At 40.0% G+C, this 144,179-nt stretch overlaps 1 protein-coding gene and 2 pseudogenes across 2 annotated transcripts; all 3 read left to right on the forward strand.

Moving 5' to 3' along the window:
- Nucleotides 1-36,609: 36,609 nt before the first annotated feature.
- On the forward strand, nucleotides 36,610-42,628 carry LOC149147739 (putative inorganic phosphate transporter 1-4; annotated as a pseudogene).
- Nucleotides 42,629-49,330: 6,702 nt separating this feature from the next.
- LOC149147740 (inorganic phosphate transporter 1-4-like) lies at nucleotides 49,331-88,134 on the forward strand (annotated as a pseudogene).
- A 32-nt stretch (nucleotides 88,135-88,166) lies between these two features.
- On the forward strand, nucleotides 88,167-91,068 carry LOC149147741 (putative inorganic phosphate transporter 1-4). 2 transcript variants are annotated; one of them, XM_089438781.1, is made up of 2 exons: nucleotides 88,167-88,379; nucleotides 89,131-91,068. In XM_089438781.1, the coding sequence occupies exons 1-2, from the start codon at nucleotides 88,313-88,315 to the stop codon at nucleotides 90,651-90,653; spliced, it is 1,590 nt and encodes a 529-aa protein (XP_089294907.1). In that variant the 5' UTR covers nucleotides 88,167-88,312; the 3' UTR covers nucleotides 90,654-91,068. The 2 variants fall into 2 exon arrangements, with proteins under 2 accessions (XP_089294907.1, XP_089294906.1); XM_089438780.1 differs by having other exon boundaries at nucleotides 88,223-88,379; nucleotides 89,004-91,068.
- The last annotated feature ends 53,111 nt before the right edge of the window (nucleotides 91,069-144,179 follow it).

Raw genomic sequence — 144,179 nt, forward strand, 5'->3', positions numbered from 1 at the left:
TGTAATCTCGCAAGCTTCTCATGAAATGGGAAGACCTCCAACTAGTATGGAAAATAAAGTTGACCCAAATGATATTGCTTTAATTGGAGGTAGGTCAAAATCCCATACTCCTCCATTCCTCCTTACTTTCGAAATTTTCAATAAAAATTTGCATAATTGTTTGGTAGATTTAGGTGCTTCATCTAATATTTTTCCTAAAACAATTTGTGCAAAGTTAAACGTCCAACCTCAAAAATCTGCAGTATGCATAGTTCATTTGGACTGGTCGCAAGTTGAAGTAATTGGTGAACTAAATCAAGTAACCATAAGGCTCTCATCGAATCCAAAGGTATGTCAAGTCATTGATATTTTAGTTGCAGGCATTCCTGAATTTTATGGTTTAATTCTTAGTAGGGATTGGTCTGAAAAGCTTCATGGATACTTTGCGACCGACTAGTCACATATGTGGCTCCCTTACAATGGTAAACCAAATCAGATAAAGGTTGAGTGAGAAAGACACCAAAAATGCATAGTGACAAAACTAGAAGGAGAAAATGAACCTATAGTGTACAGCAACAATATAATTAGGAACTATTCTATTGACTCTTTCTTAGGAAATTTTAATGCTCATACTTTGCCTTATTTAGAACATTTTGTTTTGTCTCAAGTAGAAAACTTTTCTCAAATAGACAGTTCTAAATGTGTTAATTTTGTAGATAGTCCTGTAAATAACTCTTTGTTTTGGAAATTATTTTTTGATGGTTCTAAGTCTAATGATGGAGCAAGAGCAGGATGTGTCTTAATTAGTCCAGAAGGGAATAAAACCATGCTAACCTGTATAATCGAGTTCGATTGCACAAACAACACTACAGAATACGAAGCTTTAGTGCAAGGGTTGTACAAAGCAATCGGACTGGAAATCAAGTATCTATAAGTCTTTGGAGATTCTGAGATTGTTATTAAATAGGTACAAAATACTATACATTGTCTATGAGGCCATTTAAAGCATTATCAATCTTTAGTACAAGATCTAACTGCACATTTTATAGCATTCAATATTTCATCCATCCCTAGACTCCAAAATGCTAGTGCTAACCTCCTGGCTAATGTAGCTTCCAAGCTCATTCCCTCATAAGTCTATAGCCCAAACAGATTCTCAATCAAATTGATCTTTAGGCCCTCCATCACTGATAATGTTACCAACTAGAGAATTTTTAATGACGACCCTGATATTGTAAGTTTCCTGACTTCAAAAGGATCTTACAGTAATCAGATAATTGACGAGGACCAGCATGACAAGAAGTTACAACAAGAGAGCACCAATAATGCCATACCAAAATCTGTAGTCAAGTTAGAAGACCTATACAATTTAAAAGACGGATTCAAAAGGTCTACCAATTCAAAACTTCAGAGTTCAACTCTGAAATATGAATTAGTAAATCTAGGAACGGATACTAATCCTCAGAATATCAACTTAGGTCTTGGTCTAGCCCTAGAAGAAAAATTAGCCTTTGTTCAACTCCTGAAGCAGTATAAAAATGTCTTTGCCTGGAATTACGATGACCTTAAGACTTACGACACTTCAATCATTCAGCATACTATCCCGCTGATAGCTTATGAAAGACTAGTCCAGCAAAAGCTGAGGAAGATCCATCATAATCTGGAAAGTTAGATTAAGTCTGAGCTCAATAAATTGTTGAAAGCCAAAATTGTTTTTCCCATTTGACATTATAGATGGGTTTCCAATCTGGTTCCAGTCAGAAAGAAAAATAGAGACATTCGAATTTGTATTGACTTTTGAAATCTTAACAAAGCCTGCCAAAATGATAATTTTCCCCTGCCTCCTATGGAAAAAATATTACAAGTAGTTGCAGGATCAGAATTGATGTCCTTTTTATATGGTTTCTCCGGCTACAACCAAGTCTTAGTCCATCCAGATGATCAACTAAAAACCACATTCAAAACCAAATGGGGTACATATGCATATCAAAAGATGCCTTTTGGGTTGATTAACGCTGGCACCACATTTCAAAGAGCCATGGATACTGCATTTAAGGGATTAGTAAACAAATCGGTGGTGATTTAATTAGATGACATAATAGTATATTCTAAAAAACGTAGTAATCACTTTAGAGATTTAAAGCAGATCTTTCAACATTGTCAAAGGTATGGGATTTCAATTAATCCCAAAAAGTCATTTTTTGCATTAAGTGAAGGAAAACTTCTTGGATTTATAGTGTCTAAATCTGGAATCCATATTGATCTAGATAGTATTAAGGAAATTTCTGAAATATCCTTACCACATAATAAGAAAGTAATGCAATCCTTCCTTGGTCAAATTAATTTTGTTAAAATATTTGTCCCAGACTTCTTAAGAATTGTGTCACCATTACAAGCAATGATCAAGAAAAATTCACTCTTTAAATGGGGTCAGGCAGAATATGAAGTGTTCAATCTGATTAAGCAAGCAATTGTTAATGCCCCATCCCTAGTGACTCCAGATTTTTCCAATCCTTTCATTTTGTATACATTTGCCTCTGAGAAGTCATATGTTGCAATACTCACGCAAGCCAATCAAGACAAAGGGGAAGCCCCGATTACCTTCTTTAGTTCAAATTTGCAAGGGGCTGAATTAAATTATTCTGACGTTGAGAAACAAGCTTATGTTGTTCTCAAAGAAATCAAACACTTTAGACCCTTTCTTCTTAAGACCCATACAAAGATAATAGTGCCATTTCTAGCAGTAAGAAATCTCTTGGTACAGAAAGACATGGGTGAAAAGAGAGCAAATTGGGTCACTGCCCTACAAGAATACAACGTTGAGATCAAGCCAGCAAATATTGTAAAAGGTCAAGGCTTTTGCAGAATGTTGGCTAGAGCATCGCTTATATCAAAAATACCATCTCCCAATCAAGAGGTACAAATGTATGAGGTAAGCCTAAATGATATTGAATCGAGATATGCTAATATCATGTTTTATTTAAAAAATGGACATGCTCCTTCAAATTTGAATCATACAAAGAAAACGGCCCTAAGATTGAAAACTAAGCAATATCAACTTGTAAACGACGTACTTTTTAGGATGAATTATGATTCTATTCTTCTTCGCTGTCCTGAGAAATCTGAGGCTGAAAAAGTGTTGCAGGAACTCCATGATGGACCAGCGAGTGGACATTACGCAGGAGATGCAACAGCACACAAAATTTTGCACGCAGGATACTATTGGCCTACTTTATCTAAAGATGCACATAGCTATGTAAGGAAATGTCAAGTTTGTCAAACTGCTGCTGGAAGACAGAAGAAACCATCATTGCCATTGCAACCAGTTAATATCGACCAATCGTTTGAGCAATGGGGATTGGATATAATAGGCGAGATCGTTCCTCACTCTTCTAAACAACATAGGCACATCCTTATAGCTACAGATTATTTTACTAAATGGGTAGAAGTAGTTCCTCTCAAGGCAGCTAACGTTGAACATATCATCGATTTCATAGATCAGTTCATAATTACCAGGTTTGTCTTACCTTCTGCTTTAATGTTTGATAATGCATCATATTTTTATGGAAATGCTATGACTGAATTTGCACTTAAAAGAGGTTTTAAACTTAAGTATTTTGCCAATTATTACCCACAAGGGAACGGGATGGCTGAATCAACAAATAAAAACCTAATCAGAATCATTAAGCGAACTATTGATCAAAATCATAGAAATTGGCACAAATCTTTGATGTATGCCCTTTGGGCACATCGAATAACTCAAAAGGCTTCCATTGGCACTTCTCATTTTAATTTGGTTTATGGGAAAGATGTAGTTCTCCCAACTCATCTAGCAATTCCTTCTTTAGCCTTAGTTCAATTTATTGAAGAAACACCTTCTTCATCTTTGCAACTAAGACAATTACAGATCCTTAAGCTAGAAGAGCAACGAGAACAGGCCAAAATTACCCAGGAACATCATCAAGCATTAGTAAAGGCTTCTTTCAATTCAAACATGATACCTAGAAGGATTTTCAAATTGGAGATTTAGTATTGAAATGGGATAAGGCCCACGAAGAAAAAGGCAAACATTCTAAATTCCAATGGATGTGGCTTGGACCATTCCAAATTACTGAAATCATAGGTCCATCGACTTTCATGTTGCAAGATTTAGCAGGGAAAAGAGAATCTTTACCTGTTAATGGGCAGATCCTTAAAATATACTTTCCATAGAAGATGACCTCTTCTATTTTTGTAAATTATTATTTATAGCTTTATTTTGATAATAAAACAGGTTGTAAATGGTTTCCTTTGGATTTCACGAAAAAGATTAGTATCTATTGTAAATTTTGTTTTTTTCGCTTGCATAAATGGAACTAATTTGGAAAATTAATCATTATTATTGAAAAATATAGTCAAGTGCTACAAACCTGAAAATTTTACTAGTTTCAACCTTACAAATTTTGATTAAAAACAACCTTTAGTGGGAATTTGTTTTATATCGGTCATAAAAAGCATCAATAACAAAACGAAGGTTCTATGTAGAAAATTTGTCTTCAAAAACTCTATAATTGTCGGCCATAGCTATTCTTAAGGAACCAATGACTTCCTCCCCACTTAGGGAATTACAAGTTTTAAAGAGTAATCTACCTATGCACTATAAACTTAAAGAATAAGAGGTCTCATCAAGAGCTGGGTTATCATGATCATAAATATTATAACTAGCTGACATTGCCAAGCTGCATACCAAATCAGGGCAATGACTCAAGATTGTTGCAATCAAAAGACAAGGGGTCTCATCATGAGCTAGCTTGTCCAGTAAAGTTATAAATCAAGTGAATGGCACTGTCAAAATTTGGCCACCAAACCAAGACATTGTTCTTTAAGAATTAAAAGAAAATGAAAGGAATAAGTGTGAATGTGGATTTATCTTTGAAACTTATATACTTCTTGAAGTAGGATACTGGATCATTGTTGGGTAACAGGTAACCCTATCGAGGCTATAAACGCCTGCTGACAGCAAAGGCTCTACCTACGACAAATGAGCATACTTGAAACTGATCTACAGAGATGTCTTTTTTTTTATCTTTATAAACCAAGTAGTGACTGATGTAAATGCAATGACTAGCTTTGGGAAGAAAATAATCAAAATTCGCATGGAAGGAATAAACTATTGTTAATGGCAAAGAGCATTATGCACTTTATATTTCTGTAATAAAGTTTGATTTTCCAAAAAACTTTTATGTTTTGGAAGTTTCAGAAAATTCAAAAGATAATCAGAGATAACTGGTTCTTTCTAGTGAATTTCCAATTGTTGTGGCCAGCAACAACCCCCCTTTTTATTTAGTATTAGTAATAACACTAAATAAATGGGGACCCTTCTAAAATAAAAAACTAGCACTTAGAATTCCCTTTTAATAAAACACACTATCATAAACTTAGATTCTTATCTTTCCTCGCTTTGTGCGCATTTAAATTTAAGTATTAGAGCTTCCCTAAAAAGAATTGCAACGTTACCATAAAAGCTAGGAAAAACAATCGCAAATGCAAAGTCTTAAGTATTATGATTAGTCTCAAATAAAATCGTTCTCTTAATGATATAAATTCCATCGCAAAAGGGTAACAGAGGGCATCATATATAAAGAAACTAGTGGAATTGAGAAAACGCGATGATGCGAGATCGCGAGCCACACAAATTCATCGCATATCGCAGATCCCATATATTGCAGTGCCACCTAAGATAAAACGTCCTGATATTGCGAAATGCGATAAAGCATGTCGCAAATCACATCTCACAGTCGCATAATGAGGCAAATGATTGTCAACAAAAAAGGATTAGCGATATTGCGATCTACGATATTGTGAAGAAAACCGCAAAATCACTTTATCGCAGATCAAAAGGGTTCACAGTTCGATGAAATATTTCTTGTCATCTGATGCTGAGTTATGGGCATTAATGTCAACTTAGTGGTTTATTGATGGTTATTTATGAGAAGTGATTTAGATCTGAACAAAAGGGTTATTTCACGTAAGGTGATATATTTGATGTGATTTTAAAATTAAGAGATTTCCCATCACCTTATTATTTACCATCATTCGTTATCTTTCTTATTGTGTCTTAATTCTCTACTTGTGAATTTACTGGAGCGGTACGCAGAACAATACACAGAGCAGTGTGCAGAACGTGATGGGGAAGAAAGGAAAAGCTCTGATATCTAACAAAACAGAGATGAATCCATTTTTCACGGACACCTCCTGTACCAAAGAAGCTGGGATATCTACTTGGGAAGGCATGTATAGACTGTTGGAGGAAGAAAACCCAAGAGTCATGAAGATTACAGCTACGGAAAATGGACGCAGATCATCAGAAGCATCACTTACAGAGCTTGCATGCTCATTCCTGCACCGTATCGCAGTAAGGCTAAAAATACCTCCCTATACAGAAATGGTCAAATGGGTGATAAACCATGCTGAGATAATGGACAGGAAATTCAAGATGCAGAATCAGGAAGTTATAGGGTCATTTACCCCACAGAATTTAAGACACATGTATCATTTGCCAGAACCGCAGGCTAGCTATAACAAACAGTTCGTGGAGAAATTCGCCAAGGAGAACGAAGATTGGCAAATGTCCCATTAGACAAATTGTGTGTAGAACCAATGAGGGAACCCACTCCCAGCATTAGCATGAGTGGAAGCTCAGGGCAAGACAAGTTTAAGTCTAATTCTAAAAGAGAATCGCCAAAAAGGTCTAGACGGTCAGAGAGAGATCACAACAAGAGTGAAGTTAGGGATACTACCCAATCCAAGGATAATCCTGAGCAGAAAGTGTTGTCACCAAAACAAGTGGAAATTCCCGCTCCCCGCATCCAGCCAGCAAAGCCATTAAGAACAGAGCTGGAGAAATAATGGGAAAACTTTAATGAATTGATCGACGCGGAGGAGAAAAACGTAGAGACACCAAAGAATCCAGCACAGAAAACAATAGAAATGGTGATTGAAACAGTTGTCAATGCTCCAGAAACTGAGCATATTCCCATAGCTCCATCATCTGAAATTATACTAAAGATAGAGGAAATCCCTCCTCTAGATGTGTTTTACAGTCCGCAGCACAAAGCTGTGGTCAGGAGACAGAGAAAGAAGCGAAAACTAGACAGCATGCTCTCACCTGAAGCAGAGCCGCTGGATGTCCTTTGGCAAGACCCTACCACTGATCCAACAGAGAACCTGACTAGATTATCCCAAATCGCAAGATCTTATGCTTTTGCTACTATTGAAAAAGCATTCGAAGTTCAACTATAAAGAGGATAAAATCCTGTTTTTGCAGCAACAATTATAGCAGGCCGGCGTTAGCCGGGAAGTAGAAGAAAAATTGGTAAAGTTACAACAAGACTTCCAGCAAATGCAGCTGAATTATCAAAGCAGTCTGGCCGAAAAAGAACAGCATTTACAAGCCACATTAGAAATGCACAAAGATCATGCTAAAGTCACAGACTTTGTCATAGAAGCCCTTGCCTTGAATGATCAACTCTTGCAACAACAAGAAACGCTTTGCCAAAGAATATTGCAATGGAACTCTCACTGCAAAATGAGTGACAATATCACAAGTCAAGTCGTAGATTTGAGACTTGATTATGATTTAATTTATAAGAAAGTTTCTAATTATTTGAATTGGAAGGAATTAGAGGAAGGCAAGAAAGCGGGGTTGCCTAAGATCAATGAATCCCACAAAGAAATTTTGTTTAATAAATGGGATGCACAAATCAAAAAATCATAACAGGCAGTGGAAGAAGAAGCGATAGCATCAAGCAATATCATTGACTGTGTCAATCAAAATCTGCACAGAGCCAACCTAATATTGGAAACTGCTCCAGGATTTCTCCCAAAAATGCAGCAACTGCAAACGAGTTGGAGACAGAAAGCTAAAGAAAAGGCAGAGTCAATAAAAAAAGATAACTAAGTTAAAATGGGACACTTACTGGCAATATTTGGTGAAACCACACAGTCAGTGCATGACTTTGAAGTGCCTTACAAATTCCGGCGAGAAGATAGCGCCAGCACTTGCTGATTCTGTTTTCGTAGGACAATTAAAATCAGAGGTCGTCCAATTGACACTCCTGAAGCCAATGTTGGATACTTGCGACTTAAGAGAATAGATGCATAGTTGATCTTTAGATACAGTTTCAGTTTAATTTCAATTTATTTTTGCTTTAGATGAGGATGTTCATTTAAACCTCCTCCTATATCTTTGTAATAACTATTTTTAGTCTTTAGTTAGTAGTATTTAAATCCCTCTCATGTATTTAGAGAAGGGTCCAGAAATTTATCAAAAACAATTCTTCAGAACATGCACTTTTGCCCCGCTAAGGAGGTTTTGTTAAATGAATGGAACGAGATTTATTTATATCTGTGTTTAATGTCTGCTACTGAAATGCACTCCTGTACTCTTAGTAGATATTGAATTATGACAAGATATATCTATATTGTTGAAGCTCATGAGTAAGACTTATTATCAATGGTACTTTTATCTCTTAATGATTTCTGCTTATGTGTCAAGTGATATGTTATTTTCAGTTGTTTATATATGAAGGCTTGAATGTTCAGTTATCATTTTTGCACTTTTGTACGGTGGTAACTATTCTTTTTATGCTAACTGTATGAATAACTTATTATGTGATATGCTTATCATAATTGTTTCAGCTAGTTTTTTAAATGAAACAATTTACTTTTAATGGATTCTTTTCTCATAGAAATTGAATAACCTTTATTACCGATTGTTGTTGGAAACTATTTTAGATCGCATAAGTGAAGAGTTAATCCTGGGATAGTTTTTTTTAGAATTAGATGTTTCCGTTCATTAGAATAAAATTGCATGTGTTAGATTAGATTTAGGTTAAAAGCATTCTCTTTAGAAACTTTTGGGAAGGAAAACATCATCCCTTAGCATCATCACAAACAAATTGGGAAACTGGTCCCATTACCCCCAGTTGGAACCACTATCCCAAATGGAAAAGGAGCTGCTTTCAAGGTCCAAACCGGGTGGTTATCCCCTTTGTTGTAGACCCAATTTTCGGGGCTTCAACACTTCCATAAGTATGGTTGGCCTATAATACATCACAAACATCAAGGGGAGAAATGTCACATAATACCTCATTCATGAAGGGCTTGATGTTGTATGGAAGGCGGCACTGCTGGCTCACATGAAGATCTCGTCCTTGGCGAAGCCATTCGATGGTGTATGGTTGTAGATGTGTTGTGGTCGGTAAGCGTAGCCACTTCACGACCTCTACCAAAATGAGGTTCTTTTCGCTCCCGCTGTCGACAATGAACTGCAGCAGGGAACCCTTTACCCACATTTGGGAGTGGAAGAGGTGCTCCTCCTCCTCTGGATCTTTGGGTTCCTCCTTCTAGATCTTCGTGGTCACAAATGGTGGCATTGGGCTTTGCATCGATAATCTTTTTCCCTTTGTCATTCCCCTTGTCGGGTTCTGACTCAGAGTGATAACATCCATCTGATTCCGAAGCCTTTAGCTCAGCCACTAGTGACTGCTTGACCCGACACTCACTTGTGTTGTGAATGGAGATCTTATGAAACTCACACCACATTCCTATGTCCTTCTTCAGCTTCGCGGTGTTGTTATTTTCTTGCAGCTTTGGCGGGTTGTCCTTTGCCACCCCACCTTGGATTTGTCCTTTGTTCTGCGGTTTGGGGGTACCTTTCCCTTGCTTCGGATTCGCAGATCCAAAGTCTCGCTTCTTCTGTTTAAACTTTTTCTCAATCTTGATGGCATATCGGTATGCGGTTCCGAGTACTTTAGAATCAAATGGTTCTTAGAATCCTCGATAGCCAACTTCGTGCGAAGGGTATGAAAAACATTGGTAAACTTTGGTATGTCTTGGTCCCCTCCCTATCGCAGCACTGTCCACTTTATGTATTTATCCTCATAGCTCCCGACAGGGTAGTACTACTCCTTCATGGCATCCCGGAAGGAGTTCCAAGTGGGTGCAGCTAAAAATAGTGAGTTTATACTTTCATCCTTCTACTCACAGTAGGTTTCCCACCAGTCCTTGACGTGAGGGGCTGCTTTGAAAAGTGAAAAAGTGATCTTTTCCCAGCTAGGAAAATCATGAATGGAAAAATATCCTTCTAGCAGATTTAACCATTTATCTACAGTGTCTGCATCTATCTGACCCTCAAATATGGGAATGTCAAAGTTAACTTGTACCTTAAAGGGTGTGGCGCTTCCAAAGTAGCTTCCGGAAGTAGATGTATCACCCTTGGGTAGTCGCTGAAGGATCTGGGAAAAGTTGTCCATCATTGCATTCCTTTGTCGCTCGAGGGCTTCTTTGAGCAAGATTTTGATAGGATCTCATGCCCCCTCATCTTTATTTACATCCGCCATGGGAGGCTGTCGGGATTTGTGAGGCCGGTCTTGTAAAGGTTCGACCACTTCAAGCCCTAACTCCCTATATCCTGACCTCGTTGGGGAGATGCAAATAAAAACAGAGAAAGAGAAAACTGCTCTGATACCACTAATTCGGATTTAAACAGGAACGCAACAAATTACAGATATAACCATAAATACAAAGATGCAGTAGAAATAACAATTCATTTCATTAATATCAAATACTAAAATGTGCTTACAAACATAATGGAAATAAGACTAGCTCGGGTGATGGTAGCTTATCTCTGAGAAGAGATGTGGCGGTGTTGGGCATGGAATCCCCCCAAGGCATGTTTTGGGGCTCAAAGCCCAAGTTTTGACCCGATATTGTTGTAAAGACTCCGCGAATTACGGGCGCAGAGCGCGAAATGTATGATAGAGTCACAGGGTTGTTCGCAATATTTTTGTAATGTAATGTCGGCATACCCATGGTCTGTGGACCATGGGATTGTATAAATTGAGTGAGGCTCTAAGTGCAAAAGATAACTAAGGAAGAACTAAGCAGAAGTTGAAGTAAGTGAAGAGTCTAAGTCTCTTGGTTGAGGTAGGAGAAGGCTCTGCAGCTGAGTGTGCAGAGGCCTACTAGTCCGTAGCTAAGTGCGCAGACCCCTGCAGCTGAGTGCGCAAGGAGGATTTGAGTCTGTAACCAAGGAAGATAATAATAAAGAGAAGTTTTATCTAAATTTTGTGTATTTTTTCTTGATTTATTGCATGTTTGAGATAAATTGCAAATATATTGTTTATTTACTGCGTGCAACTGTATGAATGGTGTATATTGTTAAGTGTAACTTAAAGCATGCAAGTAGACTAATATAATCAACTAACATTGGAATATCAATAAGGACTTGGGTAATAATAGCATTCGGCCCTCGAGTAGGGCTGCGCGAAGGTAGCATCTCAGGCTACAAGGTATGGGAAAAGCATGCATAGTGACGTGCACGTAGGGTTGAACCGCAAACCACTTGAACTCATCAGACATTTCTAGGGTGCGGAAACTTGGTTCTAGCACCCTCCCATACTACTTCGGGTGAGACCTCAGTCCACATTCCGTGGACTATTGCCGAAAAGGCCAGTAGTACCAGGATTTGTTTGGCTAAATCACCTTTGAACCTGGGTCAGGCCCCAACAAGCCAACAAATGGTTCCATTGCCAGGATCAGGATCTGGATAAGAGATGTCTGATGTCATGTCACTAGAATCTGACAAAGAAAGAAATTGAAGAGTGGTTGGATAGAAAAATTCACGAGTTCGCAGTGCAGGAAAATAGAAACCCGTGAGTACCAAAGGAAGAGTGGTTAGAGCACTACTTATATATAGAAATCCATGAAATTTTCTTTGTGTCCTTCCCCTCTGAGTTGTACAAGTGGATCGCGAAGTTAGCAGATAGTCAAGGAAGGTGTATGCTCGAAAAACATATTGTGTGGACTCCAGAGTTGGCGCACAGACTAGAAGCATTAGAAGATAAGATCGTGTGCGTTGTGGAACATTGGCTTGATTGAATTATAGGAGGGTTTATCACCGAGTTTGCGGTAGACACTTCAGTCAGCGACAGCGAGGCGAAACAGTGCTTCCTCAAAGGACCACGAGGTAAGTACGTTAAATATTTGAACACTTGGATTAAGATGCTACTGTGTGAAAAGTGGGTTATGCGAATAAATTGATATTTGGAGCTACATGAAGTGGGAGGATCTATAGAAACAAAGGTAGCGCAGAGATAGAAATGAGCCCCTTGATTTCACCTCGACGAGAAAGTGAGGAAGAGCTCGTGAAAGTTTCACCAAGAAGTGCGATCAGTCTGATAAGGCAGTGAATTCCGTGCATACCACTCCCACCTACACCACCACCAGTTTCACCATCTTCACCCCCATATTTTCCCACACCACCTCGACCACCACCAGAGTTCAATATGGCAAGTGCAATAAAGTTTCCAGTGTTCAAAGGAGTAGGGAATGAAGATCTAGACCAATTTTGGTTCGTGCTAAAGGTTGTATGAGAAGCGCAAGTGGTCGCGAATGACAACCTAAAGAAAGAAACACTGGTCAGTTCCTTGCAGGATCACGCACTAACATGGTACATTAAGCATTCCAATGAAAATCCAAATGCAGGAATCGCGGATATTCAAGCTACACTAAACAAGGAATTTAGCAGGCCAAAATTAGAGACATAGTCAATTATCGGATTTAAGGAAATCATGATGCCTCAAAGCGAGACCCCCTAGGAGCTGGATTAGAGACTGAAGGGTATGATTCGTGAAGCTAATATGACCTTAACAGATGGGTAGCACTGCGCATGGTTCATAGTGTCATTAACGCCACATCTATGGACTACGTTGTCACAACAGAAGCTATTCGCTCAAGCCGAAGCAGTGGAGATCGCAATGAGACTGCACAAGACCCCGATACAATATCCTAACTTGGGAGTCCAACAGATTCACGGGTAGTAGAAGAACATGTTTGGAGATGCAGAGCTTGAAACAAGACAGGACATCCCACCTAGAAGCATGCGAGGAGGTATGGTGCATAAAGTGCAAAGGCCAAGGACAATGTTATCACTTAAGAATTCTAATGCCAAAATTTCTCACATTAGTTGATGGTAAAGGTCGGTGCTAGTCTAAGTTTGATTTTTGTTTTCCTTAGAGTCTGATTCTTAGGAGTCTTGAGTAAATTGTGCATTCTCATTCATCACGGGTCTCAGAGCCATGTGTCAGTTTTTTTCAAAAGTTACTATGTGCCACAAAGCCCTTTAGGTGATTTCGTAGCGCATGTAGTCATTTTGAAGTGTTTTCGTAGTGCATAAATCCTTTTAGCAGTTTCGCAGCGCAACATGTCTTAGGTGATTTCGTAGCGCATAATTCAAAATTTACACTGACTGCGCTACGCAATCGGAGATCGTGCAATCTGCAGCGAATCTTTCCTAACTATCAAATCTGTCAAGTTTAGTTATGGTTGCATCATTCACTTTCAGCTTATACACTCCACATATCATGTCCAACCGCTTATCTCCATCATTACAGCCTCTAGGTACATTGGTACACACGGATTGCAAATTCCAAGAGAGGCCAAGTATTCACAGTCTTAATGATGATTGTATTCGTTGCATGAGGAACAAGACTGCAAGTTTTCAATTTGAATCCATAGTTATCAAGCGAGGCAGTTATCAAGTGAGGCAGCCATTCAAGCAAGGCAGAAATTTAAGTTTAAGCAGCGCTAGCATTTCAAACCTCCATTACGCTAAAGCCTCATGGAGGGATCAGTAGAAAGGAAAGACCACAGATCAGGAAGATGCTTGAGAAACGAACCTGAAGGTGTAGACATTGTCTTGAAAAACAAAGAAGCGGAGCAGGCATTCAAGCAGGTTGGATGTTGGAATTTTTGTGAGAAACTCCAGGGAGGTCATGCACAAATCACCAAGGAATTTGCTTTGAATTTCACAGGGCTGAATTCGAAGGTTGGGATGCTCGAATTGCAAGTTTCACCAGAGGTAATATCCACAGTTACTAAGATTCCAAGGGGACAAGAAACTTGGTTTAATAATTTCAAATTTGATATGACCCCCTGTAAAGAATTTCTGAAGCCGGAGTACATTGACTCAAATTTAAACAAGTCTGTGCCTAGAAATTATGTCAAGGACTCATATGCCAATCTACTTACCTATATACAAAGGTACCTTACCTATGAAGGGAGATATAATAAGGTGTATTCATACCATTTCAAGCTTCTGCTACATTTTACAGGAAAGATATCCATTGATTTACCTTTTTACTTATTTCGTAGCTTGAGAAAAATGTGTGATAAGGTGCAGCTAAGGAAAGAAGCCTGTGAGACCTCATTGTTTCACCACGGTTTAATTAAGTTAATTGTTCTGCATGAACTCCAGAGAGTAGGTAGGGACTGGCCCACATTCATATTCATGTCTGGTTTTAAAAAAGAGACAGGTCTCAGTCCTCAAGCTGCAAAAGATCTTCCAACAACAACTAGCCATCAGGCAGAAACAAGATCCAAGAGGTTTTCAAAGTTGAAGGCTAGGAAACAAGTAAGAGAATTCACCAAGCCACTGACTATCCAGGATACACCCCAGCAGTCCCTTAAAGAGAAAGCTCAGGTCAAAGAAGCTACACATGAATCAAGCAAAGGTGAAGGAGTTCAAAGAAGAAGGACTAGGAGCGAGGTAGCTAAAGAAAAAGGCAAATCAAGGATTATTGAAGAAAGCCCTGTTTCAAAGGGAGACTTAAATGACTTATTGCAAGCCATCGACATTGAAGAATCTCCACTAGTTCAAGCAGATTTGATAGAGTCAGGAAAAGACAAGGCTAAGAGAGTCAAAGCCTTGAAAAAACTCAAGTTTGATGATCAGGTTGATCAATTTTTCTTTAAGCCCAGGAGACCCATAACGAGGAAGTTTAAACCAATACAGGAGGTACTGCCAAGAGCAGATGAAACAAGGGAGGTGACACAGCCTCATGAAAGAAAGGATAAAGGCAAAGCAGTTACCATTCAAGAAGAAGATAGTGTGGAAGACTTGAAAAGGAGATTAGAATCGAAAAACTTTGAAATTGCTAGACTGAAGAAAGCTGCCAGGAAATTTGCAGTTAAGAAGGCTTATTTTAACCAAATGCAAGCTCGGTGGGAGGACCAAACATTTCAAATACCCGAGGTGGTTGATTTTAATGTTCAATTCTATAGCTGGACTGTCCCTGCAATTAAGGAAGCACAATTTGTCAGAAAGGTCAATACAAACCTGAGGTCTGGGATTAAAGTCATGAAGAAACAAATTGAAGACTTAAAGATACAGTTAAGCCAGCAGAAAGAACTTCCTTAAGGCAGTCACACATTAAGTAAGGTTATGTTTCAAAATTTGATGGTTTTCCTTGTTATAATCCTTCTTGAAGAATTATAGCTTTCCATTCAATTTTGAAAAGCTTTGGAGCAATTGAAAAGGATGTTTAAATATCAAGAGGATCAAAATGGAAAAAATTTGGTTGAAACTGTGTTTTTTGGAATTACACAGCAGTTTCGTAGCGCGCTACGAAACTGCTGAAGATGATAACTAATGCACAGCAGTTTCGTAGTGCGCTACGAAACTGTTGAAGCTACATAATCTAAACTCAGTCAACTGATTTTGAAATACAAAGGGAAATTTTTGAAAAATGAATATCTTCAAGGGATCATCTAAAGGTATCAACTTTCAACAAGGTCAAGACAGGTGGAGGAAACATGTATTCGAATCCAACTCTAAACTTTTTGTCATAAAGTGATCACATTTACTATAGTCCAAGATATGTCAGACAACTTGGAGGAGCTTTTGCCTTCACACATGAAAGAGGTTGACAGCACATCAAGGTCGTGGCATTCTGATATATTTTGGATAATCAAAGATGAAAGACATGGTTCATTGGATTCGAACATTTTTGAGGAAAAGACCGATAAACAGGGTTAGTTTCCTATGTTTCAGGGGCAATGGAGAAGATGTGACATTGAGTACCATTATGGAGCTTTGAACATCCACCACAGCCAAACGAAAAAACACCACTTTTCAAAGAACGAGAATGATTGTAATTAAGGTTATTATTAGCATAATATGGAGTTAGACTCCTATTTGATTTAGATCTCTAGAAAGTCTAGTAACAGTTTGTTACATTTAATAGGCAGTTAACATTTGAATAGGTGTCATTAGAAGTAGATTTCGAGTTCCCCTCGTGCTTGAGGAGGAATCTGAGATAGGTAGAAGAGCTCTATATATAGGAGAAAGAGAAATGTAAAGAGGGTTGGAAATTTATGTAAAAAAGCTCTGATATTTGGCTTCTGTAAAGACTCTGTTTTTTTTTGGTAATACAGTACTGGCTTATGCTTCTCAAGAATCATAGAGAGTTCAATGTATGAGTTTCTTTTGTTGTCTTTTCATGTTATCTACAGTGTTATGAGTATTTGATTACTTAGAAATCACTTGCAGTGTTCTAATTTCCTTCATATACTCGTAGACTATCTTCTTTGTTTTTGGTGTGCCCTACCTATATTAAAATCTGATTGCCTTGACTTTTATGCAAATCCAATCCTACTGTTAATACTAAATCACATATGACTCCACAAGCCCAATGGATACTTCTTAATTTTGTTTCCACCATTTTCATTTCTATTTGTTTCACAAAGAGTTAGCCATCTTGATCATAGTCAAAAACCTTTAATCCTTTGAGAGAGGCCTCTCAGGCTAAGGAGGCTAAGCCTTAGCTAAAAGACTGGTTTGAAACAGTTACTTGAAGTCTTCCTGGTCTACAGCCTTCTAGGGCCTGATTTTGAGATAACAAACATAACAAGGACCATTTTCCAGCCTTCGTGAAGTACCTGGTGGGAGTAGGGCTGATTCCATTGAGACGGAGGCACAAGCAGGACCGAGTGCGGCGCCTGCATTATGGTGTGTAATTTGTTAGATAGGAGGGAAGCATGATAAAAATAACTGCCACCTATTACAGAAGTATATGTAGACGTCCCAGCAGTTGTTTTGTAATTTCTGCAAGTCAGTAGGCCATGATGAGCGCACATGTACAAATTATGAGTTCATGATGGATCAGACTCCTACTTACAGAGTTCATACCGAAACATGAGCCCTCGATCAAAATGCATGGATGGTGTGCACTGGATTTCAGGGGCGCAGATGAGGTTGAGGTGGAATGGGACCAGGAAGGGGTTGCGGACAGCTTACAATTGCAGAGGGCTAGGGCATACGCCCATGATTGTACAAATCCAACGAGAGCATCATGTTTATATTGTACCTAGTTTGATCATGAGATAGGGGACCGCCCCACACTGATAGCTAGGTTGCGCGATAAAGGAACACTCCAGCCTCCCCTGCCTCAGAACCTGCAGATGATGAGGTCTGAGCTGCGCGAGGAGGACCCAAATGTAAACATCGTGCTCTGAAGTGGTATCACAACAGGGGATGACAAGGGCAAGTAGCCCGAAGAAAGTGCCTAGGTTCACAAGGCTTGAACTTAGGAACCAGAGTTCGATTTGGAGTGTGCGAAGGACACATTCATGGAAGCTAAGAAGAGCTTCACGGAGGCCCCCACTTCAGGTAGTAAAGACAAACTAGAACCGGATATGGACCCATCAATGTTCACTACCTTTCTAGAGACATGCATGAAGTTGTTGCGCGATAGAAAAGTGGTGAAAGGGATGCAAGAACTCATCACCAGATGTGCTGGATCAGGGGAACCGTGCGTAGTTCGGAAGCTTGGGAAACACACAACACGAATAGGAAGGGAGATGGGATTGACTGCACAAATCGGAGAATATGAAATGGATCAAGTGATTTTGGATCTGGGATCAGATGCGAATGTCTTACCAAAGCACACATGGGAGCGCATGGGCAGGCTCGCGTTGTAATGCTCTCCTATTCAATTGTGAATGGCGAACCAACAAACATCCTCCCGATGGGAATATTGCAGGGAATAACGATAGATATCGAAGGTGTGAGTGCGCTTGCAGATTTCAAAGTGATAGAGATTGATGATGACAACAATCCCTATCCCGTGCTATTGGGAATAGATTGGGCCACTAACAATAATGGAATAATAAATCTAAATAAGCATAAGATGATTTTTGAGAAAAAGTCACTACGTGTAGTGGTACCTTTAGACCCTGCGAAAGGATCGCACTGCACACAGCCAGTGCACGACGATGAGAGTGACGAGGATCTAGCCTGTATCTACAAGAAAATCACTCGGGAACAGGATTGGGTGAATCCTACAGCAGATGGCAGGATTTTGTGGGAGTGCGAAAGCTCCTTTACCTCACACTCGAACATAGAAATATAACGATGGCAGAATCGGTTACATGAGTGTTATCGGGAAAACTAGTGCCCATTCAGAGCTGCTAGTCCCACTAAGACGGGTAGCTATCTTAGAAACAAACAAACTAAAGTTACTTGTGTTTTCCTTTATGAGAGATAGATGAGAGAGAAGCAAAGAGTACACCCCTCAGTCTTTCGCTTGGCTCCTTGCTTGTTTCCTCCCTCCTTTGACAGAGCTTCGCCACTCCTTCCTTACTTGTCCCGCTTCAAAGAACAACTATAGAGTCAAAGCAGCGTAATACCATCAAAGCATATAGATATACAACCATAACAATATAGGATCAGATGTATATTAACCATGCAAATGCATATATCAATACGAGATTCAAAGATATACAAGAACATGGAGGAAAACTCAAATAGCTTTATTTATAGAAGTAGTAGAAGAGAGGATTACAACCCATTGGTCTGACCCAGCGCCATCCTCCCCGCATGAAAGACCTCTTCACCTCATGAAAAGCTTAGATCACCCAACACTATGATGTTTCACAGAGAAACCAACAACATTTCTTTACAAAATACAAAGTTCCAGCCTCTGGATCTCTAGGATGAGGGATCCATATATAGATATTTACAGGTGGGTGAGTCATCTTCTGGGATTTTGATTAGTTTCATTTCTCTGATAGTTCTTGGTTCCACTTGGAGATTTCATGATCTCTTACTCATCCCTGGGCGAATTCAGAGAGGCAAGTGTCAAATGAGAAGTTTCTAGAAGATTCTCTGGGATTCCACCTAGCCAACTGCCTCTGCCATTTGTCTACTCTCGCTCATCGCACCCTACAGAAGGGCTTTTCAGTATGCATCGCACTTTTTGCATGTAGCAGGTGAGATGCATCGCACCCTTAGCACTGAGCAATCTGAATGGTCCAGTTTTGACCAGTTCTGAGTAGTTTTTCAGGGAGAAATTCTGGGAGACGATGCAATCAACTGACCTTGTTCCTTTAGGGTATGAAACAACACTTTTAGGGGCTTAGAAGCCCTTGGTTTATGGACATATGAGATTGGGGTTGCAGTGCCCAAATATGTCTATAACAATGAGGTAACCACGCTCAACTGTAACATGAAAATAAGGTCTCTATGCTGCGTGACAACAGAGGTAAGAGATATGCCTATGTATGATGGGTTGACAACGGTGAATGATTTTCTGAACAATTTTGAAAGAGAAGTGCCAAAACAGCAGCGTTTCGATGCTATGAAATGGGTACTACGCGTTACGCCCGCAAAGTGGTGGGGTACGCACCAGCAGAATTTTGAGGACTAGCAGGAATGTAGAAAGATGAGGCTCATGCAGTTTAGAAAGCCTCAAATGCAGATGAAAGCCGGGTATGATGGATGAAACAGCTTGTGCTCCCACCTCTCCATATGGGTACAGGCGTATGGTACGCAACTTGCATGAACGCACACCGTCCTCGCGATAGGAAATGGGACCGACAAGCCGGAGTGGGCAAGACAATGGCGTGAATGATGAAGTATGATAAGACCAAGCACACCAAATATTATCCACGTGGAAGCCTTTGAAAAAGTGTGTGAAGCACTGAATACGGTCCACCATGTGAGACGAGCTCACTGGGACCTACACATACCAATGGTTCTATGGGCTTATGGGACCATGTGCATAACCCTGACCACGTGGGCACTTCCAACACTGAAGTATGAAGCAGATGCTATAATCCCTATGGAGCATGCAACGCCTGGTCCGCGCATGGCAGCACCCGTAGATATGATGGCGCGCGAAGCCCGGAAAGAAGGAATCACGCAGCCGCCAGAGACAAAACACATGAGACTTGAAGAAGAAATCCAACAGGGAAACCTTAGACTTCATGAACTTGAGAAAGAAAGGGTACGGTTAAGAGGGAAAAGTGCTTTGATGGATGCATAGGTCAAGAAGTTGGAAGACAAAATAAAGGAAGAGTTTCTCACAGAAAAAACTAGGATGGTAAGGCAAGGTGCGTACAATCATACTGACAAGTTGGAGAAATATCGCCATGAATTGGTTAGTCTGATGCTTTGGCTTGGACCACATATTGCTAAGTGTAGGGAATAGGGTAGCACATTGTAAATAAAGAAGTGTGCAACCATAGAGGGTGTGGATTCTCCAAGAACCAGTGATGGAGGATAGGATGGAGCCCCACACTGTAGGTTTTAACCCTGTACAGAAATTATCTGCATACGAATTCTTAAACAAAGAAAATAAACAATGCGAGAGCATAACCCATAAAACACATATGCACAGAGATTTTTCCCTGGATCCCAAAACCGGGACTACCAGCTTGATTTTTCATTATGTTCCTTTCAATGTTACAATACATATTTATACATGCCGAAGCATCCAATACCATGGACCGAAAACCATCGCGTCCAATACCATGGACCGAAAACCATCGCGTCCAAAAAACATGTGCGAAAATCATGCACAAAACCATAGGTGGGTCCGCCCAACCTAACATATGGTCCAAAACCAAAATTTTCCGGGGTGCTGCCCCGGACCCCATAAAGTGGGGTTATGGGTGCCCTTCAAACCCCCTATTAACTACGTGGAAAGAATATAACACAACCCAACAATCTCCCACTTGTTGTTTTCTTTCCACAGGGGGCCACAGGACAGCTTAGTCATTTTTTCAGCCCTGAGATTCCCATTGCTTCTCTACACCAAGAGAACTTCTCAGAGCTCACAGATTTTGTCAATGCATCTACAATATTCTTAAAAGTGTCCACCTTTACCAGCAACACCTTTCTGTCTTCTATCATATCCCTCACAAAGTGATACTGAACATCAATGTGCTTTGTCTTTGAATGATAAGCAGGGTTCTTTGCCAAGAAAATTGCACTTTGGCTGTCACAGTCTATTCTTATAGCTCCCTGTACTAACCCCATACTTGAACACAATCTCTGCAACCAAACTGCTTCCTTGCTTGCATGAGTGGCTGCCATGTATTCTGCCTCTGTAGTTGATAGTGCCACTACAGATTGTTTCTTACTCATCCAACTGACTGCACCTCCAAATAGGTTAAACACATACCCACTTGTAGATCTTCTCTGATCCAGATCTCCAGCCCAGTCTGCATCAACAAAGCCATGAATATCCAACACTCTGTCCAATCCTGGTCTTCCTTGGTAGCACAAACCATAATCACTAGTGCCACGCAAATACCTGAAAACCCGCTTCACTGCTGTCCAATGCTCCTTCCCAGGTTTTGACATAAACCTGCTCAATACTCCCACTGCATGTGCAATGTCTGGTCTAGTACAGACCATTGCATACATCAGGCTACCCACTACACTTGCATATGGAACATGGGACATGTCCTCTTCCTCTTCTTATGTCTTGGGACACTGTTCAGCAAATAACCTCACACCTACAGGAATAGGAACCTTCACCGGTTTACTATCCTGCATATTAAACCTCTGGAGTATTGTCTCGACATACTTCCTTTGGTTTAACCAGAGCTTCCTCTTTGACCGATCTCTTTTAATTTCCATGCCCAAAATATAGTTTGCAGCACCAAGATCTTTCATGTCGAATTTGGAGGACAATTGGGTCTTCAAATCCTGGATAATTTCTTTGTCATTTCCAACCAGCAACATATCATCCACATATAAGACCAGATAAATAATACAGTCACCAATTAATTTAAAATACACACAATGATCTGCTTTGCTTCTGGTGAAGCCAAGTCCCCGTATAAATGTATCAAATTTCTGATACCACATCCTTGGTGACTGTTTTAACCCATACAGAGACTTCTTTAACTTGCATACCAGTTCTTTCTTACCCTTCACCGCAAAGCCTTCAGGTTGCTTCATGTAGATTTCCTCTTCCAAATCCCCGTGAAGAAATGTTGTCTCCACATCCATCTGTTCTACCTCAAAATCAAAAGCAGCAGCAACAGATGAAAGTAATCTAATAGAAGTTACCTTGGCAACAGGAAAAAAAATATCACCAAAATCAATTCCCGGCACCTAGGAATAACCTTTTGCTACCAACCGAGCTTTGTATTTCTCCAACTTTCCTTCTGCATTTGTCTTCTTCTTGAACACCCATTTTCTGCTAATGGGTTTCCTTCCAGCCGACAACTCCACCAGATCCCAAGCCTCATTTTTGTGCAAAGATGCCATTTCATCGACCATGGCCTCTTTCCAGAGTTTTCCATCCTCTGAATCCACTGGTTCCTTCACAGTTCTGGGATCATTATCAGTAACAGACAAAGCAAAATTTGAACTGAAAGCAGATGGACTATACCTTTCTGGCTGCCTTCTTTCTCGAACTGATCTTCTCACAGCCGGAGTTTGTGGCTCTTCATCTTCTGATTCCTCCTCTGCTGTAGAGTCTGATTCTTCCTCCTTTGGCTCAAACTCTATCTTCTCAGGTTCCTTTGGTTGGACTTCATGTTGAATAACATCTTTTACCTCTCTGAACAATACATCTCGGTTGTACACAACCTTCCGTGTGACTGGGTTCCAAAGCTTATAACCCTTTAAACCATCCTTATACCCAATAAAGATGCACTTTTCAGATTTACTATCCAACTTGGTTCATTTCTCCTTTGGCATATGCATCACATCCAAATACCCTTAGATGTGAAAGAGAGAGTTTCTTACCAGTCCATACTTCTTGTGGAGTCTTATCCTCCAACGCTGATGAAGGTGATTTGTTGATCAGGTAACATGCAATATCCACCGCCTCTGCCCAGAATTCTTGTCCTAACCCGGCACCACTGAGCATACTTCTTGCCCTTTCCATCAACGTCTTGTTCATTCTTTCTGCGACTCCATTTTGCTGAGGTGTATATGGAGTAGTCTTATGTCGTGCTATACCACACTTCTTACAAAATTCTTCAAATTCCTTGCTGCAAAATTCTCCACCATTATCTGTCATCAGCACCTTTATCTTCTTCTCTGTCTGATTTTCCACCAGAGCCTTAAATTCTTTAAACCTGTCAAAGACTTCAGATTTCTTCTTAAGAAAATATATCCATGTATTCCTTGAGAAGTCATCTATGAATGATACATAGTACACAGACTTACCCAGTGATGGAACCTTCACAGGTCCAAACACATCACTGTGCACAAGCTCTAATATCTGTTTCGTCCTCTTACCACCATAGGGGAAACTCACCCGATTCTACTTCCCATATACACAATTTTCACAGAAATCAAAATCCAGAGAGCTATTATTCATACCTTCTACCATACCTTTACCATGAAGTATTTGAAGGCCCTTCTCTCCAATATGTCCAAGCCTTTGATGCCACAACATGGTCTTCTCTCCAGAGACCACTAGATTCTCTACTCCATTTTTAGGAACCATAGAACTATTGCACCCATCAACAACAGTGCTACCTTGCAGCTTGTACAGAGTTCCAATCCGAACTCCCCGCATTAATATCAGTGCTCCTCAAACCATCTTGCAGGTATCTTTCTCGAACACCGTCTTTACACCTGCATCATCCAACTTGCTTACAGAAATCAGATTTTTGGCCAATGCAGGAATATGTAGAACACCTGGAAGTGTTCTAACCCTTCCACCTTGCAACTTCAACTTTACTTTTCCCCGACCAATGATTCTAGCCTTCCTATCATCTCCTAAGAAGACATCACCACCATCGTATTTCTCATACTCGTAGAACCACTCTCTATGGGGAGTGAAGTGAAAGGATGCACCTGAGTCAATAAACCATGCCTCATGATCTACATGTGTACTTGAAGAAGCCAAGTACACATCCCCACCTTCATCTGAGGTGGTTTTCGCCTCTGCAGAAGGAGCATCATCATATCCCTTTCCTTTATCAAGAGCTTTAGATTTACAATCCCTTCTGAAGTGCCCTTCCTTTCCGCATTTCCAACACACCACCTTTGTAGGTTTTCCTGGAGATTTAGATCTCCCTCTAGATTTAGATCTCCCACTCGATGACTTATTTTTGTTTCTGTTCTAGGACCGTCCTCGTATAGATAAGGCATCACCATTCTGGTTGTTCATATTTTTTCGTCTCATCTCCTCCGTCAGCAAGGCTGAGACTATTTCATCAAACTGCAAAGCAGTTGCATTGCTACCTATTGCAATAACCAGACTATCCCACGAATTTGGTAGAGAACACAACAGACTGATGCACTTATCTTCATCTGAAATTTTAATATCAACAGATAATAACTGACTTACCACAGTATTAAACGCATTCAGATGCTCTGTCACTGAGTCTCCATATTTCATCCTCAGGTTATACAGCTTTTTCCGCAGGAACAGTTTATTCACCAGAGACTTAGATTGGTACAAAGTCCCTAACTTGACCCACAAAGCCTTTGCCGTAGCTTCCCCTGATACATTCAGCAATACTGAATCCGAGACACACAATCGTATTGTGCTCTTTGCCTTCTGATCCAACTTTTTCCATTCGTCATCAGTCACTCCCGGTGGTTTAGTACCCGGATTTACCGCGATCAACTGATCTTTATCCACCAACAAATCCTCCATCTTGAGTTTCCACTACTCAAAATTCTGACCATTGAACTTCTCAATCTCTATCTTTCCACTGCTCGCCATCTTCTTTCACCACCAGAATCGATCTCGCAGATCTCCCACTGAACAAGGTCTACCACAGGCCCGAGCGAAACCCCTCAGCAACAAAGGCGTCCCCTTGAAGCCAAAACAGCTCTGACACCAAATGTAGGTTTTAACCCTGTACAGAAATTACCTGCATACAAATTCTTAAACAAATAAAATAAACAATGCGAGAGCATAACCCATAAAACACATATGCACAGAGATTTTTCCCTGGATCCCAAAACCGGGACTACCAGCTTGATTTTTCATTATGTTCATTTCAATGTTACAATACATATTTATACATGCCGAAGCATCCAATACCATGGAACGAAAACCATCGCGTCCAATACCATGGACCGAAAACCATCGCGTCCAAAAAACATGTGCGAAAATCATGCACAAAACCATAGGTGGGTCCGCCCAACCTAACATATGGTCCAAAACCAAAATTTTCTGGGGTGCTGCCCCGGACCCCATAAAGTGGGGTTATGGGTGCCCTTCAAACCCCCTATTAACTACGTGGAAAGAATATAACACAACCCAACACACACAGGTGGTGCAACCACCTGACTAGCCAGGAGAAGGACAGTCTTAGTGCTCCAGGCAGTTGGAAGGGAGCGCGGGGCTATAAACTATCCTGCCTGAGATCTGCGCGATGTTGGAGATGCGCGTAGAAACAGAGAATCACAATGTTCGTGACCGTGCATGGGGGATTGCACTGCCGCGTAGATTGGCTAGAAAGTGACCATTGAAGTCACTGTTCACAATGGAATGATCTACTTAAGGCCAAATGGAGCAGGCGTTGGAAATTTAAGACGCAATTTATGTGTAAGATTTGGGAAAATCTATCGTCAAGAAAGCATTAATGAACGAGAATTGGGGGAATGGTTGAATTTGAATTCAAAAGGCACTATAAAACACAGAGCACTACCCAACAAATAACACTTAGTCATTTGAGAATTGAGTGATTGAACAGAGCGCTGAGCATTGTGAGCCGAGTGGTAATTCAGCCATAAATTCGCAAGTGACAAATTATAGCCCAGGAACGATGACAGTGACTAAGGATGGTTTGGTAATAGAAGTGGTAACCGCCAGCGAGGCCGCGCAAACCCCAACTGTGGAGGATGTTCTAGAAGGTGTCGGGGTTGTGGAAGAGATCCCCAAATCACCACATACACCATGACCCAATAAGGATAAGCAGGAAATGGCTCCCGTACGTGTGTCCCCAAGGAACCCACTGTGCAGCAAGCTATCAATGGAAGAGAAGGGGAAAGCTGTCACAATAGAAACGGATGAGAAAGAAGAATATTTGCAGGCCCTTATCATCACAGAGGAAGATGACAAAGCTATGGAGGAGGATATTCAACCTATACACTCTGTGAAAAAAATTCCCGCATATATCCCCCCATGAAAAGGGAAGCCAAAGTACCTAAGGACCTTGACGAAACCAAGAGTTCGCTCGAGACCCCGCTCCTCCCAAACGTCCTTGTGTTTGAAGGCCCACACCTGGGCTATGTGCCAACCATGAATTTTGAAGAATGGGACCTCTCCGATGGCGAGAAGTTCCCTCACTTGGAGACTAGGAACCTCATGAATCATAGCACTGCGGGGGTGGTGAAAACGTTAGAGCCGTGGAAATGGCTGCGTGGAGTGGAAAAGGTCGGCCTACTGAACCTGCTGTGGGTGCCGCATTTCCACCGTGCCTCAATAGCCATTTTCATCATTAGGAAGTTGCTCTCCCGGGTGCATGATGGGTATTTATGGCTGAAGGAGCCCATCCACATTGCAGCAGACCTAATCCATCGCATTTCCCGGCTACCATACAAAGGAAACGACCCCGCGACCATATCGGAAGGGAAGGGTAGTGATTTGGCCCTCGCGGAGGCCATGAAGACGAAGTACAAGCTAAAGAAGAAGAAGAAGCGGGGCTACGCCATCTCCAGCATCAAGGACAAAGTGGTACACGTAGCAACGCAAATCCTGGTAGGCAAAGTCATGCGAAAGTGTCGTGCAGATGAGGTACTGACATCGGTAATCGCACTAGATGAGTAGTGCACAGAGGGGTTCCAGTTTAACTGGGCTGAATTCCTCTACACAGAATTCCTGATGAATTGTTGTGAAGCCCAAGAGCAGGTTAAAACTTTTCACTATGAGTGGTTGTTGCTATCCATAGTGCTCGTAGCATGGGAACTGCTGGAGGACAGTCAATTCCCTACAATTGACAAATATTTACCAGAGGCCGTGAAGTATGCTTGGCTCTGGGCCACGAAGAATGCGAAGAGGATACGCAATAGCAAGATCTTTTGGTGTTCATGGAGATGAACATCCGAATGTGGATCAACCGAAAGCCATGCTTGTTGCCCACAGTGTACAACACTCTGTAGCGTTTTGCAGAATCTAAGGTAGATATGCACAACATCTTTATTAGGGTGCGAAAGGGCCCAATGAAGTAGTGGGCAAAGCTACCCTTTGTAGCCACTGATGATGCCATTTTCAATTTCTTGGAGACATGGCCTCTAGAATGGCACACCCCCAATATAGTAGAACTTGAGAGGGTGGCAGTACAGAAGGAAGCAGCAACAGCTAAGGTACAGGCAGTGTGGGAAGCGGCACAAAAGTCCCTGGAGCAGAAACAGGCCACAAACATAGCCACAACAACATAACAAGCCACCGCAAAGGCGGGCGAGGACCAAGCAACACCTTCGCAAGAGTAGGAGGTAGAGGAAGCAGAAACAACAGAAGGGAGCATGGACCCAGGGACCACGTCCACACAGTTGAAGCGCCCACACCCAATAGAGTGAGCAGGGCCAAGGAAGAAGGTCAAGGCCTTGAAATTGGCCTTTGACCTGATCACCATAACCGAGGGTGATCTGAATGACATTGGCGAGACAGTGAGCAATTTCACCAATGAGGCTATTCAGGATTTTATGCAGGAGCACCACACTATGTTGGGGGCCCTCAGAGCACAGTTTAAAGAGCTACAAGTGTGCCCCCCTCAGGTAGGTACCCTTTCAACCCACCTCGCAGTAGGATCCTCGGCAGCAGAGCAAATGTTACGTGCACAGATGGAAAACACATTAGTGTTGCCTAAAGGGGCCCTAGTGACATCGATTGAGGCCGATCAATTTTCGGTGAGTATGCTGGAAGGCCTTGGCATTAATCTAGCTACCCTTCCACCTGAAATAGTATATCTGTTATAGGATGGGATAACGATAGAGATGCACACTAGGGAGAACCATGCGATCCAAGTCCTTAGCAAACAAAGATAAAAATGGAACAACTCAGCTTGCAGCGCGATAAATTGGTGTCACAAAATCAACATTTCATACAGGTGTTAGGCGATGCTTGCTGCAATGTCCCAGAACTGGCCATCCTGACAGATCTACCAGTGGAGGTGTGGATCCATAGGTTAGTAGTAGGAGTCTGCGATCCCAGGGAAGAAACGACAAAGGTTTAGCTAGAGCTAAATCTTCATATCGTCGAGCTACGGTTAAAGGCACAACCATCCATTCCACCAGAGGTCAGAGAATAGCGCGCTAGTGCTATCACAACAAGAATGGAGGAAATCGGAGGTGCAGTGCAAGTCTATACCAGCATGTTGGAACAAGCACTTGAGGTCCTCATGACTCTACAGGAGGACCCCAACATCCACCACTTGGAAATAGAAGAATGAGAACTCCAACAGTAATATGACAGTGTCCGAGGAACTGCGCAAATAGTAGTCCTCACCCAAAGGCTTTCGAGGATGCAGCAAGCAAAAGCACTAAAGGAGCAGGTGGATGCGGCGCGACACAAGGAGGTAGTTCTCAAAGCGCTCGTCCAGCCTTGGATCGACGAGGCCTTCACTATCATGGCCAACATTGAAGGAAAGCTAGCACACATACAGGGGATGCACAAATTGATGCAGAGAAGCACCCCAGACATAGAGGTCTCAGAACAACGGATGCAACAGATTCAACAAACAACAGCTCAGTGCGTTGTGGACCTCAAGATAGTTCGAGAATAGTTGAAGGGACTCTGCACCAAGATCACCGTGTCGACCGTGTGACTCGAGGGTGAGTCATGATGTTTGTGTTGGGGGCCTGTTGGGCATGGAATCCCCCTAAGGCATGTTTTAGGGCTCAAAGCCCAAGTTTTGACCTGATATTGTTGTAAAGACTTCGCGAATTGTGGGCGCGGTGTACGAAATGTATGATAAATTCGTAGGGTTGTCCACCCTAGTTTTGTAATGTAATGTTGGCCTACCCATGGTCCACAGACCATGGGATTGTAGAAATAGAGCGAGTCTCTAAGTGTAAAAGATAACTAAGGAAGAACCAAGCAGAAGTAGAAGTGAGAAGTGAAGAGCTTAAGTGTCTAAGGGTGTCTTGGGTCGTAGGGTAGGAGAAGGCTCTGCAGATGAGTGCGCAGAGGCCTAGTAGTCTGCAGTTGAGTGCGCGGACCCCTGCAACTGAGTGCGTAGGGCGGAGTCGAGTTTGTAACCAAGGAAGAGAATAATAAAGAGAAGTTTTATCTAAATTTTGTGTATCTGTTTTTGGGTTATTGCATGTTTGATATAAATTGCAATTATATTGTTTATTTACTGCACGCAACTATATGAATGGTGTATATTGTTAAGTATAACTTAAAGCATGCCATTAGACTAAGATAATTAACTAACATTGGAATATCAGTGAGGACTTGGAAAATAACAACGTTCGGACCCCGAGTAGGGCTGCGCAAAGGCAGCATCTCAGGTTATGAGATACGGGAAAGTGCGCGTAGCAACATGCGCGCCAAGTTGAACTGCGAACCACTTGAACTCATCAGACATATTTAGGGTGCGGAAACCTAGTTCTAGCACCCTTCCATACTACTTCGAGCGAGACCTCAATCTGTGCTCCAACTGTTCTTGAACTTTACTGAGGTCCGCAACGCACTGAGCTGATGTTTGTTGAATCTGTTCCATCCGTTGTTCCAAGACCTCTGTGTCTATGGTGCTTCTTTGCACCAATGTGTGCATCCCCTATACGTGCACCAGATTTCCTTCAATGTTGGCCGTGATAGTGAAGGCCTCGTCGATCCAAGGTTGCACGCGTGCTTTGAGAACTACCTCCTTCTGTTGCACCGCATCCACCTACTCCTTCAGTGATTTTGCTTGTTGCATCCTCGCAAACCTCTAGGTGAGGACTACTGTCTGCGCAGTTCCTCGAACACTCTCGTATTGTTGTTGGAGTTCTTGCACTTCTGTTTCCAAGCATTGGATGTTGTGGTCCTCCTGCAGAATCATGAGGACCTCAAGTGCTTGTTCCAAAATTCTGTTACAGTCTTGCACTGCACCTCTGATTTCCTCTAGTCCCACTGCGATAATGCTAGCATGTTGTTCTCTGACTTCCAGGGGAGTGGATGGTTGTGCCTTTAACCACAGCTCGACGATCTGAAGATTCAGCTCCAGCTAAACCTTTGTCGTTTCTTCCCTAGCCTCGCAGACTCCTACTGCTAACTTGTGGATCCACACCTCCACTGGTAGATCTGCCGAGATAGCCAACTCTGGGACACTACGGTAAGCGTCCCCTCACCGATCGAGTGACTCGAGGGCGAGTCGCGATGTTTGTGTTGGGGCCTCTTGGGCATGGAATCCCCTCAAGGCATGTTTTGGGGCTCAAAGCCCAAGTTTTGACTCAATATTGTTGTAAAGAATTCGTGAATTGCAAGCGTGGAACACGAAATGTATGATAGAGTCATAGGGTTGTCCACCCTAGTTTTGTAATGTAATGTCGACCTACCCATGGTCCGCAGACCATGGGATTGTATAAATAGAGCGAGGCTCTAAGTGTAAAAGATAACTAAGGAAGAAATAAGAGAAGTAGAAGTAAGAAGAGAAGAGTCTAAGTGTCATGGGTCATAGGGTAGGAGAAGGCTCTGCAACTGAGTGCGCAGAGGCCTAGTAGTTCGCAACTAAGTGCGCGGACCCCTACCACTGATTGCTCAAGGCGTAGTCAAGTCTATAACCAAGGAAGAGAATAATAAAGAGAAGTTTTATCTAAATTCTTTGTATCTATTCTTGAGTTATTGCATGTTGGAGATAAATTGCAAATATATTGTTTATTTACTATGCACAACTGTATGAATGGTGTATATTGTTAAGTGTAACTTAAAGCATGCAAGTAGACTAAGATAATCAACTAACATTGGAATATTAGTGAGGACTTGGGTAATAACAGCCTTTGGCCCCTGAGTAGGGTTGTGCGAAGGCAGCATCTCAGGCTGCGAGGTATGGGAAAAGTGCGCGTAGCGATGTGCGCGCAGGGTCGAACCACAGACCACTTGAACTCATCAGACATCTCCAGGGTGCGAAAACCTGGTTCTAGCACCCTCCCATACTACTTCAGGTGAGACATCAGTTCGCACTCCGCGGACTGTTGCCAAAAGGACCAATAGTATCGGGATTTGTTTGGCTAAATCACCTCTGAACCTGGGTCAGGCCCCAACATGCCAATAAGCGGCTACATGCCTAAGAACTATGTTACAATGAGGCTCAAAGGCCTATTTATTATTGAGAAATAATGGAAAACCCTAAACATCCAAAAACCTAACCCTAGGAGATGAAGCGCAAAACTGTGGGCCCCGTTTGGGTAAATTGGTACATCAACTTCCTGGGGTCGTAACTTTGGCATACAATCTTCGTTTGGCTATCAGAATACCTTGTTTCGAAGATCTCAAAGAGATGGCCAACAATAAAATAAGAAGCTGATTTGGGACATTTCCGGTCTCTCCGTTTTTTCTAAAAACATTGTTTAGGGCCTCAAAACAGCTTTGGAAGTTTAGGACCCAAAAAACTGCCAAAAATAGTAAATTGTGCTACAATTAAGGAAACTGAAAAACTGAAAGAGACAGTGTTGGGGGTCCAAGTGGAATAGGCAGGTGGCCACCAATATCCACCTGGATCAATGCAGATTTGACTTTACAGTGTATTATAGACTTCCTGGGAAGGAGGTGAATCCTAGTATTACTTTGATGGTGGAGGTGTGAGCCTCTAGATTCCCTTGTTCCATATGCAGGCATCGTATCTTTTATTTGATGGTTAAGCAAATGTGTATATGTGTATATTATTGTAAGTATTGTATCGAGCTGGATTTATAAAGCTCCATAGACAGTATGGTTATTTGTTGGCTGAAGCAAATGTGTATGTGTATATGTAGTTATTGTAAATACCATAATGAGTTGTGTTATGAAGCTCCATTAAACAATATGTTTGTCATATTTTAGTAGATGGTCATTGTAAATACTGCAACGAGTTGTGTTATAAATCTCCATGGGTAGTATGTTTTGTTTTCAGTGATCTTGTTGGTTATAGGTGTCAATGAACACTGAGGACATTGTTCCCCCAAGGGGGAGGTTGTGTAACAACCCTAGTTAAAAACTCTTGTAAAAATATAAATACCACAAATGATATGACACGTATTCTGAGCTGAATGGTGGGAAGGACATCCTAGTGGGTGTTCATTTGGTTGTTTATGGCTAAGGAAATTGACAAAGGCAATGGCTAAGACATTAAAGAGGCAAAAAGGTATTTTGGCACATTTATTTTTGAAAATAATGGAAATTATGAGAAAAGGAAGGTGAAAGGTCACAGGTTGCATGTGAGGAGGAAAAATGAAAGAAAATAATGGAAAATAAAGAAAATAGGGGCCTCATTAATAAAAAGGCTTCTGAGGATCATTAGGCGAGCTTGGTCAATGAAGGCTTGATTATTTTAGCTTTGGAGCTCTCTCATACTCTTGGACACTTAGAGTTTTCTTGGAGAACTTTAGGATTGGATAAAGAAAGGCAAAGAAGGCAAGAGGAAGCAAAGATCAAGAAGGGAAAGGCAGGATCAAGCAGCTATAATAGGCTTCATTGAAGGTATCAACTTACATGTGTATTTTCCTTTCTAGATTTGGCATACATGGGATTGCATGTGTTTTTTTTCTACCATGGCATGGGTTTTTCCAGGTGTGACCATATTTTTAGCCTAACCTTGCCATTTCCTGATATCTTTGACGAGATGGATTCTCTCATGCAGTTTGTGTGGGATGGCTGAATTGGATTCAAAGCTGAGTGGTGTGGATCTCCAAATTGAAAAACACATGTTGGTAGTGGTTCTTGAACCAGATTGAGGATGCACGAAGCCACTGGCCTAGTAACCCTTGAACCAAACTATGGGTTGTAGTAAAGCCAGATTGTGTGCCTCGGTGAGCCTAGGAATCCTTGCCAGTGAATGGAAACATATACGGTAAAGCTAAGAGGTGGATTTTCTCTCCGTTGGGCCCAGTGATTCTGGGATGGAATGCACGGTAAAGCCTGGAGAGTATGTCTCTTTGTAGGGCCTAGTGATCCCTAGATCGGTCTACAGATGCACGGTAAAGCCTAAGAGAATAGGAGGCACTCAAATTCCTCACGGTGTAGGTGGAGAACTACAGTGGCATCCACATTGATTGGTGTTTTTGATGTGTTCTATGAGTCCCACATTCATGTTTGGAATATGGCACGGGGGTGATTGGATGAAGAGAGACTTGGCTCAGCCAATCTATGGTCGGGTGGAACGTGGTAGTCCCATCTTCGGTCAGTTCATTGCATTGATTAATGAGAAATTCATTCCATTGATTTTCATTTGTAAATGTACTAGTGTATATATGGATTTTGATGGTTGATATGTTCATTGTATTTTTGTTCCTATTATGCTAGATATGTTCATTTTATGGCAATAGCTATGTTTGACTTTCAGCATGTTTTTACTTGTATTAGAATGGATATTGTATCTATGACCTAATAAGTGATAAGGAAATAAATGAGATGAAGAAACAATGGTTTATGGTGATTCTCAGATAAGTAAGAGATCCCTACACTTAACTCTGTTGTTTACAACTGTAGGTTACATGTCGATGATATGTTTGAGGAAATACCTTTCATGGCAAGTAGGGGCCTGGTTAAGGCCTTGATCAACTATTTACTTTTGCATTATTGTTTCCTTCTACTTTACTTAGTTCCAAGCTTTCTTTCCATTCTAGGTAGTGGCCTGGGCTCTGGGCCTGAAAAAAGTGGCTCAAATCCTGGAGTCACTGGCATAGAATTGGCAAGTTTGGGCCACATTCGTTGGAAGGCGGGCCTATGAGAGAAACTTTAGGTCTTTGTTCTTTTCCTTGCCCATAGCATGAGAGCAATTGAGCCTTAAATTTTCCAGAATAATAATGGGACAAAGGGATAGGTTGTCTGAGTGGCTGACTTGTCCCATGAGGGTTCTGTTGATGGTGTTGGATGACTGCATGTGATGTTTCGTCGATTCCACTTTCTTAAAGTTACCTAGGAGGTCGAATCTGATCATAGTAGCCTCTTGTCTCATTTTTACTCTAGTTAGCATGGTTACTTGGGTTTATGTAGGAGGAGGGTGTTACAGCCTAATGGCTTTTAAAAACTTTAGGTGAGGGATACATGGATGATAGTAGCAGGAAAGGCAGTGGCAGAGGGAGATACATCTCCTAGTGCAATCCCTCCTCTTGTGCGCTCAGCCAAGGGTGTAATTAATGGCTATGTCAAATATGGAGGTGATGAGGAGATACCAGAGAAATTCGAATAAGCTGAGTAGGCAGCGGACTCAGAGTAACTTGTGTGGCCTATCACACCCTAAACAAGAAATAATTTCCAAATTAGGAAGTTTTCATAGTAGTAGAGTCTCTAGGGTATGTGCAGCGACAACTATTTATTACCTTATCCAATCGACAGGTCTTCAAGGAGAAAAGTGGCTGCAAAGAGTTCGAACAATCAGGGTATTTCTCCAGAAAAGGATGGAGCACCTGGAAAGTCATCTGCGAACACTAGTCCATATTGAATGTCACAAAAAGGATTGCATTATTTCTCTGGAAAAAAGAATCGATGTTTTTCTGTATTATGTCCATCACCTAGACATAACTCCAAACAATGGAGAGTACCAACTTGCGCAGCTGAGGTGAGTTTGTGTCCAAAGCACTAAAGGAGAGGCGGCACGCTAGGACAGTGATCTGGAGCATGCTGAGCTGGCGGGGCCACCTTCCGGAAACGATCCTAAACCCTAGAATGTTCATCAAATGTTGCTCCTATGTTATTTTTGGCTTTTATTATACTACTGCTATGAAAATTTTGTTTTATTAGCCTTGTATGCCAAATAGGTAGACTTATGGTTGAGCCTATTCATAGGCCTAGGCTCCCTCCATTTTGGGCCTGTAGAATTTGTGAATAAGGTTGGCTTCGTATTTTTTTTTTTTTTATTTTAGTTAAAACAAAATAATGCTTATAATGTAATCAACAAAGGTCTGATCAAAACATGGATGTACTACGGTTAATCTAATTTCCATTCTAGTAGACCAGCGTGCACCCTATATGTTTTTGCTTTGAAATTTGAATAAAAATCCCACTGCTTTAACAAATAAATAAATAACTAGAGAATTAATTAATAAATTAATATGCAAATATATGCAACCTTCTTTTGGCCCAATGATTAGGTTGACCACGAAGGGTCGTAGGCTTCTCACGTGCCACCCTTCAAAATGTCAAAGGAAGGCCACAAAACTAATACGAGGTAACACATTCCTCCAAATTTGGTCAGAGAAATGAGAAGAACTCGAACATCAGGAAGGTCATAGTTACTTTGAAAATAAAATAAATCTTAGTTTCTATTTTCCATATATTGCTTTAAAAAAATATTTTATAAAGGTTAAATATTTATATTTATTAAATAATTATAATAATTAAAAAAAAAAATATTTCAAAATAAATTTTATTCTAAAAATACAAAGTTAACTTTATTGATATTATTATAAATAAAACTGTTTATACTTTAATAAATCAAACCAAACATATTTAAGTAAACTTTAGTCTAATTAGACTGTTTTTCCCTAAAAATCATGGAAATTCCAGCCATATTTTGATAAAATCCTACATGAATTTTTCTAAATCTAAATTATAGCTCTCAAACTTCAATATTTCAAGTACCCCAAAAGTTTTTGATGGTGTTGAATCTATTTCCAACATCAAAACATGATTCAAATACTGCTACTACAAAATTTATTGAAATTTTTTTATCCAAATTCCAATCACTTTTAGCCACAAAGCCAATTCCCCGCCTCCGTAGATGATTCCCTTCAGTAAATCGAACTAAAATATACTTCACTGAATTGGGAATTGATTAGTCTCCAGCTTTGAATATCCATGCTTCATTCACATTGATTTGGGAGTTTTCGATCCAATTTCTGAAGATTATCAATCGTGCTGGAGATTTCTCCATTAAATATATTTAATATTGAACTGTGAATCACTTGTTTTTGACAAGTCTCAGTTTCTTGAACCTTTGTAATTTAATATTGAACTGTAAATCGCTTGCTTTCGACCAGTATTAGTTTCTTGAACCTTTGTAATCGAAGATCCTTAAAATTAATTTTAAAGTTTAGAAAGATTGGGCAATCTTAGTACACCAATATTTTATAATATTTCTTTTAATATTCAAAATTTATCTATTTTTATTTTTATATAATCTTTATATAAAATTTTGTTTTAGGGAAATAAATTTTTGCAATGGAAATTAACTATTTATTTTTTTGTTAAAGCATGGAAAATCATGGAAAATTAATGTATTAATCTCTAAAATTTCCGAAGTCATGAATTTCACAGTAAATTTAGTCAAGCATTGAAATCGTCACTGCTGTAATGACTTTTAGTAATTTCACTAGGAAACATCTACGAAGTCCCCGAACTTTAATTGAAATTTCCCTTTCTTATATGTGCAATAGGCAAAGGATTTTCAGCCGAAAGGCTGAAGCAAAGTGGCACAATGGGAAGAAATCAGATGCATGTGTTAAATGCATTAGACACGACAAAAATGAAATGGTACCACTTTAAGGCAATCGTTATTACAGAGATGGGCTTCTTCACAGATGCCTATGACTTGTTTTGCATTTCCACTGTCACGAAGCTCCTTGGAAGGATATATTACTTTGAACCGAAGAGCCAGAGGCTCGATACTTTACCTCCAAACGTCTTGGCTGCGGTGATCACGGTGGCTTTATGTGGAGCACTTGCAGGACATATTTTTTCGGTTGGCTGGCGACAAAATGGGGCGAAAGAAAGTATATGGAATAAATCTTATGGTAATGGTCATTACTTCAATAGCATCTGGTCTTTCTTACGGCAGCACAACGAAATCCGTAATGACCATGCTCTGGTTTTACATATTCTGGCTCGTCTTCGGCGTCGACAAAGATTATCCTTTATTCGCCACCATTATGGCCAAGTATGCCAACAAGAAAACCCGAGGTTCATTCATCGCAGCAGTGTTTTCCCTGCAAGGGTTCGGGATTATTGCCAGAGGTGCGGTGGCCATTATCGTTTCTATGGGATTCAATAGCAAATATGACCTCCCCGCATAACATAAAGATCTAGAACGTTTGACGGCCCGTGAAGCTGATTTTATATGGCAGATGATTCTTATGTTTGGAGCCATTCCCGCTATGTTTACATACATGAGAATGCCTGAAACAGTGTGCTACACGGTGCTAATAAAAAGAGACACAATTAAAGCTTTTTCCGACATGTCCAGCATTCTTAACGTAGAAATCAAAGTGGAGCAAATGAGGGCAGAAGAGATTGCAAGGACGGAGCCGGGGTTTGGTTTATTTTCCAGAGCGTTTACAAGGTGGCACGGCTGGCACCTACTGGGCACTACAAGTGGTGGGCTCCAGTATTGCAGCAATAATGTTGCAACTCCCGGGACTCCCTTCTTTACTTTTATCAACCCGGTAGTTCGTAACAAACTTGGAAGCGACAGTGCTGTATGCACAAGTACTAGCTCTTGCCGCAGCTGTCACCTGGTCAGTTGGCACAAGTCCACTAGGAGCTTAAGCCAACTTCTATGAGCTCTTAGAAGAAGCTTTTTAACTGATGGACGAAAGCTAACTCAAAGAAGGTTGATCTACTTGCAGAAAGAAACTGGAAAGCTGAAAGGAAACGTAAACCCTAGCAAACCCTAATTTTACCAGCTAGCCTTACTGATGCAAGAAAGAGGATGCAAGAAAAAGGATGCAAGCTACTGAACGAGATGCCATTGACTTCTAGGAAGGTAAAATACATGTGTCTAAGCTACTTCTACAGTAACATCTGGAAAAAAGCATCTTTTTGTATTTTTGAATAAGTTGCCAGAATTATCATGCATGCGATTTAACTGTTTTTTACTGTGCAGAGGTGGATTGGCGAGAGGAAATTCTTGGAGGAGGTCAAGAAGGTTCAGAGAGGGCCTAAGGGGTCCCTAACACCCTTCCAGAGAGTTTCACAGAGTTTCGCTATCAAGAAACCTCATTCGTGAGCTTCTACAGGAAGCCTGCAGGGGTTCTACAGGATGTTCTTGAATTTCTACAGGGTGTTTGTAATTTTCTACAGGATGCTCAGAAATGGGATTTTGGAGGATGGATGGAGAGAGAAAGGTGAAGGAGTGAGTATGGAAGTAGGACAGGGGTGTGAGGCGGTCCAAGACTTGGTGGATGGAGCTGAGGAGAGATGAAGATGGCTGGATTTGTTCAAGGAGGAGTGAAGCAATGTTGCACAAAAATAAGTGTTATGGGAGCAAATGGCAAATGTGAGGCAAAAATCTGCATTAGGGGATGGAGCAGATGGGATTGATGGAGTATGGGCAGATAGAGAAGTGGTATGGGTGCTCTGCAAGTTGTTTTTCCAACTGAACCAACAAAGACTTGTAAAATCAAAGACCTAGTTACGTTGACCTAAACTGATCTAGCTAACAGTAAAGAGAATGAACAGAAGTTTATTTGCACTGAAACCATGTATACTAACTATGCAACGAAGCAATCAAGAATCTAAACATGTAACCAACTTCTGCAAATAAAAATCGAACACTAATGGTTGCATGGTGAAGCGAAGATAGTGATTTTGGTGGCAGCAAGGTCACCTTGATCCCAGCTCCTGATCCCACTGAGGGAGAGGTGAAATTAGAGGTACTTGATGGCCTTTTTCTGAAGCTTGTCCCTGTTAATAACCTATCAACTCAATCTGAACATCAAAAATCTTTCTAATCATCAATAGTGACCTAGATAAACAACAATATTTTAATCTACTTAACAGAAATTATTTTGCAAAGACATAAAAAGCAAATAACAGTACATAAGGAAGCCTTGGCACTTGGGTTGGGCCCAACCCTAAGAGCTACAGGCTCCTATAAAGAACTCAGATCTGATGCCAAACAAAGCTGCTTTTCATTATTTAAAAATAATCATGTCACAAGAAAGTTATACAGCAGTAGCTACAAAAACGAGTTGAGACAATGAAATCACTATAGTGCAAAACCCAACAGCTCCAAAAGTAAACTACGAAGGCTGAGGCCTTCCTATTTATACACTATGAGGGGCCTAGCAACCCTCCTTAATTCAAGGAACTCGGTTGTTCAAACTGCCAGTAAACAGTCACTCTTCCCAACGCTGCTCGGCTGCCTTTAGGATTCGTTTTGGTGGCATGTTGAGCTCCGAGTTGAGGGTGGAGATTTCGAGGAAGGGCCATTTAATGCAAGAGACAACCTCCCTACGCATCCTCACCTCAAGCTTGGCTTTGCTCCAAAATTTGTCCAAAAAACCTGAAATAACTACGTATTAGCCTCCTTGATAAAGTGACCATCCTTATTCGTTCAAATAACATAAACATACTCAAAAGAACATGCATAATATATGAAAAATGGTGGATTGATCAAGGACAATTAGGGAAAATGAGCTCAATAAGTTACCCAATTCGGGGCTCATCATCATCCCCCTGCTAAATGGGTTTCTCATCCTCTGAGCAACTAGTCCAGCTCATCATCCTTTATAGCTTTGACTGCCTCCCTCATGTCCCAGGCCTCCGCGGTGATATCTTCTTCCCGGTCGTGGAATCCTGCTTTCATTTCCACTTCCTCCCACTGTTTGTCTTCCTCCTCTTCCTTAACTCGTTCTAACAATCCCAAAAGCAAAGGAGGACTAAATTTCAGGCCAATCCAATTGGCCTGCAGACTTTGCATCAACTGTTTGTAGATAGGTACCCTTGCCAAGGCCTCCCTCATCCTGGTGGGAGAGTGGTATTCCCTTATTTTCAAGATGTGAGGCAGTGTGTTCCACTGCCTTGTGTAGGCCTGCAGGCAGTGTTCTCCCAATAGTCTCTCCATGTCCTCAAAGTGGGCAATAGCTTGAGCCTGTTGCTCAATGTATTCTAGTAGATCTTAAGGGTTGTTGGCCAAGTGCTGGTGGGGGCTTATCACTGCTGAGGGGTCATCCGACTCTGCTCTGATCATTAGTGGCTCACTGAGTTCTCTGCCCATAATACTGCGGACCTCTGCTACTCTCTACATGTCGTACCATAGCCAATTCCCTTCTTGCCTCTTTGAGTTGCTCCTCCAGAGGACCTATATCTACCACACCCTTGGACTTAGCGATCTTCATCCAAGTGTGGGTCCTCACTCTCTCTTCTTCTAGTGCAAGGAAAAGTGGCACTGTGAATTTTTGGGGAATGATCTTTCCGGCCTCTAAGAAGTTATAGTAAGAGCCCAAGTTGGGCTGGGATCTAGGTTCCACAATGTTCTCCACCTTTTCTTCCTCTTGTAGTGATTTAGCTGCCTCTCCTTCCATTTCTTCAGTCTCCTTTATCCTAGCCAGTGTTTCTTGTAGAACAGTCTCAGCATCCTGTAGAGAGGCCTTTGTGTCCAACATTTTCATTCTTTCTCTCCAGGTGGATGTCTTCAGGCTTCCCCGTTCATAAGTGATGGATGCCTTGGAGGGAGACCTCTCCTTTTGTGTAGCTGGGGTGTCTACAATCGTGATTGGCTCTTTTGACGGTGGCTGGGGTCTACCAGTCTTTATCCTCATGCGCCTTCTTACCTTAAAATACATGGAAGGCTACCTCTTTCGCTTCCCTTTTTACTTTGGAGATGTGCTCAGGGTAGCCAGCATAGCTTCTACCTCCCTGGCTAGAATCTCAGGCGATTTTTCCTTCTGTTTCCTTGTTTCCAGACTTCCTGTAGAAAGTCATGTGTTGACGGTTTTCTGGCTTCCTGTAGAAACGGTTTTCTGACTTCCTGTAGACATTGTCTTCTGGCTTCCCATAGAAGTTGTTTTCACTGTTTTGGTTTGCTTAGTTGGGGGTGCCTTCCCTTTTAATTTTGTTGTGGTTGTCTTGGTTGTGTCCTCACTTGCTTGGACTTTTTCAGTCCTCTTTGCCTGCTTTGCAATCATTTCTCCCTTGGTGTTTGTGCCTTTGTTCCACCCACAGTTTTGGGCTCAGCAGCTTGGCCTTTCCCTCGTTTCTCTTCTTGTTCTTTCTGTGGTGGTCTGTCATGGGTTTCCTTACCCCTGGCTTTATCTTCTGCCTCAATGTTCTCCTTTCTTCACTACTAGATGAAGTGAGTTCCTCAGCCAGAATTCGAATATCATCATCCTTAGACATGTTGCGGAAAATATCCCAAGAGAGAGGGACAGTGTAGGTATGGAAGGCATCTTCCACGAGAAGCTTGATAAGCCCATGATGGGCTAGCTGATCCGGTGTCCCTTCCTTCAATTTTGTGCCACACTCAATTAATGATTGTAAGAGGAAATAGAGGATGCTTAACTTTTGTTCTGGGGGTAAATCCATCCTATGTTTGAGTTCACTTAGCAACCGGAAGTGATAACCGTAGACAATACTGAACCGCCCCTCACATGTAATGTATTTCATTATCAGAACGTTGACCTCACTTCAAAAAGGATGTAGGTTGGCTCTCCGGGCCCCATTCTTATCTTCTGAAAACTGTTCCTCTGGTAGGAAGAATTCTTTCTTGGTTTTTTGGCCCAATGCCCTCTCCTCTTTGTTCCAGGGTATCCCTAATGGTAGATTAGTAACTCGACTAATGAGTTGTGGGGTAAGCTTTAGGGTCAACCCTCTGAAATTCACAGTGGCCAGTGTCTTTGATTTAGGCTGCAGGGACATTAAGAACTCTTTTGTTACCTCATCTTCATGACCTTGAATTCTATCACAAAAGGTCATCCAATTGGCACGGGTGAATAGCATCACCACCTCGGGAGTTTCACGCAATTTTCTGGAATCCGAGGGTTCCTTTCTAATAAACCCTCTTGGCATGGTGAGAGTGCCCCATTTTAATGCTCCAAGCATAAAGGGACTGTTGTTTTATGTTTTCCTCTTTTGATCCTTAGGACAGGATTTCTCGGGTGTTTAGATTTCAACTTTACACCAATTCCCTGGTTATAATGCTTTCATTGCCCAAAAATCGATTGTCAAAATGGAATTAGGCTCCCACAGACAGAGTGCAGAGCTTAATTTTCATCCCCAGCATGCACACAACCACATAAAATTCACATTCTTCATGCATAGGTTAGCCCTCACAGTGTTTTATCGTTTCTAGAGGAGGAATTTCTTAACAAGGACTGTGGAGGAGAATTTGACGCAGAACCAACTGAAAAATTCCATGTATCACACAGGGAAACTACTATTCTTGACCCACAGGCATACTTGTCTCTCATTCTCCTACTCCAGACAATTCAATTCACCACCTTTCGAAATATCATGCATGGGAATGGTGTTTTCGAGCCTACCTCTCTAGGAAACTCCAATTTCAACGCAGAAAGTCCAGGTTTCTCTGCTCCAAGAGGCTATACCGTGTTTCCTGTAGAACGCTTTGCTGGCTTCTAGAGGATGTCACAGCGCTTCTAAACGAGCTTGGGATGCGGGAGGATTTTGAAACAGGCCGAGAAGCTCGGGCTAAAAAACTGTGGAGGAGGAGGATGCGTACTTCGATGAGAACGGTTGCAAGTGTAAATGACAGCGGTTAATGTGAGTTCTTCGGCTGAGCATTTTTGAATTACGACGCAATTTATGGCGAGGGGGGTGAGGTGGCCAGGCCGATCCATTAGCCAACATCTCAGCCATCATTCCTCTGCGTGTCTCTGACCGCCGTTACCTTCCCTCTGCCATTAACCACCACCACCCTGCCAATCCCGCCGATTCTCCCCGACTGGACACTTCCCATGTGTCAACTGCACGTTTCTTTGTCGAATTCGAACGTAACTGAGCTCGTTCAGATCCCACAAGGCCATTCGAATGACTGTGGGTGGCCAATTGACTAGTCATTGAAATTGTTCAATCCTAACCATTTCATAGATATGCAAATTTCGGAATATGGTCTATGCAATTTGACGAATAAGGTTAGACACTTACCTGTGTGGCGTGGACGTGTTTTGCAAGCTTCGGGACTTGGAACGACGGCTTTGCTCACTGCTGCTTCATGCACAAGTGCTGGAACTCCTTCTTTCATTGGTTGATGCTGTATGAATGGCTTTGGGACCCGATCCTCTGGTTGTAAATGTTGCATGCACAGGCTCTGTCTGATTTCAGATGTCGAGGAGGTGTTCACATCCAAGCGAAGTTTTCTTCATGTCCCCTGTGTCACTTTCAGTTGCTACTGACTCCAGAGTATGTGCTCCAGACGGACCAGCTGCTACAGGATTCCTGTAGGACATTCTGTAGTTGCTTCTCCTCCTAGGATGCATGTTGAAATGAGCAAGGTTGTATTCACGAATGAAGAGTCCTGATGGAGTTTTGACAGGTAGAGTGTGCGATCCTTTGTGTGCTTGATTTGTCACTTAGAATAAAAATTTCAATCTGAGGAAAACAGGACTCTTTGTATGACTGTGCAGGAATACATAACCAAATCGTTGCAATGGCGGTGGAAAGAGATGAAACCGGTGATGGATGGAAGAGAGGGGTGGCTGCAGGCCTAATCAACAGACTTCAAGCTTCAAATCCCTTTGCAAAATCGAATTTGGCCTGCCCGGAGGTTCTACAGGATGTTTCCTATAGAAATGCATAACTTCCTGTAGAAAGCCCCAAAACTTCCTGTAGAAAGCTCAGAACTTCCTAAAGGAGGTTGAATCTCGACCTGAATGTGTTCAAATCCTGGAAAAAGTGAGTGCTATGGAGGGAGTGTCTGTAAGGATGTCCTGTAGCCTGGTATGGACCCCTATCCTCGTTTTGCACGACCTTCTTTATCTGCACTGTATTCCCTGCAACTTGCAATAATTTTCTAGAGATTAGATCTATTTCTTTTTCTTTCCCTCTTTTTTCTTTTTTTCCTTTTTTCTTTTTTCGTTTTTTTTTAGAGACAGCAGGGGCGTCTCCATGATGTTTTCACCCCCACTATCTGCCCTGGGAGCCTCAGAGAGGTTTTCACCCAAGGATCTTTTTTATTCCATTTCTTTATTTTCTGAGAGACAGTTGGGGCGCCTCCATGACGTTTTCACCCTTACTGTCTGCCCTGGGCGCCTCAGAGAGGTTTTCACCAGGGATATTTTTTATTCCCCCTTTTTTTTCTCTATTTTTTTTATGATCAAGGTGTGGGCGGAAGAGAGGCAGAACCCTGCTCCACTACCAGCACTGCTTTTTCCAAAGTTTCAATGAACTCCTGCCTCGAAAAGGGTTTCCTGTAGATTTTCAATCGATGCCCATTGACAATCGTGGAGATGGTTTCTTCATCAATGGTCCTAATAAGGACTGAACCATTGTCATTGCATTTCTCCACTGTATATGGTCCCAACCATCATGTCCTCAGCTTCCCTTTGAAATCCTTGTATCTTGAGTCATACAGCAGCACCCAATCACCCGGCTGGAATTTCTTTTCATTAAGGTGCCAGTCATGCCATATCTTCCTCTGGAGTTGAACTACTTCTGAGTGGAGGAGGGCTGCATTCGTTGTTCATCTAATCCATTCAGCTGCAGTAATCTTTCACATTGAGCATGGCTGAGATCTAAGTCTAGCTGAGCTGCCATCCTCAATGTATTGTACTCGAACTCTATGGACAACAAAGCTTTCTTCCCGTAGACCAGCTCATAAGGTGTGAAACCTGTTGTAGTCTTCCAAGTGGTGTTGTAGGCCCAGGTGGCCTCAACCAGGCGATCTGCCCAATCCTTTCTGCTGCTGCTCACCACCTTAGTCAAAATCCCTTCCAATGCTCTATTAGTGACTTCCACCTGCCCATTTGCTTGAGGATGATATGGGGTGGAAGTCCTATGCTTGATCTTGTGATAAGCGAGCAAGTCTTCAATCAGGTTGGAGGTGAACTGGCTTCCTTGATCGGTGACTAACTCTCTTGGGTAGCCAAACTTGTAGAAGATATTTTCCCTTAAATACTCAGCCACCATTTCTTCTGTCGCTACTTTGATTGCCTTTGTTTCTACCCACTTTGTCAGATAGTTGGTGCACACAATGATGTAAGACCTTTGCTTGGAAGGAGGGTTGATAGGACCCACAAAATCCATGCCCCACTTCTCAAATGGCTCGAAGGTCACTTGAGGTTGGAGAGGCATTTCATCCCTTGGGGTCAGTTTCCCCATCCTTTGACATCGGTCACACTAGCTGATGTATCTTCCGACATCTTGATGAAGAGCAGGCCAATAGTAGTCTGTCTGTAGAATTTTGAAGGCAATCCTTTTTGCTACAAAGTGGCCTCCACAGGGTCCGTCATGACAGGTTAGGAGGATGTCAAAGACTTCCTCCTCCCTAACACAACACCTCAAGATCTGATCTGGGCCAAGTTTAAATAGGTTTCCCCCGATCCAAGTCAATAGGGCACTCTTCCTTACAATTTTTCTCTTCTCCTTTGAGGATAGATGCGGAGGGAACTGTGCTGAGACCAAGTAATTTGCTATATCAGCAAACCATGGAGAGAGTACTGAGATAGCAAACAGGTGTTCATATGGCATCTGGTCATCCACTGTCCCTTCTTCACTTGCAGGCAATCAAATCTAGACAAGAAGTCAGCAACAACATTTTCCTTACCTGGCTTGTCGAAAATAGTCAAATCAAATTGCTACAACAAAAGTAACCATCGAATGATACAAGCATTTACATCAAACTTATTCATTAAATATCTAATCGCAACATGATCAGTGTGTACAAATGTTTGATAACCAGTGATGTAGTGTCTGAACTTGTTTAGGGAATGGAATACAGCCAGGAACTCTTTCTCGGTTACAGTATAGTTCATTTCTGCCTTGGACAGGTTTTTGCTGACGAAGTATATGGCATATGGCAGTTTCTCCTCAACTTGTCCTAAGGCTGCCCCTATGGCTTTGTTCGATGCATCAGTGTGGATGTGGAAAGGTAGGGTGTAGGGCCTAGGTTGGACCTCTCAAGATCGAGGTGGACACCAGCGTATCTTTCAACTCATCTAGTGCCCCTTGACAGTCGTCAGTCCATTTAAACTCAACATCTTTCCCTAAGAGGCCAAACAATGGCGAGGCTAGCTTACTGAAATCTTTAATGAATATTCTATAATATCCTGCTAAGCCTAGGAAACACTGAACATCTCTCACCTTTTGAGGAGGTGGGACCTTCTGGATGATAGCAATCTTGTTAGGATCCACCTGTAATCCTTGCCGAGAAATGGTATGACCTAGCACAGTCCCTTCAATCATCAAGAATTCACATTTTTCGGGACTGAGGGACAGGTTCATTTCAATGCACTTGGTTAGAACTTTTCCCAGATTAGTCAATGCTTCTTGGAAGTTGGACCTATAAGGAGTAAAGTCATCCATATAGATTTCTATCGAATCATGGACCAACTCAGAAAATATGCTCAATACTGCTCTTTGGAAAGTGGCAGGAGCGTTGCATAGCTCAAAGGGAAGGACTCGGTAGGAAAATGTACCCCATGGACAAGTGAAGGGAGTCTTATCTTGGTACTCCGGGCTGATTTGGATCTGATTATACCTGCTGAACCCATCTCGGAAAGAGAAGAACTTCTTCCCTACCAGTCCATCCAACACTTCATCTATGTAAGGCAAAAGGAAATGGTCTTTATTGGTGGCTTTGTTAAGTTCTCGGTAATCTACACAGATTCTCCACTTCCCGTTCTTCTTGGGCACAAGCACTAGAGGTGAGACCCACTCACGATCGGAGATAGGGTAGATGAATCCTGCATCCAACAATTTTTGCAATTCTTCTTTGACAATGTCTTTAAGGGCTGGATTCATTCTCCTCTGAGGCTTCCTGACTGGTTTACAATCTTCTTTAATGTAAATGTGATGGGTACACCGAAGGGTGGACTCCTTTCATATCCTTATAACTCCAAGCGAAAGCATCCAGATCATTGTTCAGTAAGATACATAGCTCCTTCTCCTGGGAGGGAGATAGGGAGGAGTTGATCTTCAAGGTTCTTTCGAGGCCAAATTCCACATTCTTAATTCTGGGAGAGGTCGGATCAGTCACACAGAGGTCCACTAAAGTGCTAGCTTGGGTATCTTCCACCAATTCCTCTAAGGATAGTGCACTTGGAGGTGGATTTTGAATCAAAGTCTCAATCAAATCATCCTCGGTTTGAGGACCTCCCTTGGTGGTTTCTACTGTGCACAATGGTGCAAAGTATACCTCATCCTCATCTCCCTCCTCCAACCAGAGTGGTAAGTCATGTTCTAGCAGAGGTTGGGCAGAAGGCTATAGGACTAGCTGCTTGGACATAGGCCCATTCTTGATGGTCATGCTTCTAGCTCGACAACTAATGTAAGCATCCGCAGTGGCTAACCAGGGTCTTCCCAAAATGAGGGGGTATCCAGTGAGCTTTGCCTTTGTCTGAAGGACCAAGAAGTCCACAAGGTACTCCCAAGAGTCAACAGAGACCAAGACATCTTCCACAATCCCTTCGGGAGTCACAGTGGAGCGATCTGCCAACTGCAGGACTGTCGAGGTCTTCCTTAAGGAACTCTCAAGGTTGAGTTTAAGCATGGTGTCCCTGGTCATCACATTAATGGAAGCCCCTAGATCAATCAAGGAATGGGGGATTATGGTGCCATTGATGTGGACATCAACTACAGGACTCCCAGGGTCCAAATACTTTGGACAGATTACTTGCCCCAACATTAGATTGGACAGTTGTCCTATGACATTAATAGTCGGGGCATCTCTCTTTCGCCTGCCTAGGTGCCTGAAACACTTCTCCTTAATCAATTTTTTGTATATTGGTACATCTTTTATGGCCTGGAGAAGTGGTATCTTCACACACCACTGTTTAAGTTCCCCCAAAAGTTCAGTCTCCTCTGGGGTTGGTTGCGTGGTTACTATTAGTTGCTTAGGAAAGGGTGGAATGGCTTTGGGTTCACTTTCCTGTTTCTCTTCCTCGTCCTCTAGGGGAGGAGGCTGGCGATCTAGAAGGGTCTTCCCAGATCGCAGGTTGATCTCCTAGATCTCCATAGCATAGGTAGGGCATGTTGTCTCCCCAGTGTATACCTGCTGGGCTTGTCGGTTGTTGGGGTTCGAGTTCTGTTGGGCAGGCACCTGGGGTTGTCTTGGGGGAGCAGGAGGTAATGGTTGTGGCTGAGCCGGTGGTGGAAGCAGAATCGCAGGAGGAGAGTTGTATTGGGTCCTCTACCCTGGTTGAGGTGCATACCACTGAGGTTGTGGCTGGAAATGTGAGTGGAACGAATGAGCAGTGGGTTGAGTATGGTATTGAGGTGGATAAGACCACGGAGGAGGTGTGGATAGGGTTTTCCATTATTTCTCAATAATAAATAGGCCTTTGAGCCTCATTGTAACATATTTCTTAGGCATGTAGTCGCTTATTGGCTTGTTGGGGCCTGACCCAGGTTTAGAGGTGATTTAGCCAAACAAATCTCGGTATTACTAGCCCTTTCAGTAACAGTCCGCGGAGCGCAGACTGAGGTCTCACCTAAAGTGCTACTACAAGACTTAAAACATCAAAAAAATGATTCAGACACTACTACTAAAAGATTTGTTGAAATTTTTTTACCCGAATTCCAACCACTTTTAGCAAGGCCAATTCCCCACCTCCGTAGATGATTCCCTTAAGTAAATCGAACTAAAATATACTTTACTGAATTGGGAATTGATTAGTCTCCAGGTTTGAAAATCCATGCTTCATTCACATCGATTTGGGAGTTTTCGATCCAATTTCTGAAGATTATCCATCGTGCTGGAGATTTCTCCATTAAATATATTTAATATTGAACTGTAAATCATTTGTTTTTGACAAGTGTTAGTTTCTTAAACCTTTCTAATTTAATATTGAACTGTAAATCGCTTGCTTTTGACCAGTGTTAGTTTCTTGAACCTTTGTAATCGAAGATCCTTAAAATTAATTTTAAAGTTTAGAAAGATTGGGCAATCTTAGTACACCAATATTTTATAATATTTCTTTTAATATTCAAATTTATCTATTTTTATATAATCTTTATATAAAATTTTGTTTTAGGGAAATAAATTTTTGCAATGGAAATTAACTATTTGTTTTTTTTTAAAGCATGGAAAATCATGGAAAATTAATGTATTAATCTCTAAAATTTCCGAAGTCATGAATTTCACAGTAAATTTAGTCCAGCATTGAAATCGTCACTGTCGTAATGACTTTTAGTAATTTTACTAGGAAACATCTAGGAAGTCACCGAACTTTAATTGAAATTTCCCTTTCTTATATGTGCAGTTGGCAAAGGATTTTCAGCCGAAAGGCTGAAGCAAAGTAGGCACCATGGGAAGAAATCAGATGCATGTGTTAAATGCATTAGACACGACAAAAATGAAATGGTACCACTTTAAGGCAATCGTTATTACAGAGATGGGCTTCTTCACAGATGCCTATGACTTGTTTTGCATTTCCACTGTCATGAAGCTCCTTGGAAGGATCTATTACTTTGATCCAAAGAGCCAGAGGCTCGGTACTTTACCTCCAAATGTCTTGGCTGCGGTGATCATGGTGGCTTTATGTGGAACACTTGCAGGACATCTTTTTTTTGGTTGGCTGGGCGACAAAATGGGGCGAAAGAAAGTATATGGAATAAATCTTATGGTAATGGTCATTACTTCAATAGCATCTGGTCTTTCTTACGGCAACACAATGAAATCCGTAATGACCATGCTCTGGTTTTTCATATTCTGGCTCAGCTTCGGCGTCGACAGAGATTATCCTTTATTCGCCACCATTATGGCCAAGTATGCCAACAAGAAAACCCAAGGTTCATTCATCGCAGCAGTGTTTTCCCTGCAAGGGTTCGAGATTATTACCAGAGGTGTTGTGGCCATTATCATTTCTATGGGATTCAATAGCAAATATGACCTCCCCGCGTAACAGAAAGATCTAGAACGTTCGACATCCCGTGAAGATGATTTTGTATGGCAGATGATTCTTATGTTTGGAGCCATTCCCGCTGTGTTTAAATACAACTGGCGAATGAGAATGCCTGAAACAGCTTGCTACACAGTGCTAATAAAAAGAGACACAATTAAAGCTTTTTTCGACATGTCCAACATTCTTGACGTAGAAATCAAAGTGGAGCAAATGAGGGCAGAAGAGATTGCAAGGACGGAGCCGGGGTTTGGTTTATTTTTGAGAGCGTTTGCAAGGCGGCACGGCTAGCACCTACTCGGCGCTACAAGCACATGGTTTCTCATGGACATCATATTCTATAGCCAAAATCTTTTCCAGAATGATATTTTCATAGGTTTAAAATGGCTTCCATCTGCGGAAAAAATGAATGCCATTGAAGAAGTCTATCGAATAGAAAGAGCACAGTCGATTATTGCTCTAGCATCGATAGTCCCAAGCTACTGGTTCATAGTTGCCTTCGTTGATCGCATCGATAGAAAACCAATTCAGCTGATGGGATTGTTGGCGTGAGGGGGCCCGACCCAAGTTCAAAGTTAATTAGCCAAACAATTCCCTACACTACTCGCCCTTTTGGCATCATCCCGCAGTGCGTAGACTGAAGTCTCCCCTGAAGCAGTATGGGGGAATGCCGGAACCAATTTTTCGCACCCTGGATATGTCTAAGTGGACGATTTAGTCCAACGGTGCTTACCTTCGCACAGGTCGCTTAGCACACTATCCTGACCCGCGAGACCTTCGCAATCTGTTAGGATTGTCTTTCGTGCGGCCCTAACCAAGGGCTGAGATGGTTTCGTGCTGCTAGGACAGTGATCTGTGCTATTTCCCCAAGTTACACTATGTATCTTACTTATCTTCTTACAATTGTTAGTTAACTTTGCATAAAAAGATACCTTATCTCACCTTTACTTAATCAACACAGTTATATATGTTCGTGCACCATATAGACAACAGAAATGCAATTTATACCCAATATATTCGATACAGAAAACAGGAAATAAATACACATAAATGTTGTAAAATTCTCTTTATTAATGCTTCAACGATTACATACTCGATTCACCCTATGCACTCAGTTACAGGGGTCCGCGCACTCAGCTGCGAACTACTAGGCTTATGCACACTCAGCTATAGAGCCTTCTTCTACTTTATAACCCGAAGACTCAACTCTACACTTAGATCTTTCCCTATCTTCTATTCCATGATCACTTCTTATTCTTAAATTCCTATTATCTTTCAAATATTTAGAGCATCGCTCTATTTATACAATCCCAGATCTCTAAAGCCAACATTACATTACAAAATTGAGGGTGAACAACCCTATGACTCATTTACAACTTCACGTTCCACGCCCACAAAATGCAGAGTCTTTACATCAGATTTACACTTTTTAGCCAAAATCTGGGCTTTAAGCCCCAAAACTTCCCTTAGGGGATCCCGCGCCCAACATGCCCCCAACACAAACATCGTGACTTTCCCTCGAGTCACTCTATCGGTGCAGAGATCTTCGTGCGAAGACCTCCCAACTCTGTCTAGACTGCTGCAAGATTGGCAGCGCACTGAGCAGCTGCCTGTTGCACTTCTTAGATGCGTTGTTCAGAGACTACTGTAGCTAAACTGCTTCCTTGAACCTGTTTATAGTCTCACTCCTCCTCTCAACTGCCTAGAGCGCTAAGACTATGCTTGTGTCGGCTAGTCCGATAATCGAGCTACCCGTGTATGGCTTCAACCGATTTCCATTCACTTTTCCTGGGAAAGGTTCTCCATTTAACTTTACCAACTGCACCGCACCTCCGTCTGTGACCTCCTTAATAACATATGGTTCCAGCCAGTGCATTCTTAGCTCTCCAGGAAATTTCTCAAACTTACTATCATACAGTAACACCAAATCATTCACTATGAAGGTGCACAACTTAATATGTCGATCGTGTCAGGGATTTTTTGCGCTTCTTTTGTACCTGTTGGTGAAAGCCAGCCAAAAATCGTTCTTCCTCGTGTTCCTCCAACTACGCGAGCCTCTCCTCAAGGGCTCTGCGGTCTGCCATACCTATGAGCACTGCTATGCAGAGACTAGGCACGATTTATTCCGTTGGCATTACAACTTCCACCCCATAGAAAAGCCTAAAAGGTGTCTGTCTCGTCAGCGTCTTGCATGTCATCCAATAAGCCCATAATACTGTGGGTAAGCAGGTCCCAATCACATCGTTGCACATTGCATACTTTTGTCAGCACAGTCTCCAGTGCTTTGTTAAATGCTTCTACTGTCTCGTTAGCTTGTGGGTGATACGGTGTGCTTTTCTGATGATGCACCTGAAATTCTTCCATCAGCGCGCTGATCGTCTCATTCAGGAAATGCGTACCATGATCGCTCATTAAGGTCTTCAGAAATCTGAATCGCGTCAAGACGTGTTCAAACAGAAACTTTGCAACCATCGAGGTCGTGCAATCTTTTACCAGTTGCGCTTCTGCTAAGTGATTCAAGTACTCTGTTGCAATGATAATATATCTCGCGCCTGTCTTTCCTTGAGGTTTAATGGGTCCTACAAAGTCAATTGCCCACTTTTCAAAGGGCTGCAACGTGATTTGAGGATTCAAAGGCATCTCGTCCCTCCACAATGGTTTACCTGTTCTTTGACATACATCACAGGCCTTGCAATGTGCTTTTGAATCTTGATGAAGGGTCGGCCAACACAACCCTGCGCGGTCACTCTCCCTGCATAATTTCCTCCCGCAGCACCCCCATGAGTGTCCATGAGGATATTGCTTCATTCAAATTTAGGTACATACCTTCACAGTATCTCATCATTCCCAATCTTATATAGGTGCCCGCAATGAGAGAGAAATCTGTTGCGTGCACCACTATTTCCTTCTTCTGCTATACAGAGTATCCTTTTTGTGTAGTTCCAGTAATAAGAAAATGAATTATATCTTCAAAATGTCCATCCGCTATGCACACAGAAAAGAGTTGCGTGTCAGGTAATCCTTCCTCCAGACTAGTAGTTTCCTCTCCTATCTCAATGCTCGACAGGTGATCTGGTCCCAAGTTCAATCGCCTACGTTTCACAACAACTTCAAAGTCATATTCCTGGAACAACAAAATCCATCTGCATATGCGCCCCCCCAACACAGGGTTATTGGCCAAGTACTTCAGTGCGAAATGATCTGTATACATCTTAAAGTGAACTCCTTACAAGTATTATCGATACTTCTGAATCGCAAACACCATAGCTAGTCCCTCGCATTCAGTGGTGGAATAATTCTTTTCTGCTTTAGACAATCTACAACTCGTGAACGCGATAGGGATATCTAAGCCCTCTCCACCATCTTATGTTAGTATCGCTCCCAGCACTATACATAATGCATCAACATGGACATGTAACTCTTTGTTCCAGTTTGGGAAGACAAGAATCGGTGCAGTGACCATCTTTTCCTTCAATATATCCAGGATTTTCTTGCAGTGATTGTTCCAGCAGAATGTAACAGCCTTCTTCAATATTTTCTACATCGGCGTGGTGATTTGGGCATAACTTTTGATAAACTTTCTAAAGGACCCTATATGTCCCAGCGTAGTGCGCAGCTATTTCACACTTCGCGTTTCTTCCAAATTCAGAATCACCATAATATTCACGGGATCTACCATCAGTCCCTATCTTCAAACCACATGTCTCAATAGGTTCCCAAAAGGAACAAGAAACACACACTTCTTGAGGTTAAGCGTGAATTGGTATCTATGGTAGGTATCCAGCATCAAGCGTAAGCTCGCTACATGGTGCTTAACCATCCCAAGCATAGTCCAATCATCAAAATAAACATCCAAGAACTTATGAATATATTCCTTGAATGCTACAAAAACCACGCACGAAAAGATGGCCAGCGCATTCTTCAACCCAAATGACATAATCATGTATTGAAAGCAACCCCACTCAGTCGCGAAGGTTGTGTTGCTCCTATCCTCTGGTGCAATTTTGATCTGGTGGTACCCTGAGAACCCATAAGTGAAAGAATATGCTTCCTGCCCACCGACATTGTCCAACACCTCATCTGTGAATAGAGTTGAGAATGGATCATGCACACAAGCGTCATTCAATTTCTAAGATCCAGGCATATTCTTATCTTGTCCTACTGCTTCTTTTCTTGCACTGCCATTGGACTTACCCAATCGAATTCTTCCACCAGCTCAATGATTCATGCTACGAGAATTTTGTCTAGTTCTACGCAGACCTTCTTCTTGTATTTCATATTTAAGTGGTAATGCCTCTGCTTAACTGGCTTCGTGTAGGGCTTTAATGTGATTCTCATCATTCCTAACTCTCCGATGATTCCACTTAACTCCGTAAACTTGGTTAGGAATAAGTCCTGGTACTCGCAGAGTAACTCAGCGACCTTATCCACCATTGCATCGTCCCAGTAGTTGCTGAGCTTTGCAAACTTAGGTTTGGCCTCCATACCAATGTTCACCTACTTCATTTTTACCAGTGCGGTTATTTCAAGGTTCTCAATCTGTGGTCCTTGAACCTCACGATGGCCCTCTATTTCAGGAATGTTAATATTCCTCAGATCCTCATCCTCCTCTTCAATAGTTATATTATAACATTCTCGCGTCCAACTCAGCTGAGTATCCCATTCAGGCTAACTCAGGTCTAAAGGCTCCTACTGTATCTTAAAGATGGTTGATCTTATCACTTGTAATGCTTCATCAATACTGTCCCCCCATCCATCCTCAAAACTGAAGGTCATCATGAACCCTTCATGCAGGATATCCCATTCCCATGTTCCATGGTGGAGCTCCGTCTCTATATACCAATTCATGGGTACAACATCTAGGGTATGATAGAACAAGTGCACCCACTAAGGTTGTGGCTTTTCTCCATAGACCTTCGTCAACTTGGCCAAGTGTGCGCGTGGATCATCCTGTCCATCATACTTGTCTATTAGCCACATCTTAGGCTTCCCAAAATGTGTGCAGATCATTCTCTTGCATCTGCACCAGTCCTCAAAGCTCCCTTTGTGTGTACCCCACCACCTTGGGGGCATAGCCCATAGTACCCAATCCAAGGCCTGGAAGCGTTGCTTTTCCGACGCTTCCCTTTCAAATCTATCCAAGAAGGTATCTACCTCACTTAACGCATCATAAGTAGGCAGTCCCTTACTTCTGTCGATGCACAGAACAACGACCTTGTAATCATATTACAATTCAGTGTAGTCACCTCATGTAACCGATTCTACCATTTCTTCGTTTCCTCATCCGAATCTGAAGCACAGGAGCTCTCGCACTCCCATGCAAGCTATCCATCCGTAGTGGGATTCACCCAGGCCTAGTTTCACGTTGTTATCTTATAGATGTAGTCCAAATCATTATTGCTTTCATAGTCATGCACCGGCTTCGTATAGCGCAATCCTTCAGCAAGGTCCAAAGGTATAACTATGCATAGTGACTTCTTTTCAAAAATCATTTTGCGCTTCTTCAGATTAATCACCCCATTCATGTCAGTGGCCCAATCAATTCCTAAGTGCGGGATAGGGATTGTTGTCATCAACAATCTCTATCACTTCAAAGTTTGATAACATGCTCGCTCCCTCAATATCCACAGTGAGTCCCTGCAATCGCCCCATGGGTATTATCTTCTGCTGGTTACCCATTCGCAGCTGAATAGGAGACCATTGTAGCATATGTCTCCCCCTTCACTCCCATGTCTGGTTAGCAGAAAATTCCCTTCTAATCATAAATTCAAAATTACGTGGTCCATATCATATTCTCCAATTTGTGCTATTAGCCTCATTTCTCTTCCCGTCCTCGTTTTATGCTTTCCAATCTGTCTGACCATAAGCGGTTCTCTTGGCGCAGTCCCAACGCATCTGTTAATGAGTTCCTGTGATCCTTTTATAGCCTTAATGTCATGCAGTAACTTCATGCATGTTTCCAAGAACATCGTGATCATAAATGGGTCCATCTTCAGCTTCAGTTTATGCTTTCTTCCTGAAGTGGAGGCATCAGCGAAGCTCTTCTTAGCTTCCATGAAGGTTTCCCGAGTGCACTCAAAATCAAACTCTGCTTCCTTCATCGGAGCTTTTCGAACCCAAGTGCTATCTTCGGGCTATTTTCCTTTGTCATCTCCCATCGTGATTCCACTTCGGAGAACAATGTTCACATTTGGGTCTTCCTCACACGGCTCATACCTCATCACTTGCAGGTCCTGAGTCGAGGGAGGTGGTAGTGCTCCCTTTTCGCATATCCTAGCTATTAGTGTAGGACAATCTTCCATATCATGATCAAACAAAGTACAATATAGACATGATGGATGTATTGGGTTCATACAATCATGGGCATAATGTCCCAACCCTCCGCAATTGTAGTATATCAGCTGTCTGCAACCTCTTGCAGGTCCCCCTCCACCTCGGCCTCATCTACGCCCATGAAATCCTGTTCATGCTACTCCTGCATTCTGGTCTAGAGGCCGCAATTTGGCCTGAACTCTGTAGGTAGGAGTTCTATCCATCATCAACTCATAGCTCCTACAAGTGTGCTCATTGTGTCCCACCGACCTAGAAAAGTTACAGAACAATTGCTGCGAATTTTGTGTATACTTTTGTAGCACATGGCAGTTGTCTGCAGCGTTTTTTCCACCTATTTGGCAAATCGTGCACCACAAGGCAGGTGCCACGCTAGGTCCTGCTTGTGCTTCTGGCCTTAATGGCATCGGTCTTCCTCCCACAAGGTAATTCACGAACACCGGGTAGTGGTCCTTATCATGACCCCGACCCTTACATTTTATGCATCACATCTCTTCATGCACTACTGGTCGAGTTGTATTGTCGTGTTCAGACCCTGCATCTCAAGGCATAAGTTTTTCAACTGCGTGTGGATCTACTAAAATCCCAAGTTAGGATCCTGCATCGGGGTCTCATGCACCCTCATCATGATATCTAAAGCCTCTACCTTAGTCGTTAACTTCTGTTGCGATAGCATGCTCCTTAAATGTGGTGTTACTGATGCTACAAACCATTCACGATGTTTCCCATCTGTCAAATTCATATTAGTTTCGCAAATCATACACTTAAACCTCAGATCCAACTCCCAAGGAGTCTCTCCCTGTAGCATCTTGATTTATTTGAATCCAATAATTGACTGTGCTCCATACTTCGGCTTGCTAAATTCTCTGCTTAGCGCTGCCTGGATATCCGCGATTCCCGTATTTGGATTATCATTGGAGCGCTTAATATACCAAGTTAGTGTGTGGTCCTACAAGGTGCTAACCAGTGTCTCATTCTTTATATTATCATCTGTAACTCCCTGCGCTTCCCATACGTCTCTTACCATGAACCAAAACTGGTTCGAATCCTCATTTCCCAATCCCTTGAACACAGACAACTTTATCATTCTTGCCATATGGACTCACGGTGGTGGTGAAGGTGGTATAGGTGAAGATGGAGGTGAAGGCGGTGAAGCTGGTGGCGGTGTCGTTGGGGGCGGAATTCACAGAATTATTTGCCTAATCAGATGGATCGCACTTCATGGAGAGACCTTTGCGAGTTCTTCCTCATCTCCTTGCAGAGGTGAAATCAAGGGGCTAGTTTCTAGTCCCTTATTTCCTTCATTCTTGTAAGTTTTTCTTCTTCGCGTAGCCTCGAACATCAAGATAATTGCCTAACCCTCTTTTCGCGCAATAAAATTTTAATCCAAGTATTCATAGATTTTATGTACTTATCTCACGGTCCCTTGAGAAAGTGTCACTCTGCCTTGTTGTAGCTCACTGAAGTGTCAACTACGAACTTAGTAATGAATCCTCCTATAATTCGATCGAGCCAGTGATCAATAGCGCATGTGATTTTATCCTCTGATTCTTCCAACATTCGCACTAACTCTGGGGTCCACACAATAGGATTGTCAAGTTTCCACCTTCCTTGGCTATCTGCTAGCTTCATGATCCACTCATACAACTCAGTAGAAAAATACGCGAAGAAGATTTTGTGGATCTATATGTACAGGTAGCAATCTAACCACTCTTCTTTTGTCAGTTACAGGTTCATTTTCTCATGCACTACGAACTCGTAAATCCTCCTATCCAACCAACCGTCAATTTCTTCCTTAGTTGGATTCCAATGATACAACATCAAACATCTCTATGCAGATTCTGGTCCTGGCAAGAAGACCATTTGTTGGCTTGAGGGGGCCTGACCCAAGTTCAGAGTTAATTAGCCAAACAAATCCCTACACTGCTAGCCCTTTCGGCATCAACCCACGGAGCGTGGACTGAAGTCTCACCCGAAGCAGTATGGGGGGATGCTGGAACTAAGTTTTCGTACCCTGGAGATGTCTAAGGGGTTGATTTAGTCCAATTGTGCTTACCTTCACACAGGTCGCTTCGCGCATTGTCCTGACCTGCGAGACCTTCACGATCTATTATGATCGCCTTTCATGTAGCCCTAACCAGGGGCTGAGATACTTTCATTCTGCTAGGGCAGTGATCTTTGCTATTTCTTGAAGTTACACTACATATCTTACTTATCTTCTTACAATTGTTAGTTAACTTTGCATAAATATATACCTTATCTCACCTTTACTTAATCAGCACATTTATATATGTTCGAGCACCATATAGACAACAGAAATACAATTTATACCCAATATATTCGATACAGAAAACAGGAAATAAATACATAGAATTTTTGTAAAACTTATCTTTATTAATGCTTCATTGGTTATAGACTTGACTCACTCTGCGCACTCATCTGCAAGGGTCTGTGCACTTAGTTGTGAACTACTAGGCCTCTATGCACTCAGTTACAGAGCCTTCTCCTACTCTACGACCCAAAGACTCAACTCTACACTTAGATCTTTCCCTATCTTCTATTCCATGATCACTTCTTATTCTTAGATTCCTATTATCTCTCAACTACTTAGAGCCTTGCTCTATTTATACAATCCCATGGTCTGCGGACCATGGGTAGATCTCTAAAGCCGACATTACATTACAAAATTGAGGGAAAACAACCCTAGGACTCATTTATAACTTCACGCTCTGCACCAATAAAATGCGGAGTCTTTACATCAGATTTACACTTTTTAGCCAAAATCTGGGGTTTAAGCCGCAAAACTTCCCTTGGGGGATCTCACTCCCAACAAGGATTCTTCTTCACGACAATCTTCATGTTCATGCTTGGTATTTCAAACCACCATTTGCAAACACAACGCTCGGCCTTCATCGTAATTTATTGCTTCACCTTGTTAGAAAAAAAAAAATTACGCTAAGAGGAAGAGGAGTGAGACTTTCGAGAAGCTAATTTTGTGCAGCTCTATGACTCTTCGCAAAGCTGATTTTGCGTAGCTCTATGACTCTTCATGAAGTTGATTTCGTGCATCTTGATTTACGCACAGCTATACAGAGACCAAAAAAAAATAGAACAAAGGTAGAACAGGGTAAGTTTGAAGAAACACAATAAAAACATAGGATTGACTTATAATTCATGAAAAAAACATTCATATGAGGCTATGGCTCATTCACTAGGTGAAACAAGGTTTACAAAAATTTTCACTTCATGCGGAATAACGCACAGTAAAACATAGTAACTGTTGTTTTCATGTGCCCACCAAAATTTGGTCCACCATTTTCTCCTCAGATACCCTTGCTCTCTTTCTCTCTTTCTTTCTTACATTACAAAAATTACTTTTACCTTCTTCTTTATCTCAACATACAATTTTTACATTAATGCATGACAGAGCAAATAATTAATATGTTGTTGTTGTTTAGTGTGATCAGAATCATGCAGGTGTTTGTGGAGTGTGGTCTATAGCCGTGGAATGAATTCTTGCCCATATCTAATTACCAAAATACATTAAATGCCTTAAATTATTTGTTGTGTTGAGGAATGGTTCGAACGGTACTCTTTTCTAGCTTCAATCCTTCCATCTTCAAACAGAGACCCAACCTGCAAAAATACTTCTGAAAAGTATGACTACTGTCATGGTGTTTAACGCAGTGGTTGGGATTAATATTTCCAACACTCCCCCTTAATCACAATTTCCACCATTGAAAATTCCCAAATAGTTTCTAAGATAAACAAAACTTTCACGTGCCAATGGCTTTGTGAAGATATCAGCAAATTGATCCTGTGACTTGCAATGCTGCAACACAATTTCATCATTGTTAATCATCTCTCTAATAAAATGATAGTTAGCATCAATATGCTTGGTCCTCTTGTGAAATACAGAATTATTTGATAATGCAATTGTTGAGGTGTTGTCACATAAAATGGTTGTCGTTCCCTCTTGGTCATGACGAAGATCCCTCAACATCCCTCTCATCCAAATCACCTGTCATGCTATTGTTGTTGCTGTAACATAATCAACTTCTGTTGTTGACAGTGACACTATTGGCTGCTTCTTGGAAGCCCATGAAATGGCTCTGGAACCCAAATGAAAAACATATCCTGACGTGCTCTTTCTATCATTGACACTTCCTGCCCAATCACTATCAGTGTAACCAACCCACCTGAAATCACTTCTTGTTGTGTACAAAACACCATAATGTTTTTTTCCATTGACATACCTTAGAATCCTTTTCGCTGCTTGCCAATGTGTCTCCTTGGGTGTCTCCATGAACCTCGACACCAAACTTACTTCATACATTATATCTAGCCTAGCGGCGATCAAATACATCAAGCTACTTATCATGCTTTTGTATAATGTCGGATTGACATTGCTGCTACAATCTTCTTTGCTCATATTCAACCCCAAGACAGTTAGAGTTGGTGCGGGCTTGTTGTTTTGCATTTTAAACCTCTCCAAAATGTCTGCCACATACTTCACTTGAGAGATAAAAATGCCATTTTCTGTTTGCTTCACTTCTATGCCCAAAAATGTCTTCACAATCCCAAGTCAGACATTTCAAATTCACTCTTCATTACTTGTTTGAAATCAGCGATCAGGAAATCATCACTACGTGTAAAAATCAAATCATCTACATATAAGATGACAATGAGAATCTTACCTTCGCTCTCTTCGATGTAGAGAGTGGGTTCACCATCACATTTATCGAAACCATTGTCCAACAAGTAGGCATCTACCCTCATGTACCATGTGCACGGTGCTTGCTTCAACCCATAAAGAGCTTTCCTCAACTGATACACTTTGTCTTCTTGGCCTTCTACCTCATAGCCAAGTAGTTGCGCAACAAATACTTCTTCTTTCAGCACCCTATTTAAGAACGTTGATTTTATGTCCATTTGATACACTCTCCATTTATACTGTGCGGTAATAGCCACAACTTCAAACACTATCTCCATCCTCACAACTGGCGTGAATGTCTCCACGTAATCTCTACCATGTTGTTGCTTGTATCCTTTGATGACTAGCCTTAGTTTGTGCCTTTCAATATTTCCCTCAATGTTGCGTTTGGTCTTATAGACCCACTTCACTCCAATGACATGTTTTCCTTTTGGAAGGTTCACTAACTCCCATGTGTCGTTCCTTTCTATTGCTTCTATTTCTTCCTCCATTGCTGCAACCCATTTTTCTTCTTTGACTACATCTTCAAAATGGATTGGGTCATCTACATGAAAAAACAAGGAAAATAAGGAATTCAGACCACTGCTACTATCAACTTCTTCTTGATCATAAATTTCATTTAAATTTTTGAATTTTGGTCTTCTTGTGCTGGTTTAAGATGGACTTGACATGTCACTTGGTGTTGCGCTTTGTGGTGTTCTTGGAGAAGCACTTGCTTGGCTGTGGCGAAGCTATCCTATTATTTGTTGATGGTGTTGCTTGTTGCCTGCTTTGTTGCGCTTGAATAGGAGTAGAGGGAGTCATTGTTGAGGAATTACTTGTTGCTTTTAGTTCCTCTTTGTCCTCATGTGGTATACTTGCTTTGACATTGATTGTCTTTTCTAAACTTCCATCCCATGCTTCCTCTTCTATAAACGGCATATCTCTACTGATTATGACCTTCTTGGTTAATGGATTGTAGATTTTTTATTCTCTGGATTCATCACTGTGTCCAACAAATATATATTTCTCCCCCTTGCTATCCAACTTCTTCCTCAACTCATCCGAGACATGTGCATATGCCACACATCCAAAAACTCTCATGTGAGTGACACTATGCTTTCTTCCACTCCATGCCTCTTCAGAAACTATGTTATGGACACTTTTGGTTGGACATATATTCAAGATATATGTTGCACAAGCGACATCTTCAGCCCAATAATCATTTGGAAAATTCTTTTACTTAATCATACTCCTTTCCATTTCCATAATGGTCTAATTATTCCTTTCTACCACACCATTTTGTTGAGGTGTATACCTTGTTGTAAATTGCTTGTGAATTCCACGTGCCCTACAAAAATGAAGGGAATCATTTGAGATGTATTATCCACCTCTGTCAGTCCTAAGGACTTTGATGTAGTGTCCACTTTGCTTCTCAACAAGATATTTGTATTGGCGAAAGCACTCAAACACTTCACTTTTATGTTTTAGGAGATAGAACCATGTCTTCCTTGTGTATTCATCTATGAAGGTCAATACATAGTGGCTTCTACCAATTGATGGTGTCTGCATTGGTCCACATAAATCTGAGTGGACAATCTCCAAAGGTGCCTTTTCCCTTACTAACTTTCCTACTGGAAATGTCTCTCTATGTTGCTTTCCCAAGATACATCCTTCACATAGGCTATCTGGTTTTTCTATGAGTGGCAAACCCTTCACCATGCCTTTCCTATGCAGCAAATTCAAACCTCCAAAGTTGAGATGACCAAATCTCAAATGCCATAACCAGTTTTCATCTTTTACCTATGTTTGAAAGTTTCTTTGTGTGACGATTGCCTATTTTCTTCCATTCCCTTGTGAGTTCATTGAGAGTTGTGCTTGTGCACCTTCTTTATGCAAATCTAATTTTAATTTTAGGGGAAACATTCTATTATTTATCATCTGAACCTTTACAATCAGCTTTCTTCTTGGAGGCCTATCCAAAATTGTGCACACATCATTTTTGAAGAAGACATTGTAGCCCTTTTGCATGAGTTGTCCAATGCTTATGAGGTTATGATTCAAACCGTGGACAAAGTAAACATCTGAGATGTACTCCTTCTCCCCATTCTTTGTTATGATATTAACTCTACCTTTTCCCATGACAGAGACTTTGCTATCAGTCCCTAATGTCACTTCAGATTTCACACTTTCATCTAGATTGGAAAACTTTTCTATGTTTCCTAACATGTGGTTGCTACACCCTAAATCTAGATACTATATATCACTTTGTTTTTCTTATGCTACATTACAAGCTAAAAACATGCTATCATGGTTTTGATTTTCTTTTGTGAAATTTACACGTGGTTTGTTACTAATGTCATATTGCTTCTTTCTACATTGATTTGCATAATGACCATACTTATTACAGTAATGACATTGAACTTGAGATTTATCATAACTCTGACCTTGTGCTTGATTTTGGCTTGGACCTTGACTTCTATTTTGATTGCTTCCTCTTCCATTTGAGCTTGAAGGGCTGCTTCTTCCACCTCTGTGTCAGCCTCTTCCTCTTCTTCTAGCATATGATCTTGCTCTGCCTCTACCTTGACCAAATGAAACTTGTGTCTTGAAGGCATGCTCCAATGAGGAGCTTGTTCCTCTATTCAATCTATGTTCATGAGAAATCAGTGATGCATTAAGCTTTGTTGTTTTGACTTTTGCCATGCCTTGGTAAGTTGTATGGAGGGTGTCCCATGCTCGCTTGGACTTCATTGCTGTTGCAACCCTTGGGAAAATACTTTCATGAATTGCTTGGAAAATATAGAACAGGGTTTTTGAATCCTTCTTCTTGTTTTCCCTTAACAAATCTCTTTCTGGTTGAGATAAGGCATTGTATGCTGCTACATCTGCTAGTTCTTGGAATCCATTCTCCACTAAATCCCAAATGCCTTGAGAAGAAAACAGGTCCTTCATTGTAATAGCCCAATAACCATAATTTTTGCCATTGAAATGAGGTATCTAAGGATTAGTCAATATTGTGCTTGATGTTGACATTTCTGAGTGAAAAAAAAAAAAAAAAAAAAAAAACTTTCTACCTACTGGTAAATATGCTAAAAATAATCTTCTCTCAAAACAATTTTCACTGTTAATAAAAAAACTTGCTTTTACACTAATAGAGTTTAACCCGCTTTGATACCATGTTAGAAAAAAAATTATGTGGAGAGGCAAAGGAGTGAGAATTTCGTGAAGCTACTTTCGCGCAGCTCTATGACTCTTCACAAAGTTGATTTCGCATAGCTCTATGACTCTTCGCGAAGCTGATTTTGTGCATATCGATTTACGCGCAGCTATACAGAGACTTTTAAAAAAAACCAGTATTCACTCACGGCAAAAAAAAATAGAATAAAGGTAGAACAGATTAAGTTTGGAGCAACACAATAAAAACTTAGGATTAACTTATAATTCATGAAATATACATTCATATGAAACTACAACTCATTCACCAGGTAAAACAAGGTTTACAGAGATTTTCACTTCACGTGGAATAACAGACAGTAGTAATTGTTGTTTTCATGCGCCCACCAAAATTTTCTCCACCATTTTCTCCTCAGAGACATCGCTCTCTTTCTCTCTTTCTTTCTGACATTACAAAAATGACTTCTACCTACTTCTTTGTTGGGCACGGGATCCCCCAAGGGTAGTTTTGGGGCTTAAAGCCCATATTTTGGTCTAATTTTGTAATCCAATTGTAAAGACTCCACATTTTGTGGTCGAAGAGCGTGTAGTTGTTAAAGAGTCATAGGGTTGTTCGCCCTTATTTTGAAAATTTAATTTTGGCTGTAAAAGATCTACCCATGGTTCGCGGACCATGGATTGTATAAATAGAGCTAAGCTCTAAGTAGTTAAAGGCATGATGAGGAGATAAAATCAATGATTGAACATGTATGAGAGATAGCTCTGAAGTAGAAGTCTAAGTTTTGGGTCGTAGCATAGGTAGAGGCTCTGTAGCTGAGTGTGCAGAGGCCTAGAATTCCACAACTAAGTGTGCGGGTTGAGTCTGTAACAGTCTAGAATTATCAATAAAGAGAAGTATTCTACGATTTATGTGCCTTTATTTCCTGTTTATACATCTATTATATTGGGTATAAGTTTCACTTATAATTCTTATATGATGTGCGAATGTATGTAAATGTATTGGTTAAGTGAACGTAAGTAAGAACATCTATTTACACAAAGCTAACTAAGATCTGTTAATAAATCAAGTAAGATACATAGCGTAGTTTTAGAAATATCACAGTTCGCTTCCCTAGCAGTGCGAAAGCATATCAGCGCCAGGTTAGGGTTGCATGAAAGCTGATTGTACCATTTCGCGAAGGTGCTGAAGAATGAGAAGAGGGTTATGCAACCTGTGCGTAGGCAAGTATAGCTGGGATAAACCGACATCACAACCATCTCAAGGGTGCGAAAACTTGGTTCCAGCATCCCCCCATACTGCTTCAGGTGAGACTTCAATCGGCGCTCCGCAGGCTGATGTTGAAACGGCCAGTAGAGTAGGGATTTGTTTGGCTAACTAATATTGAACCTGGGTCAAGCCCCCACAAGCCAACAAATGGTTATGTTTCCAGGACAAGAATCTGCATGAGAGATGTGTGATGTTGTATCACTAGAATCCAACTAAGAAAGAAATCGAAGGTTGGTTGGACAGGAGGATTCACACGTCCGCGGCGCAAGATAATAGAAACTTGCGACTGTCAAAAGAACAGTGGTCAAACCAATACCTGTATATGGAGATCCATGAAATCATTTTCACCTCTTTCCCTACTAAGCTATACGAGTGGATCGCGAAACTAGCAAATAGCCAAGGAAGGTGGAAACTTGACGGTCCTATTATGCGGACCTGAGAGCTAGTATGAAGGTTGGAAGCATCGAAGGATAAGATCATGCGCACTGTCGATCATTGGCTCCATTGCATTATACAAGGATTTGTTACTGAGTTTGCGGTCGACACCTCAGTCACCTATAGCAAGGTAGAGCGACTATTTTTCAAAGGACCGCAAGGTAAGTACATAAAATCTTTGAATACTTGGATTAAAATGTTGTTGTTTGGTGATGAAATTACCTTGATGTTTGGGACTATGCGAAGTGGAAAATATTACAGAAATGAAGGAAATAAGGGTTTGGAGCATAGGCCCTTGATTTCACCTCCACGAGGGGACAAAGAAGGGACAACGAAGGTCTCTCCGCAAAGTTCTATTCTATTGATAAGACAGGGATTTCCGCGAATACCACCTCCACTCACACCACCTCCATATTCGCCACCATCACCTCCAACTTCACGTATACCACCTCCACCACCACCGCAATTCAGTATGGAAAACACAGTGAAGTTGCCTTTGTTCAAAGGCTTGGGAAATGAGGACCCAGACCAATTTTGGTTCATTGTGAGGGTTGTATGGGAAGCTCAAAGTGTTACAGATGATAACATAAAGAAGGATACACTGGTTAGTGCTCTGCAAGATCGTGCGCTAACCTGGTATATTAAGTACTCCAATGATAACCCGAATGCCAAAGTAGCAGATCTCCAAGAAGCATTGAATAGGTAATTTAGCAGGCCTAAATCTGAAGCGCAATCGATTGTGGGATTCAAAGAGATCACGATGCTACCAGGTGAGATACCATTGGAAATAGATCAGAGGCTGAAATGTATGATCCACGAAGCCAACATGAACAGATGGATAGCATCGCAAGTGGTTTGTGGCTTTGCTACTACCACACGTAAGGAGTGCGTTGTCGCAACAGAAGATAACAGCTCAGGCAAAGGCCTTGGAGATTTCCATGAGGCTACATGAGACCCCGATGCAAGATCCTAATCTCAGAGTTCAGCAGATCCACGTGCATCTGAAGAATATGTGCCTTGAGATGAAAATCTTGAAGCAGGATAGGACGGTTCGGCCAAAGGTATGCAAAGAGGTATGGTACATGAAATGCAAGAGCCAGGGTCATGACAAAGACCACTTCCCAGTCTTTACAAATTACCTTGCAGGGGTAGGAACGATGCCTTTCAGGTCAGAAGCTCAAGAAGGACCTAGCGTGGCACTTGCTTTGTGGTGCGCTATCTATCAAATAGCCAGAAAACATGCCATGGACAATTGTCACTTGTTACAGAAGTATACGCAAACTCGGCAACAGTTGTTCTGCAACTTTTGCAGATCGGTGGGACATGACAAGCATACTTGCAGGAGCTATGAATTGATGATGGATAGAACACCTACCTACAGAGTTTAGGCTAAAACACGACCCCTCGACCAGAATTCAAGCATGGAGTGGACAGGATTTCAGGAGCACTGAGGTCGAGATGAAGGAGGACCTGGTAGAGGTCGCAGAAAATTGATTTGCTACAATTGTAGGTTTTAACCTCATACAGAAACTACCTGCATATGAATTCTAAAACACAAAAAATAAACAATGCGAGAGCATAACACATAAAACACATATACATAGAGATTTTCCCTTGGATCCCAAAACCAAGACTACTAGCTTGATTTTTTATTATTTTCCTTTCAATGTTATAATATATATTTATACATGTCGAAGCATCCAATACCATGGATTGAAAACCATCGCGTCCAAAAACATGTGCAAAAATCATGCACAAAACCATAGGTGGGTCCGCCCATCCTAACATAGGGTCCAAAACCAAAAATTTTCAGGGCGCTACCCTGGACCCCATCAAGTGGGGTTACGGGTATGCCTCAAACCCCCTGTGACCCCCTGCCCCCCCTGCTACACAATCAACGCAACGAAGGGGGGCTCTGCCCCCCTCTAATCCCTCGATTAACTACGTGGGCTAGTCATGGAAAGAATATAACACAACCCAACATTCTCCCACTTGTTGTTTTCTTCCCAAAAGGGGCCACAAGAGATCCTCGTCATTTTTCCAGCCCTGAAACACCCATTGTCTCTTTACACCAAGAGAACTTCTTAGAGCTCACAGATTTTGTCAATGCATCTGTAGTATTCTTCAAAGTGTCCACCTTTACCAGCAACACCTTTTTCTCTTCTATCATATCCCTCACAAAGTGATACTGAACATCAATGTGCTTTGTCTTTGAATGATATGCGGGGTTCTTTGCCAAGAAAATTGCACTTTGGTTGTCACAGTCTATCCTTATAGCTCCCTGTACTAACCCCATACTTGAAAACAATCTCTGCAACCAAACTGCTTCCTTGCTTGCATGAGTGGCTGCCATGTATTCTGCCTCTGTAGTTGATAGTGCCACTATAGATTGTATCTTACTCATCCAACTGACTGCACCTCCAAATAGGTTAAACACATACCCACTTGTAGATCTTCTATGATCCAGATCTCCAGCCCAGTCTGCATCAACAAAGCCACGAATATCAAACATTTTTTCCAATCCTGATCTTCCTTGGTAGCACAAACCATAATCACTAGTGCCACGCAAATACCTGAAAACCCGCTTCACTACTGTCCAGTGCTCCTTCCCTGGTTTTGACATAAACTTGCTCAATACTCCCACTGCATGTGCAATGTCTGGTCTAGTACAGACCATTTCATACATCAGGCTACTGATTGCACTTGCATATGGAACACGGGACATGTCCTCTTCCTCTTCTTGTGTCTTGAGACACTGTTCAGTAGATAACCTCACACCTACAGGAATAGGAACCTTCACTAGTTTACTATCCTGCATATTAAACCTCTGAAGTATTGTCTCGACATACTTCCTCTGGTTTAACCAGAGCTTCCTCTTTTCCTGATCTCTTTTAATTTCCATGCCCAAAATATAGTTTGCAGCACTAAGATCTTTCATGTCGAATTTGGAGGACAATTGGATCTTCAAATCTTGGATAATTTCTTTGTCATTTCCAACCACCAACATATCATCCACAAACAAGACTAGATAAATAATACGGTCACCAATTAATTTAAAATACACATAGTGAGCTGATTTGCTTTTAGTGAAGCCAAGTCCCTATATAAATGTATCAAATTTCTAATACCACATCCTTGGTGACAGTTTTAACCCATACAGAGACTTCTTTAACTTGCATACTAGTTCTTTCTTACCCTTCACCGCAAAGCCTTCAGGTTTCTTCATGTATATTTCGTCTTCCAGATCCCCGTGAAGAAATGTTGTCTTCACATCCATCTATTCTACCTTAAAATCAAAAGCAACAGAAATAGATAAAATTAATCTAATAGAAGTTACCTTTTCAACAGGAGAAAAAATATCACCAAAATCAATTCCTGGCACCTGGGAATAACCTTTTTCTACCAACCGAGCTTTGTATTTCTCCACCTTTCCTTTTGCATTTTTCTTCTTCTTAAACACCCATTTGCTGCCAATGGGTTTCCTTCTAGCCGGAAACTCCACCAGATCCCAAGCCTCATTTTTGTGCAAAGATGCCATTTCATCAGCCATGGCCTCTTTCCAGAGTTTACCATCCTCTGAATCTACTGCTTCCTTCACAGTTCTGGGATCATCGTCAGTAATAGATAAAGAAAATTTGAACAGAAAGCAAATGGAATATACCTTTTTGGCTGCCTTTTTTCTCGAACTGATCTTCTCACACTCGGATTTTGTGGCTCTTCATCTTTTGATTCCTCCTTTGTTGTAGAGTCTGATTCTTCCTCCTTGAGCTCAAACTCTATCTTCTCAGGTTCCTTTAGTTGGACTTCATGTTTAATAACATATTTTACCTCTCTGAACACCACATCTTAGCTATACACAACCTTCCGTGTGACTGGGTTCCAAATCATATAACCCTTTAAACCATCCTTATACCCAATAAAGATGCACTTTTCAAATTTACTATCCAACTTAGTTCGTTTCTCCTTTGGAACATGTACATATGCATCACATCCAAATACCCTCAAATGTGAAAGAGAGGGTTTCTTACTAGTCCATACCTCTTGTGGAGTCTTATCCTCCACACTAATGAAGGTGACCTGTTAACTAGGTAACATGCAGTATCCACCGCCTCTTCCCAGAATTCCTATCCTAACCCGGAACCACTGAGCATGCTTCTTTCCCTTTCCATCAACATCTTATTCATTCTTTCTGCAACTCAATTTTGTTGAGGTGTATATGGAGTAGTCTTCTATCGTGCTATACCACACTTCTTATAGAACTCTTCAAATTCCTTGCTACAAAACTCTCCACCATTATCTGTCCTCAACACCTTTATCTTCTTCTTTGTCTGATTTTCCATGAGAGCCTTAAATTCTTTAAACTTGTCAAAGGCTTCAGATTTCTTCTTAAGGAAATATATCCATGTATTCCTTGAAAAGTCATCTATAAATGATACATAGTACATAGACTTACCCAGTGATGGCACCTTCACAGGTCCAAACACATCACTGTGCACAAGTTCTAATATCTGTTTTGTCCTCTTACTACTAGAGGGGAAACTCACCCGATTCTACTTCCCATATACACAATTTTCACGGAAATCAAAATCCAGAGAGCTATTACTCATACCTTCTACCATACCTTTACCATGAAGTATTTAAAGGCCCTTCTCTCCAATATGTCCAAGCCTTTGATGCCACAACATGGTCTTCTCTCCAGAGACCACTAGATTTTCTGCTCCACTTTTAGGAACCAAAGAATTCTTGCGCCTATCAATAAAAGTGCTACCTTGCAGCTTGTACAGAGTTCCAATTCGAACTCCCCGCATTAATACCAATGCTCCTTGAACCATTTTGTAGGTATCCTTCTCGAACACTGTTTTTACACCTACATCATCCAGCTTGCTTACAAAAATCAGATTTCTGGCCAATGAAGGAATATGCAAAACACCCGGAAGTGTTCTAACCCTTCCACCTTGCAACTTCAACTTTAATTTTCCACGACCAATGATTCTAGCCTTCCTATCAGCCCCTAAGAAGACATCACCACCATCGTATTTCTCATACTCACAGAACCACTCTCTATGGGGAGTGAAGTGAAAGGATGCACCTGAGTCAATCAACCATGCCTCATGATCTACAGGTGTACTTGAAGAAGCCAAGTACACATCCCCACCTTCATTTGAGGTGGTTTTTGCCTCTGCAGAAGGAGCATCATCAGAGCCTTTCCTTTATCAGGAGAATTAGATTTACAGTCTCTTTTGTAGTTCCCTTCCTTTCTGCATTTCCAACACACCACCTTTACAGGTTTTCCTGGAGATTTAGATCTCCCTCTAGATTTGGATCTCCCACTCGATGACTTATTTTTGTTTCTGTTCTAGGACCGACCTCATACATACAAGGCATCACCATTCTGGTTCTCTATATTTTTCCGTCTCATGTCCTCTGTCAGCAAGGATGAGACTATTTCATCAAACTACAAGGCAGTTGCATTGCTACCTATTGCAATAACCAGACTATCCCACGAATTTGGTAGAGAACACAACAAATTGATGCACTTATCTTCATCTAAAATTTTAATATCAATAGATGCTAACTAACTTACCACAGTATTAAATGCGTTCATATGCTCTATCACCGAGTCTCCATCTTTCATCCTCAGGTTATACAACTTTTTCCGCAGGAACAGTTTATTCACCAAAGACTTAGATTGGTACAAAGTCCCTAACTTGTCCCACAAAGCCTTCGTCGTAGCTTCCCCTGATACATTCAGCAATACTGAATCTGAGACACACAATCGTATTGTGCTCTTTGCCTTCCGAACCAACTTCTTCCATTCTTCATCAGACACTCCCGCTGGTTTAGTACCCAGATCTACTCTGATCCACTGATCTTTATCCATCAACGGATCCTCCATCTTGAGTTTCGACAACTAAAAACTCTGACCATTAAATTTATTGATCTCTATCTTTCTACTGCTCGCCATCTTCTTTCACCACCAGAATCGATCTTGCAGATATCCCATTGAACAAGGTCTACCACAGGCTCCAACGAAACCCCTCATCAACAAAGGTGCCCCTTGAAGCCAAAACTGCTCTGACACCAAATGTAGGTTTTAACCCCATACAGAAATTACCTGCATATGAATTCTAAAACACAAAAAATAAACAATGCGAGAGCATAATACATAAAACACATATACATAGAGATTTTCCCCTAGATCCCACCAGCGTGATTTTTCATTATGTTCCTTTCAATGTTATAATACATATTTATACATGCTGAAGCATCCAATACCATGGACTGAAAACCATCACGTCCAATACCATGGACCAAAAACCATCGCGTCCAAAAACATGTGCGAAAATTATGCATAAAACCATAGGTGGGTCCGCCCATCCTAACATAGGGTCCAAAACTCAAAAATTTCGGGGCACTGCCCCGAACCCCATAAAGTGGGGTTAAGGGTATGCCTCAAACCCCTGTGACCCCCCCTACGCTACAAAATCGGCGCAACGAAGGGGGGCTCCATCCCCCCTCTAACCCCCTAGTTAACTACGTGGGCTAGTCGTGGAAAGAATATAACACAACCCAACAACAATTGCAGAGGGTGAGGACACTATGCCCATGATTGCATTAATCCAACAAGCCCATCGTTCAAGTATTGCACGTTGTTTGATCATGAAATAGAAGATTGTCCTATTCTGGTAGCCAGGATACGTGACAAAGGAGTGCTACTGCCTCCCCCGACTCAGAACCTGCAGATGATGAGGTCTGAGCAGTGCGAGGAAGATCTGAATGTAAATATAGTGCTCCGAAGTGGAATCAAGATGGGAGATGACAAGGGGAAACAACCAAAAGATATTATTTGGGTTCGCAAGGCCCCGGGGAAAGAGGTTGAGTTTGATTTGGAGTGCACCCGCGAAGCATTCATGGAAGCTAAGAAGAGCTTCGCTGAGGCCTCCACTTCAAGAAGTAAGGATAAAATGAAGCCGGAGATGGACCTCTCTATGTTGACAACCTTCCTCGAAACTTGTATGAAGTTACTGCGCGATAGTAAGGCTGTGAAAGGGTTATAGGAACTTATCAATAGATGTGTTGGGACCGTGTCAGGTGAACCACGCATAATCCACAAGATCGAAAATCATAAAACAAGGACGAGGCGTGAAATGAGACTCATCACGTAGATGGAAGAATACAAGATGGATCAAGTCATTCTGGAATTGGGATCAAATGCGAATGTTTTACCGAAACAGACATGGGAGCGAATGGGGGACCTACGTTGCAGTAATCTCCAATTTAGCAGAGGATGGAAAATCAGCAAAAAATCATACCCATGGGGCGACTGCAGGGAGTAACCATGGATATTGAGGGAGCGAGTAGGTTGGCATATTTTGAAGTAATAGAGATTGTTGATGACAGAAATCCCTACCCTGCGCTCCTGGGAATTGACTAGGCTACTGGTATGAACGGAGTAATCAATATAGAGAAATGAAAGATTATATTTGAGAAGAAGTCACTACGCATAATAATACCCCTGGATCCTGCTGAAGGATCACGCTATATGGAACCAATCTGTGACTATGAGAGTGATGGTGATCTGGACTACATCTATAAGATAATAGTGCGAGACCAAGACTGGGTGAATCCCACCGTGGATGGACGGATTATATGGGAGCGTGAGAGTTCTTAAATTTCAGATTCCGATGAAGAAATAGAACACTGGCAGAATAAATTACACAAAGTAACTACGCTGAATTACAACATGATGACCCGGTCAATGCATTGCGTGTCGACAGAAGTAAGAAATATGCCTACTTATGATGGTATAAATGAGGTAGATACCTTCTTGGATGCATTTGAAGGGGAGGTGTTGGAAAAGTAATGCTTCCAGGCCATGGACTGGGTACTATGCGCTACAGCTGCAAGATGGTGGGGTACGCACAAAGGAAGGTTTGATGATTGGCGCAAATGTAGGAGAATGATGCGAGAACAATTTGGGAAGCCTAAGATGCGACTGACAAACAAGTATTATGGATAGGATGATCCACGCGCACATCTGGCCAAGTGGACACATGCCTATGGAGAAAAGCCACAACCTAAGTGGGTGTATCTGTTCTGTCATACCCTGGATGTTATCCCAATGAATTGGTATATAGAAATAGAGCTCCGCCATGGGACAGATGAATGGGATCTCCTGCGCGAGGGATTTATGGAGACATTCATCTTTGAGGATGGCTTTGACAGTATTGATGAAGTGCTAGAAGAGGTGAAAGCAGCCATCTTTAGGATACCATGGGATCCTTTAGACCTGATTCAGCTTGAATGGGCGACTTAGCTGAGTCGCGCGCTGGAATGTTATGATGTAACAGCTGAAGAGGAAGATGAAGATCTGCGGAAGATTAAAATTCTAGAAACTGAAGGCCACCGTGAAACTTCGAGGACCATAGATTGAGAACCCTAATATAACCGCACCAGTGAAAACTAAACAGGTGAACATTGGTAAGGAGGTAGAACCCAAATTTGCAAAGATTAGAGACTACTGGGATGACGCAACGGTGGATAAGGTCGCTGAATTACTCCATGAAAATCAAGACTTATTCTCGACCAAGTTTACAGATTTGAAAGGAATAATTGGAGATCTAGGAGTAATGAAGATCACGTTAAAACTTGATGCAAAGCTAGTTAAGTAGAGGCCTTACCACTTAAATCTGAAATACAAGGAGAAGGTTCACATAGAACTAGACAAAATTCTCGTAGCAGGCATCATTGAGCCTATGGAAAAACTGATTGGGTAAGTCGAATGGTGGTGCAAGAGAAGAAGCAGAAGGATGAGATAAGGATATGCATGGATCTCAGAAAATTGAATGGCGCTTGTGTGCATGATCCTTTCCCAACTCCATTCACAGATGAAGTGTTGGACAATGTAGGTGGTCAGGAAGCGTATTCTTTCACTGATGGGTTCTCTGGGTTCCACCAAATCAAAATCGCATTGGATGATAGAAGCAAGACAACCTTCGTAACTGAGTGGGGTTGCTTTTAATATACTATCATGCCATTTGGATTGAAGAATGAATCTGCTATCTTTTCGTGCGTGGTTGTTGCAGCATTCAAGAAATATATTCATAAGTTCGTGGAGGTCTATTTTGATGACTGGACTATTTTTGGGTTGGTTAAGCGCCATGTAGCGAACTTGCGTTTGATGCTAGATACCTGTCCAAGATACCAGATCGTGCTCAACCTCAAGAGGTGTCCGTTTGGTGTTCCTTTTGGGAACCTATTGGGACATGTAGTTTGTAGACATCGGCTGACGGTAGACCCCACGAAGATCACAGTGATTCTGAACTTGGAAGAGCCAAGAAGTGTGAAAAAGTTGTGCGCTACTCTCGGACATACAGGATATTACAGAAAGTTTATCAAAGGCTATGCCCACATCACCGTGCCGATGGAAAAATTGTTGAAGAAGGATGTCTCGTTCTGCTGGAACGGTGACTGTAAGAAAAGTTTGGATATATTGAAAGAAAATATGGTTACGACACTGATTCTAGTCTTCCCAAAGTAGAAAAAAGAGTTCCATGTACATGTTGATGCATCATGTATAGCATTGGGAGTAGTACTAACACAGGATGGCGGATAAGGCTCGGATCACCCTATCGCGTTCACAAGCCATAGATTAACCAAAGCACAGAAGAACTATTCCACCAGTGAGCGCGAAGGGCTAGCTATAGTGTATGCGCTCGAGAAGTACCGACACTACTTGCTGGGAGGCCACTTTTAGATGTATATAGATCACTCCGCGTTAAATTACCTGGTTAATAAACCTGTGTTGGGGAGACACATCTCTAGATGGCTATTATTGTTCCAGGAATATGATTTTGAAGTTTTTGTGAAGCCTAGACGACTGAACACAGGACCCTACCACCTGTCGTGCATTGACACAGGAGAGGAACCCACCAATTTGGAGGAAGGATTACTTGACGCGCATATTTTTACTATGTGTATCACAAATGGAAATTTCGAGGATATAATACACTTCCTAACAACTGGAACTGCACCGGAAGGATACTCTGTCCAGCAAAAGAAGGAATTAGTGGTGCACGCAGCAGATTTCTCTGTCATTGCTGGGCATCTATACAAGATGGGGACTGATGAGATACTGTGAAGGTATGTACCTGAGTTTAAACGAAGCAGCATCCTCGTGGATGCTTAAGGGGGCACCTCGAGAGGACATTATGCAGGGAGAGCAACCGTGCAAAATATTCTACGCATAGGATTGTGGTGGCCAACCCTTCATCAGGATTCAAAAACATATTGCAAGGCGTGTGACGTATGTCAAAGAAGAGTTAGGCCATCGCAAAGGGTTGAAATGCCTTTGAATCCACAAATGACATTGCAACATTTTGAAAAGTGGGCAATAGATTTTGTAGGACCTATTCAGCCTCAAGGGAAGACAGGCATGAAGTACATTATCACTACAATGGAGTACTTGACTTGCTGGGCAGAAGTGCAGCCCGAAGGATTGTACAGGCGCGACTGCCATGAATTTTCTATTTGAACATGTACTGACGTGATTTGGATGCCCAAAGATCTTGATGAACGATCATGGTACTGTTGGCTTGTTGGGGCCAGACCCAGGTTTAGAGTTAATTAGCCAAACAAATCCATGTACTACTTGCCCTTTTGGCAACAGTCTGCGGAGCGTGGACTGAGGTCTCACCTGAAGTAGTATGGGGGGGGGGTGCTAGAACCAGGTTTCAACACCCTTGAGATGTCTGAGGGTTTGATTCAGTCCAACTGTTCGTCCTTGCGTGCAGATTGCTTCCCGTACTTCCCTAGCCTTCGCGCACTAATATACTTCCCTTCGCATAGTCCTAGGGGTTGGGGGGCTTCTGCACTACTGGAGCAGCGCTCTACACTATTTCCCTAAGTCACACCTGAGAACTTACCTATCTTCCTATGCTAGTTAGTTATCTTCATGTAAATATAAGCCTTGTGTTATATTTATTTATACAGCACACACATATAAGTTTGCGCAGCAAATAGAGTACACTTGCAATTTATATCCAATAATATATTAAACAAGCAAAGATACATAGAAATATGGTAAACTTCTCTTTATTAATTCTTCCAATGGTTACTAACTCAACCTGCCCTGTGCACTCAACTACAGGGGTACGTGTACTCAATGGCGGACTACTAGGCCTCTGTGCACTCAACTGCAAATACTTCTCCTACTCTATGACCTAAAGACACACTTTACACTTTGACTCAATATCTTAGACTCATCATGCTTCTTGTCTATTCCTTAGCTAAGATTTATTTTACACTTAAAGCCTCGCTCTATTTATACAATCCCATGGTCTGTGGACCATGGGTAGATCTTTCAAGCCGACATTACATTACAAAACCAAGGGTGGACAACCCTATGACTCTATTATGACTTCGCGCTTCGCACCCACAAATCGTGGAGTCTTCACAATGGAAGTGCTTCTCACTTATACCACCTCCGCGTAGGGCTTCAATTGGTTGCCATTCACTTTGCCTAGTAAAGGCTATCCATTTAGCTTTACCAATTGTACCATGCCTTCGTCTGTAACCTCCTTAACCACGTATGGTCCCAGCCAATGAATTTTGAACTTTCTTGGGAATTTATGAAACTTACTATCATACAGCAACACTAATCATTTACCTTGAAGGTGCGAAACTTAATATGGCGATCGTGCCAGGCCTTCTCCTGCTGCTTTTGTACCTGTTGATGGAAGCTCACTAGGAACCATTCCTCTTCAAGCTCTTCCAACTATGCGAGCCACTCTTCCAGAGCTTCGCAATCCTTCATACCTGTGAGCGTTGTTATGCGCGGACTAGGCATAATAAACTCCATTGGCATGACAGCTTCCACGCCATACACCAAATGGAAAGGTTTTTGTCCCGTTAGTTTCTTGCACGTTGTCCTATAAGCCCATAGTAATGCAGGTACACATAGGTCCCAATCACTCTACTGCACATTGCATACTTTGGTCAATGCAGTCTCCAGTATTTTGTTGAATGCTTCTACTGTCCCATTGGCTTGTGGGTGATATGGTGTGCTTTTCTGATGATACACCTGAAACTCTTATGTTAGCGGATTGATGTTTTCGTTCAGGAAATGTGTGCCACGATCGCTGATCAAGATTTTCAGACATCCAAATCGAGTCAAAACGTGTTCAAACAAAAACTTCGCAGTCAGCGCTGACTTTCAGAACGTACCTTTTGTTGTAAATCCGTCAGCTTAAGACCATACAGCTAGAGCAAACTCTTTGTTTGTAAGTCATCTCCTCTCTTTGATGGTAATTCTTTAAGCTCAGACAAATGATGTGTCAGATTACTTTGAAACGAGTTTCTTTTGTTTTCCTCAATGCTGCACCTGACATGAAATGCATCCGCTATTTTGCATCTTCAGTATTTCCAAGAAATGTATGACCGTTATGTAAAGAAGCAGTTTCAGTTCCATTTGCCTCAGGATCAGCGTTGCAACTCTGGTTTTCGAGATGGGTATCATTTTCTTCCAATTTGAAATCATGTGGATCCTCGGCAAGCGGTCTGGCAGGAGGAGCATGATGGAAAGCGATGACCTCGTCGAGCAACTGCTGGGAAGGGGAAGGTTTCGCGAAATGAGACTGACGGCGAAGACAAGAGCCTTAATCGTTTCAATATGTTCGCCGGAAAATTCCCCTATTCCTCCTCTTTGTTGTTTTTATTGTCAACATTGTCGTGGTTAATATAGTGCGAGGAGGAGTCCATCATGTTGTGATGATGTTGTGTCAACTGCGCCCTGCCCTCTCCTTCCCCTTCATTGGATCAAAAGGAATGGCTTTGTTTGATTTTCGGTGACAACAAAGATGTTAATTTGGCCTGTCGGCTCTGTGCGCCACACGCACACCCAGTGCGCTGCGCGCGTTGAATGCGCTGTGCCCGACCAAATTTGCATTGTGGTATGCGGCTCTATGCGCCGCGGCCCTTCCCAATGCGCCGCGCTACCTTAAACTCACACAGTCGGCCTCTTTCAAACACAATTTTGCTCTTACACTTTCAAAACACGATTTCTCCCTTGGATTCTAAATGACACTTGTTGCAAAGGAATAAATATATTTGAGAAATATTTTGACAAGAGATGGTTTTGATTTTTACTTCTTCAAAACCCATTCTGCAATGTTTTTTGATTTTGGCTATTTTCATTTAATCCAACTTTGTCCATTTGTTTTCTTAGTGACTTTCTGAGTTTTAACTGATGAAATGGGTTGATTTTTGCAGGGATGTTGGCGTTGAAATTTAGCAAAGGAGGACAAAAATCTGCAAGTGAAGAACTTCATGGTAGAAAGATACATCTTATTACAAAAACTGAATTCGACAATTTCTTATTCAAAACAGAGTTTTGAACAAGAAATGTCCTCGAGCATATTTAATGATGAAAATTTTTGAATTGAAAACTTATTGAAATCCTCCTCATGGCCTGCAGGCATTATTTAACGTCTCTAAAGACCAAACCCTAGACTTAAAAAATAAAATGACTCTTTTTGACCAAAATAGGATCTATGACTGCAAATGACTTGAAATGAACTTTGATGATTTTTGGAGAAATTTTGACCAACTCAGCAGGTACAAACATGAGGGAAACAAGAAATCCAAACCCTTCTGTCAGTCAATGGCATTCCCCTAGCGAAATGCAACTGAGTGAATTGAGCGAGACACCTAAACATGAAATGCAATAAAGAGTTTTGATCTTTGACGAAGGACTGACAAGACCGACTCTAACACCTTCTTCTGCTGGAAAAAGTATTATTTTGGCGCCATCCCCATTATCAGAAAGTGGATTACATCTTCAAAGTGGTCGTCTGCTATGCGCATAGAAAAATGATGTGCAACAGGTAATCCTTCCTCCAAATTAGTAGGTTCCTCGCCCATCTCAATTCACAACAAGTGATCTGGTCCTACGTTCAGGTGTCTAGGCTTCACAACGACCTCAAAATCATATTCTTGGAACAATAAGAGCCCCCTACATATGCGCCCCCCCAACACAGGCTTATTGACCAAGTATTTTAGCATGGAATGGTCTATATACATCTTGAAGTGTCCCCCTAGCAAACAATGTCGTATTTTTGGAGCGCGTACACCATACCCAACCCCTCGTGTTCAGTTGTGGAATAGTTCTTTTCTGCTTTAGATAACCTATGACTCGTGAACGTGATAGGGTGACCCAACTCCTATCCACCCTCCTATGTTAGTACCACTCCCAGCTATACACGACCTGTCAACATGGACATGGAACTCCATATCCCATTTTGGGAAGACCAGGATTAGCGCGGAGGCCAATTTCTCTTTTAGTACATCCAGGTTCTTCATGCAATCATCATTCCAGAAGAATGTGACATCCTTTTTCAACAATTTCTCCATTGGTGTGGTGATCTGACATAGCTTTTGATGAACTTCCTGTAGTACCCCATATGTCCTAGGGTAGTGTGCAGCTGTTTAACACTTCGCAGTGCTTCAAAATTTAGAATCACTGCAATTTTCACTGGGTCTACCATCAATCCCTATTTGTAGACCGCATGTCACAACAGGTTCCTAAAGGGAACAAGGAACATACACTTCTTGAGATTCAGCACGATTTGATGTCGTCAGCAAGTATCCAGCATCAAGCGTAAGCTCACTACATGGTGCTTAACCAATCCAAATATAGTCCAACCATCCAGATAGACCTCCAGGAATTTGTGGATATATTCTTTGAATGTTGCAACAACTATGCGTGAAAAGATGGCCAACACGTTATTCAACCCAAATAGCATAACATTGTATTGAAAGCAGCGCCACTCAGTTGCAAAGGTGGTCTTGCTTCTGTTTCTGGCGTGATTTTTTCTAGTGGTACCCTGAGAACCCATCAATAAAAGAATATGCTTCTTGCCAGCCGACATTTTCCAATACTTCATTTGTGAACGGAGTTGGGAATGGGTCGTGCACACATGTGTCATTCAATTTCCTGAGATCCACACATATTCTTATATCTCCCTTCTGCTTCTTTTCCTGCACTACCATAGGGCTTACCCATTCAGATTCTTCCACTCACTCAATGATTCCAGCTGCAAGCATTTTGTCTAGTTCTACGTGGATCTTTTCCTTGTACTTCAGATTCAAGCAGTAAGGCCTCTGCTTAACCAGCTTCACATCGAGTTTTAAAGTGATCCTCATCATCCCTAAATTGCCAACAATCCCCTTTAAGTTTGTGATCTTGGTCGGGAATAAGTCCTGATACTCACGGAGCAACTCATTGACCTTATCCACCATCACGTCATCCAGTAGTCATCGAGCATTGCATACTTAGGTTCGATCTCCGTACCAATCTTCACCTGCTTTGTCTTTACCAGCATGGTTATGTTAGGGTCTTCAATCAATGGCCCTTGAACCTCACGATAGCCTTCCATTTCTCGAATGTTAACTTTTCGTGGATCTTCATCATCTTCTTCAGGAGCTTCCACCCTTGTTTCTTGTGTATTCAAGTCAGAAATTTGGGGTTTTCAAGGATTTCAGATAAAACAGGTGCTTGGGGAAGTCTTGGGACTGGGAAATAGCTTAATTGTACTGAATTATTCGAGTTTAGAGTAATTTAGTGGAAGTTCAGTACAAAAACCAGGTTTTTGAGAAGGAAATGCGGTAAATACCTGTTTTTGGTTGACTGTTGAGACAAATGGCTACGGTGAAGGTTTTGTAGGGTGTGCACAATAGTCTGCATTGGCTTGGAGTTTAGCAACTGATAGTGGTTGGCGGTTGGGAATAATTTGCTGTTCTAGATGTACTCTATGCATGCATGGAAGTAGAACTTTATTTTTTCGGTAAAAAGAGAAAACCATGAATATTTTTGTTTTATGTACAAAGTCAAAGACTTTTTGGGAATTTGGCGGGTGAATGGAAAACGATAGTTGGTTTAACTAACCGATGCGACACTTTGTCGTATAACGAAAGCTATAAGCGGGAGCGGTAATGGTTTTCATCGCACAGCTTTTGGGAGGTTGGTGGTTTTGGCAGAGGGTCGCGCGATGCCACAAATGGGATGACACGTAGCATTGACGAAAAGTCAAAATAGCTTTCATCGCGTTGTTAACGCTCCACCAAAAGGCCCGCGCAATATGAGCGAGAGTCGTCGGATGAGGGAGGATAGATCGAACGACAGTCGGCGGTGGAAAGTGTTAGGGAGTTAATAAAGGGGATCCGCTGCATAATTACAATAATTAAAATGACTTAATTATATCGGGGATGATGGTATTGGCAGAGAGGTTATTTAATTAATCCAGATGACTAATTAATCCCTTTTTTAATGCGTCGGGGGGTTTGGCTCTTAATTAATCGTGATTCGGTTAACTAATCTAGTTTAATTAACTTTATTTATGGTTTATTTTTCAAACCATTGGGAAGAGATATTTATTGAATTTGGGATTTTTATTAATAATATGGGAAAGGGTAATTTGTTTTGGGAGTTAGATAATAAGAATTAAAAGTTAATATGACCATGGAAAAGGAAAATGCGCTAAGTGAATGTTTCTGAAAATACATTCATCATCCAACATTATAACTTAGGCTAAAATGTGTTTGGGGGGTTTTAATAAAGAACCTTTATTTTTCCTAAGTAAAAGAGTGATTTTACCTTAAGAAAAGGATTTGAAGGGAATGAATGAATTATAAAGGGGGTGAATTTTGATGAAGGGGTTTTAGCAGTTAGGCCTTACAAGTTATTGGGTCGAGGGTCCAGTCCCTCCAGAAGTCAGAGAAATTATCTGAGCACCTTTAACTTTCAGGTTGTTGGTGCTTCTAGTATTTATGGAAAATTAGTAAAATTTAGGGAAAAAATAAGTGAGGGAGTTAATTAGTTTGACTTTTGTCCATGATGTGAATGTCTTCATTGTCATCCATATATTTAGGTGCTTTTGATGATGAAAGTATATGACTTGATATTTGGATAATCATTCATCATGCATAATTCTGCAACCAATCATCTACTTACCCAACCTACTTATCCTACCATTTTTTTTTTCTTTTATTAGGGTGCCCTTAAATTGGCAACCCTTATCAAACTTTTCTTTTCTTTTACAATGGAAATCTATCTAAGTCTATCCTTATTACATCCAAGGGCTCAGATTAAATTGTTGAGCTCCTTTTATTCACTCTACCTATCTACTTATCTGCCAAGATTAAACAGTTTGGTCAGATTTTATTCTCTATATCTATAAAAATGAAATTCAAAACATGGAATAACCAAGATTAAACTATTTGGTTACCATGGATTGTGGCATGAATAACAGGTTGCACATAATCATTATTATGCATAAAAGTAAATGGTAGTGGCATTTGGGCTTGCACACTTTCATGGCCTTTTCTTTTTGGGGTTCATTTTCATCTTTTTTGACCTTTTTCCTTCTTTTTGCCCTTTGATTTTTCTTTTAGGGCATACCCTCTTTACATTTTTGAATTTTTTTGAATTTTTGAATATGGAAAACATTTTCAACAAGCAAAAGTATGCGCATATTTCAGAGCTAAACCAATTCTATCATGATATATGATACCTATTGGTATAGGAACATAACAGGTACCACACTCGTGAAGCACTTCTCTCCAGTAGTAATTGTACCATGGCACCAAAGAGAACTGCTTCAAGAGAGACCACTGAAATCAGTTGAGCAAGCGCTAGTTAACTTGTCAATATATGCAGACACTCAACTACTCATAAAAAATGAGTCAACACTAACATGGCAACAAGTCTGGCGGTAATAGGAGAAGGCAAAAATCTAGTACAAGATCAGTGAAAGAGGAAGTCCCTGACATAATAGAGGGAGAACAAAGTTGTTGAGTAAAAGTGGATTCAATATCCATGTAGGAATCTTTGGCAAAAGAAGCAAAAGGAAGCAGAGGACACAAAAAACAAAACAGAGGAAGAGAGATAAGCAAAGCTTGCAGGTAGCAGAACTGAGATCGCAGCAAGCAGAACAACAACCAAAGGATGCATGGGAGATGAGGAGGTAAGAACAGGAAGAGAAGAATAAGAGGGAAACATAACAAATGTAGGACGCAATGATAGAGAAAACAAACCCAATACAGGCTGATGACCTAGAACAAGCAACAACTGAGGAAAAGAGTGAACAAATATAGGTTCCCTCATCAATGCTAAACACGAGAACCAAATTCTGTTAGAGATTGATGAGTACATGGAGTAGCTAAAATGAGAGGTCACTGGGGAAGACTTGGAGTTGAGCACACATAACATGCAGAAGTACATTGGTGGTCCCGTCATGGTCAACAACATGCCGCACATGCTTCAAAACGAGTTGGACATAGGTTCCAAGACCACGTACCCGTATGCTATGGAGGCAAGAGTCTACTATCATAAATATACCATCAAGCAGTTTGCGGACATCATCATGCGGTACCAAGATTGGCATCAATATGTGACCAAGAACACCAAATGGAGGTTGTCGAGTTGGTCTTTCCCCAAACTTCAGAATCATAGTGTTTTGTCTTATTAGGCTATCTCTAGCCTATTTTGTCTTACATGGGTACACGTGGAAAATGTAATATTATTTGTAAATATGTTGTAATTGAAATTCCAAGTGTCATTACTGGAATGTGAAAGGTCATCATGTTATGTAATGAGTTACTTGTAAGGAAGTTGAAGAGTCATGAGGGTAGTGAAAGAGTCACAAGGGGGAATGTTAATGGTCACCCCACCCTTTGTTATAAATAGAACCTCATAACTCATACAACATGTTTTTGGGAGCCAAGCTTTTGGCTAGGCTTAGTCGTAGAGAAGGCTTTGGAGTATTGTGACGAGCGTTGGCTTCTCCACAATGTAGAGTGAGTATACTTCTTTCGAGGAGTAGTTTTTCTTCACCGTAATGTTCCACTATTGGGGCTAGTGGTTGTCAATGGTGTATGTATGGATGGAAAATTCACTTATAATATAATACATAGCCAACATGCTTCCATGCATATGTTTTTGTTGTAGTTGGACTATTATGGTTGCTTTAGCAACGTATGTTGTTTTACTTATGCATTTTCTTATGAACTACTTTGTATGCAATTGTATGAATCTTGTTGAATTCATTGTAGAAATTCCCACATGTAGATCACCTAATAATGCAATATACTAAAGCAAAATAATTGATCTACTTCTATAACCAATTTAGCGGAAGCTTAATCAAACATGAGCAACATCAATAAGAACACATATAATTGATAAGAAGGAATCAATCACACATAACACAGAAGATATAACCCAGGGAAAGCCTCAACCTAAAACCCCAACTCTGTATTATCATAACAGTGGAAATATAGCCAGTATTACAAAAAGAATCAGCTCAAAAGCTATCCTGCTCTCTCTACAATACCTATGCTACTCATAGACAGTCAAAGGCCTCTATCTAACCTTTGTTCTGCCCTCCAAACCTCCCATTTCTTTGCGCAATTTTGATTGGGGTCCAGTGCAGCCACTTGTGTGAATTGGCCTCTTCACACACTCACTAACCTGTGATCCAACTACGCAGTCCTGAAGGAGATAAATCCTCATCCATGGATGAGCTTCCTTTATAGGAAAATTTTCATCCAACTAATAGTACAATGTCTCATCTTTGATCTCAACTAGGTCTCTGTCTGAACTGACATGCATGAGTTATTCATGAGAGAATCTTCAGTTATCTGAAGTGTAGCAGTTATATGCAAGCATGCATTAACTAACCGAACTTACTTAATTTAAACAAAATGTTTAAATAAATTATAACTGGACTTGACTCAGTTAATTGAGCCAACTAATTACTACTCAAATTGGAACTCATCCTTATCTCTTTAATTGATGGATAAATTCATCAATTAATAGATAAATTGTTGCATGTCCTCACATAGACTTCATGTTTGATTTTTCACAACTAATTAACTCAAAGTGAATTAATTAATTTATTTTCAAATAGCTGTTAAGTTCAAATTTGAATTTTACTTCCTACTTTAGTCCAGGGACTGACTAAAAATAGGAATCCATCCTGAACTGCTAAAAATATAATGCTATTTTTAGCACTTCCATTTTTCATTCCCTGTTGCTCAATCCAGCACTGGTACCCAAACTGCTATTTATAACAGTGCTATTTTTAGCACTTCTATTTTTAGAATTTCTTGTTGCTATTTTCAACATTCATGTTGTTGGATTAACCTGTCACTTTGATTTGTGGACTATTTCGCATTTCATCTTGTGATGTATTTCCGCTCGTGTGTTCCTTTCAAGCTACGTACTATTACAAGCTTCTAAGGGCACACTTCCTTTTCCCCTCTGTGTGTTAGAACCCCCTTGCATCTCACTTGACTCGCTGCAAGGTCACACACTTGCTTCCAAATAAAGTCATCATACTTATCTGTGCACGCTACCACGGTCAAGACATTACATTAACACCCATTGTTGTGACTCCCACTCCAAACGGTCTGAGGTCTAGTTGAGACTTCTTACCAGAGAGATCCCCTGAATGTTGCCTATTTTATGAAGATTAAATTCCTACTATCTACTAAATAATTATTAATAATTAAAATCCAAAACCAATAGTAGGTGCCGAGAATTTTGCAGATTAAAATCAAAATAGTTAGCTCACGACACCAAAAGATCGACAACAAGACATGAATGAACAACTCAACATCTCAAGCTCTAGTCCAGTAGCTCTAACACAACCCTGATGGAGGAAAATCTTTCACCAAAGGAGGAGGAGAGATCTTTAGCTCCAACAGTGCCTACAATTTGTGGGAAAAAGTGAAATCATGAATAGAACCAGTTTGATGGCTAGAAGGATATTACATATCCAATTGCTCCAATGGCAATGGCAATGACTTAAGAAAATGACAAATATTTTTAGCCTTACTTGTACATTCTTTCACAAGATGGACTGATGGAGAAAGAGGAAGAAGGAAAAACTCATGATTCTCCCCGATCTTTGAATCCAAAAATCCAGAGATATAATAGATGCTCTCTAATGTAATCTATTTTTGTAATAATAATAAAATTAAATTTAAAAAATGTATGAAATACTCATTCCAAAACAAATATTATTTTCTTAATTTCTTAATAAATAATTTTTTCTTAATTAAGAGTAATATAATTAATAATGACCTAGTATATAAGTTTAAATATATCTAGTATATAAGTTTAACGTTTTTTATTATTATATTTATTAATAAATCTTATAACAAATTATTAGAAATTTATTAAGTTATTATTTTATTTATTTTTATAATTAAGTTTTTATTACTTTTGAAGTGTAATTTTGAGCCTGTCTTTTTTTCATTTTTCTCTCTTTTTGCTTCTATTTTTTATATAAATATTATTATTTTTGATTCTTATTTTTTATATAAATATTATTATTTTTTATTCTTATTTTTTATATAAATATTATTATTTTCTTGATAATATTTCTTTAAAAAAATTGAACGAATGATGATAAATCCACTTCTAGAACGCGAAACGTAAACACCCCCTATAAAATGATTGTGATAAATCGTAGTTTTCAGACTAAAAATATTATTAGGTAAATATTATTATGAAAATCTTATGCCAAAATATCTACATAATACTTTTGTTATTTATTATTAAAAAAACACAAAAACAGCATCATATAGTTCAATAAATCGAACCAAACCAAACAAATCATATAATTCAGTAAATCGGTAATTCATTGATAAATTAATATGCAAGTATATGCAGCCTAGTGTTGGTCTAATGACTAGGTTGACCGAGAAATATATTCCTTGGATAGGAAGCTTCTCACGTGCTACCCATCAAAATGTCAGAGGACAGCGACACCACTAAAATTAGACAACGCATTCCTCTGATTCGTCGGAGAACTCGGAAAAATCGCGAACTTCGACGAAGCTTTCCTACCCGCTGTTTTTTTAACCATATGGTGAATTGGTAACTTCCGTATGTATATCTAATCTAACATGTTTGTATGTCAGAGGACAGCTACACCATTAAAATTAGATAACACATATCTCTAATTCATCAAAAAAATTGGAAAAACTATAAACTTCGAGAAAACTCTTCTACCTACAATTTTTTTAACCACATGATAAATCGGTAACTCCCACACGTATATCTAACCTAACATGCCGTTAAATTGTAATGCCCACACTTGGTATGCGTGGGTTCGGGTCACGGGTGGAGCCCACAGGCTAATTTGATATTTGAAATGCTGGCGTGTTAATTGTGAACTGCTTGGAAACCAGGAGCGTGTTGACTGTCGGCAAAAGACAATTGACAAATATGGTGGCACAGTGATTTAAGAAAAAAGGGTTTCTTGGTATTTAAAATTTTAAGATTGTGGGGTTTGGAGATAAGGCCTTATAGTCTTTCACGCGAATTTCCACGCCTTATTTCATTTAGTTGTCGGTGTCATTTTAGTCCTGGCTGTTAACAATTTTAGCCATTTCGCGTTGTGAAACAATTCTCTGTACGGAATAGATGATCCTGCCTCGGAGTTCTGGGATTTCTTTTATCTTTAGACGCAGATCGGACGATCGACTGGAAGGTGCGTATTAACTCCATAAATTATTGCTGTTTTTAGATTGTGCTGCTCCCGAAATTTCTGCTTTTAGGAAAAACCTTCCGGCGTTCCTTTCAGAAGAGTCTCCAGGTTCGAGAATCCATGCTTCATTCACATCGATTTGGGAATTTTTGATCCAATTTCTGAGGATTATCATTGCTGGAGATTTCGCCATTAAGTATATTTAATATTGAACTTTAAAGAGTACCAGTCTTAGTTTCTTGAACCTTTGAAAACCAAGATCCAGGTTCGAGAATCCATGCTTCATTCTCATCGATTTGGGAATTTTTGATCCAATTTCTGAGGATTATCAATGCTGGAGATTTCGCCATTAAGTAAATTTAAAATTGAACTTTAAATAGCTTGCTCTTGACCAGTCTTAGTTTCTTGAACCTTTGACATCCAAGATCCTTAAAATTTGTTTTATTTAAAGTTTAGAAAATATCTTGGAATACTTTTCTCTACTTTTATATATTTTCCATAAAACTTTGTTGTTTAGGTCATATGGAAAATTAAAAATTGGTTTTTTATTTAATAGAATTTAACTAGGAAACATCTGCGAAGTCCCCGAGCTTTAATTGAAATTTCCCTTTCTTATATGTGCGGCAGGCAAAGGATTTTCAGCCGAAGGGCTGAAGCAAAGTAGGCACCATGAGCAGAAATCAGCTGCATGTGTTAAATGTATTAGACACGGCAAGAACGCAATGGTACCACTTTAAGGCCATCGTTATTGCAGGGATGGGCTTCTTCACGGATGCCTATGACTTGTTCTGCATCTCCACCGTCACCAAGCTCCTTGGAAGGATCTATTACTTTGATCCGAACAGCCAGAGGCCCGGTACTTTACCTCCAAATGTCTTGGCCGCCGTGAGCACGGTGGCTTTATGTGGAGCACTTGCAGGGCATGTTTTCTTCGGTTGGCTGGGCGACAAAATGGGGCGGAAGAAAGTGTATGGAATGACTCTTATGTTAATGGTCACTACTTCCATAGCATCGGGTCTTTCTTACGGCAGCACAGCCAAATCCGTAATGACCACGCTCTGCTTTTTCAGATTCTGGCTCGGCTTCGGCGTCGGCGGAGATTATCCTTTATCCGCCACCATTATGGCCGAGTATGCGAACAAGAAAACGCGAGGGTCATTCATCGCAGCAGTGTTTGCCCTGCAAGGGTTCGGGATTCTTGCCGGAGGTGCGGTGGCCATTATCGTGTCTGCGGGATTCAATAGCAAATACGACCGCCCCGCGTACGAGAAAGATCCGGAACGTTCGACCGCCCGTGAAGCCGATTTTGTATGGCGGACGATTCTTATGTTTGGAGCCATTCCCGCTGCGTTTACATACTACTGGCGAATGAGAATGCCCGAAACGGCTCGCTACACGGCGCTAATAAAAAGAGACGCAATTAAAGCTTCGGCCGACATGTCCAGCGTTCTTAACGTAGAAATCGAAGTGGAGCAAATGAGGGCAGAAGAGATTGCGAGGACGGAGCCGGGGTTTGGTTTATTTTCCAGAGCGTTTGCAAGGCGACACGGCTGGCACCTACTGGGCGCTACAAGCACATGGTTTCTCATCGACATCGTATTCTACAGCCAAAATCTTTTCCAGAAGGACATCTTCACAGATTTAAAATGGCTTCCGTCCGCCGAAAAAATGAACGCCATTGAAGAAGTCTATCGAATAGCAAGAGCACAGTCGATTGTTGCTCTAGCATCGACAGTCCCGGGCTACTGGTTCACAGTTGCCTTCGTTGATCGCATCGGTAGAAAACCAATTCAGCTAATGGGATTCTTCTTCACGACAGTCTTCATGTTCGTGCTTGGTATTTCATACCACCATTGGCGAACACAACGCTCGGCCTTCATCGTAATGTATTGCTTCACCTTCTTCTTTTCAAACTTCGGTCCAAATGTAACTACATTCATCGTTGCAGCGGAAATCTTCCCGGCAAGGTTTCGTTCAACATGCCACGGCATAACGGGAGCAGCAGGCAAGGCAGGAGCCATAATCGGAGCCATTGGTTTTCTCTACGCAGCTGGCCGCGACCAAGCTCAGGACACAGGCTACCAGAAGGGTATTGGTGTCGGAGCCTCTATGCTAATCTTAGCAGCAATAAGCGCTATAGGGTTCCCTCTCACGTTCCTGATCCCTGAAGCAACCGGCAAATCCCTGGAAGAACTCTCTGGCGAGAATGATGAACAGCTAATAGTCCAGCTCGGATGTCCCCCACTAGAGGGGCGTAGCTCCACCTCAATTGAATAGCTGCTAAATCTCAATTTCTTGAGAAAAGTTGTGTAAAATTATTTTACTTCATGCAAATTGCAGTTATAGCCCTCTGTAACAAAACCACCATTCATTAAAAAGAAACTGAATTTGCCATGGTCGTAGATAGGACCACACATTTAGCGAGGGACTTAGCCAAGATTCCACATGACAGTCGGTCGATGGTGACGTGGATGCATTGGATGGGGATTAACAAATTCAATACGCATTTGTAATACTCTACATGGCAGCCAGCTAGTGGAATCACTTTAATGGCTTATGATGGTGACGTGGATCCATGGGGATTAACAAATTCAATACGCATTTGTAATACTCTACATGGCAGCCAGCTAGTGTAATCACTTCAATGGCTTATGAAGCCCCTATGCCTATTATCAGGCATTCAGCAAACATATATGGACATCTTACAATGATATATCTCCTCATGCACCTGTATATATTTTAGTTCCTCTAAATTTCTCAAAATACATTTTATCATAGATTTATTTGTATATATTTCAGTTTTTTAAGTTTATGATCCTATTGAATTGATTTATTTGTATATATTTCAGTTTTTTAAGTTTATGATCCTATTGAATTGGTGTACAGGATTTTTTTATTTGTGGGATCAGGAAATTGGTGTATGAGATTTTTTGTTTATAAGATTAGAGAATTATACGATTTGATTACTAAATCTATGAATCTCGCTAATTTTAAATATATGATTATTTAAGAAAAAATACATACTCTTAATTATTAGACTCACTCAAACTATATATATCAATTCCTAAACAAATTATTTTATAAAAAAATTATTGCCCATTATTTTAAATCGTTGTGTATTGGAAAATCATTGTCCATTCTGATTGTTCTATATGGCAGAGATCCCCACAATCAATCATGAAAACAGCACTCTGGCATTCAACAGCGCCAACTCAATGTCTGACATCTGCACAAAACAACTTTTGAAAGCTACCCTTGTAAAGCCAAAAGCCATTCATTCATCCCAGGGTTATAATTTATATTTGTGCTACAGGAGGTGAATCCGTTGAAACCATTTTCAATCTCTGACATCTTGATATCTTATCACCTTCAACACTATTCATATTTGGCATTAGTGACTTTCGTGCTTCCATGTGTTCATTAATCCACAAGGATGAAAGCAATTTTGGAGTGTTACCGTGCATCTTCCAACAATTGCCAAACCCCTTTGATTCTCCGGCAGTAAAGTAGCCATGGCATATTTGAAGTGGTCTTGCCAATTCTCAATATCCGATCCCAATATATACATGTACTAATTAATCAAATAAAATTTTAGTAAGGGGAAATTTGTCGGAGACAAATTTATCTATGGTAATATTTATAGATTTAGATTTAATTTATAATTTAATTTTTTATGGTTTTTTTAAGGGAGTTATTAATTATTTAATTTAATTTATAATTTAAATTTGTAGGAGACAAATTTATCTATGTTAATATTTATAGATTTAATTTAATTTATAATTTAATTTTTTATGGTTTTTTTTAAAGGGATTTGTTAATATTTTAATTTAATTTCTTATGATTTTTTTAAGGGTTTTGTTAATAATTTTTAAAAATAATTATTGAAATAATATTATTTATTTATAAGATAGCTGGTTTGAAACATGTTTATAATATTTTTTTCTATGTGATTATCATCAAAAGATTTTTTTACATACAATTATGGAAGAAAGAATCAGTTCCTCTTTTTATATTATTTAGCAAAATGAAGAGATATAACCTATAACAAATCTGTTGTAATTTTCTCTTTGCTCTCACACAGACTCCTCGTTTTTCCTGACATAAAATAATAATACATAGTCATAAAACAATTCCCTCAAAAAAAGAGTGTTACCTTCTACGAAAAACAAAAAAAAATCCCTAAATTAACATAACTTCTAGTGTAAGATCTTTTGCCCAATGAATGACCCAGATTGACTATGAAATTATAATATTTTACAAGGAAATTTTTCATCTAACTTTTGCTTCGAGGTCATTGCCCCTGAACCCCGGGTAGACCCCCCTATCAGAAATAATGGGGGGCAAGCCGCACCACACCCCCCCTTCAGGAATTGGAACTTAACCATGGTTGAAAAAAAGCCTTTGAACAATCAAGAACATAATTAGGCTCCACACCCAACACCTATCACTAGGGTGCATTACTACATTTACATCTATAGAATCCAAATTTCTCTTTAACTTTGGATTAGATACCTCTAATACCATAAAATACAATACCCAATAAGACTCCAATATCAACTAGCATGCTATATATCTACCCTATAACACATTCCTAATGTATAGCACCACGTAATATACATATATACATAACCATAAAAGCATGATACACATACATAAATTCATTAAAAACATGTATAAATACATGACTTAAACATAGTGGAAAAATAAGAACACTTCTATTTTTAAATGAAGCACCAACTAGGCTATATTCCTTGAACATTCCTCCCAACCATAATCCACATTTCTCACGATCTCTCAATAGTGGGTCACCTTCGAGCTAGATCTATGACTCCATTAAGGAGAAAGACTTTCTATAGGTAACTAAAGTCCACAAATCACACCAATAAGGTAACAAACCAAAGTATGAAACTCTAGAAACCTCCAACCCATAGCCTATCATTCCCCATTAGCTTCCATGACCCAGGATAATGCACCCTTCTTTATACACACAATCCCTCAAAATATGTCACTACCCTTCTAAGGCTTCAACACAAGAAAGGGGGAAAGAGTTCTAATGTGTTAATTTTGGTTGAAAAAAGTGCTAAGGCTCGGGTAGCTTTGGAGGGTGCAACATGGAAAGATAGAGTCATGCATATGTAAAGTAGATGTTTTTCTTGAAAGAGAGTTAATTCAGGAGTTATTGAATGTTATGGAGTTTTGGTCATGGACCAGTCAATGAATCCAGGGCTTGGACTTTAGAAATGATAAGAGTCATCTCAGTTTTTGGTGGTTGGCCAGTTAACCCTATGTTTGGGCTCTTACCAAGAAATATTTTGGTTGGGACTAAAGGGTACTTGGAACCCCAGAGAATAGCAAGAGATCCTAGATCCACATGGTTGAGATTGTCACTGACCAATGGTAAGTCACCCTAGAGGTGGCAGCACAACCGAGGGACTGTTGGGTGTGAAGAAGTGTTGCATCACTTGGGCACATACTGATGAGGGGTGTGAACCTATAGGTTGGAGGCTGAAGATGCTAGGGTTAGTACACTTTCCCAATGTTGGTTGTGTATGTGTGTAACTTAGTTTAATTGTTGTCCATGGAGTGAGGAATTTTTCTCAGGGATGACCCATGGTTGAGAGTATATGAACCATGTAGTCTGTGGATAGGTGGAACGTGGAAGACCTGCAGCTGATCATACTTCTTTACTAGATAAGTGTGTATGTGTAATTGTTTTACTTATGTGTTATTTCATGTAAACCACCATTTGGGGCTATGTTTCTAATTGTTTCTATTGTGCATGAAAGTTATTTACTGTGTTAATATTTATGGTTGTGGTTGAATGTTCCATTAATTATGCATATAGTTATGCATTTCAATACATGGAAAAGTAATCCAATGATTAAATTCCTAAGTTACAGGCACATGTTGTGGTATTGTTGTAGTAATTGATTAAAAGAGGAAAACAATATAGTTATTGTTCACTAAGTTCCTTTGGGCATGATTATACCTAGATGGTAGTCTAGCTTAGATAGCCATCGGTTGGGGTGGATACAAAGATCCCATTAGTGTGCCAAGATTTGATAAGGGACATTGATAATATGAGCTTCTACATAAATTTTGAAAAATTATAGTCTTGGCGGTGAGTAGCAGTGCGTGGTTGGGGGTCGGGGATGTTACATAACCCCCAGGCATAAACTCGTCATCACTTATCCACTTAGTCCTTTCCCATTCATTGATTCCTAGGTCCCCTCTCTTTACTCTGATATGGTTTATAGTGGTCATGTATTTTTATTAATATTAGTGTAATTACATATTTACATAGCTAGCTTGCTATCCTTTTAGCACATAAGCTCAATGGCCTAATATCACATAGGAACTCTAGGCTCAACATATATATACATAGGAATGCTAGCTTGAATCATATATACATGTAGGTACATAGAAATAACACATCCTAACATACACACATAGTAAATATATTTATAAATTATAGGAGGTCACGATGGCAGTGTTACATTCTTCTTCTACAATACTAATCTCAATGCTCGCATCATATATCTTTCTTGTCATTCCACTTCTATGGGAAGTTTACATGGCATCCAAGATGGAATATAACACTCTTAAAGTTGCTATCATTTCTTCATTTGCATTTTGACTCTTGATTTTAGTTAGACTTGTTATTTGACCATTCAACATAGGGAAAACACTTTTATGCCATGTAATTTATGCCATATTATAACAAACACTATAATATCATTTTCCACCAGGTTTGAAAGCTTCCACACACTCAACCAACCAAGATGCTAACGTGAGAACATAAACTTCACATTGCTTGCCAAAAATCAATATCAAAATAGAATTCTTATGTACATCAACATCAACTTACTCTAACACCACTTGATGTAGAAAGAAGAAAGACTTTGTGACATAGTATGCAAGAAAAATCTCAATCCACACTCAAATATAATAAGTTTTACTAAAAGTTAACTATCATGAAACTTTAATCATGATCCACCAAAGGATCATTCATTACACAACGCAATGGTGTATGGTACATAACCCATAAACTTTAGAGAAATCACTTAAAATGTAGTAGAAAACCTAAGAACACAAGAGATAAGAGAGATAAACCCTAAGAAGCATCTCTTTGACAATGAAGAATAGAGATATATATTCACTTGCCTCTTCAAGGCGGTAACTTTTAAAAGAAATGCTTAAATAAAATTACAGTTATTGAATAAACATTACATAATATTCTACTTAATAAATGTTGATGATGTTGGGAATCACAAAATATTGAGAGTGGCGAGTGAACCAATATTGTATGAAATTTACAATTCTTAAAAAAAAAACTCAATCAATATAGTAAAGAACTTAGCAAAAAATCATACAAATTAGATTCACAGACAATGGTTTAACGTGGACACCTTTCGAGGGAAAAAACCACACACTAATAGAGATGGGCGGAAAATCTGATGGTGGAATCCAACAAAAGGGATAAAATAGGAAAAAGCTATTGGAAGTTAAATGTATTTTTTTTATAAATCCTGACAGTTGTCGAATATTTGATGTGAGTTCCTTTACCATCGAATATCCAATGAGAGAGCTTGTATTGTACCGTCGAATATTCAATGTTTGGTCCAATATAAAATAAATGCCAGACAATCTTTGTATGACAACCAATTCCACCATTAATGACTTCTTTTTGTTGGACAATGTCTAATTTAGGACTAGTTTATGTTGAGTAACTAATTATAATAAATATAAGATTAATATTATAATTATATGTAATATTATTAATATATAATTAGGCTATATTAATATTAATATCAATAATATATATATATATATATATGTATGTATGTATGTATGTATGTATGTATGTATGTATGTATGTATGTATAGGCCCAAATATCATATAACTTCAACATAGTTGTTATATTACTTGTGATTTTTTTGAAAGGTTGTAGGCCTATTTTGAGGTTAATTTTTGAAGAAAATCATTACTGGAAGTTTGGTGAAGAAGAATGTCACATAACATTCTGCAAGGAGGCCAACGAGATGTGAGATCAACATCGAGGGCTTTAGACGATTGAAAATGTTATTTCCCTTGTAGGAAATTGAAAGGGCTTGAAAACAAGGAGACCTCTAATAAAAACAACTAAAAGGCATTGTAGAGACCATAAACATGTTTAAGGCAGACATGAATATCATCCATTAGTAAGTTATTCATTATATTTCTTTGTATTTTGGATTGTTCTTGTAAATGTTTATATGTATTTTGTGTTTTAGATTTTATGTATTTGTATTGTAAATTGTATTATCTTTATGTTGCAAATGTTTATATTCTTTTGGGAGATATTTGACCTATGTTGTGATCTTGTTGTGGATAAATATTATTTGATTATTAGGGTTAGGGTTGATTAAGGGGTTAGGTAGAGTTATGGATTAATTAGTTTATGGGCTGGATAAGGTGACATTGTTTAAGGGTTTATGGGTTAGGGGTTAAGGCTTAAGGGCTTATGGGTTAGGGGTTTAACGACTTAGGGGAATCAGGTTAAGGTGTTAGGGGGTTAATTAGGACCTAGAGGATTTAGAGGTTAATGGGTTTTTAGGGAGAATTATTAATAAGTTATTAAAGTATATTATGCACATTTAAAATGTTATGTTCCTATCCACAATGTATTTCGCTCATAAAAAAGACATTCTCATTTTTTTTAAGTATGGGACACAAGCCTTGCACTTGGTGTTTCAAAATCTTTTAATAGGGGATAATGAACTTTTTAAGCCCAAGTGATATAGCGTGAATAATTATCTATATAAAGTCTCTTTTTGTGATAAGTATATGGTCTCGTTTCTTGTAAATTGTGAGAAAACTTGAAGTAATATCAACGTTATAATAGTTCTAGGAAAATGGTAGATTAATGAAATATTTGATAATCATTAATGGTTATTATTTCCAAATTTATCTTACTTATTATCATTCATGCAAGGTAGATCATTCCATTTTGAATGTCCTTTGAAGTAGGCATAATGTTTTTATTCTGTATATAGCATTCACTTACCACTAAGTACAAATGAGTGAGTTTTTGACATTTTGGTGAAATCAACTAAGTAGTCAAAAAGAAACAATACCCCATTTAGTGTAGCAGGAGAGATTGATGATGTGTCTTATTAAAAAAGGGTTTCCTATGAAAATTAATGTCTTTAGTGGGTTCCCTACCACTTGTCTAAGGTAAAAATGGGTTCCTAACTAATTTTCTTACGTAGGTTATTGGTTTCAAAGTTTATGAGTGAAAACATATTATTAAAATACAAAATAAAATGCAACTAATAAGTTAGATCAACAACCACATTGTTTCCTTCATTTTGATAAGTTAGCCTAGACAATATGAGACATACCTATTTAGGAGCAATGGTGAAAAATATGAGAAATTAAGAATAAAAGGGTATAGAATGAATAATTAGAGACACACACAAGAACAAACAGTAAAGAATAAGAAATACTTATCTTCCTCTTCTACATTCCTAGACCCATCTAGCCACCAACTGATTTTAGTAGTAACTTTCATTGTGAGAATACCTTTCATATAATATTAAAAGTCCACGTCCTCTTTAGAACTAATTTTTTTTAATTAAAAATTGATTAAAAAATATAATATAAGATCCACCCTTCATGTGTCATAATCGAAGATTTGAGAGGAGCTTGGGATAAAATACATTTTTTGTCCTTCTCCTCTCATTCTCTTGTCCTATGGAGGCCATTATGCACAATATTGTAGTATTTACCTGGAGATTTTCCTACTTGAACTTAATTGGTATTACCTAGATTCATTGGTATTATTGTTTAAGTCTTGCACTTTGAGTACATTTGTAAATGTGAGTGGAATGTAAAGGGTTTGATGATTTCTAGGTGTTTGTTTCTAAAAAAATTCAACATAATCTTCAACATCTTGCTAAATTGCACAAGTTTCATGATGACATTGATTTGTTGTATTTGTTTCTTTCCCTCACCCAATCTCATGTTTGCTCACCCATCCTCTTAAAACTTTTGTTCTCTAAGTGAAATTAATAAAGAATATGACATTATAACGATGAATGCAAAATAAGATCAACATGTTTTTTATTATGGTTGTGACTATATATCTCAAAATGTGTCTCTCTTCCTACATGTCAAGAAAAGTAACATCTTTCCTATATTTTTCCAACATATTCTTAAATATAATCTTGATAAATTGCACAAACATCATAATTGATTTGTTGTCTTTGTTTTTTCTCTCACATAGGTTGTTTTTGTCTATGTTTCTTGTTCTCACCTAAGTTGCCTTTGTCTTTGTATTTGTTGCCTTTGTTTTCCTATATTATATTTGTAAATGTTTGTATCGACATTTAAATATTTTCTATATATACTAATATTACTTTATTCATTGTAATTATATAGTATGGCCTCCCTAGGGCATTGCTTGATGAGGAAGAGGTGGTTGTAGTACAATCGCATGTTTAAGAAGATGGAGCAAATATTGAGGATCAAGCTAATAATCCTATGGAAGAAGATAATTATGTTGATAACATAATTGAAGAAGATGGGACAAATAGATTGATCCAAGAGACATTTAATAATGTCCAAATGGATGGTGATGGCAACCAGTCTAATGGTCATGCTTTTGATAAACCCGTACTTGAGAGGCCAATTCAAACTCTTTATGAAGGCTCAAAAACATCTCTTCTCTCTGTTGTATTGTTGTTGGTCAACTTAAAGGTAGTGAATGGTTTGTCAAACACATGTGTTACACAACTCCTAATGTATGTAATATATTTTGTGGCATTAACTAGTACTATATACATGATAAAGCAATAATTTTTTCCTTTATTTTTAATGTAATTAGTATGTTGATCACCATTTGATTAATTTGTAACATTTGAATGCAATATGTATAATTAATATTGTTTAGTACATTAACAAGAAGTACTTTTTTCTATGTTGTAGATTTTTAGGTGAATTTCTATTACCACCGTCAAATGTTTTACATTGTACATACCAATAATTACATGCCATTATGAAAGATATTGGAATGGAGTATCAAGTTATTCATGCATGTACTAATGATAATATTCTCTATTATAAAGAACATGCGTCGAAACACAAATGCCCAAAATGTGATGAGAGTAGATATCAAACTGATAAAGTAACAAAAAAGTTGCCTCGCAATGTTCTTTGTTATATTCCCATAGTTCCACGTCTGTGACAATTGTTTAGTTGCAAAAGCATAACACAACTTATGGATTACCATGCAACGATTAAAAGTGATGATGGTGTTCTTTGAATGCCTACAGATGGATATGCATTTAGGAATATAGAGGAAAAGTGGCCAAAGTTTAAAACAAAACATCATAATCTTAGGCTTTCATTAGCAGTTACCAGTGTCAATCCATTTAGAGAACTCAGATCTACTTACTTGACGTGGCACATTTTTGTTATCAATAATAACATTCATCTGTGGAAGTCAATAAAGAGGGAGCACATAATGTTGACAATGATTTTTTTAAGTATTAATTTATTTACTCATATATGTTCAAGTATGTCTTATAATTATGTCTTATATATTTTTTATTTATTTACTCATATATGTAGTAATTACATATTGTATGTTCAATGAAGTATGTAAGTACCAGGTTAAAGATATGAATGTATATATCAAGCCTCTTATTGATGAGTTGGTGAAGTTATGGAACATTGTCACTATGTATGATATCTCTAGACAAGTACATGCACAAAGAGAACTTGAATTCCATGGTATGGAAAATTCATGATGCCCTAGGGCTAACACATTTTTTTGGTATGTTATAATGTTACCCTACACTTTAATAGTGTTTACTTTTATGAAGTTCATTTCATGTATGTTTCTTAAATAGTATCTTCATTTTACATACTTAAAATAATTCATATAAAAAATATTCCATCTCTTGGAGGTCATCAAACAAAGGGTAAATTTTCTTGTCCAGTTTGTAGTCCTAAGATTAAATCTCATCATTCAAGAAGCTTAGGAAATGAGGTGTTTTAAGAGTATATGCATTTCCTTTTTAAGAACCATAGGTACCGAAGTATCGGAAAACATCTTTTCAATGGGAAATAAGAGACTCGATTAAGACCATAGAGAATGACACCTCATGCGTGGAAGTTGCAATATAATAGAGTCTCTCAAGGTATGGATCGAATTGTCTATGTATCAATATGCATGATATGTTTGGATTATTTTACATTTTATGGAATTTTCTTGACTATACTAATTGACAGGTTATATTGTTGTTATAATATCTTTAACTATATATGATTCGCCTTATAGGTCATCAAGGCATTAATAACAAGGCACTTCCATGAGGAAAGAGAAGTTATCTCGAGCAATTCAATAGACTCCCCTACTATGAGCACCTAGAAATTGTTCGTTTGTTTGATACAATGGACATCGAGAAGAATGTAATAGAGACGTTATGGAAAATCTTAGATGGAAGGAGAGATAAAGAAAAATTTGTCAAGATTTATAATGACATTAAGGAAGAAAATCATGTAATGTAAAGTGTGATTCATTCAAATAGCAATGGAGATGGCCAAAATATAAGCACCCTTCCATGGTTATTGACAAAGCAACAAAGCAAGGATATTAAAGAGGTTATTGAAAAAAAATCCAACTAGATTTTGTTCAAACATAAAGAATATCCTAACAAAGAAAGGTGAAATAGGTGGAGTAAAAATTCATGATTGGCGTATGTTCATTAAGGTAATTATTTTGGTGTATATATTTGTACACTGGTGAAACATCTTGTTAGTGTTTTTTTTTTCGACTAATTGGGAATAAATAATGATCGATCATTATTTTTGTTACAGTATGTTCTACCTCTATCTCTCCTAGACACCTTTGACAACAATGTCAAACAAGTTATATATGATCTTGGAAAATACATGAGGTAAGTGGATATTTATGTGCAAAGAGTAATTTGTTCAATAATTTGTTCTACAACTTATATTTGACTACATGTGTTTTACTTGTCATCATGCACTACATACTTTTATGTTGAAACTTGTAATTTGCTTGCTTCATTTGTAGATGATTTTCATTTAACTAAAATGATAAAGAAGATATAAATTATTGGAGAAAACAAATTCCTTGTTTGATGTGTGAAATGGAAAAGTATATACCTCTGAAATTTTTCAATGCAAAAGAACACTACCTCATACACCAAGTTGAGGAGATTGAAAAGTGTGGACTTGATCCGAATTGGATCCATAAATATTTGTCAAAGAACCATGACTATATCAGGTCAGGACAAATCTCTAAGAATTCAGAACCGTGATAAAAAACACCCCTGAACCAGTGGCAATGGCAGCTAGCGTGGAACGATGAGGACCTCGGTTAAAACACGCTGACCGAGGCCATGGAGACTGCGCAGGAGGTCAAAGTAGCCCGTGGGAGCCCCGGATCCGAAAAAGGAGGTGGTTTTTGATGCACGATTAGCTCCATCGTTGGGCAAACAGGGCCGAAATGGGGGAAGCCCGAGCACATGGACGCATGACGAATCGGAGAACCGCAGGCGGAAAAGGAAAAAAGTGCTAAACGTACAAGGTGGTACCCGCACTCTGGAAACCAACGGTATTGATCTAGGTTCCCTCAAACAGTAAATGGTTTTGGATGGAAGCGGAGCGATCCCACTCAACGATCGATGCATGGCAAGCAGAGGTGAGAGAAAAACACCGTTGATCGTGCATTATCCGTTGAGCAAGTCAACCGCGCAGGACGTGCGTATGGCGTCGGATCTGGAGGTCCCAGATCGGACGACTGAGATCAAGCCCGATGGAGGAAGCCGAATCGATGAGGGAATACACCGCGTTTTATAAAGATTTGGAATTCATTTGACTGCCACAATGGAGGAAAGACTTCATCCACAACGTAACTGAAGAAATGAACCGACGAAGCAGGCTGGCACTATTTAGAGGAGGACAAGTGGCCACTTCCTGAGCGTTCGTGCTGACGCCAAACAGGGAACTCCAAGCGCAGCTACAGAAGGTGAATCGACAAAGGTGGAAGAGGAACTGAACAGGCATGAGAATGAATGGATAAAAGCCATGGAAAACGAAAAAGAATACATAGTTAGAGTCAGTCAAAGTAAACCCGGAGAGGACTGAACACTGAGAGACAGAAACCAAAGAAGAAGGCAGTAAAGCAAAAGTAGAAAGAGACAGAGGGTCGAGCTGACCAGCGGCAGCGTCGAGCACCAGAGCTTGACAGATTCAAGCCATCCCATAGAGGAATCTGTCCGGACTGAGCACCACATTTGGCTCTTTCCACTGTAGACCAGAAGGTCATAGAGCTGGTAGGAAGAAGAAGAGTCTATGTTTAGTGGCTTGGGGAATCCAAGAACCACCCTGCCAAGCAAACCTGCTTTAGGAGAACTAACATTGAGTCCCTGTATTGTAATTCTCTGCTTAAAGGAACAATAAAACAAGGCCACCACTAAAAGGTGGACAGGAGACGTAGCCCTGAAGAATAGGGTGAACTCATTAAAAATTCTTGTGTCTTTGTTTTTGCTTACTGTATTTCTCTGCTGTCTTTCCATTTTATTGTCTGTGTATTGGCAATCTGATGGATCCGTTGCTTCAATAACACAAAACATACACCAGCACATGAGTCTGTAATACCTTTGTTTAATAAATCTTCAACTAATTTCACTCATAGGGTGAATATTAAATCAAGTGGTATCAAAGCTCTAGGCTGTAAGGTTAGACAAGCTTGTGTTGGTTTAGCTGTGAATGCTCACGAGATCAAAGATAAAATTAGGAGAAGGAGAGTTGGTTGAAAATAATCCTGAAATTGGGAGAGTCTATTCTCAGAAGACAATGTCAGAGGAAGGTTCTATGGGGCCAGACCCTCAATTCCTATAAAGTTTCCTAGCTATAAAATCTATGGTAGAAGAAATGTATAGGGACTTTAGAAAGCACGAGGATGAAGATTCATCAAGTTCTAAATAAGATAAAGAAGAATATGAGTCTCATTCCCATGACCACTCAAAAGGAAAAGGGAAATAGGAAAGCTTTCTTACACCTCCTAATAGCCCTGTGCATAATAAGAAAGCATCTCTGATCAAGCTAGATGTTAAATTTGATTTTCCTATATATGATGGAGAGATAAATGCTGAAAAGTTGGACAATTGGATTAGACAAATTGATTTGTATTGCAGAGTGTAGAACATCAACTCAGATAAGAGAAAAATTCAGCTGGCAAGCATATGCCTAGGAGGCACTGCCTTGGTTTGGTGGGAAGGCAGGACCCAAGCTGATATGAGGAAACATGGTAAGACCATCTTTGTCTGGAGTGAATTTGTTGCTGCAATCAAAAAGCAGTTCTATCCATTGGCCTACATGCAACAAGCCATGATGAGTTGGCAAACTCTTCGGCAGTTGAAAGGGCAAAGTGTGCAAGGGTATACCCAAGAATTTAGGACGAGAGCATTAATGTTGGGCATCACATTAGACTCACCAGAGACTCTTTTGAAGTACATTGGTGGTCTACATAGCTACATGAGGCATACCATCCTCATGTTTAATCCCACTAATATAGATGAGGTATCTGTACAAGCTACTCATCTAGAAGCTAGAGGAAAGAATGGAAATCTAGAAGTTGGGGGACCATCCCAACCCACTGTAAGAAAGAGCAAGGAGAAAATAAAGCAGAAGTGGAAAGCAAGGAAGGCTAACACTGCACAGAAAGGTAAAGCTTCATTCACTCACTGTAAAAAGGAGGGGCATGATGATGAGCACTGTTGGATTCTGCATCCAGAGCTGAGACCTAAGAAGTCCGAGGGCAAGAAGAAGAAGACTGCTGCAGCTATTCAGAAAGATTTGGGGTCAGACTCGGGAGATGAAACAATCATTGTAGCCATAGGTATAAAAGGTAAGAATTCTGAAGCATCTACTAGTAATTCTGCTCAAACTATTATTGATGAAGAATATGAGAGAAAAATACATGAGCTTTTCCATATTCGAGTTATTTCCAAACATCAAAAGATTGATACTTTTTTTGATAGTGGCTCACAAGTAAATTTGATTTCTGAAGCAATTGTAAAGAAATTGGGATTAGCAACTACACCTCACAAGAAACCATACCCATTAGGATGGTTGAATGATAAAGCACAACTACAAGTGACTAGACAGTGCAAACTCAAGTTTTCTTTTGGGTCAACCTAGATGAGGTTGAGTTAGACATAATTCCTTTGGATATATGTGGAATTGTTTTAGGAACTCCTTACTTATATGATAGAAAGGCTATTTTCTATAGAGCTGAAAACAAGTATCTACTTGGTAAAGATGGAATCGAATACTTTGTAAGAGCTCATAAGCTCAAGAATAATTACACTCTCATAAATTCTGGGCAGATGAAAAGAATGATAAATTCATGCAAACAATTCTTACTAATGGTTGTAAAGGAAAAGAAACCTGATAGAACCAATGTATTTAAGGGCTGTAATGCTCAGCAACAAGTTGATATAGAAAATATTGTTTCAGAGTATGATGTCCTGTTTCAGGAACCTAAAGGTCTACCACCCAAAAAGGAAATAGTACATGATATTATTTTGCAACAAGATGTTCCATTGCCTAACATTGGGATGTACAGGTTATCCGCTTTAAAGAATGCTGAAATCAAGAAGCAGGTGCAGGAGTTGCTCGAGAAGGGATTCATCAGGCCTAGCACGTCACCATGTGGGTCACCAATCGTTTTGGTGAGAAAGAAAGATGGCTCATGGAGAATGTGTATTGACTACTGAGCACTGAATAAGATAACAATAAAAAATTGTTATCCCCTTCCTCGCATAGATGATCTTTTAGATCAATTAAAAGAAGCTGTTTATTTCACCAAGCTGGATTTACACAGTGGATACCATCAGGTCAAAGTTGCAGAGCAAGATGCATGGAAGATTGATTTCAAAACAAAGCAGGGATTGTATGAGTGGCTGGTTATGCCTTTTGGCTTGACCAATGCCTCTGCTACTTTCATGAGATTAATGAATGAAGTACTCAGGCATTTTCTTGATGATTTTGTTATTGTGTATCTGGATGACATTCTGATTTTTAGTAAAACGTGGGAAGAACACTTAAAGCATGTTAAGCAGACATTAGATGTTTTGAAAAGAGAAAAACTTTATGTTAAACTCTCAAAATGCGAATTTGGCAAAACATCTCTAAATTATTTGGGTCATATAGTAGGGGGTGGTGAATTGAAAATAGATCCCTCTAAAGTGGAAGTCATTGTAAACTGGACTAAACCCAAGTCTGCTACAGAAGTGAGAAGCTTCTTAGGAGCAACACAATATTGGAGGAAGTTCATTTCTAACTTTTCCTCAATTGCAGCTCCCTTACATGCTTTCATAGAATTGAACAACGTGTTTCAGTGGGGAGGGAAACATCAGGAAGCCTTCGACACCTTGAAAGAAAAGATCAGTACAACACCTATATTAGCATTGCCTGATCTACAAAGACCATTTGAAATCCAAACTGATGCCAGTGACTATGCCATGGGAGTAGTGTTGACACAAAACGGTAAACCCATATGTTATCATTCTGAGACTTTTAATCCTGTAGTAGTTAACTATCCTACATATGATAAAGAATTGTATGCATTAGTTCAGAGTGTGAAAAAGAGGAAACATTACTTAATGGGCAAAGAGACAGTAATACATATTGATCATCAACCACTTTAATATCTACACTCCCAAACTAAGTTGCAGCAATCAAGACATTACAGATGGATGGGTTTTCTACAATAGTTTCATCTAGTCATTAGATATAAAAAGGGCATATACAACAAGGTTGCAGACATGTTATCTAGACCCATTATAAATGCATCTACTATACTTAAGCATAATTTTGTGCTACATGAAAGCTACATAGAACAATATGCTCAGGATATGGATTTAAAGATGTATATGCAACTTTGAGTCAAGGCAAAAAGGTAGAAGAATTGGACTATCATGTGAAGGACCGACTCTTATACCATTGTGGGAAACTCTGCATTCCACAAACAAAGAGAGTAAAGATAATTATAGAGGCACACACTTCTCTGATATCAGGTCACTTTGGGGTAAGTAAAACAGTTGCACAGCTGCAAAGATTTTGTTATTGGATGAAAATGAATGAGACAGTTTCTAGATATGTAAGAGGGTGTACTATGTGTGCTAAAAGCAAGCCCAGTAATAGAAAACTAGACTTGTACACTCCTTTACCAGTTCCTTCTCACCCTTGGGAAAGTGTTTCCATGGATTTTGTTGGATGACTGCCTAAATCTAGGAAAGGTCATGATTATCTATATGTGGTTGTGGATAGGTTAAGCAAAATGTGTATTTTGATACCTTGTAATAAACAGATTACAGTTGAACAAACTACAAAATTATTTTTTGAACATGTATGGGTTAATTTTGGATTACCCACCGCTATTGTATCTGATCAAGACACTCGATTTGTGGGGAAGTTTTGGTTAAGTCTGTGGGAACTGATAGACACCCAACTGAAGAAAAGCACAACTTTTCATCCACAAACCGATGGCCAGACAGAAGTAGTTAACAAGACAGTGATCCAGTTACTTAGGGGATATTGCAGCAAACATCCTAAGCTTTGGGATGAACATTTGTGTTACATGCAACATGATTACAACAGAGCAAAACACTCTTCTACACATACACTCTTCTACACATAGATCTCCTTTTGAGACCTGTTTTGGTTTCATACCAAGGTCTCATTTAGATTTTATCTTTTGTAAAGATACCACGGTTGATGGACACAATGATGTGGACAAGGCAACTAGGTTAATTGAACAGATCCAGGAGATCCACCAAGTAGTACAGGAACAGCTGGAAAAGAGCCAAGCCAAATACAAGGCTAGGCATGACAAGCATCGGATGGAGCATAGTTTTCAAGTTGGAGACCAGGTCTGGCTGTATATCAGCAAGGACAGGATGCAAGGTGAAGGTAAAAAGCTAAAGCCTATCAGGTATGGACCTTTCAGGATCTTTGAGAAGATTGGTGAAAATGCTTTTTGCCTTGATCTACCAGCTTACACGCACATCTAATCAGTCATAAATGCAGATTGATTGAGATTGTTTGAACCTTCAATGATTGAGGATCCTGAAGAGCAAAGTCAATTGCTTTCTATTGATGACCTGCTACCCGAACATCTTAATGAATTGCAGGAAGACAGAGTCTTGGACAGGAAGTTGAGGACAATGCGCAAAGGAGATGTTGAGTACCTCCGAATTGGACTCAAAGGTTCGAAGCTGAGCAGTGCAAAGTGGATTGAGATTGGACAAGTGAGACAGCAGTATCCTCACTTAGTCGATGCTTGAAAAAAATCCAACTTTTGGTGGTCCAAAAGCTTTTTCAGTGGGAAGGCCGTGATCCGAATTGGATCCATAGAAGACTGTCAAAGAACCATGACTGTATCAGGTCGGGACAAATCTCTAAGAATTCAGAACCGTGATAAAAAACACCCCTGAACCAGTGGCAAAGGTAACCAGCGTGGAACGACGAGGACCTCGGTCAAAGTGCGTTGATTGAAGCCCATGGAGACTGCGCAGGAGGTCAAAGTAGCCCATGGAAGCCTCGGATCCGGAAAATGAGGTGATTTTTGATGCGCGATTAGCGCTAATTGCGCATCGCTGGGCAAACAGGGCCGAAATGGGGGAAACCCGAGCACACGGAGGCATGGAAAACCGGAGAACCGCGGGCGAAAAAGGAAAAAAGTGCTAAACATACCAGGCGGGACCCGCACTCTGGAAACCAACGGTATTGATTGGGGCACCCTCAAACAGTAAACGATTTTGGATGGAAGCAGAGCGATCCCACTCAACGATCGACGCGTGGCAAGCAGAGGTGAGAGAAAACCACCGTTGATCGCGCATTATCGGTCGAGCAAGTCAACCGCGCGGGCCGTGTGTATGGCGTCAGATCTGGAGGTCCTAGATCAGACAGCTGAGATCAAGCTTGATGGAGGAAGCGAAATCGACGAGGGAATACGCCGTGTTTTATAAAGATTTGGAATCCGTTTGACCGCCATGGTGGAGGAAAGACTTCATCTATGACGTAACTGAAGAAATGAGCCAACAAAGCAGGCTGGCATTGTTTAGAGGAGGACAAGTGGCCACTTCCTGAGCATTCGTGCTGACGCCGAACAGGGAACTCCAAGCGCAGCTGCAGAAGGTGAATCGACAGAGGCGGAAGAGGAACCGAACAAGCATGAGAACGAATGGCTAAAAGCCATGAACAATGAAAAAGAATACACAGTTAGAGTCAGTCAGAGTAAACCCGGAGAGGAGGACTGAACACTGAGAGACAGAAACTAGAGAAGAAGGCAGTGAAGCAAAAGCAGAAAGAGACAGAGGGCCGAGATGACCAGCGGCAGCGTCGAGCACCAGAGCTTGAGAGATTCAAGCTATCCCATAGAAGAATATGTCCGGACTGAGCACCACATTTGGCTCTTTCCACTGTAGACCAGAAGGTCACAGAGCTGGTAGGAAGAAGAAGATTCTGTGTACTCCAGTGGCTTGGGGAATCCAAGAACGACCCTGCCAAGCAAACCTGCTTCAGGAGAACTCACTTTGAGTCCCTGTATTGTAATTCTCTGCTTAAAGGCACAATAAAACAAGGCCACCGCTGAACGCTGGAGCGGAAATCACTAAAGGTTTTGGTCAGACAAAGAGCACGTCGAGAGAGTTCCATGGTAGAGGGATGTATATGGTATATCAAACCATGGTTTATATTCATCAATATAGTCCTTCAATAGGAAAAAGTATTAATGTATTGGATCACATTTGGGATGTTATCTCCATGGAAAAATTTGAAGGGGAGAACCTATTAGGGAAAGATAGAATGAGGAAAGCGAGATTAAAGTAGAAGGTGGCGATTTATAGTACATTTGACTTTTTTGTTTTTATGTATACATACTTATTTTTTTATTATATATATATATATATATATATATATATATATATATATATATATATATATATATATATATATATATATATATATATATATATATATATATATATATATATATATATACATATATATATATATATATCAATTTTTTTATTTTAATACCGTCAGTGTAGAGTGGGATGCAATACATTTATAGGTTGTGTACAATCTTGATTGGAAGAAGATACATAATGAACGATGAAAACACGCTAATAATGGTAGGTTATCATGGTATGGTGTGTCTACATTGGTCAAAGAAGTTGAACGTAGTGGAGATACTAATCTTACATAGAGGGATATTAATTTAGCATGTGGTTTAAGAAATTTTCTGACAAGCATATCCACCCATACTAATTTTTTTTACAATTATATTAATGCATATTATGTGTTTTTTTTATCCAGGTATAAATATGCTTACAATTACAATGCATTTTTTTTTAATGTATTTGACATATTGCAGTTGAAACACCACAATAAAATGTGATGTGATAACCGCAAATTTCACATGAGAAAATTGGATAAAAAAATGAAAACTTCTTACAGTGAGATAACTATAGTATTTCAGGTTATCAATGTTGCCTACAGAGATTACAGAGATCCACAAGCATCTAACCATCGATAGATTTTATTGTGAAAAATATAAAAACTTCATCGATTATTATTATAAAAAACCTCTTATACTTCAATAAATGGAACAAAACATATACTTGAGTAAATCGGGGATGGATTGATAAATTAATGGAGTTGTCTATAATGTGATTTTTTGGAGATTCCGGTGACAGAATCCGGCGGAAGAAATTGAGGTTAAATCTTGATTTGTTGCAGTTAAAATGGTTTTTTAACTGCATATTTAGATTCAGCACCCTCGAAAACCCTTGGGATGCTTTCATTGTGCAGAAACTAGCTATCAAACTTGCGATTCCAATAAATTCCTGCCGGATTTCGACCGGAAAAACCCGCCAGAAAAGCTTTCAAAAAGTCGCGTTATAGACAACTGCTAAATATGTAAATATAGGCAACCTGATTTTGGTCCAATGACTAGGTTGACCGAGAAAGATATTCCGTGGGTAATAGGCTTCTCACGTACTACCCTTCCAAAATGTGGAGAGCTGTCAGCCACAAAATTTACATGAGGCAACGCATTCCTCTCATTGGTCTGAGAACTCGAAAGAACACGAAGTTCGAGGAAGGTTTCCCACTGGTATATCTACCTTAACATGCCGGTAAATTGTATGCTCGCAGTTGGTCTGCGTGGGGTCGGTTCACGGGTCGACGCCCACACGCTAATTTGATATTTGAGATGCCGGTGTGTTGACTGTGAACTGCGCTGGAAACCAGGAGCGTGTTCTGTCAACAAAAGACAAATGATAAATATCATGATAAAAGGGTTTCTGTTGGTAGGATATAACGTAATTCTTGTTTATTGACTTGTTATTAATTTTTTCTATGATTAACAAAAATTAAAATTTATTTAAATTTTAATATTATGAAATTAAATTTATTATTTTTAAATAAAATTTATTTTTATTTATCTTAAATAAAAAGTAAAACTAACATGTGTACAATTTGTATAATTCTTATTATATTAATCTATACTCTAGTGACATGACATGTATACTATAATACGAGTATTATATAAAAAAATTGTCATCATTTAATATTAAATAAATAATTATTAATTTATTATCATTTTTTTCAATGTCAATTTTTTATATATAAATATATATAACTTTTATCTATTAAAAAATATTTAATTAGATTAAAAAATTATATTTATACGACTTTGTTTAAGATTATAGAATTAAAAATAAAAATTTATAACTAGGTATATGAATTTCCACACATTGTTTTATTTAGTTGTCGCTCTTAATATCTTCAGGCATTTAGTTTCGTGTTGTGAAGCACTTCGCTGTATGCAATAGATGAATCTTGCCCAATTGAATAGCTACTAAATCTCAATTTTTTGAGAAAAGTTGTGTAAAATGATTTCACCGTACATTTACATGCAGCAAATTGCATTTATAGTCCATCATTCATTAAAAACAAATTGAATTTGCCATGGTCGTACATAGTTCCTCGTGTTGAATAGGGGACCACACATTCAGCGAGGGACTTGGTAAGATTCCACATGGCAGTCTATTGGCAATTTTTATTTTTGATTTTATAGCAATATTAATGCTATCTGACATGTAAGCGGAATAGTTATCGTCTTCTGAGTTACAGCACGTGGAGAGAGAGGGCGAACGTGAAAAAGACACTCCATAACTATTCCCCTCACATGTCAGATAGCATTAATATTACTATAAGATTGGAAATAGGAAAAGCCCAGTCCGTCCATCACAACTGACGTGGATCCGTGGATCCATTCAATGGGGATTAACAATTTCAATACGCATTTGTAAATATTATCAGGCATTCATCAACATATAATGGCATCTCACAAATGATATATCTCGTCATGTACTTGTATATATTTTATATTTTAATTCCTCTAAATTTCTCAACATATATCCTCTTATGTATTTGTATATATTTTAGTTTTTCTAAAACTTAAACTCACAAATGATATATCTCCTAATACATCTGTATATATTTTAGTTCCTGTCAATTTCTCAAAATACAGTTGATGTACATCTTTTTATGTATTTATATATATATTTGAGTTCCTCTTTAAATTAACCACATCGCATAAGAACACATAGGTTCATATATTTTCTCATATCTCTATACATGTATTTTAATTATTGCTCCTCGCATATTTTAACTCGCTGTGTATTGGAAAATCATTGTCCATTCTGATTGTTCTAGATGGTAGAGAACCCCACAATCAATCATGAAAACAACACTCTTGGCATTCAACATAACCAACTCAATGTGTGGAATCTGCACAAAACAACTTTTGAAAGCTACCCTTGTAAAGCCAAAGGCCATTCATTCATTACAGAGTCATCATTTATAGCTGTCCAACCAGAGGTCATCCGCTGTAATCTTAGATATTTTAATACTTTAAATCCTATTCATATTTGGCATGTGTGACTTTAGTGGATTCGTGGATCCATGTGTTCATTCCACCCCGGATCAAAGCAAATGTGCAGTGATGTTGTTAATTGCCAATATCTATTTTCAATAATATTTTTGTATTTATTAAGAAAATAGAATTTTAATATAGTGGGAGGGTACTTAATAGTTAGGAGTACTTGTTTCTTTTTAAGAAGTTACAGGTTTAAAACCAGAAGGGTAGAGTTTGTATGTTTTTGTAGATTTGATAGTGAAATGGCTACCCGAAAGTGAAATGGATTCTTTGTTCCACAAATAAAAAAATCTCATACACCAATAATCCATATTTTATTTTTTGAGATTTAAATTTAATGCATAATATATAATTTTAATAATTATATATATATATATATATATATATATATATATATAATAAGATAATATTATTTAATTTAAAAGTAATTAAACTATGGTAAAATCTATATAAAATTTTAATTTACCCTATTTTTATTTAAAAATATGGTTAATTTTTTTATAACTTGTATATGGAAGACTGTTATTTTACAAAGTTTTTACATTTTAAAATATATTTGAAAAATGTTTTGTACTGCATGATAATTGGTGGTAATGTAAATCCATTTGAAATGTTAAGTCAAATTAACAAATTTTAAAAGGTTTAGGGAGACCACATACTTCCATTTGGGAGCGCATCCAAGAACCACTTGAAAGACACAGTGTGGAGACTAAGTAGTACATCATATCACCTTATATTTGATGTTTAACATATGTAAAGCACGGTTTCAGTATGCATTAAGTTGTATGAATGTTTGTGCCATTTTGGTTTATGATTTGACTTTGTTTATGTAATAGAATTGTTTTAACATTCAATAAATGTATTTCAAATGGTTGGTTTATTTGCTATTTGTTAAGAATTTTTTTCAATTCCTTTATTTAAATACTTTATTAATGTATGAGGTTATTTTTATTGAAAAGTGTTTACTAGTTAGTTAATAGTAAAAATAGTTATTTTTGTTAAGTTAGTTAATAGTAAAAATAGTTATTTTTGTTAATGAGGAAAAAATTAGTTAGTAGGTTTTCATTATAAATAGGTCTATAATGATTTGTAAAATTTCATGAATATTTTATTAGAATAAGTCACCACAACAAATTTTATGCTATTATGAAATTTTAAACTATACAAATGATTTTTTCTTAAATCTCAAATTAATTAAATATTGGTGCTAGGATTTATAAAATTACTGAAACGGAAAGAACAAACACACCATCTACACAAATGATCACCATAATAATAATAACTGGAAAACAGTGCAGGAGAAATCTCAGGTAGAAGGTGAGGCCTATACTTTTATCTAATTGCTCTAGTTTTAAAAATACAAAATAAATGAATGAGAACTCACTATGGAGTTACCTTTTGACATTGTGGCCTAAATGACTACTATATGTTAGGTGATCCAAAAATACAATTTACCATAGGTTATAAAATTAGAATAAAATAATTATTAATTTAAGATATTAAATTAATAATTATTATTCTAGAATGTTTAATTATTTAATGGAGACTTTTAGAATTAGCATATTATTGTAACTAGATATGACTCTCCAAATGTGTCGTATCTTAGGCTCTATTTAGGAGATTTGTTAGCTAGTTGGTTTGAATAGCATTTATTGTAAATGGACACTTGTTATTTAATAAGTGATCCATAAATAGAGGTAGTTAGGACATGGAGCTTATAAATAGCTCATTGCAAGAGTGTTTGGTTGTTCGGGTATAAACTCTTGCAAAATCAATTATGTAATTATATTTTTTCTGATTAATAAAATTACGTGTTTGAGGACACTTCTGCCATTATTGTGGTATCAGAGCTCCAGTAATGCTGCAGTGGATGTGAAAAGGAGATTCTAACTCTACAAGTTTGTGGAAAACTCCATTGAATTGATCAGCGTATAATAGGCAACCCCATCAAGATCACGTCAGTTCAGTCTGCAGCTGATCCGCGCTGTCACTTTGGAATTAAGATCATTTTGCTGGGCTTCAAGACGATTATGATTGTGCGTCTTCTAACAGACCTGGAGCTGGAGATCGTGAATGTGTTAAAGTGGCCTCCAAGTCTGAGGTAGGTCTCAGAATTCTCCTAATCTGCGTGCACCCCTCGGTTTATTACTCGCCGATTCTGCAAGGCAAAACAAGGTGGCCGACCGTGTTGCAAACACTAATCCCAAGGGTAAGCCACACCGACTTAAACTCTCTCACGTTGGCACCACACATTCCCTCTATGCGGCCATGAGTAGTTTGGGCACTCTAAGCCAAGACGCGGACAAAGAAAGAACTGTTCGCATGACATAAGGAAGATCAGATTGGAGATCACTATGGAATTGAGCAAGGAAGGACCTGAAGCGTGAAATTTACGGGCAGAGCATGCATATGCTAGTATTCTTGCTCGGTTTGCTGTAAACCTTGGACCAGTTGTCTGGAAGATTGCAGCTCAGAAGATAAGGAGAGCGCTCTTGCCATTTCCACATGGGGTGTAATCAAACCAGCGTTTGCAATTTGCAGTCAGTCAGCCAGCGTTCCAACCAGTTTGTGTGCCAGCGTTTTAAGGTAATTTCCAGCGTTCTAGTCAGCGTTAATAATTGGTGAAATTACAAAGTGGAGTTGCTAATTGGAGTTTTTTTTTTTAATTGTAATTGTGATTTGCAATTAAAATCATATTTTATTTGGAGGAATAAGATGAATGCGAGAGGAATGACTATGGTTTTATGACCATAAGTGAATGTTTTTTTTTTAAAAAAAAGGAGCTTCCGCATGTGTTGAAATTGCTGAGTGAGTGGATTTACTTGACATGAAATTAGAGATGAATTTTTATATGCATGAAAGTGGTGCGATTGTGAGTTGAAAGGATGGGTTTTCGCTCTTTGTAATTGAAGAAATAAGGAGTGTTTCCATTTGTATTTGGAGCGATAAGGTGCATTACATTTTGTGAATTTGACGAATATTTTGTGGAGATATAAGTGTCTTATTTTGTATTTGGAGTAATAAGGAGATTTTTATTTGTAATTTGTAAATTGGAGAGATAAGGTGTGTTGGGTAGTTTGTTTTCAAGAAGTTATTTTTTATTTTTCAATTGGGATCATCACATTGTAACTCAAAGTAATTTTATTTTGAGGGGGGGTAATTTTTTTACCTGTTTGTGCAAAAGCACCATTGTAAAAGTCAAATTTTGAAAGTTGCCTTATAAAAATTTGAGAAAGTGACTAGAGCCAAGTGCAAAGCTCAGTCAATTTTCTCCTCTTTTGACAACTATTCGAGAGTCAAGGCCAAGCCCCGATAGTTCGTTTTTGCGTTGTGTGTTGATGTTGTGTTGCACATCTTGATTTTTTTTTGGAGCTTGATTCGTGGTGTGAAGTCTTAACACTACAATGTCTAAGTTGATTAACTTGTTTTCTGATTCCGACAAACTTGAAGGCACCAAATCTTATAAAACATGGCACCGTCTCATCGAAAGCACTCTCATTTACAATGAATTATGGCAGGGTATATGTGATGGAGATGTTAAGCTGAATAAACCCACAGATGCAGCTACTCTAGCAAAATGGGAAGTTAAGAATGCAAAAGCCTTAGCTCTTATTAAATCTTCTGTAAATGATGAAATGTATGTCCAATAGAAAATGCTACAGATGCATGGTCTGCTTTGAAAACTTTTAAAGACCTCTTTGATACTCAGCCTGAATCAAAGAAAGTTGATCTACAATTAAAATTGTTGCAACAAAAATTAACTGAAGGCAGTGATGTTCTTGAATATATCTCAAGACTTAAGAATATTAGGCAGGAAATTATTAATGCTGGTTTTCCCGCAATTGATGATAGCTTTATGGTCACAATTGTAATTGTTGGACTTCCTTCTTCCTACACGCATTTTTTGGAGACTCTACAAGTAACTGGGAAATTAGAGAAACTAAAGTTTGATGAACTCTGTGAAATGTTGACTCAACATGATAAAACTTTTGGGAAGAAGAAGAAAGTTGGTGAAGATGTTTTTCTCACAGAGGCTAGCACTAGTAAATCATCAGTCGACAATTCTCGAGGCAGAGGCAGAGGGAATCAGAATCAAGCAGAATATAATCGAGGTCGAAGCCAAAGCAGAGGAAACAATTTTAACAGAGGCAACAGTTCAGGAAGGAATAATTTTCAAGGTAGAGGAAACAACCAAGGAAGAGGCAATTTTCAAGGACAAGGAAATAATAATCAAGGTAGAGGACAATCTCAACATAGAAGTCAAAGTAGAGGCAGAGGACAATCTTCAGGAAGAGGAAGAGACTTAATTCAAATTGTGTGTCGAAGATGTAACAAAGTTGGCCATTATGCTGAAGATTGTCGAACTTCACTTAATAAAATTCCCAAGTTTCAACAACATTCAGCGCAATTTGCAAATGATCAAGATGATGATAACTCAGAATATGTTTTTACTTCCTTGCCAACATCACAACTTTCATCCCATCTTAGAAGTGACTATGAAGATGCCTGGATCTTGGATTCCGAGGCCACTCAGCACATGACTTATTGACGTGATTTTTTCTGGATTTTTCAAGATTGCCAACTTAATTCCATTTTTCTTGCTGATGATACAAAACATACTCCTTATGGAAAAGGAGCAGTTAAAGTTTTTCTCCTTGGCATTGGAGAAAAATGATTTCCAATGTATGGTATGTACCAACATTTAAGAAAAATTTGCTTTCTTTAGTCACGTTTCGACAAGCAGGACATCAGGTGATTATGGAAGATGGTTTAGTCAAGATTAATTCAATCAAACATAACTTGAAAACAGTCATGACATGTTATGAAGATGGAAAACTGTTACGGATGAAAGGGACAGTTATTCCAAGGCATTCAGATTTTGCAGGGGCAGTGAGTACAGGGATTTCACCTATAAGACTATGGCATGTAAGATATGGACATTTAAATTTTGAGAGTCTTTCTCAATTGCAGAAACAAGGAATGGTTAAAGTACTTCCCACTTTCAAAAGGGAAAATGCAAAATGTGAAGCTTGCATTTATGGCAAACAAAGTCAAGAAAATTTTCCAACAAGTTCATGGCGTGCAAACAGGCGGCTACAACTAGTTCACAGTGATGTTTGTGGTCCACTACAAACTTCATTTGGTGGTTGCAAATATTTCTTACTATTCATTGATGATTTCAGTAGAATGACTTGGGTTTACTTTTTGAAGAACAAGTCAGAAGTACTTGAGAAGTTTGCCAACTTATTGAAAATGAAGTCAAAGAAAAGATAGGTACTCTCAGGACGGATAATGGGGGAGAATTCACTTCGAATGAATCCAAAACTTATTGTAGTGAAAATGGCATAAGATGAAATCTTACTAATGTTTACACTCCACATCAAAATGGAGTAGTCGAAAGAATGAATCACACTTTGTTAGGAATGGCAAGATCCATGTTAACTTTCAAGAGGTTAAGTCCAACATATTGGGCAGAAGCAATTCATACAGCTGTCTACTTAAGAAATAGATCTCCAACTGCTTCTTTAGATGGAATCACACATTATGAAGGTTGGTTTGGTTTCAAACCTCGAGTTAAACATCTTAGAGTTTTTGGATCAATATGTTATGCCTTAATTCCGAAAGAAAAACGAACTAAGCTTGACTCAAGAAGTTTAAAATGCACAATGATTGGCTATTCTGATGAGAAGAAAGGGTATCGTCTTTTGACCAATGGAAAATTCATTGTGAGTAGGGATGTCATTTTTGATGAAACTGAGAGTAAGAGTGCTGCAGAAATTGAAAATCTTCTTCACAAATTAGAAACTAAAGGAAGTAAAAGAAATGGAAAAATGCAAAGTCAACCAACTTCACCAAATTTGATTTTCCTTCCTCTGAAGATGAGTCATCCAGTCCATCTACATCAACAACATCAACTGGGTCTTCTAGCAGTTCATCCACATCTCCAAGAAGCAACAGTTCTTCAGACAGTGATTCTCCACACTCTTCACCTAAAATTAGAATAAAATAATTATTAATTTAAGAAATTAAATTAATAATTATTATTCTAGAATGTTTAATAATTTAATGGAGACTTTTAGAATTAGCATATTGTTGTAACTAGATATGACTCTCCAAATGTGTCATATCTTAGGCTCTATTTTAGGAGATTTGTTAGCTAGTTGGTTTGAATAGCATTTATTGTAAATGGACACTTGTTATTTAATAAGTGATCCATAATTAGAGGTAGTTAGGACATGGAGCTTATAAATATCTCATTGCAAGAGTGTTTGGTTGTTTGGGTGTAAACTCTTGTAAAATCAATTATGTAATTATCTTTTTTCTGATTAATAAAATTACGTGTCTGAGGACACTTCTGCCATTACTATATAATCATCTTCCTCCTTTTTTATGCTCACAAAATTCCACCCTTAGATGTTTTCCTCAATTTTGGAACATGATATAATTTTATTGAAAGGAAACCCTGTCATGCGGAAAGAATCAATTTTGCGGACAAAACCGACCTCCCTAGAAGCTAAGGCTTTCTAGTGACAAACAAAACAATCAAGCACTATCTTTCCCTAAATATGCATTTAGAATACAAGCAACCAGGTGTTTAAAGCATACCTTTAGTCCAACGCTGTTTGTAGCAGCCAAGCCTCTCCGATCCAGATGAGCTCCTCCTTCTCTTTGAAACCTGCATTCACTAACAAGCAAACGATTACATAGCACCTGAATAACTCATATAATAAAACATATTCATCATAGAGACCAAGGAGTAAATGAAACAAATTATATATAACAACTTGTTGAGAAAAATGAACTCAATTGTATTAATTGGAAACAAAAGAAACCATTACAACCAGTGCCTTGGTGTTGTGCAGGTCCCTCCCAGGGTCCAGCAAGAGTTCTCCTTTACTTTGATCAGCTCACCCACTTCCAAATGAGGCTAAGAAAGGATTGGAATCTCTCCTCTCAAGCTCTAAAAGGGAGTCCTAATTTCAGCAGCATCTACCCTTAGGAATGTTCAGCTTTCAATCTCCCCTCCCTCTGGCCCAATGCCTGTATTTATAATGCTTTGGAGGAAGTTAATCAGGTCCACCATCAATGGGATAAGCCCCTCTTTCAATGGGATAGCTCCCCTCTTGATGGGATAAGTTCCTCTTTCATAGGGATGCATGAACCATCTGGAGGCGCTCAATCCACATCAAACCATCTTCTAGAATGCTCTAGATTCGACCACAAGTAACTTTTTTGAAGTAAAACTTGCGCCTTTTGACCTTTACAGGAGTACGCACCCACCCCTTTACAGACAGAGTGTACAAGTATGCACGTATTATGAACTTGAGGTGCGTACACGCAGGTAAGGGTAAGAGAAACTGCGTAACTAGAGTTAATTGACTTTTTAAGGACTTTCTCTCTTTCTTGGAGTTTGACATGAGGAGCAGAGGTATAAGACTTGCCAAGGAGGACAGTATGACAATTGATGGAGCCATACTGACTGCAAATAGTCATGGTGACAAATTTTAGTGTAACAGATTGCCCCCTAAAGTGCGAATCCTGTAGTAGATTAGGGTTTCATATCATCTAGGAAGGGTGAAGCACTTTATCATTTCAAGGATTATCTTGTGGAGAGCCCAGTCAGAACCTGCAAATATTCAACATAAAATACATATATAAGATCATATCATCACTGAGGTAGGCATTCCCATACTCAGATTGAAAACTTTAACTAACAAACTAACTACTGCTCTGATATAGGAATAATTTCGCAGTACATCATAATCATAGACTCATGTAGACACAGTATGGACGCAGCCATCTGCTTATGATTAGTATACTGTATAATGAATACAAAAATCCTCGTAACCTGGATGTGGAAACTAGATCCAGGGTCTTCATTTCTACTTCCCGAAATAGTACGATTCTATCCATGCGAATAAATGAGTTGATGTCGAACATGGTAGAAACCACTTGATTACCAGTCGATGATGTAAACTGTTAACAAGTGTGAGAGAGACCACCAGTGATGTCAATGGTTCTCAAAGTACACAGTACAATCCATGAGATGTGAATGAATGTGTTGATGTCGAACATGTCACAGAATCCTTCAATCGAAAGTCAATGATGTAAACCGTCGTCAAAGGTGAGAAACCTGCCATTGATGCATGCAGATTTCAAGGTACTGACGATTTCTAGGTCATCTTTCTAGATAATGTGCTGATGTCGATAGAAAGCGACCCGTTGCAGGCAAGCCCACAACACGAAATCATAAATCAAGTTGAAGAAATGTAGCTGTAAGGACTGACTCAGGGATGGTCAAGATGGATGACATGTATTTTGCAGATGAATAGTTTATCTGCAGTGACCTCTTGAACACATAACGACACAACAGAAGGCTTGGTGACAATTGACCCAAAGTTAATACCCAGAAACCGGCTGAAGATTTTCAATGTGGTTTGATCAACTGTTAGGCAAAGGATTTCCCAACCCAGGTGAATGAAAAGTGTCGTGTTCAAGAGTGGTGATAAGGTTTTTCTGTGATGAAGGACAACAAATAGGCTCATTTTTCTCTCTTTTCCCCCACCATTTCTGGCAAGTACCTCTTTATTTTTTACAAGCTTGAGGAGGATAACATATGCTTGATTATAAGCTCATCCTTCGGATGAGTCCAACTTAGTTTAGATTCGAACCCTAAGAAGGAGTGGTCCGTTCCTGTTTGTAATCGAATAGGTCCTTTACTGTGAAATTTTAACGAGTCCAGTATAGGAGAAACTCGACGTTTTTCAATTTTAGAGAGTCTGAAAAACTTAAGAAGACTCCAGGGTTGACCTTTTTCGTAAATTTGTGTCTCCCAAGCCCGAAAAAGTATAAAATAATACTTGAGAGAACTGCTTGATCTTTATGACCAAGGAGTACTTTCATGATTAGTGTCTCTGACTTGAAAAGTAAAAAGCGATCAAGGACACGTCGTTTTATTTCCAATATCGAATTTGAAACGACAAAAATCCGGCAGTCTTTTCATGTTTTTACGGTCAGAAAAGGGCTATAAGAGGACCGTCTTTTAATTCCGTTTTAACGAGTGTAAAAGAAACGCTCGGCAATATTTTCATGTTTTAGGAGTCAGAAAAGGGCTTAAAGATGACTCTGATGTTTTTGTTTGTGAAAATTGACAATTTTCCCTGAAAATCCTTTATCCTGCACAAAAACCAACACATTACTCATACCTGTTTAAAGATAGATAAAAATACTTTGAAAAATACCTTTTCATGGTGAAAAATAAACAAATTTACCACTTATTTACCCAAAAAACCTATAAAAAGGGCTTTTACCAATTCATTTTTACCATTTTACTGTTGAGGAGAGAAAAAGGGCTTTTGGCAAGAAACTGCCCATGGACATTGCGGAGAATCCGACCGTCGAAATCGAACACCGTCTCTTTTAGGTATTCTACAACATCCTCCTCTTCATTTTCATCTGTTTAGAATTTGTTTTTAGGCCCCAGATTTTATTTTTTGGAGGCTTTGGGGTTTCAACATCCGCTTTTCGGGGTACGCAGGTGCCACACTAGGGACCCGCGTACCCCGACATTTTCTCAGTTGGGAAAATGTCGGGTGTACGCACCTTGCCTTAAGGGAACCCGTGTACCCATGCTCTGTTCCTAAAGGCGGGGTGCGTACTCCGCGCAAAGGGTTTTCAAACCCCAAATTCTCTAAATTGGACCAAAAAACTTTGATTTTATGAACTCTAATGGATGTTTTCTGGTGTGTAGATTGCCCACCATGCTTGATTGGCGCGAGAGAGAGAACGAAGATGTTGATTTGGCCGCCATTAGTCATCAACCGTCCATTGATGCTTTGAAGGCATGCGGCCTTTACAAATACTGGGCCATACCTGGCATGAGGGCCCAGGTGCGCTTTCTAGAGTGGCTGGTAGAAAGATGGAACGTTCAAGACCAATGTTTTTATATTGGAGGGCACCAGCTCGAGATAGAGCCCTCAGATATCTACTTCCTCACTGGTTTGCCCAAGAGAGGCGAACACTTGACTCTGTTCGGGACTAGGCCGGGTGGCCAGTCCATCGCTAGTCTCCGACTAGAGTGGTGTAACACTCAGACTCAGGAGAAGGGGATAGAGATCAAAACTATATCCCGCCCTGAACTTATGGTGATTGCTTTTACAGTTACCAGACTCTGCGGGGCTGCCGCTTTACACATTGCCACTGGATCCCAGATGCGGATGGCGATTGATTGCTATCGAGGCACCATTTTCAACTGGTGTGATGCTGTGTTGGCCAATTTAAAGGGCCAACTGACTAGAGCCAAAAACGGACAGCTAAAGACTTTTGGTTATAGGCCTTTAGTTGTGAGTTTTGGCTTAGAGAGGGTTCCGATGCTGATCCCACAACAGCTCACTGTTGAGGCTGGGCTTTCCCGAGAGCCCAAATTGATGCGATGGGTTGCGGTTATGGCCCGTCATCCTGATGAGGGCACCGAGGTTGTCCGATTTACTCCGGAGTACTTTCACTGGTTAGAGGACCAGGTCTTTTCTATACAGGATTTTCCTTATGCTGGAGTTGATTTTCGTGGAGATCCGGACATGGTTCTTCCACCGGGAGAACAATGGGATGACACAGGTAATTCATTTTCCACAAGTTTTTTAAACTATCTATTTTTTTTTTTTTATATCGTCTCAAAACTGATAGTAATAATTTTCAAAATGCAGATGTAGGCCCACATCGTCCAGCCAATCTCCGGCCTTTCAAGAGGAGACTACCAGTTGCAGCGGCGCCGGTCCCACAGGACGAGGCCATAGAGACTTTAGCTGAGTTGGAACAAGACCTAGAGCATCTTACAGCAGATATACCAGAGACTACCATAGATGATATTTCTATCAGGCTTCAGCGCTATGTAGTCGCAGTCCCAGGACCTTTTAGAAGGTTCTTGTGTAGGGTAGCCCGTGCAGTGGTGTCATATAGAGAACATCACCAGTGATTGGATGGTCGTTTTGTAGACACATGTGACATTTTGGTTTTTTGTACTTATCATTTTTGCCGATCATAAGGTGTTTTTCAACCTATGATCGAAGACGATGTATTTTTTGACACACTCCTACCTATATATATCATTATTACCGGCTTATCTGTTGAACATGTGTGATGAAATGTTTTTAAATTTACATGTATGATTATTGCAAATGTCTATTTAAAATTCGAGAAGCAATTGCATCTGCTAATGTATTTAAAGACCTTGGAATATGCTGATATTCAATGTAATCAAATTCACGTTCCAAGAGATGCACTCTCAAAAATAACCTTAATAACACTGGATTTCTAATGGCATACACTCTATTAAGCTGTAATACAACGAGTTCAGAATCTAACCTCACTATCAAACTCCGAATGCCAAATGAAATAGATTCAGACAATAACTCAATCACTGCATTGTATTCAACAATGTTGTTTGTTGTTTGACCGAGGCTCACCCCATGCATAGAAACTAACTCGTCAGAGGGCGAATAGATAACCCAAGCTGCAGAAGAGATATTCCGTGTACGACGACAAGCACCATCAACAAATCCAATGTATGTTTGGAGAGGCATCGACATCTGCAATATCAAGAGTAAAACCAAGATAAGCAGAATAACGACGAAAAACACACTCTCTAAGCTAAGCACACTGTCTAAACTAACAAACACACCAGCTAGAAAGAAAAACTAACCTAACTAAAAATCTCCATACCCATCATTTAAGCGTAATACCTCTTTAGGTAAAGTCCATTTCTGGGTTTACACAAAGAGTCCCCGTCAAAGTCTACCAGCTCATAGGCCCCTTTTGCTAGCTTTCGCTTGACAATATAGGGCCCATGCCACATAGGAACGAATTTTCCAGCACCTAATTTATCATTAACTTGATCATATAATAGCACTAGGTCTCCTTCCGAAAAATTTCGAGGGGTCACATTTCGAGCATACTGAGCTTTCATACGTTTTGCGTGAGTCTCGATCGCCAATGCAGCATCACGTCGAGTCTCATCTAATTGAGCTAAGTATAATAAACGCTTCTCCTCTTTGAAAGTAGCTGGAAGTAATTTGATGGCCATTTGCAGTGATGGGATTTCGCATTCAATGGGTAGCACAGCTTCCAAACCATAAACTAGTTGGAAAGGAGTGAACCCTGTTGATGTTTTCACTGAGGTTCGGTATGCCCAAAGCGTTGAAAATAACATGTTGTGCCAATTCGACTGATGAATACCAATGATTCATCGGATCATGATAACTAAAACTTTGTTGATGGACTCAACCAGACCATTCGCTTGTGGATAATAAGGAGTTCAAACCAAGCTGGCCTGTAAGTTCTGTCATCATAACGTTTCGAAAATGGTGCCCATGGTCAGTGATTATCACTTATGGGACACCAAACCTAGCAATTATGTGATTGAATACAAAAATTGCAGCTGTCTTGCCGTCTGCCTCGAATGTAGGCATCGCCTCGGCCCACTTAGTAAAATAATCTACCGCAAGGATGATATACGCATGCCCCCCGGCCGAGTGAGGGTTACATGTAATAAAATCGATACCCCATTTGGCAAAAGGACCAACGGAAATTATAGGGTGGAGAGGAGCAGGTGGAGCGCGCATCTTTCGATCAAACACTTGACAGTTGTGGCATTTTCGGACCGCAGTAATACAATCTTTAAACAAGGACGGCCAGAAGTAGCCAGCGTGAAATAGCTTTTGGGCTGTGGCATACCCAGACATATGACCGACACATGCTCCAGAGTGACAGTCATTCAAAACCCTTTAAGCCTCTTCGTGAGTTAAGCAACGTCGAAAAACCAAGTCTGCCCCACGGCGATAAAGAGTATCTCCAATAATTTTGTACTGTTGGGATTGGAATCGAATTTTTCGACGTTCCGTCTTTGAAACTTCGGGCCGAAAGGATTGGGTCTGGAGATAGATGATGATATCCCCATACCATGGATCTAAAGTGCTGATGAGAAACAAAAATTCGTCCGCAATGGGCTCCTCTGCCACAGTTTCCGTGTCAGCACGGGGGAAGTCACACATTAACTCTGCAAAAACTAAAGATTTCTTAGACTTAGATTTCTCAAACTCCAAGTCAAACTCCTGCAGGATAACGATCCATTTAGAGTACTTGCCCCCTAGCAATTGTTTAGTCAAAATGTAGATCATACGGTTGCAATCCGAAATGACTGTAGTTTTACGGAGTAAAATGTAGTGACGAAAACGTTGGACAGCTTGAACGGCTGCCAATGCCAATTTCTCCACATGTGAATATTTGAGCTCAGTTGGGTTTAACGTCCGACTAAGGTAATATATCACATGTTCCGTTCCGAATTCGTCTTCCTGAACTAAGACCATCCCAATGGTGGAATGAGCGGCGGCGAGGTACAAAAAGTAATCCTGGTTGTAGTTGGGAGGCTGCAGCAATGGTGCATGGGTCAACGCATGCTTGAGTGCATCAAAAGATTTCTGAGCTATCTCATCTCAAGAGAATTGAGCATTCTGTTTCAACAACCGGGTAAAACCCTTTGTAACCTTGGCGTAGTTAGGAATGAATCATCGTAAAAAGTTTGCTTTCCCCTGCAAACTTTGGAGTTGGCGAAGACTCGAAGGAGGAGGCAATTTGATGATAGCTTCGACCTTCGAGGGATCGACGCGAATGCCGACTTTCGAAACTACAAATCCCAGCAATCATCCCACTTCTATACAGAAGACAAATTTGTGTGGGTTCAACCGAATACGATAATGCCTACACCTCATAAAGATTGGTCGTAAATGGACAAGGTGATCAGCTTGATGTAATGAATGAGCAGGCAAATCATCGAGATACGGTTGCACAATGTGTTTGATGTCATGAAACGCATAAGACATCACCCTTTGAAAAGTTGCTCCGGCATTCTTAAGCCCAAAACGTAATTTGCAATAAGAAAATGTCCCCCATGGATAAATGAAAGCCGTTTTTGGTTGATCGGCAGGTAGAATATTGATTTGATTGTAACCGGAAAAACCGTCCATAAAGGAAAATATTTCGCTGCCGGCATAATCATCAATGATTTGATCGATATAGGGTGTTGGGTAGTTGTCCTTTGGACAAGCTCGATTAATGTCCCTATAATCGATGCATATTCTTATTGTTCCCTGTTTTTTGTTAACGGAACAATATTCGATACCCAATCCGTTAACGGAATTGGATAAATGAAACCCGCTTACAACAGCTTCTCAACTTCTGCTTTAATTGCAACCGCTTTTTGTGGGTGAATCTGACGCAAACGTTGCCGGACGGGTTTAGCGTCCGGGTAAGTCTTGATCTCATGAACAACAATCGCGGGATCAATTCCTGACATTTCCTCATAGGACCAGGCAAACACGTTGCGGAATTCTTGAAATAGGGCCTTCTATGTCTGAATTTCGTCATTTGTACACGAGGCGCCTATATGAATGTTCTCAACAATTCCGGGCTTGACTGAAATGTCAATGGGAATAGTTCGAGAAATGTTTCCCAAATTCAGCTCTGAATCAGGATGTTTCATTGGATTCTGAGCTTCTTTGACATATTCAGCTGTAAAGATTGATAAGAAATCATTTTCAAAACGATCATCCTCAGGTAAAAACGAAGATCTGTGATGGAGATCTTCCCATGGTAAATCGTCTACACACATGACTTCACGAAGTTGCTTGTCAGATAACACAACTTCGGGAAACACTATTAACTCCGAGGTTGACGTGAAAAGTGATTCCTCACGGACCACATTCATTTGGTCGATTTTGGTTGAACGCGGGTCGGTAAAAGACTGCACGGCTTCATAGGCAATTTCATATGGACTCAAAGGCATAGCATCACCAAATGAGTCTATCTCAGATTCAGAAGGAACGATCCAAGGATCGTCATAAACAATGGTGTCTGAGGTAATCATATGGATGGACGCAAACGAAGACAATGCGTTGATTGGAGGAAAAGGAAAAGTTCCCAGTAAACCGACATCTTTAACTAATCCTACTCCAACATCCTTATAAGGGATAGTCGTTTTACCGACATGCTGAATACTCTTTGAAGAGGCTGGGTCGGATGAAAAGTAAGCCAGCTGGTCTATTATTACGATCTTGCCATTATGTGGAAACTTTATTACTCGGAAGACCGATGAAACGACCGCTGTCATAGCGTAAGACCAACTTCGACCCAAGAGAAGGTTGAAGTCTAGAGGGGCATCAACCACCTCCACATCTAGACTAACGGTTTTTCCTTCAACCCCTATAGGCAAATCCTGTAGAATGCCAAACGGATGAAACCCATGGCCATCAAAGGCCTTAAGAATTGTCGGGGATTGATTTAGTGAAGGAGAACCAAGCGATCTCCAACACTGTATCGACATAATACACGTGGAAGCTCCCTCATCAATTACAGTCCGATGAATAGGCCTGTTTTTGACTATCACTGGGATCTGGAAAGCCATTTGATGAGGTAAACGCGGTGTACTATTTTCTAGATCAAAGATTATTAGGTTCGGGTCCTGAACATCAACATCTCCTATAGCCGACAAAAGTAATTTGCGCTGTGCTGGGCATGATTGCAGCACTTCCAAAGCCGACATTGCTAAGGGTGAAACAACTAAGTCCTCAACAATGTTATAATTCTGGGCCGCTCTCGCATGTGGATTGAAAGCAGACTTTCGAAGTATACCCTTGGCGGGCGGTTTGATTACTAAGTCCGGGTTAGGTTTCTCGATCTATAGTGGATCGGAACTGGGAGCTGAGGTTGATGGATTAGAATGAGAAGATTCTGCTTCTTTGCCATCAACAGGACTTTTACTACCATAATCTTGCGATCGAGTCGCAATCCTTACATGAGACATCATCAATATGGGTTCTTCACTGGCACTCGAGGAAGAACCTATCATCTTACTCTCCTGCTTTGGAAATGGATCTTTCAAAACAGCAGGAGTTGGGGAACCTTTGACGATTTTCACAACCTCTACCCGATGAGGGCAATCTCTTGTAAAATGATCCTCTTCACAAATAAGCAAAGGATAACGAGGTTTGCGCTTTTCGTCATTGGTTTCTGACTTTTCAGTTTTCTCCTTTGGAGTTTTGTCTGTTTTATTCTTCTTCTTTCCTTTCTTTTTCCCACCGGATTTTGATTTAGCCGTAGATGACTCTACCACGTGAATATCAGCGGAAACTTCAGTAGAAGAATCTCCTGTCGGGGAGTCTGGTAAGGTTATAATAGGAGAAGAATTCTTTGAGGATTTCTTCTTACTTTTAGTGTTCACCGTACCAATCATACCATCAGCGGCATGAGACCCCGAAGGAGCAGCAGCGATTTGATTTGACTTAGGAAGATCTGGGATCTTTTCGTGAAGCGTACCTGACTGAGTATAAACTAAGTCAAGGTACTGCACTTGAGCAATCACTTGCTCCTTAGTAACTACTCCGGCCTTAGCTACGTCTTCATTAATCTTCGGTAACAATGATTTAACAAACCATTCAGCTAAGATCTGGTCCGGGATAAAAACTTTCACTAACCGCCTTCGACGTCTCCATTCATGAATATGATCGGAAATATATGTGGACGTCGATTGTTTTAATGAAGTTAGTAACTTCGTGCCATTATCATATCTGACCGGCAACTGAAAATGAGTTAAAAATGAGGTAGCTAACTGGCTAAAATTATAAAAAGAGGCCCGTGGTAACTCAATGTACCACTTGGCCGCGAGACCAATGAGAGTACGCTGGAAAAGACGTAAGAGGATCGAATCATCCGAGATGGAGTTAGAGGCACACCAGAGGTGGTAAGTCATCACACGATTCGACGGGTCCTCTCCAGACTTACCTTCGAACTTGGGAATATCACTAGGAAACTTATTTGGCATTGGCGGCCAAAACGGAAGATAATTTATTGGATCGTTCGTTAGGCGCGACAAGTCTGGTAAATCCAAGGTTGCGATAAACGGTAATTGCCAATTAGGATCCCTAAAACTCTGGGTCACGAGACCAGTCCCAGGAGGAGGATATCCAGGATAACTAGGAATAGGAATCGCGCTCGGGATATTGTATCCTCCTGGAAAACCAGGATTAACCGGACCGTACTGGGGTTGTTGTGGTTGTTGATAAGTGTACCCAGGATACGGTTGATACTGGTAAACTGGCTGCTGGATAGCAGGACCGTATTGGTATTGTCCCTAGTACGGTTGATAAGTGAATTGTGGTTGACTAGTGACAACCGTACTTAAACTAGGTTGTCCTACAGGCATCTGAACCGTAGTTTGAATCGTGGATCCAGACGATGGTAAAGATGTCTGAGGAGTAGTTACAGAGACAGTAGAAACCGGAGTTGTCGATACTCCAGAAGTAGGTGGGGTAGATTGAACAGATGTTGTGGGAGTTGCAGCAGTCGTTTGAGATGGAGTACTAGGTGCAATAGGCCCAGACTGAGAAACTACCGAAGGTACAGAAGTTTGAACATTAGACTGGACTGGTTGCTGGGGTGAACCAGAAACTAAGGGTTGTCCAGTTTGAGATGACAACTGTAGACTTGGCTGCAATACCTGTTGAATTTGCGATGGATACCACACTATGTTTATTCCGGGGTATTGACCCATAACAGGTTGAGGATATTGAGATCCATAACCGGATTGAGGGTAGGATTGATAATTGAAAGGTACATTTCCTGTACCTTGAACATAAGATTGACCTTGGGGTGGTTGGAAACCTTGACTCGAGTACTGACCTTGGGGTAGATACCCTTGAGGTATGTACTGATACTGGGGTTGACCTTGAGGTATAAATTGATACTGAGGTTGACCTTGGGGTACATATTGAGGCTGGGGTTGACCTTGAGGAATGTACTGCACCACGGGTACGTACTGTCCTTGAGGTTGCCCCCCAGACACAATTTGTGTACCTTGAGGTTGCCCCCCAGGCGTTAATTGAGGCTGCCCCCCAGGCGGTAACTGGCTACCTTGAGGTTGAGAACTGGGAATTGAACCTGACATCATGTAAATGTCTCCTACGCTCAATGGTTTATTACCATTGTTTCCAGTTAATAACCCATGTTCAATGGGTTGAGGAGATGCTCTCGCAAAAGTACCAGAAATTGACTGATACCCAGAGGGAACAGAAGGACCACTGTACAAAAAGGATTCAGGCGATTGAGTAAACATGGACGACTGACCAGACATATTTACAGGAGTATAAAGACCTCCAGGTGGATAAGGAGCACGAGGTGGAGAAAAACTTAACCCTGAGTTGTCCAAATAATTAGTTAAAGAAAGATACCAAGTAGTACTTCTAGGTGGACTGTAAAAAATGGATTCACGCTCCCTTAGATCAATAGTAGGTTGATTTTCAGGGATAGGGATGCCTATTTCTTCTTCCGGAGCAATTTCTTCAATAGCTATCAAACCAGAAGGAAGATTTTCGGTGATGACTCTTTCTACCCTAGGTGAATCAGGAGCACTAGAAGTTGGAGAGACTAACCCCGATGTTGGAGTAACAGGTTCAGATATCTCAGGTTCTTCGCCTATATCACTAGTAGATGAAAAACTACCAGCAAGCTCGGAAACTGCAATAGCTTCAGGATTATAACCTGTTTCTAGAGTTTGGTAATCAGGATGAACTAACAACGAAGACTCTCCTTCTTCAGGTGAACCTACTTGACTGCCACTAGGAGTTACGAGGACTTTCAAACCTTCGTAATGACCCGGGACGTCTTCAGGAGGTTGGCCCCGAAGTCTACGGGACTTCCTCAACAAATCGGCCACGGTTACAACCTCAGGAGACTGGCCCCGAAGTCTACGGGATTGTCTCGGTAATTCAACCACAGCTAAAAACTTTTAACTACTGCACACGCAAACAAAGTAAAATCTCAAAGCAAACCGCCTAAAGTCTCTAAAGAACCAAAGAAATTCGAATCACACGCCTAAAGAATCTAGGGCGTCAAACCATACACAAACAGTAACCTTCCGGACCGAAAACACTAGTTAGTGATGAAATCCAACATCGCAGAATTCAGTACAGAAGTGGCGAGTGGAACAGTTACCCCGGCAACCTGCTTAATGAATAGACTGGAAAAAGTTCCTCCACTTTAACCGTCTCGAGTTAAGTGAACCCCCCAGAAAATCTAAGTGAGTCTAGCCGACGTCTACTCTAGGTACAGTGGGATCTTCCCTCCACCGTCACCTTGGGTAGAACCCTAAAGATAATGGTCACTAAGGTCACCAACAGCAACAAATATACCTAGGGGAACAGTCTACGATCCGATAGCACGCAAGGGCAGAGTAACAAGCTCAATCCCCTTGCCAGCTCCTTGACAATAATCCAAGGTTTACCGACAAGTGACCCCAGGCTCCTCGACAATGGTTAATCCGAGGTTTACCGTTTGTAGTACGTGCGTATCTGGCATCGTTCCCAATGAAGGAGGATTGATCCCCTCACTGGTTCGGACACGATCTCGTGCTTCTCCTTTAAGAGGAGCTTTCCCAGAGCATAAATGTAACTATTGGATTTATCCTACCACAAGATGAACTACTTGTTTGGTTTTGCTGTCTTGGAGAGTTAATTACTCTCCTACTCCAAGACACTAGCCTGATCTATATTGGTGTATCAGAGCCCTAGTAAATAAAAAGTTACTAAGTTAATTTTACTTTAAGCGTTAATTTTATGGCTTTTCTTTAAGACAAAAGGTAGTGGAGATGAAACTGATGGTGTGTAGACTCGACCCAAATCCACTAAAAAGATGCACCTATGATGATTTAAACTATCTTTCCTTTTCAATGAATTCCCTAGCTAAGAGAGTTGGATAATGCAAAATTTATAAAAACAACTTTCTTGGCAATGAAAATCAAAGAAACAATCTCTTTATCTTTTCCAAAGCACACAACACATGACCACTAATTATTTCACGAAAATTTCCTTTCTCTTTTCAAAGACTTCAAATGCTACTAAAACAAACTTTCCTCAAAAGAGATTTTTGTATTTTTCCTATTTTAACAAAGCATGTAAAACTACTTAACAAAAATCAATTTTAAGATCTATGAAAATCTAAGACCTAAAAGAAAATCTAATGAGAAATTTTAACTAAAAGCAAATCTAATGAGGTAAAAGCGTACAAAATATAATTCCAGGATGTTTTACTCAGTTACAATTCAACCAAGGACTAGTTCATGCAGAATCATAAACCAGTCAAAAACAAAAATGAAAAGCTTTTGTTCTTTTTCTTAAGAATGAAATTCATAGCTTAACCAACAAGCTTTCTCGAAATTCCGCAAAGAGACAACACAAAGGTAGGTTTCTCACAAAGGTGGATTTTACGAAAGGTCTGACTCCTAAGAAGACTGAAAAGACCAGGGATATCCAAGGTTTTTACAACTTCTAAAGCCAAAGTCACTACAAGACCAATACAAAAATCAAACCTAGGGCTAGAACTTCTATGAACTTCACTAAAACCCTTGATGCTAATGAAACAAGCTTAGATGAAGACCTTTGACAGGTAACCAGTGGATCTGGGTAGCAATAAACAAACTATAAACAAAATCTAAGAGGTAAAAAGGAAAAAATGGAATTTTCTCAACTTTTGACAGGGTACGCAAGCAGTCTGTTTGCACAGGTGCGGCCACGCTCTGTGTAAAAAGCAGAAGTGCGTACAGGTATGCACTGTGCTTAACGCAGAGGGTGCGTACTGCTCTCAAAACCAAGAAAAATAAAGACTAACTTAACCCTAAGCTATTCCACCCAAATTCACAGTCAATCAGTCAAAAACCAGAAAGAAATCGACTTTTCTCAAATCAAAGTATCAATCAAAAGAGAAATCAATCAAATCCATGGATTCCCCAGCGGAGTCACCATTTTGTCATGCGGAAAGAGTCAATTTTGCGGACAAAACCGACCTCCCTAGAAGCTAAGGCTTTCTAGTGACAAACAAAACAATCAAGCACTATCTTTCCCTAAATATGCATTTAGAATACAAGCAACCAGGTGTTTAAAGCATACCTTTAGTCCAATGCTGTTTGTAGCAGCCAAGCCTCTCCGATCCAGATGAGCTCCTCCTTCTCTTTGAAACTTGCATTCACTAACAAGCAAATGATTACATAGCACCTGAATAACTCATATAATAAAACATATTCATCATAAAGACCAAGGAGTATATGAAACAAATTATATATAACAACTTGTTGAGAAAAATGAACTCAATTGTATTAATTGGAAACAAAAGAAACCATTACAACCAGTGCCTTAGTGTTGTGCAAGTCCCTCCCAGGGTCCAGCAAGAGTTCTCCTTTACTTTGATCAGCTCACCCACTTCCAAATGAGGCTAAGAAAGGATTGGAATCTCTCCTCTCAAGCTCTAAAAGGGAGTCCTAATTTCAGCAGCATCTACCCTTAGGAATGTTCAGCTTTCAACCTCCCCTCCCTCTGGCCCAATGCCTGTATTTATAATGCTTTGGAGAAAGTTAATCAGGTCCACCATCAATGGGATAAGCCCCTCTTTCAATGGGATAGCTCCCCTCTTGATGGGATAAGTTCCTCTTTCATAGGGTAAGCAAGAACCATCTGGAGGCGCTCAATCCACGTCAAACCATCTTCTAGAATGCTCTAGATTCGACCACAAGTAACTTTTTTGAAGTAAAACTTGCACCTTTTGACCTTTACAGGAGTACGTACCCACCCCTTTACAGACAGAGTGTACAAGTACGCAGGTATTATGAACTTGAGGTGCGTACACGCAGGTAAGGGTAAGAGAAACTGCGTAACCAGAGTTAATTGACTTTTTAAGGACTTTCTCTCTTTCTTGGAGTTTGACATGAGGAGCAGAGGTATAAGACTTGCCAAGGAGGATAGTATGACAATTGATGGAGCCATACTGACTGCAAATAGTCATGGTGACAAATTTTAGTGTAACAAACCCCTTCTCGTTCTATTGGTTCAATATTTAACGTAACATGATAGCCATATAAGGGTTAGGTTTTGATTTCCTTAACCCTTGATTGTGATAAGGTAATATGTCTTATAAAATCTTCTCAAAAGTGCACATGCAACTAGCCTCACATTTGCGAGTAGTGGGGGGATAACATGGAGTCCACTTGTATGATGGTGATCAAGAAGGTAGGTTAATTTGCAAGAGGTATACCTTTCACACACAATCTTTGATTGAGATGATTTCTACACCATTGGAAAGGTCTTGGTGTGTATATCAACATCGAGTGTGCTTGCATAAGTTCTAGACATTTCAACCCCAAATAATGCCATTTGATGCCTCAAAATGGCTCCAAATGGTTCTGGACTCTAATTTTCGAAACTGGGACTATTCACTAAAATAGGTTGTGTATGCCAATTCCTTCAATTTTTCCACCTAGAAAGTATCAAGATAAATTAAAAATTATATAATAATTCAATTTGAATCATACCTCCCTATTTAGGGAGGATTTCAATGGTTTGTAAAGATTTACTAAATGAGGTGAGAAAATATTGTCCACTACCTTCTCTTAGAAATATCATTTTGCTTTACCTAGAGGTTTTCCTTTCAATCCAATCAACCAAAGTTCATGCCGGTCATGTCTTGTAGTTCTAGACTTCTTATGCAAAAATATTTTTTTTTCCAACCCTCCTTGAGCTTATGGTGTTAAGTCCTCTATGATAGGTAGGACCTCCACCTCCTCCTAACCCAACATGGAAGGCTAATAGAGTTTCAAATTCTCCACCTTCCCAACTAAGTAAACAAGCATGGTGGTAGACTGAGCTTGTAATTGATATGTTCCTCCTCCAATAACTCAAAAGGGCCACAAAGCCTTGATATTTTTATTAGTACACTATATTCTTTAAAACGTATTTAGCTTAAACCAAACTCTCTCTCCAGCTTCAAATGACTTATCACTTTTATGTTGATAATGTCTAGCCTTATATACTTTTTCTATGAATTCTTAAGTATCTCTTATACTTGCAAATGAATACCTAATATTTTCAACAAACTTATCTACTCTTAACACTTCTCTTATGATGTCTTCCCTCACTCTTCCAAATTGTCCATATACAATATTGTTGGATCCCTAATGCTAAAGTTTTGCAAGTATAGGACTGCATAGTAGGGATGAGGAGCATGGGAGGTTGAGTGGAGCACAACATGTGGCTGGCGTAGTAGGTAGAGAACGACACAGATGGATGTCATGTGGGAGGACAATAGTGGCACCTGATGATGGGAGGCACATGCAAAAGCATATTTGTAGTTAGGATTTTACAGAGGATGGAGCCAACCAAGGATATCGTGGAAAGTAGGAGGACAAATATATTTTACATAAGGAGGAGAAAGGACGAAGTCGAGCTAACTAGCGGGAAGGATATTTTGAGTGATTGGTAATACACATGGGATAGTTCAAGAAGTAACGATGAAATATCCTAATGGTTTGAAGGAAAGTTGGAGAACCCAGGAAGAGGAATGAGAGGGTTCGAGAGGTTTCTAGAAAAAGATAAGAAGGGTAGCCAGGGTCGGACTTGGGCTGATGGTTGAATGTTTCTCACTAGATGAGAAGGTAGCAGAGATGTAGAGTCTGCCTTTAGTCGACTGTTGGTAATGTAATGTCTGAATGCTTAGAGTTCTGTTTCCGTTGCTACAACACCCTCCAAAATTTTGGTATGCACCAAATTTCAGAGCCTACCTTGGTCTTTTATATTGTTGTTGCAAATGTTGAAATCCATTCCTTGTGTTTTTTCTAAGTGCTTTGGTCCCTTTTGCAAGAAAATATTTTTTTTTCTTTTCGCATGTTAAGTGTCGCATGATGTATATAAGCTTGTTCTGGTGGTTTAAAGGAGATATATTTGTGAAAATGAGTTGATATTACCATGTAAACATCCGTCACACTCATTCCCAAAGTTTTAAACACTGTCATACAAGTCTCGTCATTGTCGTCGCAAAGTGTATCTTTAGTGTCACACTTGTCTTAAGTTGTTACAAAGTTGTCGCATTGAGGGAAATATGTTGTTCAAGTGTCCTAGATGATCTATGTTTTTATGTCATCAAGTGTTATAAGTGTGTGATCACAGTCGAGTCTCATCACTATTCACATCAGCTGCATCAATCCCACACTTAGTCAAATTCCGAAAAACTTTCCAACCAAGCAACTTAGCCTCATTCGGCCTCCTGAGCTGTGCATTGCATAGTTCCAGACCTCAAGTCACATGCCTTCCTCTTGACACTGTGCACTGCACAGTTTCAATGCTAAAGCCCAGACCTTGGCCTCCAAAATTGTGCAATTTAGCCCTCCAACTTGGCCCCAACTGTGCATTACGCAGTCTTTGAGCTGAAGCCCAACCCTTGAGCTCCTGAGTTGAACAATTTCATAGACACTCAGCCTCCCTCACCTTCCAGAACTGTGTAATAGCCTGAATTAGTTCTCAACCCTTCAGCCTGACTCACTCAGATCCAAAACTGCACAATTTTCTCCCTCAGTCCAACCTGAACTACGCATTGCGCAGTCTCAAGGCTCGAGCTTCACCCTTGACTGCCTGATCTGTGCAATTGTTGAGTCACTGAGCCTCTCCCTCAACCTGTAACCTAGTTCACGCTCAATCAATGGATCAACCTGCATCATCTTAGACTAGGGGTTTATCGGGTTGATGTCATCTTGTCATGAGATAATTGCAGATGCAGGTACTCTATCATTCCATGATAGGATGAAGAAGGAGATGGAGAAGGGAAGCATGTTGAAAGAAGTCTTTGTAGTTGATTATGTAAGTTGATCAATGAAGAGAAAGAAAAGGGACACCAATTTGCAACCGCAGCTCAAGACCTGATATCACCAAAGACTCCTTAACTCTAAGCCATATGGAGGTGGATAGAAGAGCATTCCCAAGAAGATACAAAATAGGAACTAGCAAGAATGCCTTGACATTGCCATGTCATCAAGAAGTCCATATCAACAGTGCCATGTCATGTCATGTCATGATTTGTCATATGCCACATCATTATTTTGGATTATGTAATTTTCTATTCGAAAATGTATTGTAAGGTGGAAGTCCAAAGGACATGTACAAAAGATGAAGAGTGTTGGGAACGGGATCCCCTAAGGACAGTTTTGGGGCTAAAATCCCATGTTTTTGGTCAAATTTTGTAATAAAATTGTAAAGTCTCCGCATTTTGTGGTTGCGGAGCGCGAAGGTGTCATAAGACATAAAGGTTTGTCAGCCCTTATTTTTTAAAGTAAAAATTTGGCTGTAAAGAACTACCCATGGTTTGCAGACCATGGGATTGTATGAAAAGAGCTAAGTAAGTAAGCTCTAGGTAGTCATAAGTTTTTTGGGGAGAAGTAAGAAATCTTGAGCGATAAGGAGGAAGTATTTAGAAGTATAATTTTCAGGTCGTAGTGTAGGTAGAGGCTCTGTAGCTGAGTGCACAGAGGTAGATAGAGTCTGTAATCATCTGAAGATATCAATAAAGAGAAGCATTCTACAATTTTTGTGTCTTTGTCTCCTATTAATGCATCTTGTCTTATTGTGTATGAATTTCATTTACAATGCTTATGTGATGCACGAATGTATGTAATTACGTTGGTTAATTGAACGCAAGTAAGAAAATTTGTTAACGTGGTGATAATTATGATTGTTTAGTAAGATAAATAAGACACTTAAGGTAATCTGGGAATCTACACGATACGTTGCTCTAGTAGTGCGCAAGTACATGAACCGCAGGTTAGGGCTGCGTGAAGGTCAATTGTACTCCTTCATGGAGGTACTGAAGGGCAAAATAAAAGGCTAGACAGATGGAGCCCTAGAAATTAACGACTTGCGTGAAAGCAGGAATAGGAGGAATAAACCGACATCACAACCATCTCAGGGTGCAGAAACTTGGTTCCAGAATCCCCCCATACTACTTCGAGTGACACTTTGGTCCGTGCTCTGTGGGATGATGCCGGAAGGGCCAGTAGTGTAGGGATTTGTTTGTCTAACTAACGCTGAACCTGGGTTAGGCCCCATGCAACCAAAAAATGGTTTCGTTGCTAGGACTAGAATTTACATAAGAGATGTGTGATGTCGTATCACTGGAATCCAATGAAGAAAGAGATTGAAGACTCGTTGGATAGGAAGATCCACGAATTTGTGGTGTAGGAGAACAAGAACCCAAGACTGACAAAGGAATAGTGGCTGGATAGGTACCTATATAAAGAGATCCACGAGATATTTGTCTATTCCTTTCCGGTTGAGCTATACGAGTGGATCACGAAGCTAGCGAATAACCAAGGATGGTGGAGACTTGACGGTCCTATTGTTTGGACCCCAGAGTTAGTACAAATATTGGAAGCCTTTAAGGATAAGATTGCCCGCAATGTTGATCATTGAATTGATCGCATCATAGGAGGATTTATGACTAAATTTGCGGTCGATACCTCAATTAGCTACAGTAAGGCGGAGCGACGCTTTTTCAAAGGTCCGCGAGGTAAGTACTTGAAATATTTAAATACCTGGATTAAGATGTTATTGTATGAAAAATGGGTTATGCAGCTACCTTGATATTCGAAGCTATGCAAAGCGGAAAGAATTACATGAACGAAGGAAGAAACAGTCCTGAATATAGTCCATTGATTTTACCTCCATTAGGTGACGAAGAGGGAGTAGCGTAGGCTTCTCCGCAAAGTGCAATTCAGTTAATAAGACAAGGATTCCCGCGACTACCACCTCCGCCCACACCACCTCCAACTTCACCACCATCACCTGCGACTTCACCCATACCACCACCTCCACCACAATTCAGCATGGAAAATTCAATGAAGCTACCTTTGTTTAAAGGCTTTGGAAATCAGGACCCAGACCAGTTCTGGTTCATCGTGAAAGTTGTATGGGAAGCTCAAGGCGTTATAGATGATCACATGAAGAAGGCAACACTGGTTAGTGCTTTGCAGGATCGTGCGCTAACCTAGTACATCAAGTACTCTAATGATAACCCAAATGCTGGAGTGGTGGACATCCAGACCGCACTGAATAAGAATTTAGTAGGTCTAAATTTGGGGCATAGTAGATTGTGGGGTTCAAAGAAGTCGCGATGAAACCAAGCGAGACACCTTGGGAATTAGATCAGAGATTGAAGTGTAAAATCCGTGAAGCTAATATGAAATTAACAGATGGACAACACCACGAATGGTTCATGGCTTCGCTCCTACCACATTTAAGGGTTGTGCTGTCACAACAGAAGATAACAACTCAAGCAGAGGCCTTGGAGATTGCAATGAGATTGCATGAAACAATGATGCAGGATCCGAATATGGGGGTTCATAAGATCCATGCGTAGTTGCAAAATATTTGCATTGAAATGCAAAGCTTGAAGCAAGAAAAATAGTTCGGTCGGAGGTGCGTGAAGAGGTATGGTGTCTGAAATGTAAAGGTCAAGGGCATGACAAAGACCATTTCCCAGTCTTTGCGAACTATATTGGAGGGGGAGGACCGATGCCTTTGAGACCGAAAGCTCAAGCAGGATCGAGCACGGGGCCTACGTTGTGGTGCACTATATGTCAGGTAGCAAGAAAACATACGATGGATAATTGTCATTTGTTGCAGAAGTTTGTACAGACACCGCAACAACTGTTCTGCAACTTCTATAGGTTGGTAGGGCATGATGAGCGCAACTGTAGAAGTTATGAATTGATGATGGACAGAACACTCGCCTATAGGGTTTAGGCCAAAATGCGACCCCTTGACTAGAGCACGGGGATGACGCGAACAAGATTTCAGGGGCGCAGACGAGGCAGAGGCCAAGGAGGACCTGACAGAGGTCGGGGACATCTAATCTACTATAATTGCGGAGGACCAGGACACTATGCCCGGGATTTCACTAACCCAACTGTCATGCGGAAAGAGTCAATTTTGCGGACAAAACTAACCTCCCTAGAAGCTAAGGCTTTCTAGTGACAAACAAGACAATCAAGCACTATCTTTCCCTAAATATGCATTTAAAATACAAGCAACCAGGTGTTTAAAGCATACCTTTAGTCCAACGTTGTTTGTAGTAGTCCAACCTCTCCGATCCAGATGAGCTCCTCCTTCTCCTTGAAGCCTGCATTCACTAACAAGCAAACGATTACATAGCACCTGAATAACTCATATAATAAAACATATTCATCATAAAGACCAAGGAGTTTATGAAACAAATTATATATAACAACTTGTTGAGAAAAATGAACTTAATTGTATTAATTGGAAACAAAAGAAACCATTACAACCAGTGCCTTGGTGTTGTACAGGTCCCTCCCAGGGTCCAGCAAGAGTTCTCCTTTACTTTGATCAGCTCACCCACTTCCAAATGAAGCTAAGAAAGGATGGGAATCTCTCCTCTCAAGCTCTATAAGGGAGTCCTAATTTCAGCAGCATCTACCCTTAGGAATGTTCAGCTTTCAACCTCCCCTCCCTCTGGCCCAATGCCTGTATTTATAATGCTTTGGAGGAAGTTAATCAGGTCCACCATCAATGGGATAAGCCCCTCTTTCAATGGGATAGCTCCCCTCTTGATGGGATAAGTTCCTCTTTCTTTGGGATGCATGAACCATCTGGAGGCGCTCAATCCACGTCAAACCATCTTCTAGAATGCTCTAGATTCGACCACAAGTAACTTTTTTGAAGTAAAAATTGTGCCTTTTGACCTTTACAGGAGTACGCACCCACCCCTTTACAGACAGAGCGTAAAAGTACGCAGGTATTGTGAACTTGAGGTGCGTACACGCAGGTAAGGTTAAGAGAAACTGCGTAACCAGAGTTATATTGATTTTTAAGGACTTTCTCTCTTTCTTGGAGTTTGACATGAGGAGCAGAGGTATAAGACTTACCAAGGAGGATAGTATGACAGTTGATGGAGCCATACTAACTGCAAATAGTCATGGTGACAAATTTTAGTGTAACAGATTGCCCCCTAAAGTGCGAAGCCTGTAGTAGATTAGGGTTTCATATCATCTAGGAAGGGTGAAGTACTTTATCATTTCAAGGATTATCTTGTGGAGAGCCCAGTCAGAACCTACAAATATTCAACACAAAATACATATATAAGATCATATCATCGCTGAGGTAGGCATTCCCATACTCAGATTGAAAACTTTAACTAACAAACTAACTACTACTCTGATATAGGAATGATTTCACAGTACATCATAATCATAGACTCATGTAGACACATTATGAATGCAACCATCTGTTTATGATTAGTCTATTGTATAATGAATACAAAACTCCTCGCAGCCTGGATGGTGGAAACTAGATCCAGGGTCTTCATTTCTACTTCTCGAAATGGTACGATTCTATCCATGCGAATAAATGAGTTGATGTCGAACATGGTAGAAACCACTTGATTACCAGTCGATGATGTAAACTGTTAACAAGTGTGAGAGAGACCACCAGTGATGTCAATGGTTCTCAAAGTACCCAGTACAATCCATGAAATGTGAATGAATGTGTTGATGTCGAACATGTCACGGAATCCTTCGATCGAAAGTCAATGATGTAAACTGTCGTCAAAGGCGAGAAACCTGCCATTGATGGATGCAGATTTCAAGATACTGACGATTTCTAGGTCATCTTTCTAGATAATGTGCTGATGTCGATAGAAAGCGACCCGTCGTAGGCAAGCCCACAACACGAAATCATAGATCAAGTTGAAGAAATGTAGCTGTAAGGACTGACTCAGGGATGGTCAAAATGGATGACAGGTATTTTGCAGATGAATGGTTTATTTGCAGTGACCTCTTGAACACATAACGACACAACAGATGGCTTGGTAACAATTGACCCAAAGTTAATACCCAGAAACCAACTGAAGATTTTCAATGTGGTTTGATCAACTGTTAGGCAAAGGATTTCCCAACCCAGGTGAATGAAAAGTGTCGTGTTCAAGAGTGGTGATAAGGTTTTTCTAAGACAAAGGATAACAAATAGGCTCATTTTCTTCTCTTTTCCCCCACCATTTCTGGCAAGTACCTCTTTATTTTTTTTAAAAGCTTGAGGAGGATAACATTTGCTTGATTATAAGCTCATCCTTCGGATGAGTCCAACTTAATTTAGATTCGAACCCTAAGAAGGAGTGGTCCGTTCCTTTTTGTAATCGAACAAGTCCTTTACTGTGAAATTTTAACGAGTCCAGTATAGGAAAAACTCGGCGTTTTTTCAATTTTAGAGAGTCTGAAAAAACTTAAGAAGACTCCAGGGTTGACCTTTTTCGTAAATTTGTGTCTCCCAAGCCCGAAAAAGTATAAAATAATACTTGAGAGAACCGCTTGATCTTTATGACCAAGGAGTACTTTCATGATTAGTGTCTCTGACCTGAAAAGTAAAAAGCGATCAAGGACACGTCGTTTTATTTCCAATATCGAATTTGAAATGACAAAAATCCGGCAATCTTTTCATGTTTTTACGGTCAGAAAAGGGCTATAATAGGACTGTCTTTTAATTCCTTTTTAACGAGTGTAAAAGAAACGCTCGGCAATCTTTTCATGTTTTAGGAGTCAGAAAAGGGCTTAAAGATGACTCCGATGTTTTTGTTTGTAAAAAATGACAATTTTCCCTGAAAATCCTTTATCCTGCACAAAAACCAACACATTACTCATACCTGTTTAAGATAGATAAAAATACTTTGAAAAATACCTTTTCATGGTGAAAAATAATCAAATTTACCATTTATTTACCCAAAAAACCTATAAAAAGGGCTTTTACCAATTCATTTTTACCATTTTACTGTTGAGGAGAGAAAAAGGGGTTTTGGCAAGAAACTTCCCGTGGACATTGCGGAGAATCCGACCGTCGAAATCGAACGCCATCTCTTTCAGGTATTCTACGACATCCTCCTCTTCATTTTCATCTGTTTAGAATTTGTTTTTAGGCCCTAGATTTTATTTTTTGGAGGCTTTGGGGTTTCAAGATCCGCCTTTCGGGGTACGCAGGTGCCACACTAGGGACCCGCGTACCCCGACATTTTCTTAGTTGGGAAAATGCCGGGTGTATGCACCTTGCCTTAAGGGAACCCGCGTACCCATGCTCTGTTCCTAAAGGCGGGGTGCGTACTCCGCGCAAAGGGTTTTCAAACCCCAAATTCTCTAAATTGGACCAAAAAACTTTGATTTTATGAACTCTAATGGATGTTTTCTGGTGTGTAGATTGCCCACCATGCTTGATTGGCGCGAGAGAGAGCACGAAGATGTTGATTTGGCCGCCATTAGTCATCAACCGTCCATTGATGCTTTGAAGGCATGCGGCCTTTACAAATACTGGGCCATACCTGGCATGAGGGCCCAAGTGCACTTTCTAGAGTGGCTGGTAGAAAGATGGAACGTCCAGGACCAGTGTTTTTATATCGGAGGGCACCAGCTCGAGATAGAGCCCTCAAATATCTACTTCCTCACTGGTTTGCCCAAGAGAGGCGAACACTTGACTCTGTTCGGGACTAGGCTGGGTGGCCAGTCCATCACTAGTCTCCGACTAGAGTGGTGTAACACTCAGACTCAGGAGAAGGGGATAGAGATCAAAACTATATCCCACCCTGAACTTATGGTGATTGCTTTTACAGTTACTAGACTTTGCAGGGCTGCCGCTTTGCACATTGCCACTGGATCCCAGATGCGGATGGCGATTGATTGCTATCGAGGCACCATTTTCAACTGGTGTGATGTTGTGTTGGCCAATTTAAAGGGCCAACTGACTAGAGCCAAAAACGGGCAGCTAAAGACTTTTGGTATGGGCCTTTAGTTGTGAGTTTTGGCTTAGAGAGGGTTCCGATGCTGATCCCACAGCAGCTCATTGTTGAGGCTGGGTTTCCC

Source organism: Pinus tabuliformis, chromosome 9, assembly GCF_031772625.1.
Source record: "Pinus tabuliformis cultivar Carrire ecotype Pingquan chromosome 9, CPIR1, whole genome shotgun sequence".
NCBI lineage: Eukaryota > Viridiplantae > Streptophyta > Pinopsida > Pinales > Pinaceae > Pinus > Pinus tabuliformis.

What these genes read in the sequence shown, in the direction of transcription:
- LOC149147741 (XM_089438780.1), top strand. Translation starts at nt 89,046, where the DNA reads ATGAGCAGAAATCAGCTGCATGTGTTAAATGTATTAGACACGGCAAGA.